The sequence below is a fragment of the Stegodyphus dumicola genome, chromosome 2 (assembly GCF_044657685.1).
Source record: "Stegodyphus dumicola isolate Sdum_Otavi_A_Nest chromosome 2, ASM4465768v1".
In the NCBI taxonomy this organism is placed as follows: Eukaryota; Metazoa; Arthropoda; class Arachnida; order Araneae; family Eresidae; genus Stegodyphus; species Stegodyphus dumicola.
The window spans coordinates 262,685,541-262,829,719 of record NC_140769.1 but is presented as its reverse complement, the minus strand read 5'-3'; the positions used below and the strand labels follow the sequence as shown (position 1 = coordinate 262,829,719).

Here is a 144,179-nt window from a genome sequence, read left to right as displayed (position 1 = left end):
TTTTTGCGCAGGACACATGCAAAATGAGCAATGCCCTCTCCTGGATTTTGCATTTGGGCTTGTACTATAGAGACATTAGGATTTTTTGCTGAGGACACATGCAAAATGAGCAATGCCTTCTCTTGGACTTTGTATTTGGGATTGTACTGTAGAGACATCAGGATTTTTTGCGCAGGACACATGCAAAATGAGCAATGCCCTCTCCTGGATTTTGCATTTGGGCTTGTACTATAGAGACATTAGGATTTTTTGCGCAGGACACATGCAAAATGAGCAATGCCCTCTCCTGGACTTTGCATTTGGGCTTGTACTGTAGAGACATTAGGATTTTTTGCTGAGGACACATGCAAAATGAGCAATGCCTTCTCTTGGACTTTGTATTTGGGATTGTACTGTAGAGACATCAGGATTTTTTGCGCAGGATACATGCAAAATGAGCAATGCCCTCTCCTGGACTTTGCATTTGGGCTTGTACTGTAGAGACATTAGGATTTTTTGCTGAGGACACATGCAAAATGAGCAATGCCTTCTCTTGGACTTTGTATTTGGGATTGTACTGTAGAGACATCAGGATTTTTTGCGCAGGATACATGCAAAATGAGCAATGCCCTCTCCTGGACATTGCATTTGGGCTTGTACTGTAGAGACATTAGGATTTTTTGCTGAGGACACATGCAAAATGAGCAATGCCTTCTCTTGGACTTTGTATTTGGGATTGTACTGTAGAGACATTAGGATTTTTTGCGCAGGACACATGCAAAATGAGCAATGCCCTCTCCTGGATTTTGCATTTGGGCTTGTACTATAGAGACATTAGGATTTTTTGCTGAGGACACATGCAAAATGAGCAATGCCTTCTCTTGGACTTTGTATTTGGGATTGTACTGTAGAGACATCAGGATTTTTTGCGCAGGAGACATGCAAAATGAGCAATGCCCTCTCCTGGACTTTGCATTTGGGCTTGTACTGTAGAGACATTAGGATTTTTTGCTGAGGACACATGCAAAATGAGCAATGCCTTCTCTTGGACTTTGTATTTGGGATTGTACTGTAGAGACATTAGGATTTTTTGCGCAGGACACATGCAAAATGAGCAATGCCCTCTCCTGGATTTTGCATTTGGGCTTGTACTATAGAGACATTAGGATTTTTTGCGCAGGACACATGCAAAATGACCAATGCCCTCTCCTGGACTTTGCATTTAGGCTTGTACTGTAGAGACATTAGGATTTTTTGCTGAGGACACATGCAAAATGAGCAATGCCCTGTCTTGGACTTTGTATTTGGGATTGTACTGTAGAGACATTAGGATTTTTTGCGCAGGACACATGCAAAATGAGCAATGCCCTCTCCTGTACTCGAACCTGGACCTCTCGAATACGCGCCGAGTGTGCTAATCTTTTCACCATAAAGACATGCAGAAAAGAGGGAGAAAATACCTTACATACTCCCCCTTTTAAAGAGCGACTAGGGACATCCTGTCGCCACATCCTGGTGGTGAAGAATCACCATCCACCACATGTTTTTAGTTGAGGAGCCGCTGTAGGTAGAACGCTGTAGGTATTAGGTTATTTTGAAGCCGGAGACATGAAAAATTAGCAATGCCCTGGCCGGGGACCCGAACCTGGACCTCTTGAATACGCGCCAAGTGTGCTAACTATTACACCACGAAGGCATGCAGAAAGGAGGGAGAAAATACCTTACAGTACTAACTCTAAATTTATGCAAAATATGCAATATATGATTAAATGTATGCGTAATTTTTAGGTCACAGTTCACATCTAGTCTATCTTAGAAAGTAATTTTACAGCTAACAAAAGTTTTGCATAATAATGTTTTGTCATATTTAAATATAAGCATTTAATATAACTTAATACATATAAGCGTTATCAAAACGATGTTTGAAGTAGAGTTCTGAAATCTGCAGTATGACAAAAATTTCCAACGTCTGTCAGATGCATTTTTTACACTTGAAGTACAAGGAAAAGAAAATGCCTCTAAGAATAAAAGTAAGAGCTAAGAAGATAAAAACACAGCTGTAGCAATTTTTTCGTAACTGACATTTTCTTCGTGTGAAAGAGAAAAAAAATCTCCCTCGTCGCAGGATGAAACTACCTTTGGGACATTTTTATCCTATTTCAAACTAGAGAAATATTTCTGTCATGCATAATTTGTTTTTCTTTCTTTTTGCATGGTATAAAATATTATTCGAAAATGCTAACTCATTCATTCTCTGCTGAGAAGGAATATTCTTTAGAACATCGAATTCTTAACTTTTTATACTCCTAAACGGTTTTTAACTCTTTCGCGTCGAGAGAGGGCAGAATCTCTATTCCCCAAACATCGAAAACGCCCGTATCTAAGAATTTCTCCTGGAATGCTTTTCCTTCCCCCATGACAAGTTGAATACTACAGCGCTAACAATAGCCTTACTTAAGTAAAGCGAGAACTTCTTTCTTGGACGCTTTCACACTGTGTGAAGTTCCCCCTTGGGACGGGATTGCAACTTCGGGCAACAAAAGCTAAACACTGACAGTAAACAAAGAAAAGAGAAGGTGCATTAAAATAATATAATTACTTTTAGTAGCTTCAAAACAATGATTGACATGGGATTTAACAACACCTGAAAGCAATCAGTAATGCAGTAACGTGATGGGGGAAAGCATTGGGTAGGAAATTATTCAGGCGTTTCGGGCGTCCAGCCGATGTCTGAATGCTCGGGCGTTTGAGGCGACTTCGATGCGAAAGAGTTAAATAATGAAATTATGTCATAATTTTTAGTAATGCAGTTAAAAGCATTTAAATCAATCCATTAACAACCAGTTTTTTAACTAAATCTATTTCCATATAATTAGACGCTCTTTAATTTCATTGGCAAAGTTAAACAGGAATAATAAACTATGTCAGCAGCTTTAAATATTCAATTATTTAAAATTTCTAAACCTGCAAAATTTTCATTCACCCCCCAAAAGTAGAATTTCGTAATGGAATATTTTTCTTAAAATTGAATATTAATGCAAAGAAAGTCATGCTTCTTAGTATTAGCGAAAATATGACACAGCTCCTCCTTACAATGTCCTACAAAAAGCAGTGGAGTAGCGAGCATAACTGGCGCGAGGGGCAAAATAGTTTTTTGGCGCCTCCCCGCCGAAAAAGCACAGTGATATGATGAAAATCTTGTTTGGAGACCATTTGGCGCCCCTCTGCAAGCGGCGCCCGGAGTATCATGCACCCCCTCGCTACACCACTGACAAAAAAAGTTATCCCTTTCGTATGGCATTCGTGTTTTTATCATTTTCGAGCTAATGCAGTTTAATTGTACTAAAGGCTGCTGGCATAAATTCTAAAGGCAGATTGTTCTAGGCATTTTATTAGTTTAAGACAATTATTTTCATCTTCGCGATAACCTTTCCATTTCTCATCTACCGCTCAAACCTTTCTTCAATCAGTTAACTTTATTTACAACTACCGGTTTAGTATTTTCGTTTTGTGACAATAGATGGCAGCACCGATAATTCAACCCATGAATTTGCCTTGATGCTGGGGAAATCTGACATCTAAAATGTACCATATAAACAAGATAAATTTTTGGTAATGAGATCCAGCGTCTATCCTTTCCGATTGAATGAGTCAGCTACATGAGGTTTTTTTTATATCTAACAGCATCTCTTTTTTAAGATTCGGTAAATTTCTATTTTTCAGTTCATTGAAAATTTTTACTTTCCTGTTGTTTCTCGAGAGAGGTTAAATTGAATGAAATTAATCTTTTTACTTCCTTCCACGAAATAAAAAGGAAGTGTTGTAATCGCGAAAAGTTTCAGGCAACATATTTCAACGCAAATATGCATTTTCACCGCTATCGAATGCAATTTAACGATATTTCTGCTTGACATCTGTATGTAAGGACAGGATAAAAGACTCTTTTTCCCCCCAAAAAATTGTAAAACTAATTAAAATTGAATTCTGAAGAGAATGTTTCGAAGTTCGTTTGGCGTCTGTGCTTACGAACGTACGTATGTATCTCGCATAACTCAAAAAGACTAGCCTCAGAACGTTGTATATAGGACTGCTATAATATGTAGATGTGCACCTCGTATTTTGGTTGCAATCGGCCGCACCAAAAGTATATAAATATATGTATATATATATCCACTCTGTTACTCAGCTCAGTGATCTCAGTTTCTTTATTCTTATATGTTTGGAAATTGTGCGTTTTTTGCTTTAAAAAAGATTGGATTATGTTCTTCTTATCTTCCGGTTAAGGTTTTTATTCCTTTAGTAAATCTGTACGCAATATTTTCAGAATTATCAACAATTTAAAAGTTGTTTAAGTGCTGCTAAGCCTAATAATTTTTCTATGGCGGCTATTGCTTGTTTACATTTGAAACAGCAGAATAGTGGATTTGTTGCCAATCTAGAGAAACTTAGCTTCCTAACAACAAAGATAACGCTTTCATTTATTATTGCGAATTAAATCATGCTTAATCCTTTCTGGAATTTTTTCGTGGAAATAAGTGTTTAAGATTTACTTCGTAATTTTTAATACAAATATTTTGAGTATTTATGTATTTTTGCATTGTCGCAAAGTGAGAACTGAATTAATTGAATGAGAAATATTCAGTCGTCAGTGAAAAACTGTTTCTTTTTTTGTTTTGTTCGCTTAATTTCTTTTATACATCGTTCTAGCATTATTATAGCATTTGAATAGAACATGTGGCAACGATTAGATAATTCTTTAAATGATATAAATTTTATGCATTCTGAGTTATAATATGAACGAAATATAATACTGTTAAGTGAACCTAACGCCACAGTGTCGCTATAGTAAACAAATATTGTGAATTTTAAACAGTGCATTTATTCTATTGTGGTTTATGCGCTATGGACGAAGCAGATTTAATCCAATCCAATAAGTTTAAATGAAGTGGAAGAAAAAATGGATATAGTTTAATATTCCGTACAAGGAAGTCATGTGGTGCACACATCAGATTTTTTAACATCAGTGTTAAAATGTTCAGTAACTTTATGTCAATTAGACCTGCATATTGAATAATTTATTCATGATAAAAAATTTTCACTTTTCTTCCATTTGTAAAGAGCATGGTAATCACTATAACAGCCAGTGGTGTTCCGCTTGCTATTTATTGGATTATCACATACAGCTACGTGGGCTGCTGTAAGAAGCTTCTATGAGAAACGCATTTCTTCCAGCACTAGTTTAAACAGAATATTTCTACTCGAAACAGTTTCGCTTAGAGATCTGTTTCGTGTACGTACTCGGGATATTTTACGAGGTTGTGAAAATGTTGCCCCTCCAGTTCTGTTTCGTGAAGGACAGAATATATTTCTGGGAGGTGTTCGTGTAGGTCAACCAATGAAATTTTCTAGAAGTGTAGATTTCCGAAAATGTTTCTTTCGATGCTATGCTGAAAGTGGCTGTTTTAACTGTTGCAATTTCTTTAGTAATTCATGACCAGTTTTAAGAATTTCTTCTAGTTAACGCTGATTAAGTAAGATAATTTTGTAATAAAATAGCCGTTTACAATCGTGATACTGGCATATCACATACGAATGACTTTGCGTAAATGTGAGCTTGTAAAGTAAATGTAAATATATATGCGGATGTTAGATTCCAGAGATTTGATGATCCTTTTGAATATCATGACGTGGAATAAATTTCTGCCGACTTTGCTCTGCATTTGGAATAAGTTATTCAAAACACAAGAGCTTCTTTCACAGAATCTTTCTTTTCTGTTTCTAAGCACGTATCCATCTTTATTTCGTCTATTTGTTTTTTAAACCAGCGATTTTAAGCATTTTTATTGCCCTCTTAATGTGAAAATGTATTTGCAATTTTGGTTAGTTCTTTCACGAATGATTCCAAACTTTGGTTAGTTCCTACAAATCAAATAAAAAAACACTGTTGAAATTTCCTAAGCAGATACTGACTTTTTAACTTTTTCAAGAATTTTCAGAGAAGTAGCTTTGTTCATTGCAAACGGCAAATGATATTGCTAAAGAAGTTATGGAATACATGCAGACAGTGACAATGAGATGCAAATTAAAAGGGCATAATTCAGTCAAACATAATACCCGGCTACTTTTTACTTTTTGCTGAAAATCAGAAACAATGTTTAGACAGGGTTTTAGAAAAATATTTCAGTTATTCGAAGCTGTTTGAGTTAGAGCTCCAAAAATTACAGAGGAAGTAGATTCCATTAACATTACTCTACCGACCTCAGTTAAAGCAGGTAAGAACATTTTCTACAATTGGATTATTAATATATATATATATATATATATATTATATATTTAAATTTAAACAAATTTAAATTCTTAACAAACATTACTTTGTTAAGAATTTAAATTTGTTTAAATTTAAATTTCATTCCTTGCAGCAATGGAGCAAAGAATATTTAATTAAATATGTATTTAAATTTAATTTTTTTAATTAAATTCAATTGATTCTTATGAAACAATATATATTATATATATATATATATTTTATTTTTATTTTAATTTTACATTGCTCGGAGTTGCAAATTCATTTTTAACACCCTAATGTGTTTTTCAGCGGACGCGTCGGGAAAAAGGAACAAAGCAGTGAAGCTCCAAAAAAAGATTTATTCGGGACATGTTTTTTATAAAATTTTTTTTTTCGCATCAAACAAGAGCTTCAGTGGTTGTTTCGGCGAAACGCGTAATGGTATTTAGCCTAGTTCGACACTCAGTCATTTTTCGCTTGAAAAGCCTGGCCGAGGGTGCGAGTGGGTTAATTTACCCTTTTACGCTTTGTAATTATTGTATTTTTGTATTTTTGCACTTTATAATATTTTCATTATAATTTTTGCATTTTATGTTTTGGTTTTTTTACGTCAATCTATTTTTTATGTGTATTAGCTTTTCACATATCACAACAGTCAGATTAATTTTTCGTGCATTCGAAGGTCTTCCTACATTAATTTTAATGTTTTTCGCGTGTTTACAGTTTTTTCCAGATAAATCTTTTCAAAAAATTTCTTCTTAGTTCCTATTTTAGTAATACAGCGTTGAACTATTTCGTGGAGCTACAACTCCTGGTAACTTTTTAGCAAGATCGCTGCAATGTTTCTACCTACTATTATTTCATATCTTTTTTGCAGCATTATGCGCAAAAAACATTTTAAGACCAAATAGGTCTTACATCTCATTACTTGTTAGCTTTACAATTTCTATTTCTATTATATATATATATATATATATATATATTTAAACAAATTAAATTTAAATTTTAGCAAACACGTAAAAAAGTAAAAAAGCAAATTTAAAGCCAAAATTTAAAAAAAAAAAAAAAAAAAAAAAAAAAAAAAAAAAAAGAATTTAAAGCAAAAAAGATTAAAAAAATGTGTAAACATATAAAAGACTTAAAAGATTTAATTTTCGAACTAATCTACAATATCATTTAAATTCAGAATCATATATACAGTGTCTCAAAAAAGTGATGGAGAACTTGTGCTTTAGAAAAGGAAACTGCAATAAAATAAATTTAAAAAACATGTAAAATTTTTTGTGGGTGTGTTTCATACTTAAATTTAGTAACAATTGTTACATAACATACATTTTCTCAAAATATTAAAATATTAATTTAATAAAAATAAAATTGTTTAGAACGGAGCAGAAAATGGCTCACTTAAGTGATGGGACACTTACTTTTCCATCAAATATTTATCCAAAAATTTTACTTTTTAAAAGGTTTTAACATTTTGTTGGATTTCCTTTTACTTTTAAAACATGATTTAATCTTCTTGGGATGGATTCGACTAATTTTTTTGTGATTTCTGGAGTGATTTTACCCCATTCTTCTTGAAGCACCGATTTTAATAGTTGTTTTGAAGAAATGGTGTGTTTGCGAATTCTTGATTCCAATTCTTGCCAAATATTCTCTATGGGATTTAATTGTGGAGATTGTGGGGGTGTTTTTATTATTTCAGGACAGTTATACAGCAGCTAGAGTCTAACGTTCAAAGCACTGTACTTGGGGTCATTGTCCTGGTAGAATTTAAAATCGTTATGAAGGTTCAATTTTTGTGCTGAAGATTTCAAATTTTGATTTAAAATATCAATATACTTGTACTGATCCATTATACTGTCAATAAAAACAAGATTACCAACTCCAGCGGACGACATACACCCCCATACCATAACTCCTCCTCCAACATGTTTTACTGTTGGCACCAAGTTCTGTTTGCGAAATTCTTCCCTGGGTTTTCTCCACACCAAGATTCTACCGTCAGAACCAAATATATTAAATTTACTCTCATCAGCAAATATAACTTCATTCTAGTAATCAGAATTCTTATTTATGTTGGATTTTGCGAAAGCCTGTTTGAGTTTTCTATTCTTTTCACTTACGAAGAATTTTTTCCTGGCTGCTCTACCGTGATATCCAGTAGATCGAATTACTCTTCTAATAGTCTCAGAATTAACAATTACTCCATATAATGCTTTTAAATCAGCTGCAACTTTAGGAGCACTCATTCTTGGATTTTTTTTAAATATTTCGAAGGATAATTCGCTTTATTCCATTGGATAGCTTTGATGGTCGGCCAGGTCTTCTTTTATCCTGAATCATATGATTCTTTTTATATCGTTTAATGATATTGAAAACTGTTGAATGACTGAAGTTAATTGCTTCAGTAGTTTCTCTAATAGATTTTCCCACGTTCAATATGCAAATTAATAACTAATTTTCGAATTCCAGGCAACGTTTCTTTTCGTTTAGCATTCATGGCTGCACTGAGCTAAAAAACACAAAAATTCCAAAACAAACCACAAAATACTGCAGACGATTTTATAAATTATTGGCAATTGCTTTTGAGTAAAAATAAATACCCCAAAAGATATTTTTATGGCTTACTTCAGACGACTTTTGTTGCATAGTACGTAGTGTCTCATCACTTAAGTGAGCCATTTTCTGCTCCGTTCTAAGCAATTTTATTTTTATTAAATTAATATTTTAATATTTTGAGAAAATGTATGTTATGTAATAATTGTTACTAAATTTAAGTATGAAACACACCCACCAAAAAGTTTACATGTTTTTTAAATTTATTTTATTGCAGTTTCCTTTTGTAAAGCACAAGTGTCCCATCACTTTTTTGAGACACTGTATATAAATTTTATAAATCTAAGGTATATATAATTTTTATAAGAGGTAATTTTAATGATAAACGCATTAATTCTGTATGAGTATTTTAAAATTTATTACCAAAATGCACGAAAATTTATTTTGAATGTAAGAACTTTATAAAAATTCCTTCTTATAAAGATTCAGTGTTTATTTTCATTGTATCGCAATTTTTTTTAATTGCAAGTTAAATTTATAATATTACTCTCTTTTACTCTGTAGTGTTCCTCCCTTTTAATTATTAGCTAAATGTGGAGGGTTAATTACCTTGTAAGGTATTTCTCCCGCCTCCTTAGTGTGCCTTCGTGGTGTAGTGGCTCTGCACGCTGGGACGGTACTCCAGAGGTCCATGGTTCGATTCCCGGGGAGGGAGATTGCTCATTTTTCATCTTGCCTGCTTCCAAAAAATACCTAATATCTCTACAACCTTTATTTCTCAAAATAAAGATATACAGTCGGCTCCTTTCTTACGGCGTACAGCAGAGCTTCCACTTGGGCTTAAACTCAAACGTGTAAGAAATAAGAGTTTAATTAATGACTAACTAAAGAGATTTAGCCGAGGCAAACACAAATCAAACTAGTTGGCTTCTAAATACCAAATTAACTAACGAAGCTCTCAAGGACAAGTAATAACGGTGAGACTAGTAACAGCGTAGAGAGACAGTAACAGCTTAGTAACCGCTGAGTAACAGCTTAGAGAGTAGTAACAGCTTAGGAAGACGTGACCAAAAGGAAAACGTGCGCTAGTCAGAAACTCTGATTCTTTCTCTCGAAGTCAGTGGAACTTCGTCTTAAGCACTACTCCTTCCCATTTGCATTAAACGCGATTCTAAAAACACAGATAAGATTTGTAATTTTAATAAGGAGTAAGCTGAAATTAGGAAAGATAGGAAAGAAGCTTAAAAAATAATTGTTATAAACTTAGGATAAACCTTTCAGCTTTAAAGCATTAAAATTGTATTGCAGTATCGAAAATTTTCAAGTACCATATTTCAACGGAAATATCCTTTTTTACCGTCCAGCAATCCAATCGGACGATTTATTTTTTTGCTTTCCGTCTGTATATGCAGGGCTCCCACCCTAGGGGGTTGACTCAGAACAATTCCTAGGAAGTACTGGCTAGGATCTATACCTAGGCCGTCTTAACCACGAGGGTATCATACCAGTCTTCACAAGATTTACAACAGATACATATGTAAATAGAAGTCAGCACTTTTTATTGCAGTCTGTATGAAAAAGATGTTCTATAATATTAGCCAATGCAGGCTATTATTCAAAGTGAACTTTACTAATTTACATTCGTTTACATTTAGTGTGTTAAATTTCACATTTACTAACTGCTCACTTTTAAATGTACTGTCTGCACAAGAAATACTCATCAAGCAGAATGAATTTATCTTATTCACAACGAATATATTCAGTATATTCACATATAACTTTTAATGTTAACAATGGATATAATCAGATCATACACGATATGAAATCTGAATCTTACACTTTCAAAATCGAAAGAACGCAACCACTGAAAGAAGGAAACACTAGATTCATTGCAAAGCTTCCAGTTCCTTTCACCTTAATAAAAATAAAACTATACACTTGAATTTTCTTAATCCACAGGTGTTATTAAATGCATAATATTCGAGGCTAATTGTAGCTTGAGTCATTTTGTCGATGTAAAGAACGATAATATGGCGCGAACATCAATCCAAATATCAATGCGTGATAAAAATCGCGAAAGTAAAATGTCGGGGATTAATTAAACTCATTAAACAAAAGCACTATGATATTTTCCCGCTTTTACGCCATACATTTATAACTGCGAAACAAATGCAAATTAAAACGTGAACAGCATACGCTTCCATGCACAAAGATTTAGCATCATAAGAGCAATAGGTGCTCATTGGTCTATTTTCAAAACTCCTCCCTCAGTGGCTACGCTGATGTGCACTTGTGAAATATGCGTACGGGTCTCTCAAGTCTCGATTCCGGCTGCGTGCAAGCGCAACATCGTTATTTTAGATAATCCAGTCGTTCGAGAGAAACAACCTGAAAGGTTAAAGAAAGAAAGGGCAGGTATTCGAGTTCTGTATGTACAGGGTGACATAAAAAAAAACAGGAACATTTTAACAATCCAATCAAACCAAGAGTGTTGGAATGAAAACATTTCATTCATAGTAATTGAAACTTTAAAAAGTTGCCATTTAAGAAACATTAATAGAATTTATCATTCTTTTAAAAATTACGTCCTTTAGATGGCGTCCTTCTGCATAAATGCATTCTTGAAATCTGTCGTTGAGATTCCTCATTGACAGCTGCAACATGTCAGTTGGGATTTCATCCTGAATTCCCTGTTTTGACTCATCCAGAGTTCTTGGTTGAGTCGTGTACACTTTACTCTTGAGATAGCCCCACAAGAAAAAAATCATAATCTGGCGATCTAGGGGGCGAGGGAATGTTGCCGAATCTTGAGATCACACGGTTACTGCACAATTTTCTCACAGCTTTCATTGATTACAGTGCAGTGTGGGATGTCGCTCCATCCTTTTCAAACAAGGTTTTCTGAAAGTGTGATGAATTGTTCAATTCAGATGTAACTAAAGATTATAATATATCCACTTAACAGTCTGCATTGAGAATTACTATCATTCCCTGTTCATTAAAAAAAAGTCCGATGATCCCATGTAACGAAATAGCACATCAAACTGTCACCTTACTAGTGTGTAAAGGGCGCTCATGAATTTCATTAGGATTTGTGTGATTTGTGAATAATTAGGATTTGTGTTTATTGCCCATTCCAATGATCCGTGATTACTAAAGTGGCGGAGTGTTTACTTGTTCAAGGCCACTGCCCCGTAGTCCTGCCACAACGCATTTCAAAAATTTTCGTTATTCTGTGAATTGAAAGAGAAATTAACCAATCACTCAGTTTCAGATACACCCGTTATTAGTCTTCCTTTTATTGTACAAACCGATACATTTGATGATAGAATGGCATATGTACTAGCACAGCTCTCTAGCGAGGGAGAAAAACATCCAATTATATTTCAGAGCAAGAAATTTTCAGAGGTAAAAAAATGGTAGTGCACTACGAAAAGGAATGTGTCAGCAGCTTTTTCGGTATCAAGAAACTTTATTATTACTTGGACGGACAGGACTTTTACTGTGCGAAATGATAATAATCCGCTCACTTGGTTATGCACTAATGCCAATACTAACCCTAGCTTAATGCGATGGAATCTTGCTCTTCAGCCGTTATTTATCTTTCAGGAAAACTCAGTAAGAATGCCAATGCGTTAAGCTGGAAGACTCGAGATTAGGTTTCTCTGTATCTTCCTTTCCTTACGGCCTGCGTAGACTTGTTTAAATCTGTATAAAGTTTTAAAACTCTATATTGTATAATACTTGTTTGCAGAAAAAAAACTGTAAGATTTTATTTTGTTTGAGTGTACCCCCCTCCCGGGGTCGACGCAGAGAACTCTGAGAAGCTGCTGGATAGGATCTGTACAGACAGTCTCAACCACGGGGGCATACAATTTATGAACCTGGTGGCTCTGGAGGGCCCGGAAAGGTAATTTATTAGCCGGTCCGGTGGTCATGGAATGCTAGTAAGGCTGTAGCATCCCGAGGTAGCGTCCCGGTTTCCTTGGGTAATGTCCCACTGCGACGGGCAGGTAGCATTAAGACAACCAGTGTCGCGGTATGGCGATTAGTGTCAGTGTCTCCAAGGTGCGAGGAACAGGGTTGGACCCCCGGAACTGATTTGAGGGTGTACTGGCCGTGTAGTACCGGCACCTAGCATGGCGAAGCACATAAGTTAGAACTAGTTGTCTGAGTGTAATTAAGCTTTAGCAACTGTATCATGTTTTTGTTTACACTAGCCTCAATGTAAGTTCCAAATTCAATCCTTGGTAAGTAATCCAGAATAGTGTAAATATTTGAGTCTTATATAAATTTTTGTGCTGATATTACGTGTCTCTAAGCAGTGATCATTGAGCAAGAGATGTCGGACTTCTGCAATCCCCTCGGGAGGGAAGGGGTTGCAACATCAGATTTATGTTAGAGAACTTCCTGTTTCTCTTGGGAACAAACTCCAGTGTCCACAGCGATGACCGGAACGTTGTCGAGGAAAGACTCGTTAAAGACACCCCCCTTGGTTGGATATGCGTTACTGATCTGTTAAGAGAAACGAAAACGTGACTTTTGTCTAGAAATGCCGAGCGAGTTAAGTAGCATTACGCAACGGGAAAGCTGTTTTCTTTTCCCTTTTGTAATATTACTTTTTATTTAACCAAGAAAGCCTATGTTAAATTTTTAAATAAATTTTAAAAAGTCAATCTTAATTTTTCCATCACGAAAGCTCGGCGACGTTACACTACCTTGAGATACCTTGATACCACAAAACCTTTTCCTTGAGATATTTAATCGCAGACACTTGCTTTAAGGTATATTGCTTTCTTGACTTCGCTCGAGTGTTAAATTTTATGAATGAAAACTTGTTATGTAAAAAGTAGTAAATAAAGAACAGGAAGGCAAATTATGTTATATAATTTTTATTCCATACTTGCATTCAAAGCACATGAATATGAAAAGCATTGCACAACACTCTTCAAAGCACCAAAAGCTCACGAAATGACTTATTGCTTATATACAGAATAGAACGTACAAGCATGTACGGTTATATAGTTTGATATGTAGCAAAAATAGCGCCGGCGTGCTAAGAATACACGTAGTTTGAGACAAAGAAACAATTAAGAGATAAGTATTCGGAATCTGCCGTTCGTGGTAAAAGAATTCTTCAGATACATATGCTTTCGTTTTCACATAAAATAATTCATTTTACAAAGATAAATTAATTGAGAATTTCGATATTGGTGAACTTTATTTGGAACAAAAATCATAGGACACAAGCAAAAGAATCGTAGAAGCAGATATTTAAGCTACAAAAGATCACAGTTTATATGTTTTTAGAACGATAATTGGCGGAACTTAGCATTGGAACCTCATAAAATTCATGTAAATCCTACAAAGGATTCAGCGGATGTTTTGAATATCTTCCTCTAAACATATCTAAACTTCTTACTTTAAGCTATTCTCGCTTTATTAAGGTAAAAATCTTTACGTTACTTTAAACTCTTGTTCTCTTACTTTAAATGTACATCTTGGAAAAAAAAAAAAAAAAAAAAAAAAAAAAAAAAAAAAAAAAAAAAAGCGACTATTCTTTCTTCTGTTTTACTGGGCCAATTGAGGAAATTTAATTTTCGTTTTTCATGTGTCAAAAGAGCAACTTAGAATATATATTAGACTTATATGTATAGTATTGTTTTAAGATAGGTATTTTAAGACAAAACTGAACCTTTTCACAAATGACATACCTATTTTTTTTCAATATTTCGATTCTATGATTCCAATTATGCCCTTTGCAAAATTTGATGAGAAATTTACCGAGAAATTTAAAAATTTATCTTGGCGTACTTTTTTCACTCGTACCTTGAAACGTGCTGAGAAAGTACGACTTTAAAAAAAACTTTTTAAGAAAACTCCAGTAATGAATTTTATACAAAAATTATTTCAAATGCATCATTAAAATATGCATTTTCATCTTTTGACATAGTGTGAAGTGTTGAAACTCAACATAAAACGTGGCTTTACTTGACAGTTCGGTTTTTGACGAGATGCCGACGATATTTTCTCTGTCCAGTTATTGCTCTTAAAACACTTCAATAATGATATACCAGACATACATGTGATTATTAAATTATTAAGAAAAGGAAGTGAAAGTAATTTCAAAATCTAAATGCATATTAAGAAAATTTAACGATATATTTTATTTGCATATATGGCAACGATTTCTGTAAATAAAATCAGAAATACGTGTTATAAAATACATTTGAAAACACAAAATTAAAATACTTAAAATGAATCAAAGTATTAAAACATTAATAAGAAAAATAATTTCGTATAATAATCAAAGTTTTTCACAAAAGAAGTCACAATTTTCATCAGCATTATTGCTTGAACTCATAAATGTTTTTAGGAAATGCAGATGAAGTAGTTCTCAGCTTAAATATACACCGATAGTTTTTTAAGTGAACTCAATGTACTGTTCGGCCATGGACGCACGAACCTGCTTGTTGGATTGGCAAAACACTTAGATTCTGCCTTTAATAGTGTAAGATAGAACCCGCATGGGAGGAAACTCAAGAACGTGTTATTAATAGTTGATTTATTAAGATATATGATGATGCTGTTACTGCGATTCTTTACATAGATATTATGGAAAAAGTTAAGATTCTTAACTTTATCAGGTAGAATTAAAATTATAAAAGGAATACAAGTATCCCTACTATAACACGGCAAAGCGGTTCCTAGAAAATACAGTGTCTTTGCGAAAGTGTGTTATAAGAAACTAACAATTAATACAAAATAGAGGAATACATTTCGAGAACTTTTAAAAGCCAAATACTTTTTTAATGTTCTAACGTTTAATGTGTTCTCAGTTTTGCCTCATTCAAATTTAGACTTTTCCAAATACCATGTGGCTTATCTTCTTTTAACAAATGGTGTAAAAGTTTCTTTTTAATCTCCAAAGAAATAATTTTTTTTAAATTTGTTTTCTTATTTTCAAACATAGTTTGGGACTGAAATATAATTTTGCAGATCATTTCTAGAAACGACAACGCAAATTCTTAACACACACACAAAAATTTAAATTTTTAAGAATCTTCCATCCTAGATTATGCACTTCAAGAAGTCAATGCTTGGAGCACAAAATACATACTGTACGCAAATGATGGGATGATTCAACTTTGATGTAAAAGAATGCAGATATTTCAAGAATTTGTTTTTATTTTTGTGTGTTTAAGTAAATAGGTTGTTACTGTTACTACACACGCTGGCATATTACGCAACTTAATTTTATATGTGTTTAACTCTTTGAAAACCGAAGTTTTCGCTAACCTGTAAGCATAAAATACCGATTCGTCCGAAAAGGATTTCGAGAGTCACAGTAATTTCCTCCCCTTCCCATCCATTAACGCACAAAGAAAAGCGAAGATTTCAAATGTCATCCTGTCTATTTTATAACAAATAAAGATAAGAAACTACAAATAAATCCTTTTAGGACAAGCTGTCTGCAATAAACTGATACAAATCATTTGGGGAAACTGCACCTGCTACTGCATACCTTAGGGGAGGGAAGAAAACAACATTGGAATTTCGGCCGTTTTGGGTGGTTGTGATCGTTTGAATGAAAGGTCATCTGGGGCGTTATGGTCTTCAAAGAGTTAAAATAAAAATAGGGAAAGAGGTTTTACGTATATTCTTGAACGTGCAACAATAAAACTCTGTTGCCGTGCTGTGCTGTAAGAGGTTTTCCGCAGAGCGAAAAAAGCATGTTCTAGAAAACCGTATTTTGGTTAAAGTTTTATGTTTTTATCTAATACATCTGAAATTTCTAAAGTTTCATGCAGTAAAACATCATCATTGTACATTTCATGCATTAATATTTCATGTCAAAATAGAAAAACGATTCTTTTTTTCTTAAGATACAGTAAAATTAGCTGTATTTTCTCTAATTAGAAAATATTAAAGTTAAAATTATTCGATTAAATCTTAAGTTAAAAATTATTCGATTATAAATTTACTTATTTTTTGAAATTCCCTTGAAATGACTAATTTATTATTATAAGCAGAGCAATTTTACAAAAGAATTTGCTTCTATTATTAATAAGAATTTTTAAAACTTTTAAAAGCCATAAGAGAAAGCATTTTCATACTCAATAGGAATTAATTTTATTTCATTTTTTGCAATAAACGAGCAAGAAATACTTTATTATGAATTTTAATTTTTGAAAGCGAAAGCCATTAAATGCAATTTTCATTATTTTAATAACATAAACTAGCGTCGGGATTTAACTTGGCAATTAAATTTGAGGGCATATGATAAACGAGACTTTAGAATTTTCCCTAGACACTAACAAAATTATGCGTCTCACAATTTGCTTAACTGCCGAGTTTGTGATTAATCATACAGTTAGAATTGGACTATTTAAAAAAGTTCAAACGTTTATAATAAGATTAATTTTTTAATTTAATTTTCAATAAAATTATACATTTAAGGAAGTAATAATGCAATATGAAAATACAAACCTTAAAAGTATTGTAATGAAAATGCAAGATTTTATTTGATTAAGCACAAAATAATTTTAGAAACTACCAAAAATTTATATAAAGTAATTTAAATGCATTTATAATACTTTAAAATAATGGTTATAGACTTGGAATTTATTCAAATTTACGTATATCCTAATTATTCATATTGTAAATGGGAATTAACTTCTAATATAATAAAACATATTTTCACGTCCTTACAGTTAATTATGCTGATGAAAAATAATAACATTACCATTCCTCAATTACCTGCACGAAATTCCTAAAATGAACGGAATTTTGATTAACAGTTACAGATACAGACAGCTTAGAAATAAACATGAAATAAAAGTTTTGTTAATGCTTAAATGAAACAGAATTGGCTGCTGCAATATTGGGTCTCTATGTAAGAAAGAAAAATTGAGATATTATCTATCATACTGTTTGGCCGAAGGCCAACGTTAAAGACTTCTGCAACAAACAAAATGAAACATCATAACATTGTTTTTATATTTATCAAGATATGGTTAGTAGACATTCGAAATGGAATTATTAATAAACAAATAAAGATAAGAACCTACAAATAAATCCTTTTAGGACAAGCTGTCTGCAATAAACTGATACAAATCATTTGGGGAAAGTGCACCTGCTACTGCATACCTTAGGGGAGAGAAGAAAACAACTTTGGAATTTCGGCCGTTTTGGGCGGTTGTGGTCGTTTGAATGAAAGCCCGTCTGGGGCGTTATGGTCTTCAAAGAGTTAAAATAAAAATTGGGAAAGAAGTTTTACGTATATTCTTGAACGTGCTACAATAAAACTCTGTTGCCGTGCTATGCTGTAAGAGGTTTTCCGCAAAGCGAAAAAAACGTGTTCTAGAAAACCGTATTATAAGAGGGATATCTGTGTATTCTATGAACCGGTTGTTGCAGTTATGGCGGTTGTTGTCTGAAGAATGTTTAACCTAACTATATGTGAAGCACTTAATATTATATGAATATCTTTTCACCAATTAAAGGACGTACTGGTGTGAACAACTTCATCAAATCTAAACAAGAATTTAAAAAATATTTTCGAACCACAGTCTTCGAAATGAAACTTCCTTGTGTTCAGTTTCTTTCGGACATTTGCAGAATTCATTGTCTTACGCAACACATGTAGCAGAATAAATAACATTTCCAAGCCTGAAATTCCAGACAGAATTGCTGCATGAAATATACGAGATTTTTAAAACTTAAATGAAAGAAATTTAGACATAAGCAAAGAAATGTCCATATTGGAAAATAAATTCAATTTTTTTTTTTTTTTTTTTTTTTTGTGTGTGTATGAGAGAATTTTTTTAAATGTTAAAACTTGAGGTGGATCGAATCCTAAATTTTCTCTAATAGGAATCTAATCTGTCGGAATAATTATAATACATGCGAAGGATATTTTTTAATATTAAATAATTTTTTAAAAAGCAAAATTTTAAATCCACTTTTAATAAAAAATGTAAAGTTTATGCAGTTTAATGTGTTTACGGTAATTAACCAGTTATTTTATGCTGTGAACTTCCATTTCTCTCTTTGCGTTTTCCTGGTAGAAAGCAAATTTATTCCCGTGTATTTAAGGGTATTAATTATTCGCGTGTATTTAAGTAAAGGTTTGAGGTTTAGTCAGTACTCCTTGGAAATTATTCTGGACTGTTTGTATACAAAAAGAGAAGACTATACCTATGCATTATAAGGCTAATGCATCTGCAGCTTGAGCATAAGCTTCAAAAGCAGACTTCCACTGATTTCAGGTAGTACAGAATAACATTATATGAAGAACTGTAAATGCATACTACCTGATTAGAACCAAGCTGGTCCACGACGATTTGAAAATCTACTCTGGTGGACCACATTTACTAAATAAGCGTTTCTTCAAATCTGGACTTAGCTGCGATGCTGGAAATTTTTCAGGAGTTACCAAATCATCGTTCTTTTTTTAACACACACTTCTACTAGACCTTAATAAAAAACTAATATTTTCAGTATTTTTAAAAGTATTTAACGATTTTTTAAGTTACGATTCTAAAAATCCGAATAATGAAAAATGCGCTAGAATTCGAGTTTTCGAATTTTGGAACTTTTACGTGAATAGTAAGATTCGAGAATTCCCATGTTCTATTTCTGATTAAAATTCAAGCATGTTTATTCCTTGTGAGCTAAAATAGGTTAAAGCAGGTTTTCTTAAACATTTTCATTCGCGACGACTTCACTGAGATGTTTTCGCGACTCCCAGGACCCCATAATTTTTACAAAAATTTTGTGAGACCCCATAAGTATTGCCCAAAGCCGGCACATGCGTGAGTAAAATTGTCAATTTTTTCATTTGTACTGCAATATGCTATTGCCAGTTTTAGGTCATTAACTTTAATTTATAATTTTCAGATATAGAACAATGTGTAAATTTTAAGTAAGTAACAGACGAAATGACAGCGTCGCGTGCAAAGCAAGGAAAATGAACGTTTATATTATAAAAAGAATGCGTTGGAACGTTTTTGTTTTTTTCTTTGTCTGTATTGTCTTAATCTTTAATTTTTATTAAGATTCATTGTGTAAAAATATTTGGTAACTGTAAAATTATTATAAGTTATAGAAATATCAAAACTGCTAAAATTTTTGGGGACCCCTGCAGCAGGTCCCGCGACCCCCCTTGGGGATCGCGACTCACAGTTTAATAAATCCTGGGTTAAAGTAACACTCAGAATAAGAATTTTTCAATCCTGCAAGTAAAGGCTAAAGTTAGATTGCAAGCCTTGAAACCTAGTCCAGCAAAGGTTGAAAATTATGCTGATTCTTTGTTGCCTTAGCATCTCCACCAATCGTAATTCCAATTACTTTATTTATAATTGCATTTATTAACTTCGGTTTAGCATAATGCATTTAAGATATACTATTAGATTGCTACAAAGTTGTTTGAAAGGTAGAAGATATTTTTTCAAGCAGATAGTATTTATTTTTAAAGAGAATTTCAGCTAAACGAAATGAATTAAAAATGACTTGTTGATACATTGTAGTTTTCTTTCGGAAAACTTTAAATGATGTTGGAATTAACAGAAAATTGATAAAACTTTACCGTTTATGAATTTTTCATTCTCTTGCATGGCCAACCAGCGGCCGAGCGGTAAAGACGCTGAACACTGGTAGTTCGGTCTGAGGTTCGAATCCCGCGAACGGGCTGGCTGCATGGGCAGTTTCGTGGTTTTCCCCATGTGTAACGTGTATACGAGCCAGTTTCCCTTAGAAAGTCCTCCACGAAGGCATCCCTCCCTTTAGGCAGATAGCCCTCGTGGGCTTTGCCATGATTTAATAATCCAATCCATTCTCTTACATGTTCATTAAGATTTAAAAATGCAACTTTAAAGAGAGTGACATTTTGTTCTATGACCACTGTCACTGTTGAAGCAGGGCTTGTAATTAATTTAATCAACATCGATCTTCCGAAGAGATCACAAAGGTTCAATCCGGTAACAGATTTTAATGTTTTAAAAACTAATCATTTTTTGAGTAAGTACTAATTATTTTTTAAAGATTCATATAGTAAATTATTTATTTCAAAGAAATACATATTTATTTCCTGGTATTTTATCTTGCTATTTAAACATATTTTCAGCAAAATAAACAGTAATATTAGTAACATATACACTTAAGTGTTCATCTTTCCACTTTATAATCCGCAGCTCCCTTATTTCAGCATTTTGTTTGACCAATGGCTATAATCCGTTACTTTAAAATGGGCACTTTAAGGAACTGCTGTCCGTCACTACCGCACAGAGTAATGAGAGAATTTTAGCAAAATGGAGGATTCGACTTTTTTTTCCCGCAGCTTTCGTTACCATGGTTACCAGGCAAGTTAGATGGGAGAAAATGACCTTGAAATGCCTCCTCTAAATAAACAGGATTAAATGTTAATCTAAAGTGTCTTTCCCTCACTAGAGGGCGCGCGAGAGAGGCTGTACAGTTACCATAGCTACCGAAATTGAATGATTAGAAGGCTCATAAACTTAAGCGCTGCAGTGTGAAAAGAAAATTCTGGAGTAAACATGTTAAGAAAATGTTTTGGAGTATTATTTTTCCCTCCTTTTTTAATGTTTTCTTTATGTAAATAAAATTGTGATGTCAAGAAATAGAATGGTGGTGTTTTTTTTTTCTGTAAAGAAGATTGCCAGCTGAAACATCCCGTCAGATTCAACGATGCATCAGAAACAGAGCAAAACTTTAAATTTTAATCATAATTAAAATTAATTTAATCAAAATTAATTTAAATCATTCATAATTCCTTCTCTTATATTGTTATTATTTAGAAATAACATGCTGGCAAAACAAATTTTTTCGTTCTGTTTGATGAATTGTAAATCAAATGCAACAAGCGCGAAATAGAAGAAGTTTACAATGATAAAATAAATGAAATAGGAACAGTGGTTACTAGAAGTCTCACAGTTCGTAGAACCAAGCTATCAAATACTAGCAAAATAGCCATAGGAAGCCTTCGAAGAATTTCGTTTATTTCACCTGCATCGTGTTTCCAGGTATACCCCCGAAATCCATATGTCTAAATAAATTTTATAAATTTCTGCAACTGACCACTAGGACAATTGAGGTTTTATTGGGCACTATTAATCAAATTGATGAATCTCAAATGGAAACGAAATATGTCTTGAAAAATAATAGAGATAAATTATTAAAAATAATGTTAAAAATAACCAAACACAAATCTAAACGATTCAGCACATATCTTTGTCGTATGTTTGACAATTACTTAAAAGGAGAAAACATCACAAGTGAGCTAAAACAAAGGAATTGGTTATAATACACGTAGCCTTATGCTCCAGTTAATTTAATAATACGGCAAATACAAATACATATAAGAGTCATATTTCAAAACTAGTAATCTACTGCCAGATTTCGAACACGAAAAAAACATGATGACAAGAGCTTCATGTTTGGCACTTATTTTAAAAATAAGAACAGACACCCCAGAAAATGATTACTTTCGCAATTAAGAATAAGGAAGCATCCTTAATAAAAGAAAATAATAATCTAAATGACTTTTGCAATTTTTTTATAAAATAAGCTCCGACACGGAAATACTATTCCGTAATTTGAAATATGGAATTTATTTGCGTAAAAACGAGAGCATAAGCAATCGGAAATTAAGTAAACGATAAAGAAGAACATTCAATTTTGAGATGATGAGAGATCAAAATAAGAAGACGAAAAAAACATTCTTTTATTATTTTTTTTTACTCATCTTCAGATAAACTGAACAATGAAAGAAAGAGATAATCAAAATCTTCGAGAACAATTTCCATTCTGAAGAAATTCCGATTGAATTCCATTGACTTTCTTTTCAGAAAAGTTATTACAGACAGTTCATGAATTGTTCATTTCCGATCAAGGGAAAGAAGTGAGAAGATAAAAAAATGATGTTTGGTTTAGTAATGTAAAACAAAAAGAGAACTGCATGATAAGAAATCGTCTGACTAAATTTGAGAGAGTTTTCTTTAATTTGTTCTTTACCATTTCACTAGCATATTAAAAATACATTCTGTCTTTAAAAATTATATAAAAGTATGATCTTTAATTATTAATTGAGAAAATTAGCTGAAACAGAATCTGGCAAATCATCCTAGAGTAATTAATTTCGATAAAACTTGATGAAAGAATGAGTAATCGTTAAATACCATTAGGTAATTTTTTTATCCTCATCTCGAAATGTTTTGATTTTCTGTTTCAATAAGATAAGCATATTAAAGATGTATTTAAATGATCCGTCAAGTTCAAGGCAAAAGATGTCATTATTGCGATATCGTAATATTTCAGTTCTCTAAATCTCAACTACTAAAAAATAAAGAATCTGTATGTATATAAGTACGTATGTTTATATATTCCTCGTATTGTCTGAAAAACCACAGCACTTAAAGTGACTAACCCTTATAAGTATTACGTTAAACTTTGCTTTTCCCCAAAATGTCACTTTAAAGAAAATGCTCTTAAATCGCTCGCTGTCGACCGACATTTTTCAAAAGCGGGTCCACCACGCCAAAACATTTTAATTAATTAATTGTAAAATAAAAATACAAAACATGTATTTATAGGAAAGATATTGAATTTAGATAATTTTTAATTGCTTTATTAACTATACGAGTAATATAGTCAGGTTTTGCTATAAAATGTTTTATGACAGCTCCAACTACAGCGTTTATGACAGCATACTCGTAACGAGTATATTCGTACAGTACAACTCTAATCAACTCCGACGTTTTGAATCGCTTTCAGAATTTTTCAGAATCAACTGAAGAAGAGAAGGGAAAGGAGAAAAAGGAAAAAAGAAGCTTAAGAAAAGGAAGGGAAGAGACAGGAGAAGACGAGAATGATGTGTCGCTTGAGGAATTAAGAAACATTCTTTTGAAAATTCCTGGATGTTCAGAAGTTTGTGCTGAGGATACAGCAGAATGGAAGAAAGCTCAAGAAAGGGAAGGGAAGAGACAGGAGAAGACGAGAATGACGTGTCACTTGAGGAATTAAGATACATTCTTTTGAAAATTCCTGGATGTTCAGAAATTAGTGCTGAGGATACAGTAGTAATATTGTAGTCAGGTTTTGCTATAAAATGTTTTATGACAGCTCCAACTACAGCCTTTATGACATCATACTCGTAACGAGTATATTCGTACATTACAACTCCAATTATTCGAACTACGACTTTTTGAATCGCTTTCAGAATTTTTCAGAATCAACTGAAGAAGAGAAGGGAAAAATGAAAAAGAAGCTCAAGAAAAGGAAGGGAAGAGACAGAAGAAGACGAGAATGACGTGTCACTTGTGCAATTAAGAAACATTCTTTTGAAAATTTTTGGATATTCAGAAGTTAGTACTGAGGATACAGCAGAATGAATGGTGTGTGATTCGTTAGACACCGAGTTTTAAATTCTAAATGATTATGAACTTACTGAAAGTGTCGACGAAGAAAATGACCTTAATGTCGAAGTTGAAGCAGACGTGGGACCATCAGCTAGTGAAGCGTTTGCCGGCCTTGAGATTGCGTTGAAGTGGATGGAGCTTTGGCCCGAGTGTGACCACATGCAACCTCTCATTGTCGAGCGGATACGCGACTTGGCTGCCCCAAAACGGATGAAGATAGTCAAACAGTTTACTTTGATCGAGATGTTCAGCAAGCAATGACTTTCAGCACTTGTATGTATTGTACACTACGCTATATAACATTTACGTAAAAGTGTTGCATTTTCATTTTAATTAATTAAAACCTCTTTTCCTTTAAAAATACTATTTTTTCATTTTAAACATACAATATATACGGTAATTAATTAAAGTGTATGTAGACCCTTTCTTCGAAAAAAATCCAATTATCCAAATTTTTTATTATCCCAATAGGGTCCGGTCCCAGTTGATTTGGATAATTGGAGTTCTACTGTAGTTGGTGGTTTGCTTATAACAAAGACTGATTATGTTTACAACAGTTATTATAAATTGCTTGATTATTTTTACAGTTCCTATGTTATATTAATTATAATAAAACTCTTGAATTGTGCCAGCTTCAGTTTTTTCTAAACCCCAAAGCCGGATGCCTCCAAAGAACAAAAAAATACTACGAGTTTGATCGCATGTGGCGTAGGTAAAACAAAAACGTTCTACGAATTAACTCGTAACTGGCGCCTAAGCATAAACTTCGACCTACGAGATAACTCGTGGTTGGCAGAGAACGTATTAATTCAAATTAGTTCTTCCGCCAAAAATGAATTGAAACTGAAATGGTTTATTGTTGCTTTATTAAAAACAATTAATTTCCTGCAGAGGAAAACCACATAGAAATCCAGCCAGCTAATTAGCATTTAATTATATTAATTTATTGCCAAATTATTTTCATTTATTTTTCCTTGCTGTTAGTATAAAGCAGAAAAATCTCAAAGGGATTTCAAACGGAAATTCTCATTTTACTTTTCAATGAAACCTTTTTCGTAAATTGATGCAGGTCTAATTATTAAATGCAAAAAGTATTAATATCTTTTATCATTAAAATAAATATGAATTTTATTAATTAAATTATTTCCCGACAAACATCATCCTTAATTTTCATCTCTCAAAAGGTATTTAATTTGTTATAATGAGAGACACAGCTGTATAAGCTGCTAAATAATGCTTTGCTAATGACTGCTGTACTGAAGTTTTGTTAAAATAAGCTTGTATTTGTAACACACGCCATGTTTAATAATAAATGCATTTCATATGGTGGGCAGAAAATAAATATAATGTTTTGATAATTTTGTGTGTTTTTAAGAAATGACCTATATCAATTTATTTATCGGCAGCGGATATAACGTTTAAAACTTTAACATTTTCTTTAATAACATACGATTTTTTTAAGGTATGATACCTTACAAATTTCTATAAGTTGGAATGCAGTTTCTAAGCAAATATCACACTGAAGTTATTTAAAATGAAAAAGAGTGACATTTGTCGTCTCAAAAGCTAAGCTTGCGAATGCGTATTTTGCTACTCTAAAATCTTAGTATTCAATAACAACTCTCTTCTTTTACAGAACAATACACCAAATGTACAATATCAGTCTATAACGCAGTGGTTCTCAACCTTTCTTGCTCCGTGCACCCCTTTCACCATTGCTAGACTATGACGCCGTCTCTCCTTTCCAATACTCGAAAAATACATATACATTTAATTAACTTTAGATATTTTTTGATATTATTTAATTAACTTTAGATATTTTTTGATTTTTTAATTAACTTTAGATTTTTTAATTAACTTTAGATATTTTTTGATATTAAATTAAATTTAGATATTTTTTGATTTTTTAATTTAGATATTTTTTGAAAGTGTTTTATAAATTACACAAGGAAAAGTATAGAAAATAACAAAACTTTAATGAAAGTAATTTTTAATTCCTTGTACGAAGTAAATAAAGCACTGTAATCACGAGAAATTTCGGGTATAAGATTTCAAAGAAAATACCAAATTTGACCGCTGTCGAATGCAATTTACCGGTGTTTTTGCGCGACATCTGTACGTAAGGACAGAATAAAGGACACTTTTCCCCAAACTGATCATAAAATTCATTTAAAATGGATTCAGAAGGGATTTTTTATGACGTCTGTACGCACATCTATACGTATGTAAGTATCTCGCATAACTCAAAAGCGAGTAGCCTCAGAACTTTGAAATTTTGTGTATAGAACTGATGTCCCATGTAGTTGTGCACCTCCCTTTTTGTTTGCAATCGGCCTCACCAAAAGCATATATATATATATATATATATATGAATATATATATATATATATATATATATATATATAATAAAATTCCAAAGTCAGGAATACATTTAAAATTCTAACTGTATGTTCTTTTCATTTTTAATGGCGACGGTCTCTTATTTGAAAGCACGTGAAATTAAATCCACAGCCCCGTAGTCAAGTTGTTTTTCCTGCCTTTTCTACACGTACAGTTATAGAATGTTCTGGAGATATTTAAAGCGAACTGGAATGGCTGACGAGGCTGACATCATTTCTCGGAAGCTCCGCCTTTCCAGAGGCTATAAAAGGACTCGCAAAGGAATATCGGGGTCTTTTCTTTAATGTAACGATGCAGTAAACTTCATACAAAAAGTTATTAGTAATTCTTTTTTATTTACTCCGGAAATATGATTTTTGTAACTGTGACTAATAATAAATGGATTCTGTTTTTTAAACTTACCGTCTGATAATTTAAGCTACGACTACATCTATATTTCTACACCATTCTATTTATTCCGGACAAAAGCTGGTACATCATATATATATATATATATATATATGTATGTATATTAGGCTGGGTTAGCTCATTTTTTTATTCTTATATGCTGGTAAATTGAGCATTTTTTGCTTTAAAAATGTTTGAATTACGTTATTCTTATCTTCCGGTTAAGGTGTTTATGATTTTAGGTAATCTGCATGCAATAGTTTTAGAATTATCAATATTTTAAAGTTGTTTAAATGGGCTAAGCCTAGTTTTTGTTTACCATAGCAGCCATACTTGTTTACATTTGAAACTTAGCAGAATAGTGAATTAAGTCAGTTTCTGCACCTTCAATATTTTTTAACCGAGTGGGACCAACTTTCAGTTTTGTTCGGCGAAAAATTTGCGTTGTCGCCCGCTGGCCGAATTGTTTGTTTTTGCGTAGAAACTGTAATGTTAATTCCAAAAATTGTTCTTTTAATTGTTTTAACTGTATTTGGTGCTTTAGTTTTTCTATATTTTTCAATTTTCCATTAAGATATTTTGAGGTTTTTACGCATTTTTGTCTTACAACGAAGTAAGAACTTAATTAATTGAATGACAAATATATTTCTAATGAAATTTGAGAAAATAAGCTTAAATGAAATGCAGCAAAAATGCGTACAATTTAGTTATAATTTAGTATTCCGTACAAGGAAGTCGTGTCCGAATCATACTTTTCATATTTATAAACCAAAACTAACTATTTAACAGCAGATAAATAAAAGGCTGATCTCCTTTTCCCCTGAAACTATTAATTTCCGCTATCCCCCGGTTGAGAACCCCTGCTAGAGCGGTTAATATAGGGTAAAATATAACACTTTTTTACACTCCCATACTTAGAGCGTTTCAGAAGAAGTATATATATATATTTATACAATATAATTATTTATAGAACAATAAACAATTTCTTTGCATTGTACAAAACTGTGCTATAAATATAGTGGGAGATGCCTTGTATTGTGCATCGAGGAGGGAAATCATGCATTCAAATTGCTGCTGAAATGTTGTTAACATGGTAAGCAATGAAAACAGGTGGCTTGGAAAACTATAAATGAGACAAAAATCACTCGCGTAGCATCATATAAGCTCATAAAACGTGTCTACAGCTATGATTGCACAAACAGTTTTTACATGTCTGGAGTGAAGCATTATTGAAAAATGGAACAAGCCATCATTAAGTGCACCAATAAAATGAATAATTATTAACTCTTTAGTGGAATGAGTTAATCATTACGCAATCTATAATTAATGACAAAGGAAATTGTGCAGTTAAAAGCAGGAAACTGTGTGGTTAACAATTAACCAGTTAACTGTGATTGACGAGTATACTCGTCATGGAGAAGCGGCACCTTTTTGTGTATTGACGAGTATACTCGCCATGGAGAAGCGGCACGATTTTGTGTATTGACGAGTATACTCGTCATGAAGAAGCGGCATGATTTTGTGTATTGACGAGTATACTCGTCACGCGTGTAATGGAATGGAAAAATAAGAGGGAGGTTTATTTAGTAAGTACTGTACATTATGACAACGTAATAGAAACAGAGAAAAGAAAAATAATAACAAAGAAACCGGAGCTAGTGATTCATTATAATAAAAAAATGGGTGGAGTTTCGCTGAAATGAGTAAATATTAGTAATGAGTAAATATTAGTAATGAGCTGAAATGAGTAAATATTAGTGTTTCGCTGAAATAAGTAAATATTATTAATAAAATTTTCAATTTTATAACATAAACCCATTTGTTTTCATCCAAAATCTTACCAGCGCAACTTTACTCTGTGATTGACGAATATACTCATCGTAGCTCGATTCTGGCGATGCAAAACGGTGCGCACTCTTAAAACGAGTTAACTGGTTAATGGCAAAGAAGTACATTATAATGAGCGATGGAATTATCATAGCGTACTCCACAGCAAGAAAACGACTCAAAAAGTACTATAAAAAGATATTTCTCCATTTCCTAGACATTATGTGTCTAAGGCATTCATATTATATAAAAAAAAATAATGGAACATTATCGCGTATCAACTTTTTGCTCAAATTTATTGAAGACACTTTTGCGACGTATCCAATTGAAAGAAATAAATCGACACAAACTTGACCATTTTGACCTAATATAAGCCAGTTTGGCGGGAATTATGTTCCGGATTATATACCCGGAACATTAAAAAAAAAAAAAAAAAAAAAAAAAAAAAAAAAAAAAAAAAAAAAAAAAAACACCCTACACGATGGTGTTCGCATTGCTACAAACGTAAGGTCAGGAAGGAATCGCGTTATTGGTGTTCGATTTGCAAAGTCCCATTGTGTATAGTACCCTGTTTTGCTGAATATCACTCCACGGCAAGAATTTAAATTCTTACTTTTATATGTATAATATTTAATTTAATTTAATGCGTTTTTAGTTTAATATGTATTCAATATATGCTTATATTAACCAAATAAGTAAATATTAGTAATAAAATTTACAATTTTATAAAATAAACCATTTTTTTCATCCAATATCTTACCAGCGCAACTTTACTCTGTGATTGACAAATATACTCATCGTGGCTCAATTCTGGCGATACAAAATGGTGCGCACTCTTAAAACGAGTTAACTGGTTAATGGCAAAGAAGTACATTATAAAGAGAAGCGAACAGTTTTAAAATTTTTTAATTAGTAACTTCATTTGAATTTAAACCGTAAAGTAATGTACGAAATAAGTAGCTTTTGTTGCAAATCTAATACAGTAGAACCTTAGCTCACGAACAAATTTTCCAAATGAGAAATGTCTTAGATGACGAAAGATGTTCTCGAGATACGAACATGTAAGTTGGCAACAAATGTTATTCTAAACTGAATGCAATTAATGCGCTGGAGCAAATATCTTCAGAAGGAGACAGAACGGAGGATGTTTATAGGTGCATGGATCGCAATACTTATGCAAAATTGGGTAAGATGCATAGGTTCATAGACATTACCATCCTGACAAAAGTCGTGGCACGAGTATTTGCAATAACAATGCCATTCTTGTTTTGTTGTTAAAACGCAAACAAAAAAAAAAAAAAAAAAAAAAAAAAAAAAAAAAAAATCTGAAATGTTTCAGATTTTAAATTACGTCCAAAGGGGCGTTTTTTAACATTTTGTGTGTTACCTTTCTTTATTAAATATCATGTTCCTCGCACTTAAACCATAAGATCCAGTGCAACAGCAATATCGCAAAATAGTTTTAAAACGAGCCTATCTTTAGAATTTCCGATACAGAGACTCACGCGCTGGAGATAAAAATGTTTTTTCTGCACAACGTTGCCATTGCTCGCTTTGAAATCCTTGAGTTTGTTAATCAAAAATTCGTCAAAGTTTTAAAAAATAGGAAATCGATCATAAAACAAATTTCAAATTTCAAATTGGGTCTTCCACATGCTCATATTCGTTGGAGGATTACGTTATTCAAAATTCGATGACTCTATGTACCGTTGTTTTATCACAATACGAGAAATATACATACATTTATGCAGATTTTTCATTATTTAATTTCTTCAAATATAATGCAGGACTCTAACATTTTGTGGCAACAGTCTGAAAAGTGAACCGACATTTATGAGTCCGACGCAAAATGCCAAAACGAAACTAATAGTTCTTCGGGATTCAAATCCCTTTGGACTAAAAACAAATATATTAGAACATACTATAAGAACACACGAAAACGTAAATTGAAACAAATCATCTTGAAATGAATGAGAAAAGGCTCAGCGATTCTCAAGTACAGGCAAATGGTTTTAAAAAACAAAACAGAAAAAAACAATAAAAAAAAAAGCTATCTGATATTTTTACGAATCGGATTTAACTTTTAAACAATAGCAATCTGCATTTTGGCCTTCTTCACTGTTTTTTGTTTGTGTCCTCAACTTTCTTTCACAGAGATATGGTAGAATCTAATTAAAGTTTAACTATTTTTTATATGTTTAGATGTTCAGCATTGCACTAAATATTGTGTATAATTAATACTACGTATGCATTAGTTTTAGTAAATTTCATACGAAGTTACATTCAATTAACAATATTATGGTATTCGAAAAGGAATCAATTCCTGTAGAGGAAAATGCTTACGTTTACGAATATTTCGCATGAAGAAATATCTCCAAGAACGAATTAAGTTCGTGAGCTAAGGTTTCACTGTAAAAAACTGCACGTTCACGTAGGAAAAACGAATGGTAAGCATAAAAGATAAGTTCATATTTCGAAGAATGTTATCTTAAAAGTAAACTTTAGATTTTTTGTCTGCAATTTTATAAAATATCCACAGTCTCTGCTCAGAGTAAAAAGTGTGGCCTTTAAAAATTTTCTCTTATTTCACTTTGTGGAATCAAACTATTCATAAAATTTTAATTCCTATTAATAAAATTTAATTTAAATTAATTAACAATAATTTTAGTAAATGCTGCACATTAATGACTTCTTGGATAATTGATACGATTTAAGTTCTTGGATAATTGAAACGATTTAAATAAAATATTTGTAAGTGCATTAAGCCATATTGCACACCATAATTCGAAAAAAATAAGAATATTGAAAGATACATCATTAAAAATAACAATGCGAAGGAATTTTGTTTGAAATATTACAATGCTTCTATCAATTCAATATTTAGGTAATAATTTACTTCGACATTTTCTCTTATAAACATGTGGAATTCGTGTTTTAATAAAATATGTCTATCATGATATTTAAAGACTTGAACTACTAAATGTTTAAATCCCATTTTCCACTACTGAATTATATTAACAGTGATTTTCTTAGTACTTTTTTTTTAAAAGTTACTGCAATATATAAGTGAATTCATATGAACTGTAATTAACACAAGCATCAGTTTTCTTAATTCCAAATTAGAAGAATCTTGATGAAAAATTGGAAACTCTATTTTTTATAACAGATTAAAAAAATCGATAAAATAAATATCCACCAGTTTCTATACTTTACAAATCTTTTGAAAATTTAATAATATCACGAAACTTCTATGCATATACTAAAGCAAACTAAATAAATTCTTCTTAACTGTGAGTATGGTTAATAATACCAGCATTTCAAAAGAATAAGTAAATTTGTATTTACGTATTGTAATTCACGTGCACTGTTAATAAACCTAAAGGAAATTAGGAATTTTATATTAATATTAAATTTTATAGAATAAGAAATTTAAGATTTTCAATAAGCTTCCGGAAGATTTCAAAGAAATATATTTTTTAAAAAATAAAACAAATTTAATTAGATACATGCTGGCATCTATGATTTCGTAAATTCAAAAATCATCATGTTCTTACAGATGCCACAGTTTCCCATCTCTGGAATCACGAATCAGTAGAAACTGTGGCACATTCTTTATATGCTGGCTCTTTTTGTGCTTCGGTTGACTTCTAACACAAGGAAGACTATAGAGAGAAGGTATTGCCATAAGCAAACAACTAAAAGAGGGGAAATATATAAAACATATCATGCAAACACACTCATGCAGAGATATAAACAACGTTCCATGTTTAATCCTATGCACAGAAGTTTAATAAGGTTTAAAAAAATTCTCAGAATATTGTTTCAAAAATCTAGAAGCATGTATCTATTTGAATTTGTTTTAGAACAACTTTGCTTTGATTTCTCGGGAGAAAATTGCAGACATTATATATCTCGCGTAATAGGATGGTTAGTTTCATCTTTAGCTGGTGGCAAAATGTCTTAAATTAGAACTATAGGCTTTCACCAAAGAAAAAAAAAATGCTTCACTCCAAAATGCATTTTAAGAAATTTATCCACACTATACAGTCACCTTCATCCCAGGAGACCTTATTGGTCATAACCTAGTCTGTACCGATTCCGGCTCGTTCTCTTCAATGTCTTCTCCAAGAGGAATCCTATCTCTTTGGTGACCTTGTAAATGAAGCCCTGGTACAAACACCAAGGGTAATCTTCTTTGAATGTCTCTGTCCGTCACCGATCTTCGCAGAGGAAGGAAAAGGGGTCGGCAGTGACGTAAGGCATCGTCATAAGACGGGGGAGGTGCCAAATCTTGCGTTGTAGAACTTTGATGTAGATCATTCTCAGTCCTTCTGGAACTGTTCTCGTTGTTCACCTCCTCCAGCGGTGACACATAATAAACGACTCGTCCATTTTGGAGGGACGATCTGCTTATGGAAACAGGGATTCCAGTGGAGTATCGTCTGGAAGAAGACGAAGTCTGGTTCGCTGGTCGGTTGGATTCGAGCTGGTTTGGTGGTCTGTTGGTTTCGGTCTGGTTCTGATTGGGAGCCAATCGATTCTGCTCAATGAATGAGCTGGAGGATCTGAGAAGAAGAGACTCGGAGTAACTGGGTGCGATGGTATTATTGTTGATGATTTGTCGCTCGAATTCCGAACTGTCGATTGTGGTACCACGAGACATGTGACCAATCATCTGTGCTTCACTGGATGGGGTGAGGTAGTTGACGCCGAAGAGCTTATTCACCTGATAGTGAACGTAAGCTGTATTGTACTGAATCAGTACTCTCAAAGGCCACGATAGCAGTGCTAAGCTAAAAATCCAGAAGATCATGTGGGAGACGTACCTGAAAAAAAAGTTAATTTATTAATTATCGCATATTAGAAAAAAAGATTTTAATGGCTCTAGAAAATTTCCTACTGATTGACAGAAAAAAGGAAGAATTTAAAAAAGGCAAAAGAATCATTTATCCTTTTTGACCTTTTTTTTATTTGCCACATAAAATGAGAATTCTACTTGTGAAAACTACTACTTTAAATTTTCTATATTATTCTTTTATTAAATACTGAAATTCACATTAATCATCTTCTAATAAGCAAACGAGGAAAAAATGGCGAAGTATAAATCTTTTACTAGCATTACTTGCAGTTCATCAGAAGCATCGATAAAGGAAATCTAGTTTAGTTAACTGTTCTAAACGGAAAATTAATTACTATGGATTCTTTCTTTTCATTTTCCGATAGCGAACAAATGGTAAGAAGGTTTCCTAATTTTAAAAACTAGTTATTTCAAATTCTAGAAACGATAAATCTATTTCTCCTTCCCAAATAAATGACTTCATTTATTTTTGATTCAATCTGATTTGCGTTCTTAGCAGGAGAAAACATAATTTTTGTTCAATAAAATATTTCTCGAAGAAGCAGACTCTACATCAAGCAAAAATCTTTTAAAATTCTATTCTGAAAAAATTACAGAACAAAATCTTAAAACAATGTCAAGAGGAAACATCCCATACAGCACAATTTAAACATTTCATTGAAATACTATTAGGGAATATCAACGCAGTTGCTAGGAAACAATGACTTTTACAGTGGTGGCCAAAATTGTGGATACTTTTGGAAATTTTTATGTTTTTGAACTTTGTATGCTTATAGAAAATGTTACGTTTCGCAAACTGCAAACTTGTATATATAATTTTAAAGAGAATTTATTACTGAATTCAATACAAAACACAAAATTCAATTATTTGCAATACAAAAAAGTTATATGTACGTTAATAGAAATAAAAAACACAGTTATGAAGTGGTTTGTAATGTCTAGCTTTCCTGGCCAATCACTGTTCTTGTTCTGAGAACCAATCAAATGTTAATGACTGCCAGTAGAAGCCGACATCATGTTTACACTTGAAACAATTCATTATTTTGCTTTGTTCTGTAGAAGGAGGACCTGTTTCATATACACTGCAATTACAAGTAGGAATTTTTGTAAAAATTTTAATATTTAGTCAAGAAGCAATGACATCAAATAAAAGAGTAGATTGGACACCTAGAAAGAGATGTAATATTATTGTGTTACGAGAAAGTGGTCTTGCCTATGCTGAAATTGCAAGACAGGTGGATGGTTCAGTGACTACATCTGGAGTCCGAAAGTTTTGCATACGGTATCAGGAGACAAATTCAATAAAAAACAAAGAAGGAAAAGGCCGAAAAAGGTGCACCACATCCATTGATGACAGAAGAATAAAACGACTATGTCTCCAAGATAGAAAAATGTCATTAGCGGCCATCAGAAGTGATCTGAATGATGATGGTGTTATTGTCAGTTCAAGAACAATCAGGAGAAGATTAACAGATGTTGGAATGAGAGGTAGAATTCCACGAAAAAAGCCTTATCTTAATTTTCAGCAACAAAAACAAAGACTACAGTGGGCAAAGGAACACATTAATTGGACAGATGATCAGTGGTCACAAGTTATATGGAGTGATGAAACTAAGATATCGTTATTCGGTAGTGATGGTCGGAAATATGTAAGACGTAGAATAGGAGAAGAGCTACATCCTGACTGCATTCAAGCAACTGTGAAGAACCCAGTTAGTGTTATGATTTGGTCATGCATGTCAGCAGATGGTATTGGTCGCCTTCATGTCATCGATGGGACACTGAATGCCAGAAAATACATTGACACTATTCTAGAACCAAAACTTTTACCTTCCATCAGAGATCTCCTTCCCAACAATGCTTCGTTTATTTTTCAGCAGGATTCTGCTCCTTGCCATACGGCCAAAATATCGAAAGAGTGGTTTCGTACAAAGAGCATTAAATTGTTGTCATGGGCAGGAAACAGTCCTGACCTCAATCCTATCGAAAATTTGTGGCACCGTTTGAAAACTCTTGTCAGAATGAGGCGCCCATCAAATAAAAGGGAACTAATTAAGGCTATAATTGTTTTCTGGCATCATGTGATAACGAAAGAAGAGCTTGAAACTCTTGTCAGCTCAATGAAACGTTCGATGTGAAGCTGTAATCAAAAATAAAGGGTACCCTACTAAGTAATGATAACTTACTGCAATCAACACTATCTAATGTATATCGATAACTATTAGCGTTTAACTTTTTTGTATTGCAAATAATTGAATTTTGTGTTTTGTATTGAATTCAGTAATAAATTCTCTTTAAAATGATATATACAAGTTTGCATTTTGTGAAGCGTAACGTTTTCTATAAGCATACAAAGTTCAAAAACATAAAAATTTCCAAAAGTGTCCACAATTTTGGCCACCACAGGGAATATCAACGCAGTTGCTAGGAAACAATGACTTTTAGTACCTGCGGCTGGCATTTGTAGCTACGTATTCCCCTGTAAAAGGGTGTAGAGACATTAGGTATTTTTTGGAAGAGGGAGATGTTAAAAATGAGCAAAGCCTTCGCCGGGAAACGAACTATGGATATCTAGAATACGCGCCCAGCTTGCTAATCACTACACTACGAAGGCATGTGTAGTGGCCTGCTCCACTACTCTACGAAGGCATATGTAGTAGCCTGCTCCACTACACTACGAAGGCATGATAGCGTTATATATTTATACTATATATATACATAAACTTGAAAATACAAATGTAAACAAAAGGATTCCGGCAATGCATGAAATCTGGCATTATGTACAATATCTAAGCATTTTATGGAACGCCGAAAACTGATTGGCAACGTATAAAATGATTTCACACATTTCCTAAGCATTCTATAGAATGCCAAATGACAAACCGGCAAAATATGAAATACATCTTCGATTCGTTACGAACATCACGAATTCGTTTCGAATCATGAGATTGTAGTCGATGATGGATTAAACCAACATGATAATCACTTCCTCGTTATAGAGTTTTTGTAACCGTTGTGTGATTCCGTTTCTGTAATTTGTTATGTGTATAAGGGGTGTTGGAAGCCAAAATTCTTCAAAAAATGGTGATTTCGGATTTTTGAATTTTCAAATTCTCTACACTGTTAGCTTCTTAAAAACTCCAGTTTTTATTTGTCATCGAATGCTTTAATAAATAGGGATTTTTACATGAAAACGTGTTTTTCTCCAAACGTGATTTTCTTATACTCGATGTACGTTTTCTCAGGAACTACTCCTCACAGGCATCTAAAATTTTTATGGCTTATTTATTATGCTTCCTAATATTTATTGAAATGAACTTCTTGATATAAACTGAGAAAAACAAATTTGAAAAATTTTTTTGTGTGAGAAAAGTGCTAATTTTTACTATGCCTAACAAAATATTCTGTAAATTACTCTAAAATTCAAAATATTTCAAAAACTCATTTCAGTAGAATCAGATAGGTATACTTTAATTGCACAAAAAATTTCAACCGTGTATCTACAGCAGAGTTTGAGAAAAGGTACATCGAAAATGGCTAATTTAACATTTTGTCGGTATAGGGGTTTCCAACACCCTAGTGATACTAGTGCCAAAAAATTCATACCTTCTGCGGCCATGCTAGTAAAGGTGATGAAAAGGATGTAATATAATAAAACAATAATTTTAAATAAAAATAAAATACGAACGCTTTCAGATTTTACATTACGCCTAAAAGGGCGTTTATTTTAACGTTTCGTGTGTTACTTTTATTTATTAAATATCACGTTATTCGCACATAAACCGTAAAATTCAGTTCTAAGGTAATATCGCAAAATGATTTTAAAATGAGCATATCTTTAGAATTTCAGGTACACAGTTCCGCACGCTGGAGATAAAACGGTTTTTTCCCCCGTAGAGTGTTGCCATTGCTCGCTTTGAAATCCTTGAGTTTGTTTATCAAAAATTCGTTAAAGTTTTACAAAATAGGAAATCGATCATAAAACAAATTTCAAATTTAAAATTTGGTGTTCCACATGCCCATATTCGTAGGAGGATGACGTCATTCAAAATTCGATGGCTCTATGTACCGTTGTTTTATCAGAATGCTAGAAATATACATACATTTATGCAGATTTTTATATTATTTAATTTCTTCAAATATAGTGCAGGACTCTAACATTTGATGGCAACAGTTTGAAAAGTGAAACGGACATTTATAGTGATTCAACGCAAAATGGCAAAACGAAAACAATAGTCCTTCCCCCCCCCCCCCGGAAAAAAAAAAAAAAAAAAAAAAAAAAAAAAACAGAAAAATATATGCCAGCACTTTAACGCTGCATTGGGAATTCTAAACGTCAACTGCTATGTTGCTTTTGCTGTTGAATTGGAGATGTCGTAAGCGTGAAAAAAATGGTGCTTACTAATAAAGCTAAAAAGAAAAAAAAATAGAGAGACCCTTTAAATAGAAGGCAACTGAGAATTGTAGGAGATTAAATTGGTTATGACAAAGTACACGAAAGCTTCGTCATGACTGATGAATGGCGGAGGGAGTTTTCCTTAGATGGCCTTTATGGAAGGCATTTTAAAATGGCCCGTTAGTTAGCTGATTAAGACAAAGCACTCGAAAACAGCGAAATTTCATAAACTTTTATTTAGTTCATTTATGGTATTTCACTATGGGTGAAATTTTGCCATTGATTTTTAATTTACTTCTTAATCAGGTATCGAGTTCCAATTTTGTACCCACACTATTTGTGTATGACAATGCATAAGATGAAGTAATGTTTCAAAATTTGGTTTAGGTATTTTTTCATTTAATGTTTAAATATATTTTCACACATATCTTCGTTTAACAAACATGAAACATGTAATTTAATTCCTGAATATCTGTCGAATTGCGCGCTGGAGATAAAAAGTTTTTTTTCCCTCGTACAGTGTTGCCATGGCTCGCTTTGAAATCGTTGAGTTTGTTAAACAAAAATTCAATAAAGTGTTACAAAATATGAAATCGATAATAAAACAAATTCCAGATTACAAATTTGCGTTTCCAGATGCCCATATTCGGAGGAGGATTACGTTATTCAAAGTTCGATGGCTCTAAGTACCGTTGCTTTATCACGATGCGAGAAAAATACATACATTTATGCAGATTCTTCACTATTTAATTTTTTTAAATACAATACAGGGTTGTAATATTTGGTGGCAACAGTTTGAAAAGTGAATCAACGCAGAAAATAAATCGACGCAAAATGCCAAACGAAATTAATAGCCCTTCTGAGTTAACGCTCCTTTGGTTTAATAAATAACCTTTTCTCACATTGGCCCTAAATAGCATTCGACATTCTAGAGAATGCCTAGGAAAAATACATAATAATTCTCAGATACTTTGCTTAAAAAACCCAGGCATTTTATAAAATACTTACGTATTCTAGAGAATGCCGGCATTTTGATACATTGCCAGTAACATATATAAAAACATTCATATTTCACAGAGAACTTCTGCTAGTTGCACATATCGAAGTTAAAAAGCACTTTAAACAATAATGTAAAGGATATTACGAAACAAATAATATGCCGGTATTACTTTCAATCTAAACCGCCCTTTTTATTCACATTCTTATAATGTAAAATTAGAGTGAAGCTTAAATTCAAAGTGAATATTTTAACAACTGATCTCCCATTCGATAAAGATTAGGTCTTAAAAGTTCAAAAGGATTTTTAAAATGATCATTTCTCAATATTATAACATATTTTTTTCATTATTTTTCCAATCATCCAGTTTTAAATGGAACTAGACTTTAAATCGTGTACTGAGACTGAATTCAGCCCATCTTTTCTAAATTATTTATTCCAATTTTCTACTTCTTAGATTTAAATATCCTATTGGCCCTAAAAACCTAATCGAGAGGTATGTTTTTCCCACTTTTCAGCTTTCCATCATAAAAATCTTATTGCAGTTTACTGAAACGTTTACTAAAACGTTTTTCAGTTAAACTAAACTTTTTCAGTAAAACTAAAACGTTTTTCAGTTTTTCAGTTGCAAAAGTTACTGAAACGTTTTTCAGTAACTTTTGCTTCAGTTTTGGTATTCAAAAAATACTTTATTCGTTTATAGCTGACCTGATCATCTTAACTAATTGCACATCTTAAATTATTAAAAAGCCCTAAAATTTATTTTCCAAATTTTGATGCCTAAAATTCTGTTTACTCACTAAAAATTTCCGAACTTTTCAATTCTTGAAAAAGAAGTGTCACTAAGAGAGAATTTAGTTTGTGGTATTGTCGATAGATGGCGGTATGTTCAACTTCAACTAAAATACTTGTTTTTTACAGCTTTAGCTCGTACTTAAAACATGCGAAATTTGTGTAAAAATACAAGTTACATTTAGCTTATAAATACAAGGCGCCAATTTTAATCTACGATAAATTTTAATCTGAATAGCTATGTATCAATAATACACAATGACGAAGAGCGAAAATAATTTGATTCATATATTTAAATCATAAATGTATACTTTGGCAACATACATGAAATATAAAATAATCTTTCGAATTCTTAAGTAAGGTATTTTAAACGCTGAGAAGGGACCTAAATCAAAAACCAGGTAAAATGTTTAATTAAATTTTCAGACATTCTTAGGTTGCATTTTGCCTAATTTTTAAAACTGATCTTAATTTTTAGATTAAAAAATTTTAAAATTATAATTCAAAGATCAGATCAAAAATAAAATACAATTAAAAAAGTTTTATATAAATCAATTTAAAATTTTTATATAAATTTTTATATAAATCTTCAATTTAAAATGGATATGATAATTAATGCACTTAACAGAGAAAAATAATTTATCATACCGTTTAATGGGAAAGAGATTAAATAATTTTATTTACCAAATTCACCTACAATTCTATTTGGAGAATAATAAAAGCGTGGGGAACCTAAATAATTAAATCTATTAATTTAATTTCATTGTGAAACGTATAAGTAATAATTTTTTAAAATTCATCATGGGCGCCCCATGCTTTTACTATTCTTAACAGAAGACTGCAGATGATTTCTGTAAATATAATTATTAGTCCAAAGGGGCAATTGCCCAAAAGAACTATTAATTTCGTTTTGGGATTTTACGTTCAAATGCCGTTTCACGTTTTAAATTGTTGGCACCAAATATTAGAGCCCTGTATTATAGTTAAAGAAATTAAATAATGAAGAATCTGCATAAATGTATGTATGTTTCTCGCATTGCAAAAAAAAAAAAAAAAAAAAAAAAAAAAAAAAAAAAAAAAGCCATATGGACACCTGGAAGCCGAAGTTTGAAAAAAAAAAAAAAAAATTATCTGCAGCGCGCGAGACTATGTATCGGAAATGCTCATTTTAAAATTATTTTGCGATGTTACTGTTGAATTGAATTTTGTGTTTAAGTGCGAAGAACATGATCTTTTATAAATAAAGGTAACACACAAAACGTTAAAAAAACGCCCCTTTGAGCGTAATGTAAAATCTGAATTCTCTCAGAATTTTTTATTGTTTTATTTGATCTATTATAGCGTTAAGCTATAAATTATTTTATAAAATATAAATAAATAAAATAAAATAAATAAATAAATAAAATAAAATAAATTGTATTTCGTTCAAAATTCATCTCTCCTAAGATTTCAATAATCGTGTGATTACTGAAGTGATTACTGATTTACCTAAGTAATAGTTGAAGATGCAAAAGGATTTTTACTTCCTTGTACGAATTAAAGACTACAATAATTTACTTCGCACAAGGAAGTATTGCAGTCGCAAAATATTTTGGGTATTATATTTCAATGAAAATATCCACTTTGACCGCTCTTGAGTTGATGGAAAAGACCTAACGTCGTTCTGGATTTATTAACGGTTCTTGGACTCATGGATCTGGTACAGCCGAATGGCTAAAACAACACAACAGCAGGCTATTATGACTTTAGTTGATCTGCATGCAATGGTTGTCGAATTATAAATAATTTTAGTGTGAGTAGAGCTAGGCCTAACGTGGCGGCTATTTGTTTACATTTGAAAATATTAGTGGTAGAGTGAATTAAGTCAGCTGGTGCACCGACTTCCATGTCTTTCCGTTCAGTGGTATCAAACGTCAACTTAAAATTTTTTACACCGAAAATTTTGTCTTAGTGCCCGTTGGCCGGATTGCTTGTTCTTCCGTAGAAACTCTAATTTTAATTGCAAAAATTATTTTTTAAACTATATTTGGTGTTTTAGGTTTTTCTGTATTTTAAAATTTTTAATTTTAGACGTTTTGAAATTTCACGTAATTTTGCCTTCCCGCGAAATGAGAACTGCATTGACTGAATGAGAAATATATCTCGAATGAAATTCGAGGATTCAATGAAGTGCAAGTAAAAATGTGTATAATTTAACAGGCCATAAAAAGGGAAGTCACGTCCATATTATATCTTTCAGGAAGTGCACATCACATCTCTTAGGATCTAATTAATGTTCACTTCTTTCGTGTTCAAGACGTGAAAATATCTTAGTATTTGAAACTTTCAATCTGATAGGTATTATACGTGAATGAAAATCCCGAAGCCTGCTGCTGTTATTTAGACAGGCTTTATGAAGTCTATTACAAAGTTTTTATCATTGGCTATACTAGAGCAACCAATTTAATTACAAAGAAAAATAAATTTTATATCTAGAAACTTCGCCGTTACTCACTCAAACTTTAGTCGAAGTTGGGTGTAATATCTAGGCGTAAGGGTATTTTTACTTCCTTGTACGAAGTAAAAAGGAAGTATTGTAATCGCGAAAAGCTTCAGGCAGCATATTTCAACGAAAATATCCACTTTGACCACTTTCGAATGCAATTTAACATTGTTTTTGCGTGATATCTGTACGTAAGGACAGAATAAAAGACTCTTTTCCTCCCCCCCCCCCAAAAAAAAAAAAAAAAAAAAAACTGCTTTAAAATGAATTCTGAAGAGAATTTTTCGTGGCGTCTGTACGAACGTACGTAGGTATCTCGCATTACTCAAAAATGAGTAGCCTCAGAACGTTGAAATTTTGTATATAAGACTGCTATAACATGTAGATGTGCACCTCGTATTTTGATTTCAATCGGCCGCGCCAAACGTATATAAATATATTTATAAATATATCCACTCTGTTACCCGGTTCAGTGACCTCAGTTTCTTTACTCTTATATGTTTGTAAATTGTACATTTTTTGCTTTAAAAATGATTCAATTATGTTGTTTTTATCTTTCGGTTAAGGGTTTTATGCCTTTAGTAAATCTGTATGCAATATTTTTATGATTATCAACAATTTAAAAATTGTTTAAGTGCTGCTAAGCCTAATTTGATGGCGGGCGTCGCTCTTGTTTACATTTGAAACAGCTGAGTAGCGGATTTGTTGCCAATCTAGAGAAACTTAGTTTCACAACAACAAAGATAACGCCTTCATTTATTATTTAAATAATGCTTAATCCTTTCTGGAATTTTTTCGAGGAAATAAGTGTTTAAGATTTACTTCCTAATTTTTAATACAGGTATTTTGAGTTTTTATGTATTTTTGCCCTGTCGCGAAGTGAAAACTGAATTAATTGAATGAGAAATACTCAATCGTCTGTGAAAAACTGTTTCTTTTTTGTTTTGTTCGCTTAATTTCTTTTACAAATGGTTCTAGCTTTATTATAGTATTTGAATAGAACATGCGGCAACGATTCGATAATTCTTTAAATGATATAAATTTTGTGCATTCTGAGTTATAATATGAACGAAATATAATACTGTTAAGTAAACCAGAGTGTCGCTATGGCAAACAAAGTGAATTTTAAAGAATGCATTTATTCTATTGTGGTTTATGCGCTGTCGGCGAAGTATATTTAATTCAATCCAATAAGTTTAAATGAAATGCAAGAAAAAATGCGTATAATTTAATATTCCGTACAAGGAAGTCATATGGTGTACACATCAGATTTTTTCAGAACGGTAAGAAATGTGGTTGAAGATTAAGTGAGAGGTCAGCAGTCCAAACTATGACCAAAAATAAATAACAAGCCACTCCACCAACCGGAGAAACCGAAAGTGCAGAATGGCCCATACCCACCCTTACTCCTCCCCAGTGGCTGCACAGCCCTTCTGGAAAGAAGTGCATTATCGGAAGTGTCCAGTGGTAGTAACACCGAGCAAGTGGAGCGTTAACTTTATCGATCGGATATCGGGTTATCGGGCAGAAATTCTGTCCGTCTCGGACCAGCCTCTGCCCTTCTCAACCTCCCAATTCGGACTCTTTTATACATTAATCAATCAGGCCCAAATCCATCTGGGTCAGATCGCGGGTCGTGTCTAAGCAGAGTTTATTTCCTCATTCAGCCTTGTGTATATTAACAACGATTTCTGACAGCAGAAACCTAATTAGATGAGAGATACGTGTAGGGTATATTCTGTTATTTGAAATGCTGTGATGAATGAATAGCCATAGCGATAAGAATCATTGAGAATTAATTAATCACTGTAAAAATGTAATATGACCTCTTAAAACAGCTTTTTTTAAAATTAAATATTTAAAATCCTTGCGCCCCACATAGTACAAAGCTTACAGAGTACACAGCCCACATACTACAAGGCTTACACAGAACAAATACAACAACGCAGCACAAAATGAAATAAACTTACAAATTCACAAATGCCACTTAAGAGATAAATGACGCACTGGGGAAACGGTGCCTAGGTCAAGGACCCTACCCCTTGTAGAACAGATATGCTATTTCGAATACTGTCATGAGTAACTAGTATATATTTAGAATTATATATATATATATGTGCTGTATCAGCTTATGTCCAGAATAAATAGATCGTTGAAGAAATATAGATGTTGTCGTAGTTTAAATTATCAGACGATAAGTTTAAAAAACAGGGTCCATTTATTATTATTCAGGAGAAATAGCAGTTACAAAATCAGATATCCGGAGTAAATAAAAAGAATTACTAATAAATTTTTGTATGAAGTTTACTTCATCGTTACATTAAAGGAAAACCCCCGATATTCTTTTGCGAGTCCTTTTAGGCTGCTATCACACATCGATTTGTTTCAACAATCGACGTGTGATAGCAAGTTGATAACAAGTTGGAACAATTTTTCTGCTTTGTCACAACAGCCAATCGCCACAGCTCGCTTTGGGGCTAACACAGGGAAAACTGGTTCTCCATTACAAACAAGCTAGCAGCATTCGGCGCTGATAGCTGATTGGTTGAAAACGAACAACTTGCAACTTTTTTCGAAAGGAAGGAAAAAGTCGCACGTCTTTCTTTCAATAGTAAACTAGGCAGAAAAATTGTCCGAAACAGTTGTTCGTGTGAAACAAACGCCGTGCCGTGTGATATGGGCCTTATAGTCTCTGGAAAGGCGGAGCTTCCAAGAAATGACGTCAGCCTCGTCAGCCATTCCAGTTCGCTTTAAATATTTCCAGAATATTCTATAACTGTACGTGTAGAAAAGGCGGGAAAAACAAGTTGGCTACGGGGCTGTGGATTTAATTCCACGTACTAACAAATAAGAGAACGTCGCCATTAAAAAAATGAAAGAACATACAGTTAAAATTTTAAGTGTATTCTTGACTATGGAATTTTATTATTACAAAATATATATATATATATAATTAAATCATGTTTTTAACATTTTTTAAAAATTATGAGAATAGGAATAAGGTAAGAGATAAATTAAAAGATAAATTTCTAAAAAGGCTAAAGTGTGCGTCAAGTTTCAATAGACCTGAAGTGCTATCTGGGAAGGCCGAGAAAGGAGGAATGAGCTGGCTATAGCCTGAGGCAGAAAAAAATATTTGTATAAATAAATAAGCAAAGTGAGTTTCTTGGTGCACTTAGTAATAATTAAACCTTAAATCTATAACACAATGTTAAGAGGTACATATTAGATTAAATAAGTTATACAATATGGGTACTAAGTATGGCCATAGGCCGTTTACTATTATTTGGGTCATTAAAGTCGTAATCGTAAATCCTTATAACTGGGTTGTTGAGATTAACAAGATTGGCATAAAAGTTCCGGGCGAGCCGGCAGTAAAAACATTTCTTGTTCTATACCCAATTTTTCATGTAACGTTTGATTTCAAACGTACCAGGGGGAATTGGTAATCTGTCTTAGGACACAATTTTGTGCCTGTTTCAATTTTTTTTCTGTAAGATTTGCATGAATATGCCCAAACCGGGCAGTAATAACATAGTATGGGACGCAATACGGTTTTATAAATAAGCAACATGTTGTCTATTGAAAGTACACTGTTTCGAGAAATTAACGGGTGAAGTGTGTCTTTACTAACTCGAAATTTAAACTTAAGGATAGATGTTATGTGTGGGTACCATGATAGAGTTTTACTGAAGATCACCCCAAGATAAAGGACTAAAGAGATAAATTTACAGAAGAAAGAGAACGCCATTTTATCTTGGAAAAATTTATGAAGAGAGGGAAAAAATGTAGTGTTCACAGAGTTTAACTTAGAAATGAGTTCTTTTCGTCCTTCCGTAAGCTTTGAACAATAGAACAACAGATGTTCAACATTTTGAACTCCCTTCCCCCGAAGTTGCAGGAACACAAGTCTATTTTAGATAACACAAATCTCTTCAGATATTTGTTGAAATTACCATGTCCAGTTAAAAATTTAGTAATTTAAAAATTACAGAAAATTTTTTTATTATTATCAGTCTGTGGGGAATACAAGGAAAAAATAATTTAGTCAAAGAGGCAGTAGTAGAATTTCTGTATAATTCATTCCACTCGAGTATTGTTTCATCCCTATTTTTTTTCTTGAAGAATGACTTAGGCAGTATCATTGGAGTATTATCTTGAAGATTTGTAGCTTGTTTAGACAACCAATCAGCCCTTTCATTTCCTAGATTGCCAATGTGGCCACGTACATGAGAAAAGGTAACATCAACAACTTTATTATTAAGTTCTTTAAGAATGGCAGAAGAAGTGACAATTAATTTATTACATGAGGAGATACTCATAAAAATGAAAAAAAATCAGTGCAAATAAGAAATTTAGCACTTAACTAACAAATGTTAGATATCCACTTAATTGACTCACTAATCCATAGTAATTCGGCTTGGAAAACACTGAATTCATTGGTAATTTTAAAAGAGTTTGTATTCTAATTCAGGGAAAACGACATAAGCTAACCCAACTCGATTATTAATATTACTGCCATTTGTATAACACACAAATAGGAAATTATCATCAACCGAGTTGTCAGAAATGATAGTTTGAATTGGAAAACGATCGGCAATGGTATCTGTAAACTTATTGTTATTTAAAAACATGAAGATCAATCGGAGAAAAGCCTGAAGTTGCGAAACAGGCAACATAGCTGTTTTGTATGGACAACTCTTAGTAAAATTCTTCTTTGATTTCTGCGAAGGATACGAGAATTAATCTTCTTTTCTAAAGCTGGTCCCCATAATCTAGAAGCATAGCAAATAAAGAACAGTATACTCTTCTTATAAATCGTATCAATAACATCATATTTTAAACCAAAGTATTGCAAGAGACACCATTAAGTCCTCGAAGTATATTTTCACACTCATTGGATAAATACATAATATGATTTTTCCAGCAAAATTTATAATCAAGAATAATGCATATATAGTTAATTTCATTCACCGTTTCAAGTAAGGTATTATCCAAGTACAAGTTGTTAGTTTTTATAGCTGACATGCTTTCTTTTAGTTATTATAGATTTGATTTATTAGGATTGAATTCTAGTTTCCGTTCTCCGGACAAATCGGAAATTGTATTGTTACGTTTTTTTCTTTTCTGACATCAGTTGTTACGTTATTTTCTTCCTACACGTTCGTACGGGGTTCGTAGATTTGGAGTGAATAACGACGACACTTGATGAAGTATCGAAACACACTTTATTTAAATAAACAATTATGTCAGATAGCTCCAAAATCACTTTTACAGTCGTCGAACTGTTATAAACACGCTGACGCGTTCAGCGACACAGCCTTCACGCTGTCAGGCAATAACTGTGGAGACAGCTTCACTGCAAAGCACCCGAGTACAGCTTCCAACTCTTCGATTCAGTCGTTCTCGGAACTCCACGTACTCTCGAGACTCTCCACGCGATGCACTCGACGATACACAAGAGTATAACTCTCGAACTCAGCACAGTCTAAGACAGTGCTCCGCAACCGGTGTGCCGCGGAACACTGGTGTGCCATGAGTAGGATATAGGTGTGCCGCAATCAAATACACGTATTTGACATTTTGCAATTTTTTGTCATGTATTTAATACACAATGACAATTTTTTTCCTTAATAATGTCTATTTTAAATGTTTTTATATATTTCACTGTTGTCTGGTTGTGTGTGTGATTGTAAGTGTGTCAGCATTTGAATTTTTTCGGCACTTCCTTGATAACTCGGAACTCTTTGGTGTGCCACGAAATTCCATAAAGATTTTTTGTGCGTCGCAGGTGAGAAAAGGTTGCGGAGCACTGATCTAAGACAAAACTCGGCGATGCACTAATTAGCGATGCACTAAAAGACTCTCTCGATGCACTCGACGACCAACTCGGCGCTAGACTTCGAGACACTCGCTCAATGACTGACTATCAGCTCGTTAGACGAGGCACACACACTAACTGACTGCGGACTAGCAGGGTTTATATAGCTTTCGGCTTGTGTTCGAGAACATTCTGGGCTAAACCGGTAAGAATTCGTTCCAGAAGGTTCTCTATGCGTCCATGGCAGATCGCCAATTTCACCGCCAAATGGGCGATTTCTCGCCAAATGTGGCAACCCTACCTCCCTTTGCCATTTTACGGCAACCCTAAAAGTGCTTTGCGGGAAAGCCATCTTATCGCGCCTGTGCATTTCGTAACAATATTGAAGGTATTTCTGAGCCGTCTTAAAGAGAGTATGGGGACACTTATCTTGAAAACAAATTAGTAGATCATCAGCAAAAGCAATTGTTTTAAAACTCGGACAATGTGAGAGTCTGTTGAGTAGATCATTCATAATTAAATTCCATAGTAGCTGTTAAGCTGCATGTCCAACAGCTTGACATATAAAAGTGGGAGGAATCACACCGTGGGAAACGTAGACCCGATCAAAAAAAAAAAATCACATTATTTATTTGTTTATTTTAACGAGATGGTCGTACACAAATATGGTACGTTACTTAAAATGAATTGCAAATATCTGCAATCTCCGAATCGAATTTTGATAAAATATAAACGGGTAGAAAATCTATGTGTCTTCTTTTTCCGGTTCACACTGGCAGGTAGACAACGGCACAAAATAAACAAAAATTCCATTTCAGATGTTAGATCACCAGAAAAGAAGAGAGATAAGAACATCACGAGCACAGAAAAGAAATTATTTCTTCCCGTTGTCGCACGTAATTTCTCATCTTGATCCTTTCACAGCAGAGAAGTATTTTAAGGATTCTAATATTATACGGTTCCAGCAGATATTTATGACTCCAGTTGAGCTATTAAACGGACCTCGCTCTTTAAAGTTAGCTTTTCTAGGATTACAATGAGACATTTCATTTATTAGAAGAGCCATATGAGGGTATCAAGAGCTAAAAGATAACTACGGCGAAAGACAAGGGATTAACATATTTTAAAAGAGCACATAACACAATGAATGAATAAATAAAAGATTCCTTGAGGATTAGTTATCAATTTGGACTTCATTAGAGAGGCAGACGCATATTTATTAAAGGTAGAGATTTGAACCTCGTTTTCTTTTTTTTTGAGAATTTGAGAATTTGAGAGATCTGAACCTCGTTATTTGGATTTGAGTTGTTTTAATCTAGTTTTGTATGAATTGTTCCACTAAGCAGCAAGCTTTCATCAACTTCCTCAAAACAGGAAAAAGAGTTATTAAAATTATCATTCAGCTTACATCATACCCTCATTTATTTATTATGTTAAAACCGGGGTTCCCAAGAGGGTCGCTATTAACCTCCTGGGATCGGCGGAGTTGTAAAGGGGATAAATGGTGATCAAGGGGTAGACTGGGGATCAATAGCCGAGTATGCATCTGTAATTGACCGGCATTAAGATTCCATTGATTACAAAAATTATGAATAAAATTGATTTTGTATATACGTAAATAATTTTAGTGAAATTATGTGTAAATTCTAGTGTCTCATGCATAATATTGTTACGAAATGAACAGGCGCGGTAAGATGGCTTCCCCGCAAAGCAGCTTTAGGGTTGCCATAAAAATGGAACGGAGGGCAAAGTTGCCACATTTGGCGGAAAATCCCCATTTGGCGACAAAATTGGCGATATATCATGGACGGTTCAAGAACCTTCTGGAACGAATTCTTACCGCGCCTGTACATTTCGTAACAATATGAAAGATCTACAGAGAGCGAAGCATCGCCGGAAAAACAGGGTTACAAGAGTAGGTCCATTTAAAATTGAGGTAAATGACTATCGCGTCAAATTGGTGAGATAGTGACAAGCTGGCGATGGTTTTAAAGGCTAATTTTTGTCGCCAATCTGGCGGGAAGTCGACAAAAGTTGTCAAGCTTGGCACATTTGGCAACATCTTGTTGCGTTTCCTATGTAACTATGTAGAATCATTAGGATATTTTGAAGCAGGATACGTGAAAAGTGATCAATGTCCTCGTCGGGACTTGAACCTGGACCTCTCTAATACGCGCCGAGTGTGCTACATTTGTAAAGACATTAGGTAATTTTTGAAAGCAGGAGAGATGAAAAAGGAGCAACGTCCTCTCCAGGAATCGAACCCCGGACCTCTGGAATACGCGCCCAGCGAGCAGACCGCTACGCTACGAAGGCGAGAGAAATATCTTATGTACTCCCCCTTTAAAGGATGACTGGGGTTTTTAGGGGAATAATAGCCAAATTCTGGGTGTGGAGAAACATCATCCGCCACTCTTTTAGTTCCGGTGTCACTGTAGAGACATTTAGTAATTTTTGAAAGCAGGAGAGACAAAAAAGGAACAATGCCCTCTCCGGGAATCGAACCATGGATCTCTCGAATACGCGCCCAGTGTGCAGACCACTACACTACGAAGGCATGCTAAGAAGGCGGGAGAAATACCTTATACCGTTACATCACGAAGGCATGCAGAAAGGAGGGAGGAAATACTTTATAACTGTAACTAGTCCGACTCCTATGTAACTGCAACTGTATCCAGCTCTATATATCTGTAACTGTGTAAGCCTTACAGAAATTTTAAGAAATAGAAAATACTAGCAATTTCTAGGCGAATTCGGAAGCCTATATAATGGCACAGAAAGCATTAGTTTTCAGTTTAGTTCAGAGTTGAGTTTAAAGTGGTTCATTCTTAGTGGTTTGAAGAGGATGTCTGTGGTAATTAGTGATGCCAGTGGTAACTACTGATTGTATGTAAGAAGAAAATAGTAAGCTATCATTGATTCTGTATGTATTCAGTTCACTACGAGCCAGTATACGAGTAACAATATTGCTTATTGATATAAAGCAGTATCACGTAGTAAGAAAGGAACTATAAAATGAATATAAGGGGAAAATGCAGAACCGCTTAATACGCTTTAAAAATCAGCAGTATGTTTTAAAACTATACAAATCTTTTCTGCAATAAATACAAAATAAAAAGGTAAAACTAAGGCACATTACAAACCTTAATAAAAAAAAAAAAAAAAAAAAATCTGAAATGTTTCAGATTTTAAATTACGTCCAAAGGAGCGTTTTTTAACATTTTGTGTGTTACCTTTCTTTATTAAATATCATGTTCCTCGCACTTAAACCATAAGATCCAGTGCAACAGCAATATCGCAAAATAGTTTTAAAACGAGCCTATCTTTAGAATTTCCGATACAGAGACTCACGCGCTGGAGATAAAAATGTTTTTTCTGCACAACGTTGCCATTGCTCGCTTTGAAATCCTTGAGTTTGTTAATCAAAAATTCGTCAAAGTTTTAAAAAGTAGGAAATCGATCATAAAACAAATTTCAAATTTCAAATTTGGTCTTCCACATGCTCATATTCGTTGGAGGATTACGTTATTCAAAATTCGATGACTCTATGTACCGTTATTTTATGACAATGTGAGAAATATACATACATTTACGCAGATTTTCATTATTTAATTTCTTCAAATATAATGCAGGACTCTAACATTTTATGGCAACAGTTTGAAAAGTGAACCGACATTTATCCGTCCGACGCAAAATGCCAAAACGAAACTAATAGTCCTTCGGGATTCAAATCCCTTTGGACTAATAAAAGAAATGAAAAACTAATGAAGCGTAGCCAATGGTTCAAAACATATGGGCGTGCTAAGTTTTGGAATTTAAAAGCCCCCAGAGAAAAATTTCCCAGAATAAAAGTTGTTTCCAAAATCAACGTTATTGACTCTTCCCTCTTTTTTACATAATGGAAGCTGGCTTCAGTCAAGTAAATAATTTAATAAGAGAAACAAATATGCATTGAGTAGTTTTGACAGAGGTGATTTAAGTACTAAGTAATTTTATGCCAAATACTCGTATAAAAAAAATGTAGTAATACATCAAGTGCAGTTATCAAAGTTAAAAAAGGAAGTTTTTTTTAGTTGTAATTTATGATTTTGTTTTTGGAAACCTGTTTCTATCTGCAAATTTAATAACAACAATAAAAATAAAATCTGAAAGTTTTCAGATTTTAAACTACGCCTAAAGGAGCTTTTTTTACATTTTGCGTGTTACCTTTATTTATTAAATATCATGTACTTCGCACTTAAATCATAAAACTCAGTTCAACAGCCATATCGCTAAATAATTTTAAATCGAGCGTATCTTTAGAATTTCCGATTCACAGTCTCACGCGCTGGAGATAAAAATGTTTTTTTCCTGTACAACGTTGCCACTGCTCGCTTTGAAATCCTTGAGTTTGTTAATCAAAAATTAGTTAAAGTTTTACAAAATATGAAATCGATCATAAAACAAATTCCAAATTTCAAATTTGGGCTTTCACATGCCCATATTCGCAGTAGGATTAAGTCATTAAAAATTGGATAGCTCTAGGTACCGTTGTTTCATCACAATCCGAGAAGCATACATACATGTGATGTACCAGCTTTTGTCCGGAATAAATATATTTATGAAGAATCATAAATGTAGTCGTAGCTTAAATTATCAGACGATAAGTTTAAAAAACAGGATCCATTTATTATTATTCAGGAGAAATAGCAGTTACAAAATCAGATATCCGGAGTAAATAAAAAGAATTACTAATAACTTTTTGTATGAAGTTTACTGCATCGTGACATTTAACAAAAAGCCCCCGATATTCTTTTGCGAGTCCTTTTATAGCCTCTGGAAAGGCGGAGCTTCCAAGAAAGACGTCAGCCTCGTCAGCCAATCCAGTTCGCTTTAAATATTTCCAGAACATTCTATAACTGAACATGTAGAAAAGGCGGGAAAAACAATGGAATTTTATTATTACATATATTTATGGAGATTCTTCATTATTTAATTTCTTCAAATATAATACAGGGCGATAATATTGGGTGGCAACAGTTTGAAAAGTAAAATGGACATTCAGAGTGATTCGACGGAAAAGAGCAAAACGAAAACTACAGTCCTTCAGGGATAAAGACCCCTTTGGACTAATAAAAATATAAAAATGATAAAACATAATTCTTACAAAGGATTTTTTTTCCAAAACGTTTGTTCATATTCTTAATGTAATTATTATATTTAAGTTATTTATGTGCAGTTCTTTGCATCATGATTGTGTTATATGCCAGTGGTCCGAAACTGACGGCCCCTGAAACAATTCATACGTCCCGCAAATCCATTTTAGTTATGCATTTGTTCTAAATACGGTGTAGAACGTGTGCAGAAGAAAAAGGTTACTGAAATAATAACAGTAACCTTCTTTCGAGTAGGAATTCTGAATCATCGAATCATTTGCTCCATTTGAAGGAATTGAAAATGAACACAGAGAAATTATTTAGTAGGAAGAGCTGAGTTAGTTATGACGAGGAGATGTATTAAATCAATTTTTTATTTTAATAAATGAAATAAAACTTTTTATGACACAAAAATAAATAAGTAAAACAATACAAGCATCTACATGGATAACAGATCTAGCATTTAACGTTGACTTAACTGGATATTTCAATATTTTCAATAAAAGTTGCTAGGAAAGAACAAACTTTTCATTAGTATATGCATACATGCTTGTATTAAACCGAAGGCCCGACTTAGCCTAATTGCGGCCCGGGCAAAAACTTCTTTAGGGGGGCCCCTCTGCTTCACTAATGAAAAACCGAGCTTTATACAGGTATTTAAATTGTTCACCTAATTATAGATATATAACAAGAAAATTGAATAGAACTAAAATAGATATAAAGTCCCCCACCCTCCAATGGTCAGACGAAATATCGTTCTGTTCCTTTTATTGATTTTCTGACAAGTCTATGCCAGTCATTAAAAGGATTTAGCACATCTGAAGAGCCAAATTTGACAAAAATGCTATTTAAATTCATAATTAGAAAGTGTAAAGAGCTTAGCGATTTGAATTATTTAACGGAAAATACCATAGACAAGTTCTATGCATTTAGAAAATAGGCTAAAAAGATTTTTTTCGCATTTTGCGATATGTAAAAATACAGGCTTTTGATTGGCCAAATTTGTCCATCTCAATTGCGAAAATTTAGCTGAATTCCGTCCTAGAAATTTTTGTGTTCATACGATAGATTTACACTGTACTGATATTTTGTTTTAAAAATGCTCATTAAAGAAAGAAACATAAAATAAACTTTCTATTCGATTGGGTGTGCCCTCTGATGAGAGTGCCCGTGGCAACTGCTCCGTATGCCCCTGCCTTAGTCAAGCTCTGATTAAACCTTTCAAAGCTAAACTGGAATTATGGGAAACACAACTTGAATTAAAATACTTCGTTGTTTCCTATATCGCATATTACGAGTTAACTTCTAAAAACCTCTAAATATGGTGGGTATTTTTGTGGTTTTCCCCATGTGTAACGTGTATACGAGCCAATTTCCTTTAGAAAGTCCTCTAGGAAGGCCTCCCTCCCCTTAGACAGATATCCCTAGTGTGCTTTGCCATAATTAAATACACACACACCTCTAAATATGGACCACATGGAAGAAACCTCTAAAACTAACCATGCAGTCAACCCGTTCGCCTAAGTTCGAACTCAAACTAGGTCGAACTACCAGTACTGAATGGTCTTAATCACTTGGCCACTGGTGGCGAAGTGAGTATTTTAACTACTAATCGGTTATAATAACACATATAAAAGATTACCGTTGGTTAGTTGTGATTTCATCATATAGTTTTTATCTGAACATATAATTTATTATTCTTATTCATAATTTTCATATTTCAGCCATTGTCATATTTTTTAAATGCATGTGATGAACTCTCAAATCGAAATACAGTAAACTTTATATACACTTCAAAGCTAGAACTTAAATCAACTCATTTTGAGTTTGTAAGTTCGTATTATTGAAGCGGCCATTCTCCGACGGGTGTTCATATTTTAGGGACACAAACTAAAGACCACAGAAACGCTAATTTAGATTTAAAACACGAAACGGCATTCTTAATCATGCCACTAAGACATAGAAATGACACATACCACCTTGATGAAAACGTTATTTAAAAAATAATAAATTGTTTTTATCGTCCTGTTGGTTATTATAATCTTTTTCTTTTGTTACTACCAACGAAGTATAAGCATTATGTCAAAAATATTCGTTTCAAAACATCTACGGAAACCTGGTCTAAGTTATTTCTCGCTATATTATGATTTACGTTGCAGTGAGAGATTAGCTTTCTGGCCTTGTAAATTTAATGTACCACATATGAGTTACTATTAGAATCTTAAATATTTAATCTAATGTCGCAGCGCGTGTGGTAATTTATTGATTAGATTTTGGATTCCTCTGCTAAAAATCTGTAGCATTAGGGATTATTAATATTTTAAATTATCGATTCTGAAAACGTGATTCTGCTTGTAATCGAACGGTTATTTTATTATTGTTATTATTGACTTTATATAACAATGATTTATTTTTAGATTTTATTTACTTTTCTATATGTCATTTTGACACTTTTTTACTTCCTTGCACGAAGTAAAAAGGAAGTATTGTAATCACGAAAAGTTTCAGGCAGCATATTTCAACGAAAATACCCTTTTTGACCGCTATTTAACAATGCTTTTGCGTAATATCTGTACGTAGGGACAGAATTAAATACTCTTTTCCTCCAAAAAAATTATAAAACTGCTTTAAAATGAATTCTGAAGAGAATTTTTTGTGGCGTCTGTACGAACGTATGTACGTACGTACGTATCTCGCATAAATCAAAAACGAGTAGCCTCAGAACGTTGTATATAGGACTGCTACAACATGTAGATGTGCACCTCGTATTTTGGTTGCAATCGGCCGCACCAAAAGTATATAAATATCCACTCTGTTACTCGGCTCAGGGATCTCAATTTCTCTACTCTTATATGTTTGTAAATTGTACATTTTTGCTTTAAAAATGATTGAATTATGTTGTTCTTATATTCCGATTGAGGGTTTTATGCTTTTAGTAAAACTGTATGCAATATGTTTAGAATTATCATAAATTTTAAAGTTGTTCAAGTGAAGTTAAGCCTAATAATTTTTTTGATGGCGGCCCTTGCTTGTTTACATTTGAAACAGAAGGATAGTGGATTAGTTGCCAATCTAGAAAAACTTAGCTTCGCAACAACAAAGATAACGCCTTCATTTATTATTGCGAATTAAATCATGCTTAATCCTTTCTGGAATTTTTCGAGGAAATAAGTGTTTAAGATTTACTTCGTAATTTTTAATACAGATATTTTGAGTTTTTATGTATTTTTGCCTTGTCGCGAAGTGAGAACTGAATTAATTGAATGAGAAAAACTCAATCGTCTGCGAAAAACTGTTTCTTTTTTGTTTTGTTTGCTTAATTTCTTTTATACATCGTTCCAGCTTTATTACAGTATTTAAATAGAACATGTGGCAACGATTAGATTATTCTTTAAATGATGTAAATTTTGTGCATTCTGAGTTATAATATGAACGAAATATAATACTGTTAAGTGAACGTAGCGCCTGAGTGTCGCTATGGTAAACAAATAGAGTGAATTTTAAAGAACGCATTTATTCTATTGTGGTTTATGCGCTGTCGGCGAAGTAGATTTAATTTAATCCAATGCGTCTAAATGAAATGCAAGAAAAATGAGTATAATTTAATATTTAGTACAAGTAAGTCATGTGGTGTACACATCAGATTTTTATATATTTGCTTGTAGTCTGATTTATTGACTAGATTTTGGATTGCGCTGTGGAAAGTTTTTAGCATTAGTAATTATTAATATATTAAATTATCTATTTTGAAAACACGGTTCTCGTTGTAACCGAACGCTTATTTTATTATTGTTATTATCGATTTTATAATGATTTATTTTTATTTTTAATTTATTTTTCTATAGGTTTTTTAATTTTGTAATATTTTTTCTTGTATATCGAGAGGGTGTAGAAAACTAAGGACCGATTCAGGCGAAAACCTCAATCACCTCAAGCAGCATAAAGCCCGACAGCATCACTGATACGACATAGAAAACAATATTTGATGAATATAATCGTGATTTTCAGTCCAAAGGGCTTTAATCAGGGGTTATTAACTTAAAGGGCTTTAAATTAATAACCCAGAAGGGCTATTAATTTCGTTTTGGCATTTTGCGTTAATTCACTAGAAATGTCGGTTCACTGTTCGAATTGTTGCCACCAAATATTAGAGCCCTGCATTATATTCAAAGAAATTAAATTATGAAGAATCTGCATAAATGGATGTATGTTTCTCACATTGTGATAAAACAACGGTACCTAGAGCCATCCAATTTTGAATAACGTAATCTCTCATCGAAGATGGGTATCTGGAAGCCCTAATTTGGAATATGTTTTATAATCGATTTCATATTTTGTAACACTTTAACGATTAACAAACTCAACGATTCCAAAGCGAGCAATAGCAACACTGTAAGGTTGGTTTGGTTTATTTAATTATGGCAAAGCACACTAGGGCTCTCTGCTTAAGGGGATGGATGCCTTCGTGGAGGACTTTCTAAGGGAGATTGGCTCGTATATACGTTAAACATGGGGAAAACCACGAAAACGCCCATGCAGCCAGCCCGTCAACACTGTAAGGAAAAAAAAAAAAACATTTTTATCTCCAGCGCGCGAGACTGTGTATCGGAAATTCTAAAGATACTTTCATTTTAAAATTACTTTGCGATATTGCTGTTGAATTAATTTTTATGATTTAATAGCGAAGAAGCTTTTATGGTTTAAGTGCGATATTTAATAAAAAAAAAAAAAAAAAAAAAAAAAAAAAAAAAAGAAAACACACAAAACGTTAAAAAGGGTCCCTTTGGGCGCAATGTAAAATCTGAAACCTTTTAGATTTTTAAAAATTTTTTTATTTTTGAAATAATTTCCGTAATTTTTTCTCTTGAATTAATTTTGCATTTCTTTTTGATGTAAGAGCTACAAAAATATCATGGATCAACAAGACTTAAAGTTAATAATTTAATTAAAGGGAAGTAAGTATAATCAGAAAGTCTGTTACCGTGTATGGGGCGAATTGCACGGCAGAGAATTAGATAAAGTAGATTATTATGAACGAATTTAAGTAATGAAAATATTTTTTGGAGTATTTTAGGAGTAACAACAATCTGCAGCTGCATAAAGAGTGAACTCCTTACATGAATATTTTTCACTGCTCAAAATCATAAAATATCATTGAGGTATTTTTGTAAGGAAATAACTATATTTGAGTTGATTATCTTAAAGAGCTGAAAATTTCCCATAACTGTTCTAAAGAATTTTAATGTGTCCAATAGCTTTTCTGGAAGTTCTTTTATTGGCTTACAGAAAGTGTTTCTGTGATGAATATGCTAACACTCACCCGTAAAATTAACATCCCCGATGCTTGAAAGAGAAAGCTAATTTCCATTTCAAAGAACGGGGTATAATAGTCAATTATGAAGCACTTATGAAGTATCGGATCCCACGTGACATCTCGAATTACCACCTTGATTCTGAATTGCGCGAATGTGATACGTACGTAACATAATTCAACGTTGCGTTATTCTATCCGAAGTTAGGCCTGCTGCCTTATTATACTTGCAGATGAAGGAAGAGAGTTTTTGGATTACGTATGCACATAATTCTAAATAAAGATGAGAGGACGGTGACGGAAGGTTAAATTATTTAATAAAGATGAGGCAAAATAGAGTTATTAGTCTGTAATAAGAATATAACTCACCAAAGAATTCTTCAAAAAATAAGCTGACTCATTTAAAGTTAGGTACGGGCAAAATATTAGAAATTACAGTTCTTTCAAATGCAAATCAACAAAGATTATTATGAAAAGAGAAGAGAAACATAAAAGTAGTAATGCAAGAACCTTGAGTTTGGCATAGATTTCGTTCAGATCTCAATCGGTTTAGAGGGCAAACATGTACAGATCCCTCTTCGTCAGGAACAAAGTCTTGCAGATTTCTTTGCTCATGCCGATGAGGGACCTATAGCTATTTCCCTTCGAAATCGATTGAGATCTTGACCAAATCTAGGTCAAACTCAAGGTTGTTGCGTTACTAAAGATTATTATGTTGTTCAATAGAAATAACCTGATTAGTTTATAAGGTATTTCTCCCACTTCCCTAGCGTGTCTTCGTGGTGTAACGGTAGCACGCTGGGCCAGTATTCCAGAGATCCGTGGTTCGATTCCCGGCTAAGGCGGTTGCACATTTTACATCTTTTCTGCTTCCAATTAACCTAATGACTCTACAAGTCGCGCTCGAACTAAAAGGGTTGTGGATGATGATTCTCCGCACCCAGGATTTGGCGACTAGGTTCCCTAAAACTCTAGTCGCTCTTCAAAAAGGGGAGTATATAAGATATTTCTCCCACTTCCCTAGCGTGCCTTCGTGGTGTAACGGTAGCACGCTGAGCCTGTATTCTAGAGGTCCGTGGTTCGATTCCCGGCGAAGGCGGTTGCATATTTTCCATATTTTCTGCTTCCAATTAACCTAATGACTCTAGAAGTTGTAGACATCTACTGGAGATTAATGTTATAGGCTATAATGATAACAAATAATATGGTTCAAATTATTTCGCTTAATAAATGAATAGGTAAATAAAGCTAAAAGTCGCGTGTAAATGTTTGCTAAATTGTTAGGTTCGTAACGAATACTAGACAGCAGATAAGAAGTAAATCATTTATTTAGAGATCTGAGAGGAAGATAAATTTTAAAGTAAAGGTTTTGTGTCTTCAATTTCGTGTCTGAATTTTACCTTAGAAACAAAAGTTAGCCCAAAATGACCTCATGAACACAACTTAAAGCAGGCATAAAATATTGATTGTCATTCTTGTGCAGCAACATCGTTCACTAGCTGTTTAAATATTTATGAGCAAATTTATCATAATTTACAGAGAATGAAATCCGACTTCTTAGAGAAGATTTTAAAGTCTATACAGAATTTATGGGAATGGCCTTAACGATTCTAATCTTTAAATCAGAACTTTTCAGTTGGTATGGGACGATTCTGTGGTGCATTGGTGTCATTCTGTTGCGCAGGCACCGAAATCTAAAATATTATAAATAGTAGTACGCTTTCATGTTTTGTTAGTTAGTGCTATCTTTACAGCATTATAGGTCCTCGAGCAAACCATTCACCTGGGGCTCTTATGACAGCCACTCACAGAAATCAAATGCAAATGAAATACAAAGTGGATTAGAGTGGATGCAAATGAAATATAAAGTAGATTAGAGGCAAGTTCCCAGAGAGGCTATGCGTTAAGGCGGCTCTAATGTTTGTTAGTAAGTTTATACAGAGGCTGTTCACACATTTTTTAGACGATGCATATTGTACTCACAAAACTAAATTACATAAAATTCTTGTGTTTTAAATGTTCTATTAGACATCCCTTATTCTGAACTATCTTTCGACACCGTAATTTCCAGGATAATAATGCCTTTTGAAGTGGCAGAAGAGGTATTCTATCCCATTCCTCCCGAACAGCTTTCCAGAGTCCTGTTAGGATTTTGGGACAACGTTTGGATAATGCAGTTTTTAAAAGCCCGAAAGCACAGAAATCCATAGGTGACACATCGGAAGATTTAGTACAGATATCAGTGAAGGGTATGGCCTTGATACCAGTTTTTTGTTATATTTCTTTTAGGAAATTTACAGTGGATTTTGATGTGTAACTGCTAGCTTTGTCCTGATGGAGTCTCACAGATGGATGGCACTGTGGGTAAAGCGATGGTATTTCATTCAGAAAAAATGGCGATAAAATATGTTCCTGATAGTATTTGGAGTTAATCTTGACATTTTTTTTGCACTCTCTTTATTTTTAACTTGCCATTATAAGAAAAACCAGCAACAATCAGGAATCCCTTAGAAAAACTTCTTTTGATTCTTTGAACCATGTACTTAAATTTTTTCTCCCCTTTTATGATAATAAATGGCTCTTTTTTGTTACAATCATTTAAATACACCCATTCTTCATCTATTGTGACAATTGTTTTCCATTTTTCTTTGGATAAGTGTTTCTCATAGAGAATTCTGCAGCGTGTCCGGCGTGGAGCGATATGCTTTGGAAGAAGACGATGCACATTGCGGTTTTTCGCTTTCTTAAGATTTAAATCAACGTTTAACATTTTGTTTACAGCGGACACCGAGCATTTTAATGATTTTGCAACTGTCCTTTGACTAGGGGGATTTTCTTTTAACATTAAACAACGTACCTTTGCAATAGTCGAAGATGTCAGTTTTTTCCTTGGATACTTGTTTGGAATTTTTGCCCCACTTTAGGTTCCAATTTGACGTTTTTTTCCTTTCTTGTTGATGATATTACCTATCGACGCTTTAGATATCACAAAACCATGACTCTCACGTCGTTTTTGGATAACGGAGTATGCATATTTCTCTTCGGAAAGAGCGTAAATGTAGCCTTTGAACCAGTGCTTTGTTAAATTCGCCGTTTTGAATAAAATCAAAACTTTCAAGCCACAGACGATAATTTTGACTTTTAAAAACATAGTGCAATTGGAATTACTTCTTTTGCAGCAAACGAGTTTTTATTACCGCTTACAAAAATCGTCTAAAAAATCTGCGAACAGCCTCTCTATTATATATTACTATTCAACTAATATATTTATTATATTTATTTGCATTAAAAGGAAATATAATGTAGCGATGTAGTACGATTTGTGAACGCATGCTTTGCTATAAAGGAAAACTTACATAGAAAGTCTTGGGAGATTTTCTAAGTGAAAGACACAGCCAGAAGCCTCTGGTTTGAATATTTAATTTATCAAACAACAGTGATTTGTGTGTGGAAGAAATGGATAGAGGAGGACCAAACGAGGCGAAATCCTGGCAGTGGTGCCCGCAATAGCACAACGGCACAGGACGACAGACACTCATCAGCAAGGCTATGATGGATGGTACACCCTCTTGTGTGTTAGCACAACGTTGGATCAGGGCTACAGGTGTTGTGTCTACCTCCGCGGTTAGTCCCCGTCTGCTACAGAATGAACAACCTCAACAGTGATCGCTGGTTGTTGAGTCAAGGTCGTTGGAAGGTCGTTGAGTCAGAGATCGTCCTCATTTTTTGACGCATTCCGGCCATTGTATTTTAGCAGGATAATGCCCGTGCACATGTTGCTAAGACTGCACGAGCCTTCTTTAGGGCACGGCAGGTTTCTCGTCTTCCATGACCTGCTTACTCCTCGGATATGTCGCCTGATGAGCATATCATCTGTTGCATATCTGCGCCCAATGAGCATGAAATTTCATCGGTCAGCGACTCGCTCACACAGCTGGTAGAGCACGCAATAAGACTGAACTTTGGCGTCAAGTCGAATCCATATGGATTGCTATTCCTCAGAAATACATTCAGAACCTGTTTGAATAAATGCCACGACGATTACAGGCACTCATCGCTCAGCATGCGGACACACAAAGTACTGATTTCTGATGTTCTTTTGCTGTCTTGTAAATGTGATCGTTTATTTGTACCAGCATCAGTAATATGTGGAATAAATTTCATTCATTTCCGACAATTCCTTCATGGTGTAGCAGTTTTCACACACATTAGTGTATAACAGCACGATAGGATAGCCCAAGAAATTTATATTCTTAGTTTTTTTTCCAATTTTATGTGATTTTATGACTAGAGAAATTATGTTCATAATGTTCACAGTGTTTTAACATAATACGTGTACTTATTTTCAGATATATGTGTTACCTACACATATATCTTAAATGTGTTTATCCTTGAAATCTGTTTCATAATTTATTCGTGCATTTTCACATTATTAAAAGGTGTTGCAGGTGATTGATGCCTAACTTTCTTTCTTTTTTCAGAGAATTCATAATTTCCAGATTATCTCAGTTAAAATGTGACCGAAAATAACCTGAAAAAAAATGATTTGCAACAAATGGGATAATTTTGCTTTAATAGTTATGCTTCTGGAATATGTCTGACAGTAATAAATATTTAATGTTTTTCGAATAGCTCTTAAATTTGCCTATGTTGTCGTCCCATAACAAGTATAATTAATTATTTATTCTCAAGATTGTGGAATTCAGATAAAAAAGGAGTAGGATATAGATAGAAATAATGAAATACCAAGGAAGCCTGTGAGGCTCAGCAAAAGCGACCATGTGCTCTTGGAAGTTGACGCCAACCAAATCTAGCCCTTCACACATTTCCATGTAATCGTCCAGTCTCTCATTTTCGTGAAAGAACCTCCTCCTCTGCTCGTCGAACTCATTCGCTGCTTCCAAATTGGCGAAGGCGAAGCCCTTGCTGAAGCGTATCTTCGTGGCGGGATGCTTCTCTAAATCAAGTAGCTGGGGAAGAGAAAGAACATCAAAATGATACATCAAATGCATTTCCATACATTTCCTTTTTTTGAAGGAGATCTGTATATTTAGTTACAAATTTTGCAAGATAATACGGAGGATATCTTTAAAAATAATATTACTTTAATTAACTAATCTTAGTATTATACAATAATCAATACATATTGTATTTCTCGTATAAATAAAAGCTCTTTTTTACTGCTTTTAAATCTATCGTATCGGTCCCATGGACGCATATATGCAACAGATGATTTGTGAACGAGCAAAAATAAAATAAATAACACTGCTTAGCCTGCTTGTTGATTAATTAATTAATACAGAGGCTGTTCACACATTTTTTAGACGATGCATATTGTACTCACAAAACTAAATTACATAAAATTCTTGTGTTTTAAATGTTCTACTTTGCATCCCTTATTCTTAACTATCTTTCGACACCGTATCGTAATTTCCAGGATAATAATGCCTTTTGAAGTGGCAGAAGAGGTATTCTATCCCATTCCTCCCGAACAGCTTTCCAGAGTCCTGTTAGGATTTTGGGACAACACTTGGATAATGCAGTTTTTAAAAGTCCGAAAGCACAAAAATCCATAGGTGACACATTTGGAGATTGAGTAGGAATATCAGTGAAGGGTATGACCTTGATACCAGTTTTTTTGTTCCATTTCTTTTAGGAAATTTACAGTGGATTTTGATGTGTGACTGCTAGCTTTGTCCTGATGGAGTCTCACAGATGGGTGGCACTGTGGGTAAAGCGATGGTATTTCATTCAGAAAAATTGGCGATAAAATATGTTTCTAATAGTATTTGGAGTTAATCTTGACATTTTTTTTGCACTCTATTTATTTTTAACTTGCCATTATAAGAAAAACCAGAAACAATCATGAATCCCTTAGAAAAACTTTCTTTCGATTCTTCGAACCATGCACTTAAATTTTTTCTCCCCTTTTATGATAATAAATGACTCTTTTTTTGTTACAATCATTTAAATACACCCATGCTTCATCTATTGTGACAACTGTTTTCCATTTTCCTTTGGATAAATGTTTCTCATATAGAATTCTGCAGCGTGTCCTGCGTCGAGCGATATGCTTTGGAAGAAGACCATGCACATTGCGTTTTTTCGCTTTCTTAAGATTTAAATCAACGTTTATCATTTTGTTTACAGTGGACACCGAGCATTTTAATGATTTTGCAACTGTCCTTTGACTATGGGCATTTTCTTTTAACATTAAACAGCGTACTTTTGCAATAGTCGAAGATGTCCATTTTTTCCTTGGATACTTGTTTGGAATTTTGGTCCCCCTTGAGGCTCCAATTTGACGTTTGTTTCCTTTCTTGTTGATGATATTACCTATCGACGCTTTAGATATCACAAAACCATGACTCTCACATCGTTTTTGGATAACGGAGTATGCATATTTCTCTTCGGAAAGAGCGTAAATGTAGCCTTTGAACCACTGCTTTGTTAAATTCGCCATTTTGAATAAAAACAAAACTTTCAAGCCACAGACGATAATTTTGACGTTTAACAACATAGTGCAATTGCAATACAATCGCAATTACTTCTTTTGCAGCAAACTAGTTTTTATTACCGCTTACCAAAATCGTTTAAAAAAGTTGCGAACAGACTCTGTAATTATAGTAAATTAATAAATGAAAACGTGCTAAGGGAAGGGATTGTAAGGTATTTGCATTATACGTAGAGAAAATATCAAAAAAAGTCATGCAGCCTGGAGTTAAATTCAAGAACTACTACTTATATTCCTGCCTTGGCAACAGTAACTGTTGCCAGGCGACCGCAGATGATACCAATCCAAAGTCTGACATTTTTAACCATAATATCTTCAGAACGTTTCGGTCAGTGAACTAATCGTTCGTTATTCTTGGGCGCCTGGGATAGACCCTATCCCAATCGAGCACAATTTTGCATTTTTCGAATGTTAAATAGCATGATGAAGAGGTAAAAATCTTCTTAAAATAGGCAATGCAGTTGAAACGATGCAGTAACAGGGGTTTGAATGCTTAAATTTTCGAAATTTTGCTGACAAAGAGCCTTACGGATAAATACTTCTGAGGGATTAGCAGATGTCAGCAGGAGCTGAGTGCCGAGCTGGCGGTAGCAGCGGAGTCTTGACTCTGAGGAAGGAGGAGTCGTTAGCCGCAGAGGAGAAGGTGATTGGGTAGCGTATGATACACGGGGGAGGGAGGGACAGTTACCTGCTTAAGTCTAAAAAGTTAAAGTTTATTGAATTAAATGAAAAGTTTATTAAGATAAGAATAATGTAATAGTAGAATATTGAAAGATAATTTTTTAAAATACAGTTAAGGAGCATTATCTAAAATAAGATAGTACATATGCGAATTATTTAATATTAGAATTATTTAGCTCTTCAAACATTAAGAAGATAATATGCATTTTGTTTCATTATATTAGAAACATTTTACCATTTTAGAGTGATTTGTGTTGTTTACAGTAAACTGAAAAATTCGTCTCGAACAAAAAGTGATATTGACTCGTGAACATTTTAGTGCGATTGTCTTTCGTAACTTTTGGCATGGTTTATCAAGGCAAGAGTGCTTCGATGAACTTAATTCTTCATACATCGATAAAGCACCATCCTACAGCCCTATACAAAACTGGTATATCGAATTCAATCGTGGTCGACGTTCGCTCCAGGTCGAATTCCGTGAAGGTCGTTGAAAATCGGTTGTTGGGCCAGAAAATATGGATGCTGTGCATGAATTGATAAAGCAACACGTCCTGTAACATACCGTGAGATTGACGCATCTTTAGTATGACAAGCATCAATAAGATATTACATGAGCATGCGTTGAAACCCGCATAATCCGACAAACGCTCAAAAGAAGACTTGTGTCGATTGGTGGAAGGAAATCTTGAAAAAGTAACGTTCAAAGGGCATCAAAGGCTACATGTAATATCTACACAGGTCATGAATCGTGGATCTATGTATATGAGCCGCAAAACAAAACAGCAGTTGACTACATGGGTCTTCCAAAACGAGCCAAATCCTACAAAAGGCGTTCGCGGCATTACCGGTCACTTGGCAACAGTGGCGTTATAGCAACGCAGAAAGATTAATTCCGAATGGTACAGGATCATTTGTTGGTCAGAAGTCATCGAAGAAATTCGAAGAAAAAGAAGAAGAGGCGAAACATTCTTCATCATGGCAATGCGAGCTCTCACACATCGGCTCAAACAAAAAAATTTTTGACGGGCCAAAACATCGAATTGATGGGTCATCCGCCGTACAGCCCTGATTTGGCACCCAATAACGTTTTGGTTAATCTTCGGATTATGGTAACTTGGCGAATTTTTGGCGAAAATTTGGCGACCAACCCTGCTACAGCAACCTGCTAGTTTTTTTTTTTGGACGCCATTTTGTTTTCACGAAGTAAAGGCTTTTTTTTTTCCTTCTTTTTTTTAACTCAACATTTTTTCCCAACTATCTGCTAGCCGAATTACACTTATGCTAGAACTTTTATGGAACAAAAGTGCTTAATCATGACGAAGATTAGGTGCGAAATTGGGAGAAGGTGCAGAATAGCCCACTGCTTGTCGCGTTTTTAAGAATTGCACATACACGGTATCCATGTACACGTAGATCTATTTTCACTCAAAAAAACATCCCAGAATTGCACAAAATGGTATTGCGCACACTCTTGACTTTATCCATGTACACTGCTAAAGTCCTAGCTAGTAACCTTTATCGCCTTACCAAAATGTCGCCAAACTACCTGTTACCATATTCCAAAGATTAGCCGACGTTTTTTTTTATTCCTGCACATCAAAAATAAACTATGTAGTCAGCGATTTGCGACACCCGAAGAAGCGATTGATGCGTTCAAAACGCGTGTTCTGGAGTTACTTCAGTCGGAGTGAAAAAAAAAATGCTTCTAAAACATTGTTCAAACGGATGCAAAACTGTATCGATTTTCATGGAGAATATTTTGAAAAACAATAAAGACAATTTCGATCATAAACATTTGTTTTGCATTATTAGCCCAGAAATATAAATAGCAACCCTCGCATTAGTGTTCTGAAATGCGCTTGTATTTCTTAATTTCGAATGATGTCTAACTGAAATTCGCTAAATATTTATTTAATTGTAAATATATGAAAGTTGGTCTAAAGTTTAGTAATTAGTTTATGAATGCAAAATGAGTTGCTAATTAATTTTGCAACTATTTTCATTTTTGCATTTCTGAAATTACGCGACATAATTATAAAATAATAATGAATAAAAGTAATTAAAATGTAATAACGAATATAATACTAAGGTTGAAAGAAGTTTTAATTTCATCTCTAAATAAATATTATTCTATTGGAAAGAACACCATTCCAATTGTTAAATTATTTATTTGGCTTAATAAATGAACGCCGATGGCATTTTGATCAACATACTAATATTTCTCACAATAATGATGGAAAAAAAAGGCGCAAAAGTTACATAATGTTTAATAGCAATAAAAGCAATAGTACTAAATCAAGTACAAATGTATTAAATTAGAGATTAATTTTGATTAATTTTCAGTTTTAGTATTGCGTTACCAAATTTGCTGTGTCGATGTATTTAATTCTGCTAAAAATTAAAATATTTCACTATATATCAGTCAAAGCAAATAACTAAATAAATAACGCTGAAAACTTCGCGTTATGAAACCTTAAAATAATACATCTTACTTATTTCGTTTATAAGACGTTTGTGACACTAAGCTAAAATTATATTGAACTGATATAGAAGTGAGTTGTGCAACTAATAAGATAATTCCTATTTAAAAAGTTTTTGCTTGTATCACATTTTTAAATTCCTTATGCTGCAAGCACAATGATTTGACAATTAAATGGAGGAGTGATGATAAAATTAGGTAGGTTACTTGATTAAGGCAAAGCAACTCGAGGGCTATCTGCCTTATGGGTAAGGATGCCTTTGTGGAGGACCTTGTAAAGGAAACTCGCTGATATCCACGTTACATATAAGAAAAACTATGAAAACCAAGGATGCAGGTAGCCCTCTCGTCTGGATTCGATCCCAGATCGAACTACCAGTGTTCAGCGGAATTACCATTACGCCGCTGGTAGGCTTAGAAATGATGATATAATTATGTAACACAAAAAAGCATGATTAATGATTTCTTTTTATTTTGTTTTCTTACATGCTTTCCATACACTGACAGCATGCCTATGGCAAGATAAGGAAAGAGCAATTTAGGAATTAAAATCTGTGAATAAATATGATAAATTTCATGGCTGCCCATCAGAAAAAGTAAAATTGAAAGAACTGAAAAAAATTTGAAATTATGCTATAAAGTATTTTCTCCCTCCTTTCCGCATGCCTTCGTGGTGTAATGGTAGTTCCATGTTCGAACCCGGTAGGGCATTGCTAACTTTTCTCGTTTCCTGCTTCAAAAATAACTTAATGTTTCTAAAATGGATACAGATAAGCACACTGGTAACTGATTTACAGAAACAATGAAAAATTATGAAACTTGAAGTTAAATTCATTAGTGACTTATGAGAACTTCACAAATTATTGACCGGAAACATTACACCCACTTAAGTTTTTGCCACGTAAAATTTCATTAACAGTTCTCTGACGTAAAGTAATCGAGCATCTGTATTTGAAACTGTAGTTATTTTGAATAGTTTTTGGCTAGTTTAGGTATTACATTGCTCGACATTGAAAATGCAACACCAAGAAGGAGTGGTGAGAAATTTATGGAAATTTTAGAGTAGACGCACGTCACTGAGTTATGCGAATGATGTGAAATGCGCAGCTCTCCGACGCACGTGAAGTAAGATATAAGGGAAGGAACTTGCAGAGCGGGCGATATTCGTGTCATTATTTCTGCCAAACGAATTATCGAAGAAAGCTGCTTTTTGCCCCGGAAGACCGCCGTCAACGGAGGCACTTCCAGCAGATGGACGAATTTACGACGGGTTTGGTGATCGGACTGAGAAGGGCGGGTTGGTCCTTACGTCAAATCGCAGCTGATACCCACATGGATGCCAGCACGGTACATCGGCTATGGCGAACATTCCAACCATGGAAGAAGGAGGGATGCAGGTGCAGCCAGAGTGACGTCAGCACGCGTGGATCGACGCATCCGCCGACAAGCTGTGGCGGTACCGCAAGACACTTGTACCGCGATTCTGCAACATGTGCAAGATACCCTGGATATTCCCGTGTCGACCAGAACCATTTCCTGTCGATTGGTTGAACGTGGCCTGCACTCACGGCGTCCGTTAAGAAGACTGCCATTGACCCCACAGCATAGACGCCAACGTTTAGAATGGTGCCAGACTGGAGCAATGTGGATGACAGAATGGCGAAACGTCGTGTCCTCAGATGAGTCACGCTTCTGTTTATCCAGTGACAGTCGCTGCATACGTGTGTGGCATCGACGTGGAGACAGAACTAATCTGGCAGTAACTGTGAAACGCCCCACCGCGCGACAACGTGGCATAATGGTTTGGGGCGCTATTGTCTACGATTCCAGGTCACCTCTAGTTCGTATTCAGGGCACTATGACGGCCCAACGATACTTGGAGAATGTACTGCGGCGGTGGGAATCCCCTACCTTCAGGGGCTGTCTAATGCGATTTTTCAACAGGATAACGCCCGACCACACAGTGCTTGCATCTGCCAACATGCTCTGCAAGGTATACAGATGCTTCTCTGGCCACCGTACTCTCCTGACCTGTCACCGATCGAATATGTGTGGAATGTGATTGGACGCCGTTTGCAGACTCTGCCCCTGCCTCGTTCAGAAGACGAATTGTAGCAAATGGTTGAAAGCGAATGTAGAGCCCTCCCTCAGGACACCATCCGCACTCTTATTGATTCTATGCCTAGACGTGTTTCTTCGTGCATCGCTGTCCGCGGTGGTCCTACATGTAAACTTTGTAAACAATTTTATAGTTCCTAATTAATTCTGATAGTAAACAGATCATGTTTACAAAAACGATTTGTAACGTGGGAACAACACCTGTTTCTAATGCAATATACACTGAAGTGACAAAAGTCATGGGATAGCAATATGCAAATATACAGATGGCAGTAGTATCGCATAGAAAATGTATAAATGCGAAGTGCTTTGGCAGGGCTTTCATTTGTGTTCAAATTATTCATGTGAAGAGGCTTTGACGGGATTATGGCCGCACGACGAGAATTAACAGACTTTGAACGCGGAATGGTAGTTGGAGCTAGACACATGGGTCATTCCATTTCGGATATCGTTAGGGAATTCAACATTCCGAGATCCACAGTGTCAAGAGTGTGCCGAGAGTATCTAATTTCAGGCATAGCATCCCACCATGGACAGCGCAGTGGCCGACCACCTGCACTTAACGACCGAGACCACAGTGTCAAGAGTGTGCCGAGAGTATCTAATTTCAGGCATAACATCCCACCATGGACAGCGCAGTGGCCGACCACCTGCACTTAACGACCGAGACCAGCACGTCTGCATAGAGTTGTCAATTTTCACAGACAAGCAACACTGCGTCAAATAACCGCAGAAATCAATGTGGGACGTACGAGGGACGTGTCCGATAGGACAGGGCGGCGAAATTTGTCTTCCTTGGACTATGCCAGCAGAAGACCGACTCGAGTGCCTTTACTGACAGCACGACATCGCCTGCAGCTCGTGAGCATATCGGTTGGTCCCTAAACGAATGGAAAACCGTGGCTTGGTCACATGAGTCACGATTTCAGTTAGTAAGAGCTGATGGTAGGGTTCGAGTGTGGCGCAGACCCCACAAAGCCATGGACCCAAGTTGTCAACAAGGCACTGTTCAAGCTGGTGGTGGTTCCATAATGGTCTGGGCTGTTTTTACATGGCATGGACTCGGTCCTCTGGTACAACTGAACCGATCATTGACTGGAAATGGATACCTTCAGCTACTTAGAGATCACTTATAGACATTCATGGACTTCACGTACTCAAACAACGATGGGATTTTTATGGATGACAATGCGCCATGTCACCGGACCACAATTCTTCGCGATTGGTTAGAAGAACATTTTGGACAATTCCAGCGAATGATCTGGCCACCTAGATCGCCCGACATGAATCCCATCGAACATTTATGGGACATCAACGAGAGGTCAATTCGTGCCCAAAACCCTGCATCGTCAACACTTTCACAATTACGGACGTCTATAGAGGCAGCATGGCTCAATATTCCTGCAGGGGACTTCCAACGACTTGTTGAGTCCATGCCATGTCGAGTTTAAAATGCAGTGAAACACTCAAAGTTTAAAATGCAGTGAAAAGCAAAATACCTTATAACATTTGGCAAGCCAATGATGCGACAGAACAAGAAGATTTGATTTTTGGCCAAAGATTCGAAGAACTGACATCAAAAGTAAGTCTGGCAAGTTGCCTGACACAAAGAATAGAAATACTACATTATATCGTTTTTTACATATTTTCTAAAATCTATGGCATCGAAGTTTATAACGTCCAAACATATTTACTACGTTTGAAAGAATTCGTACCTATCCAGAACTGATAAATAATATGTTTAGAATGTTTAATAAAGTTTTCAGTATTCATTATTATTGTATGTTTTATAATTTATTGCATTATTATTGTATTTTGTTTAGTTAGTTTTTGGATCTCCTCATGGCCATAAGGATATTTGTCCCTGTGTTGACAGTTGCATTAGTAGTAAAAAAAAAATATGTGGACATCCTACAATAATACTCTGGATCAGGGGTTCTCAATCGGTGGTACGCAAGAGAAAATAGGTGATACACAAAGCATTTTTAACTATTAAATTCAAAAATTGAAACCCCAACATCCTGATTGAGTATTTTCTCTAACAATCGTAAATTTCTGCGATCTGAGCTTTGTTCAAGAGTGCTGGGGGTAGCAGTACTTTGTAGCGGCGGTACTGTAGTTTTTCAATTTTTGTTTAGATGGCGTTAGTCAAAAGGTTGAGAACCTCTACTCTGGATTATTTGAATTAAAACTATAAGATATTTCCTCCCTCCTTCCAACAAGCTTTAGTGGTGTAACGTTAGCATACTCGGCGCGTATTCGAGGCATCCAGGTTCGAGTCCAACGGGGGCATTGCACATTTTCCATGTCTCCTGCTTCTTCAGAAAAACCTAATGACTCTACAAAGCAATTAATTATAAGGTATTTTATTTCTCCTTTTCCGCATGCCTTCGGGCTGTAATTGGAAGCATACTGGACGCGTGTAAGAGAGGTCCACGGTTCGAGTTCCCACGAGGGTACTGCACATTTTCCACCACATCTCTTGCTTCAAGAAAACCTGGTGATTCTACAAATGGCGCCCGAATTATAAGGTGGTGAACTACCAGGATTCATCAAGACCAGGATTTGACGATTGGGTCCTCTCATACCCAATCGCCCTTCAAAAGGGTGTAGTACATAAGATATTTTCTACAGCTTTTTCGCATGTTTCGTGGCGCAGTTGGAAGCATATTCGACGCGTATTCGAGAGATCCAGGGTCGAGTCCAGCGAGGGCACTGCAAAGTTTTCATGTCTCCTGCTTCAGAAAGACCTGATGATTCTACACAATTTCTTTCTTTTTATGTGCCAGGATACTTCTTCCACCATATTTTTTTAATACCACGCATTCTTAAAATTTTATTATTAAAAACAACAAACAAAAGCAAAGCATTTAAGCCGAAACAAAACAAAACAAAACAAAGCAAAACAAAACAAAAAGCATTTTTCCAGCTATCGATACACAAGTTGGTTGGGGATTCACATGTGAAACATTAGATAAGGAAAGTTATTTATTATGAGATTCTTCTCGTGATAATAAAGGCATGAAAATGTGAAAGATTGCCTGTTAAGCATGAAATATCATATCAACTGTTTAGGAGATTTTATAATTAAAGGTTTGGTTTTAGTTGATTATGGCAAAGCACCCTTTGGCTATCTGGCCTGAGGGAAGGGATGCCTCCGTGAAGGAGTTTCAAAGGACATTAAAAATTGAATAAGTGTTGATAATATTAATTAAAATTTAATTATTAATTAAAAATTGAATAAGTGTTGATACTCAAATAATGACATATATGAGCCTGCATATTCTTGCACAATCATTCTGTGCTTGGATGCGTGCCGATAAGCTTAAGTCTGAGATCGGCAAATGCATTAAGCCCAGTTCAGTCCTTTGTTTTTGTTTACGTTAGCGATGAAAATTCTTTCTTACACAATTACCGTAATAGCAAACTTAATTATAACTTTAAAGCAGCCATTGTACCCTTTACTATATCTCGTTTCGACTGGGAATGAGGTCCAGAAACTAAAAATACCTCCTTCTTCGAATTGAAGTCCGGTATCGTTCCGGTATACATGTTACGGTGAAACACCGAAATCTGGAGAATGTCGACTTTCACCTGTGAATGTCAACATTCACATAGTCGCTTGGTGTATGTCCGAAATATTTTCCAAATACTCTTATTTCTGACTTACACCGGTGAATGTCGACATTCACCATGTACTAATGGTGAATGTTGAACATATAACAATATTATATTTTCTTCTCCGTAATTCAGTCGCGAATAAACGCACTTGAGACTTGAAATAAGAACTTAAGAACAGGAGAACCTAAAACACACAATACATTCAAAATGAGAGAGGAAAATAATAGAAGTTAAAAACTTACTAAATTATACATTACGTTCTAAATTAGAAAATAAAATAATAGTTATAAAAAACTGACTAAATTATGTGATTCAAATCTTATTTATTGCAACAACTTAAACTATTATGGCACTTTATGACCTCTCTTTTCGACTTTCACCAGAGCATATCTGCGATCGTGGACATACACCGGTGAGGGTCCGAATGTACAAGAATGTAAAGAAATATTCGATGTTTCACCGACGTATTTGGTGAATGATGACATTCTCCGGTGAAAGTCGACATTCTCCAATTTCGGTCTTTCACAGTAACATACACATTATACATGAGGAAAAACACAAAAACGCCCATGCAGCCAGTCCGATCGTCTGGAATCAATCGCAGGTCCGAACTACCAGTGTTCAGCGATTTTGCCGCTCGGCCGCTGATGGGCCATACAAACTAAAGGAATAGCTTACGAAAATAAGTCATAATGTATTCGTAATTTTTAATTAAATAATAAAACGGAAATAACTGATAAACAAACTTTCAAATATTATCTACTTATGGGAAGCATTTAACAACATTCTCAGTGCACATCAGGAAAGGAAAGGGGAATTTGGAAAATAATACACAACCCTTTAAAACGTATCTAAAACATCCCAAATAGCATAAAGGCTACTGTTATATTTTTGCACTTTTCATTGTCCAATTTTTGTCTCCAACGATACACTGTCCAAAATATTTTTCGAAGAGAGAAAAGGGTGCCTGCATATACCTCAAGAGAAGAAACCAGTTTTAAATATGTCTTTTGATGTTTCAAAGTTCGAACGCAAATAAAGGTGCTGCCATTTTATTCAAACACTTCAAGTCTTAAGTTACAGGCGACACATAGTCTCTTAGTAAAGAACCATTGCCTTCACAAGATTGACACTTTAATTAAAATTCTTATAAGCAAGAAATTTGTTTCCTTGTTTAATTAACAAGATCAGTGTTTCGGTAATTAAACGGCTTTTAATCTTCTGGGAAAGTATCAAATTATGTAAATTTCTATTTTACTGGGATCACCGGAAAAAAATGCTCGTATTTTGCTTTGTTTTGAAGGATTATTATTATAATTAGAGTTTCCCTTCAATTAACAGTTTTTATGATAAAATCATCAACTAATGAATTAAGTTTTATTTTAGTCGAATGGTTGGGGAGATTAATTAAATTAAATTTAAAAGAATAGTTTTTTTAAAAAAAATTTGTGATTATTTTCCTTGAATCGCTTTTGAAAAAAAAAAAAAGGTTTTTATTACACTTAGTTGTTATATTGAAAGAATATCAGAGCTTGAAACTTTTCAAATGTAAAATTTATAATGCTGACTTGTATGGAAAATAAAATATAAGAAAAAATGAAGCTGTAAAGTAAAGGCTTTGAAAGTAAATCTCGATACAAAGGCAGAAAGTATAATTACAAATTAACATATCAGAATACAGCTATTGAATAAAAAAATATTTATAGAAGAGGTTTTGATGATACTTAATTAAAAGAAGGAAATGAAAGTGAAAGCCCTCACAATTTTGATAGAAATAATCGTGTTTTCTAACGCGAACTCTTGCAGTGCAACTGAAAGATCCGAGGTTCCAGTGCTTAATGAATGTTCTCTGTTGAGAAGAACGTTATTGGTTTCTGTGGTTATGCCCAAACTAAAATATGCTGGTGAATAATTCGTCACCACCTCGATTTTGTTGACAGAGTTTAGTGGTTCTCCCATGTATCCGTTTAAGTGGGGAAGAAAGTAAGGAATTATCTCACTATTCCGGGATGTTGTTTTGTGCAAGTAATTACCAAAGCTTTTCTGAATTTTTTCTATTGGGGGACATCGTTTATGAATTAGAATGTTATGGGAACTAACCACCTTACTTTCGCCCCTTTGAAAGAAAATGTTTTTAGCGGATGTTACTACCAGTATTCTTTTATTTTTGAAATACAACCAACTAAAATTCATTTTACTTTATATTGGTATTAATCAATTAAGATAACAGAAGAACAGTTATGTTTGTTTTTAATAATTTAAGTCTACCAGAGTTCGTATAATCTGTATCTTAGTAAGTAAAAATTGAATAAGTGTTGATACGCAAACAATGGCATATATGAGACTGCAGATTCTTGCACAATTATTCTGTGCTTGGATGCGTGCCGATAAGCTTAAGTTTGAGATCGGCAAATGCATTAAGCCCACTTCAGTCCTTTGTTTTTGTTTAAGTTAGAGATGAAAATTCTTTCTTACACAAATACCGTAATAGCAAACTTAATTATAACTTTAAAGCAGCCATTGTACCCTTTACTATATCTCGTTTTGACTGGGAATGAGGTCCAGAAACTAAAAATACCTCCTTCTTCGAATTGAAGTCCGGTATCGTTACGGTATACATGTTACGGTGAAACACCGAAATCTGGAGAATGTCGACTTTCACCTGTGAATGTCAACATTCACATAGTCGCTTGGTGTATGTCCGAAATATTTTCCAAATACTCTTATTTCTGACTTACACCGGTGAATGTCGACATTCACCATGTACTAATGGTGAATGTTGAACATATAACAATATTATATTTTCTTCTCCGTAATTCAGTCGCGAATAAACGCACCTGAGACTTGAAATAAGAACTTAAGAACAGGAGAACCTAAAACACACAATACATTCAAAATGAGAAAGGAAAATAATAGAAGTTAAAAACTTACTAAATTATACATTACGTTCTAAATTAGAAAATAAAATAATAGTTATAAAAAACTGACTAAATTATGTGATTCAAATCTTATTTATTGCAACAACTTAAACTATTATGGCACTTTATGACCTCTCTTTTCGACTTTCACCAGAGCATATCTGCGATCGTGGACATACACCGGTGAGGGTCCGAATGTACAAGAATGTAAAGAAATATTCGATTTTTCACCGACGTATTTGGTGAATGATGACATTCTCCGGTGAAAGTCGACATTCTCCAATTTCGGTCTTTCACAGTAACATACACATTATACATGAGGAAAAACACAAAAACGCCCATGCAGCCAGTCCGATCGTCTGGAATCAATCGCAGGTCCGAACTACCAGTGTTCAGCGATTTTGCCGCTCGGCCGCTGATGGGCCATACAAACTAAAGGAATAGCTTACGAAAATAAGTCATAATGTATTCGTAATTTTTAATTAAATAATAAAACGGAAATAACTGATAAACAAACTTTCAAATATTATCTACTTATGGGAAGCATTTAACAACATTCTCAGTGCACATCAGGAAAGGAAAGGGGAATTTGGAAAATAATACACAACCCTTTAAAACGTATCTAAAACATCCCAAATAGCATAAAGGCTACTGTTATATTTTTGCACTTTTCATTGTCCAATTTTTGTCTCCAACGATACACTGTCCAAAATATTTTTCGAAGAGAGAAAAGGGTGCCTGCATATACCTCAAGAGAAGAAACCAGTTTTAAATATGTCTTTTGATGTTTCAAAGTTCGAACGCAAATAAAGGTGCTGCCATTTTATTCAAACACTTCAAGTCTTAAGTTACAGGCGACACATAGTCTCTTAGTAAAGAACCATTGCCTTCACAAGATTGACACTTTAATTAAAATTCTTATAAGCAAGAAATTTGTTTCCTTGTTTAATTAACAAGATCAGTGTTTCGGTAATTAAACGGCTTTTAATCTTCTGGGAAAGTATCAAATTATGTAAATTTCTATTTTACTGGGATCACCGGAAAAAAATGCTCGTATTTTGCTTTGTTTTGAAGGATTATTATTATAATTAGAGTTTCCCTTCAATTAACAGTTTTTATGATAAAATCATCAACTAATGAATTAAGTTTTATTTTAGTCGAATGGTTGGGGAGATTAATTAAATTAAATTTAAAAGAATAGTTTTTTTAAAAAAAATTTGTGATTATTTTCCTTGAATCGCTTTTGAAAAAAAAAAAAAGGTTTTTATTACACTTAGTTGTTATATTGAAAGAATATCAGAGCTTGAAACTTTTCAAATGTAAAATTTATAATGCTGACTTGTATGGAAAATAAAATATAAGAAAAAATGAAGCTGTAAAGTAAAGGCTTTGAAAGTAAATCTCGATACAAAGGCAGAAAGTATAATTACAAATTAACATATCAGAATACAGCTATTGAATAAAAAAATATTTATAGAAGAGGTTTTGATGATACTTAATTAAAAGAAGGAAATGAAAGTGAAAGCCCTCACAATTTTGATAGAAATAATCGTGTTTTCTAACGCGAACTCTTGCAGTGCAACTGAAAGATCCGAGGTTCCAGTGCTTAATGAATGTTCTCTGTTGAGAAGAACGTTATTGGTTTCTGTGGTTATGCCCAAACTAAAATATGCTGGTGAATAATTCGTCACCACCTCGATTTTGTTGACAGAGTTTAGTGGTTCTCCCATGTATCCGTTAAGGTGGGGAAGAAAGTAAGGAATTATCTCACTATTCCGGGATGTTGTTTTGTGCAAGTAATTACCAAAGCTTTTCTGAATTTTTTCTATTGGGGACATCGTTTATGAATTAGAATGTTATGGGAACTAACCACCTTACTTTCGCCCCTTTGAAAGAAAATGTTTTTAGCGGATGTTACTACCAGTATTCTTTTATTTTTGAAATACAACCAACTAAAATTCATTTTACTTTATATTGGTATTAATCAATTAAGATAACAGAAGAACAGTTATGTTTGTTTTTAATAACTTAATTCTACCAGAGTTCGTATAATCTGTATCTTAGTAAGTAAAAATTGAATAAGTGTTGATACGCAAATAATGGCATATATGAGACTGCAGATTCTTGCACAATTATTCTGTGCTTGGATGCGTGCCGATAAGCTTAAGTTTGAGATCGGCAAATGCATTAAGCCCACTTCAGTCCTTTGTTTTTGTTTAAGTTAGAGATGAAAATTCTTTCTTACACAAATACCGTAATAGCAAACTTAATTATAACTTTAAAGCAGCCATTGTACCCTTTACTATATCTCGTTTTGACTGGGAATGAGGTCCAGAAACTAAAAATACCTTCTTCTTCGAATTGAAGTCCGGTATCGTTACAGAGTTCAATTAATTGCTTTCTTTCAGGCGTGCGTGTGTGTGATACTTATCTCACTTATCTGATAATAACACCAGAACAAGCCCACGCTGGCAAGAGCCTTGAACACCATATAGCTGACAGTGCGACACCGCTCAGTTCCGCCCCCGAATTTGAGGGAGAGCACCTCGGGGGGTGGTCAAGTGTCCGAGGGTCTCCCCCTCCCATTTTCCCTACCACAACTTCTCGAGAGGACTTTCGGCTCACCATATATTTACAGTGCCTGCATGCCGCAGACACTATATGCTTACAAACATCCATACCTTCTCCGGGATTCAAACCCGGGGCCTTCGGTACCGCAGTAGGCTTCCCTAACCACTAAGTCCCGACCTTTAAGCCAGTCTTGGACCTAAAGAGTCGGACATTCCATCAGCTCCTAAGAATATGGCAAGAACGTTGGGATCAAGCCTCCAGAGGAAGACGTGTTTACAATCTCATTCCCAAGGTCAATACAACAATCCAAACTATTACATGACGTATTTCCTCACTGGTCATGGGCCCTTTACTTCATACCTCTGCCTCTTTGGCTTGAGAGAGAATGGTAACTGCGAATGTGGGGAGGAGAGTCATCCAGATCATTTTGTGTTCTCCTGCCCACACACAGCACTTAACAGCCTCAAGCAACCAGGAGCCAGATTCTGACCAAATTGGTTCCAGAATCTACAAAGTAATAGAGTTGCCCAGCGGAAACTGAAAACAATAATAGACTACTGAGTAAGGATCTTAAGTTTTACTAACGTTTATTTTATTTTAAATCTTTACTATCACTTCTTTTTTTCTACTCCCGGCCAGAATTATAAGCGTTAACTTATTTATGCAAAATTTGTCTGGCGAACGCCAAGTACTTAAGTTGTGGCTTTTTGCCAAGCGAGAGAGAGGAAGCAGTTAGTCGAAGCAGGCCGCTTACCTTAGAAGTTTTACTCAGTTGCTGGTTGCCTTCCAGGCCAGAGGTTTTAATCCTCTTGATAATTTTAAACGTATTGTAGTGTTCACAGTTCTCTGTACTACATACGGCTTCCTGTTAATATAAGGCCAATCTTCCACGTTTATTATTTCAAAGTTAAGTTAGCGTTTAGTTATATTTTTTATATTCTTACGTTTAGACCACAAGTAGTGGGTCTTTGTATTCCGAAGTACGGAAATTATTATAAATAGAGAAGAATAAAAGGTTTTGTATACCCTTCTTGTGTATCCTGTCTACTTCCCACAGTTATTGAACATAGCTTTAGTAAGCTCCCTGTTCCGAGTCAGGTCCTTGCATGTTCCCAGAGAAAGTAAGACGGAACATTGAACCTGATAACTGTACTAGCAATTACTCTTCTGACGCTGGAAGATAGTAGCCATATAGTACAAACTTGAGTCGTATCTAACACACATTAGGTTCTAACAATGCCATTTCTAAGCACAGTTCTCTTAGAAATAGACATCGCACTTTCAGTATGCCATTAACTCTTCTTAAACTGGCACATTTATTAACCTGAAGACAGATTACTTGCTCTGCAGAGCATAGCAGTATGCACGTTAGAACTATATAAGCTAGTTCAATATGTCAGCTACAGAGTATGTATGTTCAATGTGTAATTTTGTATTTATGCTGTGCCAGGATTTCATACATAAAGTTTGTACAGTACCTGAATGTTGTACTATATCTGTACATGTTTATATCTTTTATTTATGGTACCTAATTTATACTAAGGATCACGCGTATCTCAATGGCATGCTTCTTGTAAACTTTAATTATCATGATAACGTATATGTATGGATGTATATATCAATATGAGTGAGAGTATGTATACTTCTATTTGTTGCGGAATATCTATGTATGTAAGTGTGTTCTATATATCTGTATATGAGGTTGTATTTATATGTATATACATATATTTTGATTGTACTCTTCTTCAAGTGCCTTGTATGCACATGTATATATTTCTTTGCACATTGTTGTACTCTTCTTCAAGTGCCTTGTATGCACATGTATATATTTCTTTGTACATTGTTGTAATCTTCTTCAAGTGCCTTGTATGCATATGTATATCTCTTTTTTGCAATTTATAAATGTCGTCTGCTCAGTCGGGGCTGCCCAGGGCTGCGGCCTGGTAACTAGTGGTTGACTCCCGCCGAGTTGGTAACCAATTTTGCATGGATATATCTATACCTGGGTTGGAAGCCAACTCAGCGGTTTACTTCCCTAACCACTTTACCGTCTGGGCGGCTATTTCTTCCATGCAATGATAGTTTACTATTTTCAAAATGTTAATGCAAAAGATTAAGAACCTGTAAAAATTCGTTATATTTACTATTTGGAAAATAAGTTCATAATGGTGACATCAAAATTTCGAGTGGAAACGTATGTCATTCATAACGCTTTCTAGTAACGATATAATTTTCTTGTATTTTTTATGAAATTGAACGGTGAAACAACGGTGAAACTACGAGCATAATAGTCACTAACGAAGTTCAAGTGGCATCGGCAGAAGGATCCTGTACCGAGTAAATCTAGATTTAAGGCATGAGTTGAAGAAAATATCTAAGCAGTGATTGAAAATGAAGCAACTACTCTGTTCCATTCTGGTAGGGTCTGCAAGACATTACCACAATCTTATAGACATAACAGAACCTTGCATAGGAAGTGTCCACTAAATAGGAGGATATCGATCTCCTGCTTCCACCATAATTCAGGAAGGGTCCGTTATCCTTTAAAACGGAGCATTGGTCAACGAAAGTTCTACTGTAACAGAAGGATACTATATCATTTGACAATTCTGAAGTATTAGTAGTTTCATAAAATTTGAAATAAGAAAATTTATAAGTAATTCTAAAAGAAAGAAGTACAAAAATCCAATGAATAAATAAGTAAATGAGAAAAGTTGTAAATGATTCACTCAGGATTATTTGAATTACACCTCAGTCCATCTGCCTTGCATGAAAGATATAGTTATATTAAAATCGCAAGTTTTTTTTTGCTTGAAAAATTACAAAATAACCAAAACAGAAAAAAAAAAAAAAAAGAAAGAAAAAGTTTGATTTTTTTGGGGGTTTATTTAAATACGGCAAAGCACACTAGGGCTATCTGCCTAAGGGGAGGGATGCCTTCGCGGAGGACTTTCTAAGGGAAACTGGCTCGTATACACGTTACACGTGGGAAAAACCACGAAAACGCCCATTCCCATGCAGCCAGCCCGTTCGTGGGATTCGAACCTCGGACCGAACTACCAGTGTTCAGCGACTTTACCGTTCTGCCGCTGGTGGGCCAAGAAAAGCTTGAAGAAGCGCAGAAATTTTGAAAATAGGCTTACGAATAACAACACAAAAATAAAGAACACAAGTGTAATTCAACATCTATTTACAGTGACATATTTAATTATTATTTACGTGTTCCGTCCTAAGGTACTACATGGAACGGACGGATGCTTTCGCGGAGGACGTTCTAAGGGAAACTAGCTCGTATTAACACGCTACATATGGGAAAATTGCAAAAACGCCCATGCAGCTAGCCCGTTTGTGGGATTCCAACCTCGGACCGAACCATCAGTGTTCAGGGAACTTCACTCGGTTTCTAGTGGGCCTTTACAGTGACGCATCAAAGATAAAGATAGAAAGAATCAATCTGTCTCTGAAATGAAGAGATATTTACTATTAAGTTCCATATTTGAAAATGAATCTTGGGAGATGTTGAAACAATAGTTTCTTTGATTAAAAGACAACTACTTTCAAAATGGCAAAACGAACTTTGGAAGAATCAAGAATTTTAAAGTTTGAACATAAAACGAAAGAAATCAAGTCAAATTTTTAGTTCCAAAACCAAAATGTGATAGAAAAGTTAAAAAAAAAGGGGGAATTTGTCTCATTGGGTGTAATGCTTCCATTAAAAGGTACAGAGCAGAATAGTATAAAATATAAAATAGAGCAATAAAACAAACTGTAGGCAAAAGAAATGTTATTATCATCGTTAATAAAAGAGAAGTATCCTTTAAAAAAGAAGAAGGTAATTTTTTTTTTCTAGAAAAGCATTTCAGAATCGAATTAGAAGTAGCAGAAAGAATCAAAATCGAACGAAAAAAATCCTCAGAATTGGTAAGAGTATAAGATATTTCTCCATCTTCCCTAGCGTGCCTTCGTGGTGTAACGGTAGCACGCTGGGCCGGTATTCCTGAGGTCCGTGGTTCGATTCCCGGCGAAGAAGGTTGCTAATTTTTCATCTCTCTGGCTTCCAAAAAAAGTCATAATGTCTCTACAGTGGCGCCCGAACTAAAAGGGTTGTGGATGATGATTGTCCACACCCAGGATTTGGCGACTAGGTTCCCTAAAACCCTAGTCGCCCTTTAAAAAGGGGAGTATATAAGGTGTTTCTCCCACTTTTCTAGCGTCCTTCGTGGTGTAGTGGTTCTGCACGCTGGGCCGGTATTCCAGAGGTCCGTGGTTCGATTCCCGACGAAGGCGTTTGCTATCTGCTTTAAAAAAGAATCATAATGTCTCTACAAGAGATCCGAAAGAACAACAAAATGAAAATACAGGAAAAAGGCATTTCTACGCAACAAATAAAAAGTAACTATATAAGGTATTTCTCCCACTTCCCTAGCGTGCCTTCGTGGTGTAACGGTAGCACGCTGGGCCGTGGTTCGATTCCCGGCGAAGGCGGATTGTTCATTTTTCATCTTGCCTGCTTCCAAAAAATCCTAATGACTCTACAACTAAAAATTAAATTCCTAAATATTCGGACAGCTTGCAGAACCTTCCTAACAAAATAAGAATTATAGTTAAAAACTACGGAGCGGATTTAAACATGAAATTTAGTTGATTTTGTACAATGACAGAAAGTTTTAGAAGGCAAGGTTAGGTTAGGATATCTGAATATGAAAAAGCACAATAGGGCTCTCTGCATGAGAGAAGGGAAGCCTTCGTGAGGGATTTTTCTCAAAGAAACTGTCTCGTTTTTTTAACGTTACGCACAAAAACCAACCATAATGCTAATCGGCTTTCCTCGATTCGAACGTGGGTACTATCAGTATTTAGCAGTTAGAGGTTTTAATCACTCAACCACTGGTGGAGTTCTTAGGAGACAAAAACCGAAAAACTAGAAAAACCGAAAAGCTAGAAAGCTCAATAGTAAAATAGTCTCGAATATTTGATCATGATAATAATAACATGTTTATATCAGTCTTAATTATACTACAATATGAACAATATTTATGTAATTCAGAAGTCAAACAACAAAAATCAGCGTTATATTTACAAAACTTTCACAGGACTAGTTTCGATGGTTTTACTGAACCAGCATCCTCAGCTGCAAAACCGCAAATGAACAAGATAGGAAATAATGATTAGATAAGATAGGAAAGCCTGGACAAGAATAAGCAAGTGGCGCCATCTGTTGGTGAAACCAGAACTAAAACATAATTTCTTTAAAGGCAGAAGGCAAATTTGGATTGGAATTAGGATCGTTAACTAGAACAGAAAGACTTTTATGAATGTGAAATGCCTCTAAAAAATCCAGTTCTCCAATGGAAGATGTTTTTTGAATAATTTTGGCAGCAGAAAAATTGAAAGTGTGGTTTTCGGACCAACAATGTTGAGCAACAGAAGACTTCTGTGTTTCCTTTTTTCTAACATAGTTCTGGTTTCACCAACAGATGGCGCCACTTGCTTATTCTTGTCCAGGCTTTCTTATCTAATCATTGTTTCCTATCTTGTTCATTTGCGGTTTTGCAGCTGAGGATGGTGGTTCAGTAAAACCATCGAAACTAGTCCTGTGAAAGTTTTGTAAATATAACGCTGATTTTTGTTGTTTGACTTCTGAATTAGCATTTATTCGGCGTGTTATTGTGTCTTAATATTTATGTAGTTACACGTACAACTCATGAAACATTAACCTATTTCTATGGACTATTTAACATTAATGGCACACATATTTAAATTGGAAAGTACTATAACCGCAAGAAAAGGGAGTAAATTTTCAAAATGAAATAATAGATTTCATTGATTTAAGCATGTTGCAAAGAACTAGAATTCCAAAATTTTAAAGAAGAGATAAATCAAAAGATGAAGTGGATTGATATTTAAATGAAAAGGATGACTCAGACACATACTACTACGATTAAAAAGGATACAGAATGATTCATTTATAATACGTATAAGAAATCTCTGAAAAGATTTCAGAAGTTGTTAGATTTTATCGACATCTGGCAACATGCTGCATTTCATTTCCTTTTTACCATCTGATCTGTTTTCGATGAGGAAATTTTGTTTTGGGACTTTCTCAAACTGAGGAAGTTTATTCAACAACGATCTTTCGTTTAATTTTATTTTTTCAATGCAGTTTCTCTTACAAGAAACATTGTTACCGGAATTCGTCTGCAAAATTTAAAACAAAATGTTCTAAATGTTTCACAAAACATTTTGAAGATAACATTTCATCAAAACCCTACAAGTGATGTAAGATGTCTAAGGAAAGTAGGGAATACATCGAAGGCGAACCGCACTCCATTAAATCAGCCACTTAAGCTAAATCAGCAACATGACAATCGAGTCAGGACCTTATACTTAGCGATCTTCTTTAAATAATTAGCGATATTGTTGAAAACATTCGTATAATATTTAGATTTTGTTGAGGAAGTTTAAAAGACCATTATGGCTTTGGAAGAGTTAGTTACCTTACTTCCCTAGTTCTCCAAGGGTTCAGAAAATGATCATAGCTAAGCTCAAATAGTTTTATGTTTTCTTTAAGGTGAATTGTTTCCAAAAGGGCAACAAGTAGTACAGGAGATACTTCCTCAAGACAAGCTTATCAACGCATCATTACTAGTGATGAAACATGGTTCTATGATTTTGATACAGGAAAAATTCAACAATTGAATGAACGATTTTCGAAAACGATTTTCGATTTTGAAACGAGATTGAAGAGACTAGGTCAAAGTCGGTAAGAACTTAACGTAATGTTAAGTGTCTCCTTCGATTATCATAGTGGCATGCATTTCGAATTTCTGTTGAACCATCTTTGCAGCCAGATTGAAAACGTTGTGGGAGAACCAGCTTTAAAACCGAAAAGACTACGTCAGAATCCATCAAAACTCAAGATAATGTTAACTGTTGCTTCTAAGCTAGTGAAGCAAGACCGAAAAAACTGGGTCAAAGTCGATCAGAACTCAAGGTAATGTTAAATTTTTTTCATCGATCATCATGGTGTTATGTACTCGAATTTCTGTTAAATCATCTTTGAGGCCAAATTTGTTGGCTGCTTCTAAGCTAGAGAAGCAAGATCGAAAAGACTACATCAAAAGTGATCAGAACTCAAGGTAATGTTAACCGTTTTCTTCGATAATTTTGGTGTTATGCAATTCGAACCATCTTTGAGAGCAGATTTTTTGTTTGTTCTAAATAAAAAAAAAATCTCGACATTTGTTACAAGGAAAATGTTTTGAATTTTGTGTCGTTTGCGTGAAACAATTTTCAGAAAACTGTCTGAATTCTGATGAGATAACTCACAGAATTAGCACCAGTAAATAACAAATATAACAAATACGTCTCCACCAGCTCTCTATTCATGTAATATGTCACAGTGTGGAATTTTCCTTATATCCACTATTAATACTGCCGTTTTGTGGTTGCCATTTTCTTTATTGATATAATAAACAAAATTCGCCGCTACTTATAAGCTTCACAAATGATTTTAAAACATGTTTGTTAGTTTTAAAAGACTTTGAGCCTGAGTGCATTGCCTTTGGAGTGGATGCAGACTCATTTCCAGAAATAAAACTGAATTAAGATTTTAATCAATATCTGAAAAGCTCCTTGTTGCATGTAAGATAATAATTTTTCTGATAATTCAAAATAGCGAGAAATCTCTGAAAATTGTTTACATCTAAATAAAGTTTCAGGAACATGCATAGCCTATAACGTTCAATCATCTAATTAAAATTCAGAAATACACTTGCTCTTCCAGAATCGGAATAAGTGAAATCATTCAATATTTTAAGGGTATATTGAATTGGCAACAGTTCTGACAGGAATTTAAAATCGTATGTACTTGAAATTGAAACTTTTACATTGTCATGGATTAGCGAAAAGCAAATATGTATCATATTAAAAAGTGAATTAGTTTTATAGCCCTTGCATTAACTTGCAAGAATAATCGCGAGCGATGCAGACGATAGTGATTTAAAATTCCTTTGAAGCTATTAAAGAGTCAGGAGATAATGTTTCTTGTACGTCGTGTATTTTCTCAAAAAGAAAGAGATATTAATCATGTTTATTACAGAAGTGCAAATATCATTATTACTATGATTTAAGAGATACTTTTACGGTATTGTGATAGAGAGATTATATGTGAAGATTTAGTTATAACCCGCAAGATTTTAATCGCACGTCTTATTGAGAAAAATGGCTCGCCTTAGATATATTTCAGCTTGTCAAATGGGAGACCTTCGGATTCGTTCCAAGTGGTGGACAACTAACTTTTATCTCTTACTGGGAGTTGACTAATCCATTTTTATAAAATCTTTAGTGTGTTTGATATCGAGTTCTAGTTTGTTATTACGTATTTAATCTTCATAGTATGCGTATAATATGCATATAATTTCATTGCTATGTGTGGAATGATATGGTGTATCTTTAATTCTTCTGTATGAAGAAAGAAATCACTTATAATTAAATTTTGTCTGTATCCTATTTAGTGACAAATCATTTATAAAAGAAATAAAACCGTAACCTATTGCAAGAGATGAAATGATACATAACTCAACTTTCGGAATAAGACGGACACCACGCATCATCTGAATTATAAGAATTTTAAAATGAAAGAAAAAAAAAATAAAACAGATAAGTAACTGATACAGTTAAAAACTGTTTTATAAGTTTAGAAAAAAGCTAAAATAAATGAATAAAAAAGTTTAAGTTAAAAAGTTATAAATATTTAAAGAAAATATTATAAATCTTTTATAAAGTATATGAATTAAATACCAGTTAAATTTATTATAAATTAAATTATTAGATGCATTATTAAAATGAAATAAAATATAACTCATTAATACATACATTTTATTACTTTTAAACCTGTGAGATTTCTTTAACTATTATGTTAAAGAAAACCATGTTTTTTTTTATGTTTGCGATCTGAACTGTCACTTTTCACTTCCCGTTTTCCCGCCAGGATGCATATTCAGTTTGCGTGCATTTAGGATTGTGTTTTGGGATTGAAAGACAGAGCGGATTCTGTTTCTTGATGCCACGTTATTAGGTTTCTGTTTTCGATAAGAGTTTTGGTCTTCGGCCTTGCATTACAATTGTGGATTGCTGAATTCCACGACGATAAAGTTCTGAGCCAACTTCGCGTTAAAGTGATTGTGTAGCCTTCGGCTACTAATTATTTAAATTTAGACTTTATATTTTACTTACTCCTTTGAAGTTCTCACTCTCGCTTGCCCTACCACCATACCACTCCAGTGAACGCTCGGTTTGTCATGTATTGTAGGCACAGCTCCCCCCATGCTGCAAAGACACTATACGCTAGCAAACATCCAAGCTTTCTTCGGCATTCAAGCCCGGGCCCATTAGTACGGCAGTCAGCATCGCTAACTAATTCACCAATCAGGAAATCGCAGTTATATTTAAAAGGCTAATTAAAAGACTCATATCACGTCAACTGGCACTACTATTTGACAGGTAGCGTTAAATATCTTTCGTCTTTTCGAACCATAATACCCGCAGCACGGATTACGAATTCCTAGCAGCGCTGAAAATGCAGCCTTCTCTAAAATTGGAAAAGCTGTTATAGGCATTTTTATGTGCAAATCCTGCTTCTGCTTAATTCACAGAATTTTTGAATTTTCCATTTAACAGTTTCCATACAAATACTCAAAATACTCCATACAGTTTTAACTGCGCAACAGGTTATTTGGTTTATTTAATTATGGCAAAGTACCTGAAGTTTGTTTGCCTACACATGAAGGGAGCATGGAAACGCCCATGCAACTAGTCCGTTCGTCGGGATTCGAACCCCACACCGAACTACTAGTGTTTACCGACTTTACCGTTCGGCCTTTTAACTGAGCAACAGAAGCATTTACACAAGCAGTGATTGATATGAATAAAAGGCAATGTTCATGGAGTGCTTACCTTCTTGGATATGTCTTTAACGCCGCAATTCGTGTAGGCAAAGCTGGCTCCAGAGCCATGAGAGTTGACTCGCTCGTAGTAAACTTGAGTGGTGGTGTAAGCATCGCCATTGCGATATCGAGTCACGTGCCGCGTTCTACGGACGTAATGGTAGCAGACGGCTTTCCACCAGATAACAGGCTGGGTTTCGCGCATTTGCTGGATGTGTTCGTAAACAGTGGCAGAATCCACCTGCAAGAATATATGGAGGATAAATAATTACAGTAAACTTCTATTCAGGTATGCAAGAATATATGGAGAATAAATGATTACAGTAACCTTCTATTCAGATATGCAAGAATATATGGAAAATAAATGATTACAGTAAACTTCTATTCAGGTATGCAAGAATACATGGAGGATAAATGATTACAGTAAACTTCTATTCAGGTATGCAAGAATATAAGGAGAATATTCAGGTATACAAGAATATATGGAGAATAAATGATTACAGTAAACTTCTATTCAGGTATGCAAGAATATATGGGGAATAAGTGATTACAGTAAACTTCTATTCAGGTACGCAAGAATATATGGCGAATAAATTATTGCAGTAAACTTCTATTCAGGTATACAAGAATATATGGCGAATAAATTATTACAGTAAACTTCTATTCAGTATGCAAGAATATATGGCGAATAAATTATTAGAGTAAACTTCTATTCAGTATGCAAGAATATATGGAGAATAAATGATTACAGTAAACTTCTATTCAGGTACGCAAGAATATATGGAGGATAAATGATTACAGTAAACTTCTATTCAGGTATGCAAGAATATATGGAGGATAAATGATTACAGTAAACTTCTATTCAGGTGTTCTGGTTACCTCAAAATAAAGTACAAATAATATGTATGTCACCAGTTTTAAGGTTAATATTTGATAATTGATAACCAGCATGCGAGAGATTCTACTTGTGAAGGAAAACAAATATGAATTCTAAAAAGATTTTTCTCAAGCACAAAACTCAGAAATGCTATAGAAAAGTCTGAGATGAAAATTCGCACTCGGAACGTAAACTTTTGTCATAATGTATCTTGTTCTTCGATTAATGATTGACTATGTTTTCACTGTAACTGCTAACAGCATCCATAGTTTAACCTGAAGCATAATAAGTGGTCATCAGATTACTTTTCAAAAGGTTACTTTTATAAGATACGCTAATTATTAACATCCGGGTTCTGAAAAATCACTGTTCTAGAAGGAAGAGATAGCCACTCTTTTTTGACTCAGCAATCTTGGTCAGGGAAAAGAAATTTTCGAAACACCTTTTGCGTTTTTATCTGTAATTTCATTAGATATTTTTCAGTTTGCAAAACGCAAAGCAGCGTATTCTCTCATAGCATCGAAAGGAAATCCAAACAACTTGTATCTTACATTAAGCATTCCATGAACACGCAGAAGTAGCACATATCATAGTTTAAAGCTTATTTAATTATTGCAAACATAATAGCAGGTTTAATGGAAAAAGGTTATTTTTACATATTTTTAGTAATAACGAAGGGTAAAATCTAGTTTTGAAAATGATGGTTTTACATGGATGCATTGATTTATATGGACATCCGATAGTTTTTGCTAGGTCTTTCTATGTTGCGCATTACTTTCCCGATTACCTAAGCAGAAGACATATTCCTTATTGAAGCTGAAAGCATCCTAATTTTCATCTCCAAAAGCTCTCAGCAAAAGCATTTGTGACTGCGTAACAATGCATGATGTTCCTACCATTACATAATCAAATTATCAATAATCGTTTGCAGACATCTTATGTCACAACACGAATAAATATATAACTTACACCTACTTTCGAATTTAATTATTATTTGCTAGGTATTGAGGCGCTGTAAAATTAGCATATCAGGATTTTTATCATTAATGTTTAACTTTTTGTTTAATAACTCATTCAGTTTGATGTTTTTCTAAGCATCATAAAATGGTCTATATTTCGAAAACATCTGCTAGGTTTTTTACAGAGAAAAACATGGTGGAAAAAACATCGCGGACGAAAATGTCACTATGAAAACAATGCAAGGAAAAAGCATTGCCGTAAAAAACATAATGGGAAAAGAAAACATCGTCGTTCAAAATAAAGTAGGCGGAAAATTTTGCAGTCTTAAAATGTCGAGGTGAAACATACAAATCATCCCAAGATGATCACATTGCAGACATGTGTTTTCAGATTTTAGAAGATTTTAATGCATATTGCATAATGATTCTTATTTTTAATGAAAATTAATTATTTAATTTAAAAATATAAAAACAAGATTTAAAAATATTGTTCATTCTTTCTTGAACTCAAAATGTATTATGCGAATATAAGCATAATGGCAAAGAAGTCAGGAAACATCTTTGCCATTATCATAATGTCATTATCACGCGATAACTTGTAGTTTTTTTAATACGATATTTTCTACGTCGAGTTTTTTAAAACCGAGAAGTTTTTGACCGCTTTAACTTCTACACCAATGTTTTTCGAACTGCGGTATTCTGTCGGTGTTTTTTTTTCTTTCTTTTCTTATACGTTATTATCCTCTTGCGTTATTTTCTCCACTTAGTTTTCGTCCGCGATATTTTTCCTGCGATGTTTCCGGCGGATTCTATTGATTGTAAGCTGCAATCGGGAAAAATAATATATCTAATATATCACTGTAACATTGGAAATTTGATTCGACCAATAATGGCTTAAGAGTTTATTAAACTCATAAAGCAAAGAAAACATTGCTGGAACCATTGCATAAGCCATATCAAAGCTAGTTATAAAAAAGAGAATTTCCCTCATACCAATATTTCGCTAACATGTCAGATACTGGATATTATTTCAGGCCATATATGCGTTCATTTTAAATGCATATTTGTATTCTTTTATGACGTAAGCTGTTTGTAATTGAACGCAACAGATTTGCTCAATTTTTACTTCCTTGTACGAATTAAAGGAAGTATTGCAATCGCGAAAAATTTTGGGTATCGTATTTCAACGAAAATATACATTTCATCCGCTCTCGAAACCATTTGAACAAAGTTTCGCATGACATCTATGCGTATGGACAGAATAAATTACTATTTTGACAAAAAGGATTGAAAATTGGAATTAAAATGGTTTTAGAAGTTTCCCCCCCTTGACGTCTCTACGTACGTAAATATGTATCTCGCATAACTCAAGAATGAGTAGCAGTAGAACATTGAAATTTTGTATATAGCACTGCTATGGCATGTAATTGTGTCTTTTCCTTTTGCAATGAGCTTCACTAATCGTATATAAATATATGTATATATATATATATATATATATATATATATATATATATGTAATAATAAAATTCCATAGTCAAGAATACACTTAAAATTCTAACTGTATGTTCTTTTCATTTTTAATGGCGACGTTCTCTTATTTGAAAGTACGTGAAATTAAATCCACAGCCCCGTAGTCAAGTTGGTTTTCCCGCCTTTTCTACACGTACAGTTATAGAATGTTCTGGAAATATTTAAAGCGAACTCGATTGGCTGACGTCATTTCTTGGAAGCTCCGTCTTTCCAGAGGCTATAAACGGACTCGCAAAGGAATATCGGGGGCTTTTCTTTAATGTAACGATGCAGTAAACTTCATACAAAAGTTATTAGTAGTTCTTTTTTATTTAATCCTGAGATCTTAATTTTTGTAATTGCTATTTTCTTCTGAAATATAATAAATGGATCCTGTTTTTTAAACTTATCGCCTGATAATTTAAGCTACGACTACATCTATGATTCTTCACGAATCTATTTATTCCGGAGAAAAGCTGGTACATCACATATATATATATATATATATATATATTCCCACTGCAGTATCCGGCTCAGTGAGCTAAGTATTTTACTCTTGTATGTTGGTAAACTGTGCATATTTTGTTTTAAAAGTGATTGAATTATGTGATTTTTATGTTCCGCTTAAGGTTATTATGCCTTTAGTTAATCTGCATGCAAAAGTTGTAGAATTACCAACAATTTAAAAGTAGCGAGTTAAGCCTAACAAACCGCCATTTGAAACTCAGCAGAATAGTCAATTAAGCCAGTTTTTGCACCTTCAATGTGTTTTTGCCGAGTAGGATCAAACGTAAGCTTTGAGTTTTGTGCACCGAAAAATCTGCCTTCTTGTCAGCTGGTCGAATTGCTTGTTTTTTCGTAGAAACTCTAATTTTAATTTTAAAAACTATTTTAACTTTATTTGGTGTTATATATATATATTTACAATTTTTAATGAAGGTGTTTTGAGTTCTTATGTATTTCTGCTTCGGCGCAAAGTGAGAACTGAAGTAATTGAATGAGAAAGATATCTGTAATGAAATTCGAGGAAGTAAGTTTAAATGAAATGCAGCAAAAAATGTATATAATTTAATATTCTGTGCAAGAAAGTCATGTAGTGTTTTTTAACAAATATTTACTGTTAATAAAAAAGAACAATTTGCTTTAACTCTCCGAGTGGCACAGGTTTTTCTATCTACTTATAGAACTTTGCATTTAAACAGCATTTGTTAGTTAAATTTGTGTAGTTAGTTACTTATTTTAGTCTCTATTTTCATAAACCTCCATTCATTAAGATGATGTTTATATTATTAAACAAAGTAAAACAGCAAAATATTTTAAATTACAATCTATTATATACCAAATGACAAAAAAATCTCATGACCGGTTAAAGTTGGTCATGCTCCTCAAAGAAAATATAAAACAGCGTTATTTTTTTCCTCAAGAAAAAGGCGTAATAATGCGGATTTACAACAGGTCAGTGATTTTGATGAGCTATTAAATTTGAAGCCGATTAATAAATTCTCTAAGGAGTTTGCTTTCAATAAAGAAGAAGAATGATAATTTGCAAACGAGTTATTTTGATTATGTGAAACCAAGCAAACAAATTTTGTGGCAATCAGCAATTTACGCAAGCAAAATTTAAATAATTTGTGCTATAAATAATTCCTCGGAAGAAAAGGACTATATTTTCTAGATATAATCTCACTTTATTCTCTTAGATGAGCCATAGTATGCTAATTATAAGCAACAAAGCTATGACTTTCGGCTTCAATCAATAAATGCTGTTTAATTAATTTACCTTCCCATTTTTTTTTGTTTCCATCCCACTAGAAATTTTACTCTAAAGCGATAAGGAATTTAGCTAATTACGTTCACAGTAAGAAGCAAGACTTAAAACAATTTTTCAAAACTCTACAAATTATCCGTTACTTACGTGCTTTTGAGTAGCCCCTTAGGCTTAAATTTTAAGATTTTCCTATTAAATTTCTAGAGTAAGTAAAAGGAAGCTATATAAATATATATATGTGATGTACCAGCTTTAGTCGTGGCTTAAATTATCAGACGATAAGTTTAAAAAAAAACAGGATCCATTTATTATTATTCAGGAGAAATAGAAGTTACAAAATCAGATATCCGGAGTAAATAAAAAGAATTACTAATAACTTTTTGTATGAAGTTTACTGCATCGTGACATTTAAGAAAAAGCCCCCGATATTCTTTTGCGAGTCCTTTTATAGCCTCTGGAAAGGCGGAGCTTCCAAGAAATGACGTCAGCCTCGTCAGCCAATCCAGTTCGCTTGAAATATTTCCAGAATATTCTATAACTGTACGTGTAGGCGGGAAAAACAACTTGACTACGGACCTGTGGATTTAATTCCACGTACTTTCAAATAAGAGAACGTCGCCATTAAAAATAAAAAGAACATACAGTTAGAATTTTAAGTGTACTCTTGGCTATGGAATTTTATTATTACATATATATTTAGCTGTCTTTTAAGCAACTGCTAATGAATTTTGGCTTTCCAAAAATGAAATGAAAAATTATATATTCTGTGCCCACGAAAGCCCTTGCCCGGTCTTTATTTTTGCAACACTAAACATACTGTTACGAATTTTGTACATAAATAGGTAATTTTAGTGCAGTTATATGAAATTGTTGTATTCTTCTGTGTCATGTAACGCGAAAACATTTAAAGAGCCCACCTATGCCGGAAAAATAAAAATACAGGGGCAAGTGACATTGAGTAAATGGGTATCTCGGTAATTTGGCAAGAAATTTCCAAAAGTCGCCAAATTTGGCAACCATTTGGCGAAATTTTGGTCCGGTTCCTATATCACTCTAATAGGTATTGTAATTGAATAAATGTCATTTATCACTATATTAGCTATAACTGTAATTCGACCCTCATATCGCATTCATTCATATTCATTCGAGAAGCAGAAAGGACTAGAAATATCTCGGCAACCAGGTGAAAACTATATAAGGCCCGAAAGAACATCTGCTGTCAGTTGTTGTTGTAGTGAGTCACCAGTTCAGTGTGTGATCGGAGTAGTGAGATATTTCCGGGTTAGCTTTCCATTGCATTGCATTGTGTTTAACGTTCTTAGTACTCTCAAGTGTAATTATATACTGCTTGTACTCTGTGATACTATGATCACCTGTACAAGTATTTTTGTGGAAATTCCGGAAATCTGAATTTTTTTTTTTGATAAATTAAATTTTATTAACCTCTCATCAGACCTGTGCGCATTTCAATTTGTTGTTAACTCGTACCCAAGCAAAAATACACTTATAAATGAAAAAATTCTGACACAAATAGGAATGATTTCGAATTTTTAAATTTCAAAAAATTAATTTTGCTAATTTTTGGCACGTTACTCCATTCCTCCAAATTCACATATAAGTATACTTACTGTATTATGTTTAGCCTTATTCATATATTGTGTTTTAAATATAAAAAAATTTTGTAGTGGCTATAAAAATAAAACACAAAAAGTTTGATTCTCTTACGAGAAACACGACCGGGATATTGAATATCAAAATTTGCGATTTTTGACGTCGTATTATATATGCATTAAAGGGATCCAATTAATAAATTAGAATAATTCCAGGTTGATTTTTCTTCTTTAAATGCCATTGAATGACATTGTTTTGTGATTAAATGGAGTCTTTAATTTATAATTTTGTTGCATGAGGTATGCCGAAATATTTTCATGCAAGTAATTTATAAGTTTTCAAAGTCTAAAAATATATTAGTAATATTCTACTAAGTTTTATTATTTTAGAATAATCATCTGACTGCCGTGCAAGAATTCATTAAACTACAAATATTTTTTAAAATTTTTAATTAAGGCAAATAATATTAGGAGTTTTCAGGGCACCAGTCAGGAAACCTTTCAGTATCTTGTAGAACACGAATTTTGTAAGATTCTTTAAAAAAAAAAAAATCTGATGTGTACACCACATGACTTCCTTGTACGGAATATTAAATTATACGCATTTTTTCTTGCATTTTATTTAAACTTATTAGATTGAATTAAACCTACTTCGCCGACAGCGCATAAACCACAATAGAATAAATGCATTCTTTAAAATTCACTTTTTTTACTATAGCGACACGCTGGCGCTAGGTTTACTTAACAGTATTATATTTCCTTCATATTATAACTCAGAATGCACAAAATTTATATCATTTAAAGAATTATCTAATCGTTGCCACACGTTCTATTAAAATACTATAATAAAGCTAGAACTATGTATAAAAGAAATTAAGCTAACAAAACAAAAAAGAAATAGTTTTTCACAGACGATTGAGCATTTCTCATTCAATTAATTCAGTTCTCACTTCGCGACAAGGCAAAAATACATAAAAACTCAAAATATCTGTAATAAAAATTACGAAGTAAATCTCAAACGCTTATTTCCTCGAAAAATTCAAGAAAGGATTAAGCATGATTTAATTGGCAATAATAAATGAATGCGTTATCTTTGTTGTTACGAAGCTAAGTTTCTCTAGATTGGCAACAAATCCACTAGTCTCCTGTTTCAAATGTAAACATCAATGGCCGCCATCAAATTAGGCTTAGCGGCACTTAAACAATTTTAAAATTGTTGATAATTCTAAACATATTTCATACAGATTTACTAAAGGCATAAAACCCTTAACCGGAAGATAAAAACAACATAATTCAATCATTTTTAAAGCAAAAAATGTACAATTTACAAACATATAAGAGTAAAGAAACTGAGGTCACTGAACCGGGTAACAGAGTGGATATATTTATAAATATATTTGTATACGTTTGGCGCAGCCGATTGAAACCAAACTACGAGGTGCACATCTACATGTTATAGCAGTCCTATATACAAAATTTTAACGTTCTGAGGCTATTCGTTTTTGAGTTATGCGAGATACGTACGTACGCACGTACGTACATACGTTCGTACAGACGCTACGAAAAATTCTCTTCAGATTCAGAATTCATTTTAAAGCAGTTTTTTTAGTTTTTTTGGAGGAAATGAGTCTTTTATTCTGTCCTTACATACAGATATCACGCAAAAACATCGTTAAATTGCATTTGAAAGCGGTCCAAGTGGATATCTTCGTTGAAATATGCTGCCTGAAGCTTTTGGCGATTACAATACTTCCTTTTTACTCCGTACAAGGAAGTAAAAAACCTCCATTTTGAAAAAAATTATATTAATCAACATTTTCCACAGTAGTCCGCTTAGAAATAGTCGTCACTTAGTTATTAGATATCGGAAATTTATTCTGAACTGATATTTTATTTTTTATTATATACATGTGCAAAAAAATTCTCACTTCAATTTCTGCTCGACCCCTGAATACGATTCTCGATTTTAATATCAAATAACTAAATCAATTTTTGTAGTATGGAAATCAGTGTTTTTATATGTTATTTTTTTTATTACGAACTCCTAATTTTACTAAACATAAATACACGGATCGGAAGAATGTATAAAAAGTTAAATTTCATAACTTTTACGAAATTCATTTCTTTTAATTTTCAAATGCCAAAACATGAATATTTACATCATTTAAAACAATTCTGTATCAGGAAGTATATATTTACTACGAACGGTTGCAAAAATAAACGCCAAACAAGAATTTTTCCGATACGGTGGCTACGAGATGTGATATACGAAAAACAATACTATTCCAACAAATGTGCTTACAGAATTAGTTCTTGTGATGTTATTACCTTGAAAGTAGTCCCTTTCAGCATTAACACAGTTCTGCATTAGATGCTGCCATTGCTGGTAACATTACTGGAACGAGGTTTCGGGAAGGTTTTTCAGGAGATGCTCAGTTTTCGCTTGAACACATTTAACTGAGCTAAAATGGGTTCCTTAATGCAAGACTTAACTTTAGAAAATAAAAAAAATCTGATGTGTACACCACATGACTTCCTTGTACGGAATATTCAATTATACGCATTTTTTTCTTGAATTTCATTTAAATTGATTGGATTCAATTAAATATACTTCGTCGACAGCACATAAACCACAATAGAATAAATGCACTCTTTAAAATTCACTATATTTGTTTACTATAACGACACTCTGAATGCACAAAATTTATATCATTTGAAGAATTATCATTGCCACATGTTGTATTCGAATACTATAATAAAGCTAAAACGATTTATGAAAGAAATTAAGCAAACAAAACAGAAAAGAAACAGTTTTTCATAGACGATTCAGTATTTCTCATTCAATTAATTCAGCTCTCACTTCGCGACAAGGCAAAAATACATAAAAACTCAAAATATCTGCATTAAAAATTACGAAGTACTTATTTCCTCGAAAAAATTCCAGAAAGGATTAAGCATAATTTAATTCGCAGTAATAAATGAAGGCGTTATTTTTGTGTTGCGAAGCTTAGTCTGTCTAGATTGGCAACAAATCTACAATTCTGCTGTTTCAAATGTAAACAAAAATGTCCGCCATGTTATTTAAAACTTCAACAGCTTTTAAACTTAAACAGCTTTTAAATTGTTGATAATTGTACAAATATTGCTTCCAGAATTACGAAAGGCATAAAAACCTCAACCGTAAGATAAAAAAAAAAAAAAAAAAAAAAAAAAAAAAATTCAATAATTTTTAAAGCAAAAAATGTACAATTTACAAACATATAAGAGTAAAGGTACTGAGATCACTGAGCCGGGTAACAGAGTGGATATATATATAAATATATTTATATACGTTTGGTGCGGCCGATTGAAACCAAAATACGAGGTGCACATATACATGTTATAGCAGTCCTATATACAAAATTTCAACTTTCTGAGGGTACTCGTTTTTGAGTTATGGGAGATACGTACGTACGTACGTACGCACGTACGTACATACGTTCGCGCAGACGCCAAGAAAAATTCTCTTCGGAATTGATTTTAAAGCAGTTTTTTAGTTTTTTTTGGAGGAAAAGAGTCTTTTATTCTGTCCTTACGTACAGATATCACGCAAAAACATCGTTAAATTGCATTCGAAAGCGGTCAAAGTGGATATTTTCCTTGAAATATGTTGCCTGAAACTTTTCGCGATTACAATACTTCCTTTTTACTTCGTACAAGGAAGTAAAAAGTTGCACGGAGCAGGAGAGAGAGAAAAATGAGCTACACCTTCGCCGGGAATCGAACCGCGGACTCTGGAATACGCGCCCAGCGTGCAAACCACTACACCACGAAGGCATGCTAAGAAAGCAGAAGTACTTTATATACTTCCCCTTTTAGATTGCGACTGTGGTTTTTAGGGGACCCACTCGCCAAATTCTGGGTGTGGAGAATCATCATCCACCACCTTTTTAGTTCGGGCGCTACTGTAGAGACATTAGGATATTTGGGAAGCAGGAGACTTGAAAAATGAGCAACGACGGGAATCGAACCACGGACCTCTGTGCAGACCACCACACCACGAAGGCATGCCAAGGAGGCGGGAGAAATACCTTTTAAAGTAACGGTCTGACTACTGTAACCGACAATTGTTAGAATTGAGTGTTATGAAAATACTCAGTTAAGTTTATGTTAATAGACAATTATTGATTGAGTGTTATGAGAATTACGTGTTGAATTTGAAACTCAATTATTAGAATTCTCGAAGATGACACTCAACATTCCCTGGAATTTTGACTTTGACATGCCCGCTGGACACTTTAATCGCATCTTCTAGCGCTTACTTTCAGGATCATAGGTAAGAATCCCTGATTCATCACAAGTTAAAACAGATTCTAACAAATTTAACCGTTTTCAGTGCATTCCCCCCAAAAAAATCATGTTTATGTGGCTTCTTTACACACGGCATCTTCTTCACCCAGCATGTCCTACATAGTAGTCTTTATGGAACTGTTTTTGGTCATTGAAAACAGAGCTTCTGGAACAACCTTCGCACAAATCTTCCTTATGTGCAATTCCTCAGTTAAAATATGCCGAAGAGCTTCCCCATGCAGTGGAAAAGTTTTTTTTCCAATGGCAGATTGTGAACATTCACAAATGTAACCCAATCCATTAATCTATACAAGGCCAGAAGTGGTGTTCTCTTTATTATGGAGGCACCTAATAGGTGGGCCACCATCGCCTTTTCTATGAAGGGACGGACATTTACAACCATGTCTTCTCCAAGATTCGAACCCAGGCCCTCCGGCATCGCAGACAGCTTCCCTGACCACTATACCGACTGGGCGGCATGCAGTGGAAAAGTTAAGAAAGTTAAAACAGAGTTAACTTTGTTTAACACCAAACTCTGTTTTAACTTTCTTTAAACAGTAAAACAACGTTAAAACAGATTCTAACAAACTTTGATCGTTTCTAATGCATTCTAAAAAGAAAAGTATGTCCACATGGCTTCTTTCCACACGGCATCTTCTTCAGCCGGCATGTCCCCATGGTAGTCTTTATGGCACTGGTTTTGGTCATTGAACAGAGGTTTTGGAACATCCTTCGTACAAATCTTCCTCATGTGTAATTCCTCAGTTAAAATACGTCGAAGAGCTTTTGCCGTGCAGTGTGCCACTGCACGGACAAAGGTTCTGCCACTGTACGCACACGTAATCTTCGGTCATCCTGAATCACCTCACGAACTTTGCCAACGTTTTGGTCTGTAATCGCTGACCTTGGGGTGCCTAGAACTTTCATCCTCTTCCACAATGTTCTTTGCCTTCGGAAACCGTTTATGCCATTCGACAACATGTTTCCGAGACAAAGGTTCATTTTCATAAGCCTCGGTTAATTTCGGAAATGTTTTTGTGGCTGATTTCTTAAGCTTCACAAGAAATGTGTTGATTCACCACTCAGATTTTACATTAGGCATTTTTCCAGCAGAAAGCAGTGGCACATGTTCACACACTGAAGCAATATTTCCAGAGGTCGCAACGGGTTGAGTTGAAAGTTGCAGCATGGATAGAGGAGAGGCTCTTAGGTTTACGTCAACTAAATAGTTGTTGGCAACTCTAGTCATTTTACAAATTATATACTTAGTCTCTCTTCTTTTTAATCTCATCTCTTATTAGTCCAAAGGGGCTTTGTCCCTAACGGACTATCGAAGCAGGTCGTTTCGACGCCGACGGTACGACGCCAACGGTTCGACGCCAACGGTTCGACGCCAACGTTTCGACGCCAACGGTTCGACGCCAACGTTTCGACGCCGGGACAGTTCGACGCGGGCAGTTCGACACCATATTTTTTCGTATTTTTATTTATTTTTAGAATAAATACGAAGTAATATAAATAAGTAATATGACTGATTTTTATTTATTGAATTAGCGATTGTTTGCATGCATATTTGAAATAAATATATGTGTAAAAGTGTTCTAGATTTTTGTTTGTGTCCCAGATTAGTGAGAAGCCTCCTCGCCAACGTCAAAGCCCCGGGACACGAGGGAGGTTTTTTTTTTATTTATTTATTTCACAAAAGAGCATCAAAAAGGCAAAATACACAAATGGTAAATAAACATATGGTTATAAAGCAGTTATATTATATTGCAGACAAATATAATTACTGATAAATAAGATTACACATAAACAAGTTTAGAGATAAATAAGATTACATCACAGAACTGTTATTATACTAATCGATTGCAATGTTATGCGCCACACCTTTCAGGTATTCCATAATTTCTCGATTTTCAAAATCTTCAACTATTATTTTAATTCTCATATCAGCTCGACCTATTCCGCTTGTGCGGCGGTTCATCTCCACGTACAAATTGTTCATAACATTGATCAATTGATTTTTGAACACACCTGAAACCATCTCTGAATTCCCATAATGTGGGGTGTGAAACACCAAATGACGATGACACCAAATTTATTTTAATGATGATGCAAACTTATTCTAAAAATAAAAAAAAATACGAAAAGTATGGCATCAAACAAAAGCAAAAAAAATATGGTGTCGAACTGACCCCTCGTCGAAACGACCTCGTGTCGAATTGAGCACGCGTCGAAACGCTGGCGTCGAACCGTTTGGCGTCAAAACGTTGGCGTCGAACTGACTTGTACCGAAGGACTATTGTTTTCGTTTTGTGATTTTGCGTTGAATCACTATAAATGTCCGTTTCTTTTTTCAAACTGTTGCCACCAAATGTTAGAGTCTTGCATTATATTTGAAGAAATTAAATAATGAAAAATCTGCATAAATGAATGTCTATTTCTCGCATTGTGATAAAACAACGGTACATACAGCCATCGAATTTTGAATGACGTAATCCTACTGCGAATATGGGCATGTGAAAGACCAAATTGGAAATTTGGAATTTGTTTTATGATCCGTTTCATATTTTGTAAAACTTTAACGAATTTTCGATTAAGAAACTTAACTATTTCAAAGCGAGCCATGGCAACGCTCTACCGGGGGGGAGATCTTTTTATCTCCAGCGCGCGGAACTGTGTATAGGAAATTCTAAAGATAGGCTCATTTTAAAATTACACTCATGTCCATAAATTAAGGATAATGCAAAATCAGGCAAAGGAAGAGTTAGAAGCAAAAAAAATTTGACTTATTTGTAAAGCTTATTTATTAAACAAAAGGTAAAGAGCAAAAAAAGATGCTATATGTTTGATATTATTAAAAAAATTAGTGATTTTTTCTCCCTGGAGCAAATTACAAAAAAAAAAAAAAAAAAAAAAAAAAAAAAAAAAAAAAAAAAAGAAAACTATTTACAAAAAACCAATATTACATGGTTGGTATGATTGTAAATACATTGTATGTCTTCCAAACGATGCAATACACTTCGTACAACGCCTAGGCATGCTGAGTATCAAATTATCGATCTGATCTTGGGGGATATTACACCACTCAAAAAGCAATGCTCTCCGTAGTTCCGGTAGACGTGTAGGAGGAGGTTGACGGGCTGCAACTCTTCGGCCAAGCATGTCCCACACGTGCTCTACTGGATTCAAGTCCGGCGAGAATGCTGGCCAGTCCATACGGGTGATATCCTCCGACTGAAGGTATTCGCTTACGATGTTTGCACGGTGAAGGACGGGCGTTGTCATCCATTCATTGGATGACAATTTTTCAACAATTCACAATTCACAATTTGTCAAACACAAATTGTGCGCCCATGGCGCCCCGAAACAAACATACATGTTGTTTCAGAATGACGTCCCGATAGATTTGGCTTGTCATGGTTCCAGTTTGAACATGCAGGTCAGTTCTGGAACCCAGAATAATTCCACCCGAAACGAGCACTCCTGCACCACCGGAACGGTGTCGTTCAATGATGTTTTCTTGGTGGTAACGGGTACCTGGAGCTCTCCATATGAAAGTCCGGCGAGAATCGGACTGCAAGCTAAACCTGAACTCGTCGGAAACATCACACAAGCCCACTGTTGCGGTGTCCACAATGCATGCTCTCTACTCCAGGCTAACCGCAGGCGACAATGAGTTGCAGTAAGTGGAACGCATCTGACAGGTCTACGAGCATATAGACCAATCTGCCGTAAGCGTCTGTACATGGTCTGCCTTGAAATTGTCGTACCAGTGGCTGAAGAGAGCTGACGAGACAGGTCTGAAGCTGTGCTCCGCCTGTTTCTTTTGGCAGTAACTGCCGAATACCGGTCCTTATTCGGCGTTGTAACTCTAGGGCGACCTGTGCTGTAACATCTACTCACATTATACATCTACGCACATCTTGGAATCGTTGCCAAAGCCTGTAGATGACACTCTGTGCAATTCCAAGTTCGTCTGATACTTCCAGTTGGGTACGCCCACATTCCAGACGGCCGATCATTCTACCACGTAAAAAATCATCCAATTGCGTCCTTTGTGTCATAAATATTCGGTTATTGCACTGAAATGCTTATAAAGCGCCTGCGAACAATTTTACTTCTTTGCCTGTATTCCTTATATATCACTCTCTTAAACTCTCGTCATTGTGACGTACCATTGGTGTCATCTGGTTACTTCCTGAAATTTGCATATGATTCTTGAAGATGTGTGTAGTGATTATACAGGTGATATATTTATTTTAAAGTTCGATTTCCTCGTGACTCCAAATTATCCTTAATTTATGGACATGAGTGTATTTTGAGACATTGCTATTGAACTGAATTTTATGGTTTAAATGCAAAGAACATGATATTTAATAAATAAATAAAGGTAACAGACAAAACGTTAAAAAAAACGCCCCTTTGGACGTAATTTAAAATCTGAAACCTTTCCGATTTTTTTTTAATATTGTCAAAATGTATAATTATCAAAATGTTATTAAAATATACCTAATTGTTAAAACATGATAGGTTTATAATGTTGAGACATTTGGCTATTTTGAAGCAGGAGGTATCAAACATGAGCAATGCCCTCTCCGGGAATCGAACATGGACCTCTCGAATACGCGCCGACTGTGCCACCTTGCACCACGAAGGCATGCAGAAAGGAAGCAGAAAATACCTTATATACTCTCCCTTTTAAAGGGATGTGTTTCTCTGCAATGTACTTATTAATATAATAGGTATATTCCCTGTATGCGTATTGTCTACATATGCATACTCCTATTATTTTTGTGTATTTTATTGATAATGCATACATATCTGTATATTCATCGTTCTGGTACTTACCTACTTAAGTGTTGTATTTGTTCACCGCATATTCACTGCAAGTATTTATTGTATTGGTACCACCTGCAATACTATCTGTATCTGCACTAAATATATATGCTTTAAATCTCTGTGTAAATAATAGTACATATATATTGCTTATTGTAAACGACAGAATATATTACATCAACATGGACATCAATTGTAAGTACGGTAGTGTACTACCGTACTTACAATTTTAAATGTGTCGTCACTATGTTTATACATTGAAACTTTTGTTTTAGTACACACGTTACCTGCATTGTATTTTGAATTTATTATTTCTATTGCACTGTTGGAGTTGAAAGTATATCGTCGATATATACCATCTATATTGTACTTATAGTGATGTGTATCTTTTATATATTGCATTTTAACAAAACCGCCTACCCACTTGGAATGTTAATTTCTAACCTTTAATGTCCTTGGTACTTCAATATGTTCCCCCATGTTAAAACCTTTATATTATTATAATTATTCTTGTATTCCATATTTATTTATAATTCCATATTTATTGTATTTAATTATTATCATATAGTTACTTACTATTTCAACCATTTCTTATTATATCTGGCTAACTTAAGCATATTTAATATTATCTCATATAATATTTATGTTTATTATTTCTTTTGTCATTATTAACCCTTGTTTAGACATGCAATTTTTATCTGATTTTTAATAAATTGCCAGTGGCTCTTTGGGTAGCGAATAGCACGAGGGCCCGGATCCGACTTTGGGCTTCGGCGCGGGGGGCTCTCATGTGTAGATCTCCTCTTTTTGGTGTTGTCTCTAGACAGGGGTCGACGCGGTGCTATACCGATTAACCTAATGGTAAAGGGACAGTGCCCGCGTCCTCCGTCACTTGTCAGTTGTCACTTAGAGGAACCAATCGCCAAATCCTGGAGGTGAAGAATCATCATCCACCACCTCCTTTTTTTGGTTCGGGCGCCACTGTGCAGTCATTAGGTTATTTTGAAGCAGGAGACGAGAAAAATGTGCAGTGCACTGGTTGAGTCTCGAACCTCGACCACTGGAATACGCGCCGAGTGTGTTAACCGTTACACCACGAAGGCATTCAGAAAGAAGGGAGAAAAGGGAAACCTACCGCCAAATCCTGGTGGTGACGAATCATCATCCACCACCTATTGGTTCGGGCGCCAATGTAGAGATTTTGAAGCAGAAGACATGAAAAATGAGCAATGCCCTCGCCGGAGCTCGAACCGGGACCTCTCGATAACGCGCCGAGTGTACTACCGTTACACCACGAAGGCATGCAGAAAGGAAGGAGAAAGTACTATTGGTCGACGTAGAGAACTCTGCGAAGCTACTGGCTAGGAACTGTACCTAGGCAGTCTCGGCAACAGGGGTATAAAATTTATGAACTTGGTGGTTCTGAAGGCTCTGGGAAAGGTCACTTATTGGCCGGCCTCGGAGTCTGGCACGTCCTAGCGCGGCGTGGTTCTAGTAACCCGGGGGTCTCCCCCGGGTTCGCTGGGTAATGTCCCGCTGCGACGGGCTCGCCCAAGCGACTGGTAGGAGCATTAGACGACCGGTGTTGCCTGGTGTCATATCCAGGTGGTGCGCTGCTCCCTTGGAGGGTAATAGTGGAGGTTGAACCTCCACGACGTGCCCAAAGGGGGAGTAGACCTGTAGTGGGATTTAGTTCCCGGAGCAGGGAAGCCAATAACTTACTTACTTACTTACTTATCTTATAATAGTAAATCGCAAAAATTCGTTAACTTTTTCTCTCAATCCTATGCTAGTTTTTAGAATCTTCCATGTTCATCTCGTCGTAGTTTTTAAAGGTTTTTTCCCTTTCCTTATTGATTCAACAAATCAGGTTCCTTCAGCTATGCAAACACGATTTTCCTAGCTTTCAGAAGTGCTTTACGAGTACTACTGAATTATTAACTTACGACTGGTTGGTTACTACCTAAATTAACTTCGATTGTTTGTCTCTAGAGATTTTTATGTTTCAGTCCTCCGCTTAAGTCGAAATACCTCCGTTTAAGCGCCAACAAATGTTTCATTCTAAGTTTCAATATCTTTATGCAAACAAACGAATACTCGGGTATTGTGAATGTGTCCGTGAATGCGATACAGTTAAAATTTTGAATTTCGGTTTCTGGAAATTTTTTTCATTGTTAAGGGATTTGATTCTGAAAGTAGGTACATAAGTTCATTATTTTCCTGCATTCTGAAAGTTCATCTATCTCATGCAAATAAGAAGCGATAAACTGAAAAATATATTTGTAGTACGTCCCAGTTAAATTTTTTTTTTTTTGGAAACTGGTACTTTAAATTTGCCCCTTATCGAAACGGATATGTTTGAATTTTATTATTTAATTTACTTGTATTTTCTGCTTCAAATATAAACATGCATATTTTTTAAATGTGTTGAACTCTATTTTTAAAACCCAAATTGAAAAACTGATTTACGCAAGATAAATATGGATTTATCTTGAGTAAATCAGTTTTTCTATAAAATCAAGATAAATATGGATTTATCTTGCATAAATCAGAGAATTATTTTCCTGCAATTTAAAATTTTTTGGAAAATATTTGAGATTTTAGTCATTAATTATAAATGTCGAAAATTAATTATCAGATTGTTAGTTAATTGTGTATATGTTCATATAGATACAAACCTAGAAAAATAGTTACATATAACAATGCTAAAAAAAGCTCTCCAGCGGCCGAGCGGTAAAGTCCCTGAACACTGGTAGTTCGGTTCGAGGTTCGAATGCCGCAAAGGGGCAGGCTGTATGGGCGTTTTTGTGTTTTCCTCCGTGAGTAACCTGTTAACCCTTTGTTGCATATAAATAATCTAGAGAAGTTAAACGAAAATGTTTGTATTTTTTCTACTTAAAATAATCTTAGTAATAATAATAAAAAAAAATTATTCAAATTTCGTTTTAAAAAATTCTTACAGTTTGTTCACTACAGTGGACAGCATGCATATACATACATGCACACAAATCTCTTCCAAACGATTTACGGTCATTGCATTTGAAATCATTTCCTGCTTTGTTTGTAGTGATCATTACCATCTTCTAAATGGTAAATCTACAACTGACATGTGCATGCAGATCCCCTAAAATACCTTTATTTCGTCGATTGTGATTGCATTCATTTTGCTACGATTTTGTAGCATGCACTTATCGCATTCAATTGTCAAATGTTCTAGAAATTCCTTGCCAAACATAAAAATTTCCAGTGGTGTTTTGGCTTGATAAGCGGTACATTTGGGTTTCAATTCACTCTTTTCGGTAGATCTTTATCTACCCACTCCACAATTTTCTCAAAGTGAAATTTAAAATAAAACGTCTAAAATTACTAATTATGAATAAAAAATGGCAGTATAAGACAATGGAAGCAATATTATATAATGTTTACTATGAGAAACTGTACTAACTTGGAAACAGAAGTAGCAGACATTTTCCAAATAGCAATGCTTTACTTAGTGATGCTATACAGCCATCTGCGATCGACAGTTGGAAGTTCTAATAATACAGAATGAATAAACACAGGAATGGAATCTGTTAAGGCATTTACAGAAGAATTAAAAAATTTAAACCTTTGTCAACTAGAGTGGACATGATGCAACAAATGGTTAATATGATTCAGTTTTTCTTAGATAGTCCTCCACGAAGGCATCCCTCCCTTCCGCGTAGTGCTTTAGGGAGGAACAAGGAAGTAATAATAATAATAAAAACATAAATCTGCTTTCGAAATGCAATTGTTCTTCAAACGTATATGGCATTACGTTTGAGTTTCACCAATAAAGTTGATTTTAATTTACGTCATTCTTATTGCCTCACAAAGCTTGCTGATAACATCGACTACGCAGACACCAGTAGTAAACAGTTTAGTATAAATTTAAAGCAACAGCTCCTAACCGTAGGAGAACTGTAATAGAAAAGTCGGCTACCTGCCGTTGAGTTTGTCATTTGGCGTACTGTCCTAGGTATACTCACGTAAGAATGAAATTTCAAAGTAAACTTCTCTCGTAAGTTCGAACTTTGGGTAGCTTTTAGCAAACTGTGAGCTTTAGAAGTGATTAGATATTGTACTTACAAGTAGTTTGAAGCGAAACTTTATGTTCTTCGCCAGGTCTACATGGCTGGTCACTCCGCGCCGTAATATTTTTAATTTAACCTTCATAAGTGGGGACGTAAAATAAACGTAAATTTTAAACGAATATTTATGTCTCTTTGCTGTTTAAGTGCTTGATTAAGTTAGTGGTGACAGTAACATCCTGGAACTTTAAGTGAAACCTAGATAAATGGTACTTGAGATAATTAAGATTAGATTAAGCCCCAGACAGGTTTTATGGGTACAGAATGTAGAATTAAAGGTGTCTAATAACTTTTTTTTTTTTCCCAATGGCAGATTGTGAACAATTACAAATGTAACCCAGTCTATTAATCTATACAGGTCGAGATGTGGTGTTCTCTTTATTATGGAGGCACCTAATAGGTGGGCCACCATCGCCTTGCATATGAAGGGACGGACAGTTACAACTATGCCTTCTCCGGGATTCGAACCCAGGCCCTTCGGCATCGCAGTCAGCTTCCCTGACCACCATACCGACTGGGCGGCTTGGCTAATAACTAATTTTGACAATTCTCGAAGAAACAAATATACGCAATAATTAACACACTATCAAAAATTATGTAAAGCTAAATTGTGTCAGTAAATGCAAGTAAATGTCAAATGTTAAAGTAGTAAATCTCAAAAGGAAAAATAAGTTTTATCCTGTGTGAAATTTTCGTAGTAATATGAGTGTAAAACCTGTAAAATGCTCCAAAGAGTGCAATGTTCTTGAATATTATTTGCAGTTTTTTCTTCTGTTGCTTTGAAGAAGAATCAATCAAGTTATTCTACCAACGTGTTAGAATTTCTTGTATTTCTCGATACCGGTTTCCATATCGGAATTTTGTTTCCCTAATGGCGGGTTCTAGCCGGTTAAAGGCATTGTCCACTATTAAGGCCGGAAGCGATGGTCGCTTTATTATGGAGGCACCTAATAGGTCGCCACCATTGCTTCCCATGAAGGGACGGACAAATGATATCCATGCCTTCTCAGGGATTCGAACCCTGACTTTTCGGTATGGCCCGAATCTAGCCCAAGTCACTAACTACTTTGCCGTCTAGGCGACATATCGGAAATATAACTTTCATTTATCTATTTTAGTGCAATTACTATACTTAAAATACTGTATCTTCCTTTTTCTTATTATGGAATTTTCACCTTGAGTCTGGTTACCATACAAGCATCTTTGGTTTCCTCAACGTCACTTCGCTACCTTTTCAATTACTGTATAATTCTGGTTTTTACTTCGGGAAAAATAGTGCTAAAATTAACTATTATAATTTTGATTATTTACTTGTAGGAACAGGCTATAACATAGCTGTAGTTACAGTGAATCCTCTATAAGGCATACAGTTTCAGATGTTTTTGGTCTGCATTGGATGTTGTTCTCTTATAAGGATCTATTTACTTTTATTAGCCAGTTATTTTATGTTAACGATCTTTACTGTCTTTCTGGCTTTCCGTTTTTCTGCCAGAAGGCTAATTTCTAGTTTCAGATGAGGTAGAAAGAGATAGTCTTTAAAGGAAGGATTTAGAAGGCAGAATCAGAGCATGTTCCGCCTCCTGAAGTTACTAGTTTATTTTCTTGATTCAGAGCGTTACTAGTTGATTATCTTGAGAGAAGTTTATCTGTGGCGTTGCATTATTTTCACCATTAGGCTTAGGTGGGTATTAGGTCTGAGCCACTTTGCACGTTATTGTCTGTGTAGCCTCTGGGCTAACTACAGTTTACTCTACTAACGATAGTTTACGTTCAAATCGTTATTTTTGATTTATGTCACAAATGCTGGCTGATTTTGTAAGCACAAGCCGTGTTTTCTGTTAATATATCCGAGTAAATAAAAGGGTCTTCTACACCCTTTCCTAGTCTCAGTTGCAATTTCCAAGACACAGCTAGAAGTCCCTTGAGTCTTAAAGAGTTCTCACTCTGTTTATATTATCAAAGAGAATGAGACTCTATATTCTTAAAGAGGATGTTTAATAAAAATGCTTATTATATTTTCAGAAATACTTATATGGTATTTCTACCGCCTTCTTAGCTTCGTGGTGTAGTGGTCAGCACACACGGCGCATATTCGAGAGGTCCGTGGTTCGATTCCCGGCGAGGGTAAGGCTCATTTTTCATGTCTCCCAGTTTCAAACAATCCTAAAATCTCTACAGTGGCGCCCGAACTAAAAAAGGTGGTGGATGATGATTCTCCACCACCAGGATTTGGCGATTGGGTACCCTAATCCCCAGTCGCCCTTTAAAAGGTAGAATATATAAGGTATTTCTCCTGCTTTCTTAGTATGCCTTCGTGGTGTAGTGGCAGCACGCTTGGCGCGTGTTCGAGAGGTTCGTGGTTCGAGACCAGGCCAGGCAAGCTCACTTTTTATCTTTCCTGCTTCGAATTAACCTTATGTCTCTACATACTGATCACTTTCATAGGCGGTAGTCTAACAGAAGTGTTCGTCACAAGATAGCTCAATGCTAATTTCTTTTGACACGAACTTTTTTTACCACGAATTTTATTTAACACGAATTCAAAATAAATATTTCATTCTCTTTTTGTGCGTACGTTTTTACTTAACACAAGCTGGTTAAGACAATTTCTAAGAATATTTTTGCCTGTTTAACTTTTGCAGGGCCACATATACCTGGTGGAGAAGGTTTCGATAATCTATTGTTTGAAGATACTGATGCATTACCAATCGACAATTACTTCTAATCTCACAGATCAAAGTGATAAAAAGAAGAAAATCGATTCAGATCTACAGATATAATAAAAATATTCTGGAACTGAGCAGAGAATTGGATAATCACTAGACCAGAAAATTGAAACTGGTCTGGAACTGGGCAGAGACTTGGAACTGGGCAGAGACCAGAAAATTGAAACTGGTCTGGAACTGGGCAGAGATTTGGATAATCACTGGACCAGAAAACTGAGACTGGTCTGGAACTGGACAGAGATTTGGATAATCACTGGACCAGAAAATTGAAACTGGTCTGGAACATGACAGAGACCTGGATAATCACTGAACCAGAAAACTGAAACTGGTCTGGAACTGGACAGAGACTTAGATAATCACTGGACCAGAAAACTGAGACTGGTCTGAAACTGGACAGTGATTTGGATAATCACTGGACCAGAAAATTGAAACTGGTCTGGAACTGGACAGAGACTTGGATAATCACTGGACCCGAAAATTGAAACTGGTCTGGAACTGGACAGAGACTTGGATAATCACTGAACCAGAAAACTAAAATTGATCTGGAACTGGACAGAGACTTAGATAATCACTGGACCAGAAAACTGAGACTGGTCTGGAACTGGACAGAGATTTGGATAATCACTGGACCAGAAAATTGAAACTGGTCTGGAACTTGACAGAGACCTGGATAATCACTGAACCAGAAAACTGAAACTGGTCTGGAACTGGACAGAGACTTAGATAATCACTGGACCAGAAAACTGAGACTGGTCTGGAACTGGACAGAGATTTGGATAATCACTGGACCAGAAAATTGAAACTGGTCTGGAACTTGACAGAGACCTGGATAATCACTGAACCAGAAAACTGAAACTGGTCTGGAACTGGACAGAGACTTAGATAATCACTGGACCAGAAAACTGAGACTGGTCTGGAACTGGACAGAGATTTGGATAATCACTGGACCAGAAAATTGAAACTGGTCTGGAACTGGACAGAGACTTGGATAATCACTGGACCCGAAAATTGAAACTGGTCTGGAATTGGACAGAGACTTGGATAATCACTGGACCAGAAAATTGAAATTGGTCTGGAACTGAGCAGAGACTTGGATAATCACTGGACCAGAAAATTGAAACTGGTCTGGAACTGGACAGAGACCTGGATAATCACTGAACCAGAAAACTGAAACTGATCTGGAACTGGACAGCGACTTAGATAGTCACTGGACCAGAAAACTGAGACTGGTCTGGAACTGGACAGAGATTTGGATAATCACTGGACCAGAAAATTGAAACTGGTCTGGAACTGGACAGAGACTTGGATAATCACTGGACCAGAAAATTGAAACTATCTGGAACTGGGCAGAGACTTGGATAATCACTGGACCAGAAAATTGAAACTGGTCTGGAACTGGGCAGAGACCTGGATAATCACTGGACCAGAAAATTGAAACTGGTCTGGAACTGGGCAGAGACCTGGATAATCACTGGACCAGAAAATTGAAACTGGTCTGGAACTGGACAGAGACCTGGATAATCACTGAACCAGAAAACTGAAACTGGTCTGGAACTGGACAGAGACTTAGATAATCACTGGACCAGAAAACTGAGACTGGTCTGGAACTGGACAGAGATTTGGATAATCACTGGACCAGAAAATTGAAACTGGTCTGGAACTGGACAGAGACTTGGATAATCACCGAACCAGAAAATTGAAACTGGTCTGGAACTGGACAGAGACTTGGATAATCACTGAACCAGAAAATTGAGACTGGTCTGGAACTGGAAAGAGACTTGGACAATTACCGGACCAGAAAATTGAAACTCGTCTGGAACTGGGCAGAGACCTGGATAATCACTGGACCAGAAAATTGAAACTGGTCTGGAATTGGGCAGAAGATTGGACAATCATTTTGTCAAGCATTGTCCTAAAGAAAACGCGCTGGGAAAATTCAGCTCAAAGTTGTTGACTGCCTCTTGCAGAGAATTATATAAAGGTCGAACGAAAAGTTTATACAAACTTAATTCGTGAAAATTGGTGAAATATTAGTACCACGGAAGACTCGTGCTGATTTTACTCAAGAGATCACAAAAAGAATTCCATCATTAAAGAAAGAAGACGTTATAAACAACATTCCTTACAATACAGTGATATTGCGACTGTATGCTAGCATATGAGGCCCGGTGACGCAGCAACACCACAGGTCCGGGGTTCGATTCCCGGGCTGGGCAAGGTCGAATCAGCCTTTTATCCCTTGATTTCCATCACTTGGGTCGATAAAATGAGTACCAAGTTCGCTTGGGGACTAAAACACAGGGGATCCTGCGACAAGCTGACCACTTATTCGGGGCATATGCTTACGTACCCTGGGGCCCACTGCCAAGAAAGCAGATTTCGGGCAATGCAGGCCGTTAGGGCTGTTACGCCACTGAGTTTAGTTTTTAGTTTTTATGCAAACATATGTGGCGTTTAGTATCCGAAAGTGAAAGTGAATAAAAATCTTATGTGTAGGACAATATTTTTTGTTTATTAAGATTTTTTTCATTTCAAATAAAAATTTTTATTTTAGTACGTTTTCATAAGATATTACTACATGTTTAATTTGTTGAAATAAAGTAATAAGATTAAAACGAATATTTTTAGAAAATGTTTTTAAAAATTATGCTTGCTGATCTTTTAGATCTTCTTTTCCTCCATAGATAACAATGTCTTTTTTTACATATATTCTTCAGGAACGTTACTGTCGCGTAAATGTATGATTAGGCGTATATAACATTATATTGTTACGACTTTTATATATATGTAATAATAAAATTCCATAGTCAAGAATACAATTAAAATTCTAACTGTATGTTTTTTTCATTTTTAATGGCGACATTCTCTTATTTGAAAGTACGTGGAATTAAATCCACAGCCCCGTAGTCAAGTTGTTTTTCCCGCCTTTTCTACACGTACAGTTTTAGAATGTTCTGGAAATACTTCAAGCGAACTGGATTGGCTGACGAGGCTGACGTCATTTCATGGAAGCTCCGCCTTTCCAGAGGCTATAAAAAGACTCGCAAAAGGAATATCGGGGCTTTTTTCTTAAATGTCACGATGCAGTAAACTTCATACAAAATATTATTAGCAGTTCTTTTTTATTTACTTCGGAGATCAGATTTGTGTAATTGCTATTTTCTCCTGAAATATAATAAATGGATCCTGTTTTTTAAAACTATCGTCTGATAATTTAAGCTACGACTACATTGATGATTCTTCAACAATCTATTTATTCCTGACAAAAGCTGGTATATCACATATATGTAAATAGTTTTAGTGAAATTATATGTGAATTGTAGCATATTTTGCATAATGTAACATAAAAATTCTGAAGAGAGTGAAGCTCCGTCGGAAAAATAATGTTACAGGGGTAAGTCTATTTAACATTGTGGTAAATGGCTGTTAAATTGGCAAGATATTGCAAAGCTGGCGATGGTTTTGGCGACTAATTTTTGTCGACAAATTTGGCGAGAAATCGTCCAAAGTTGCCAAACGCAGTGGATCAAAATGATACTGGATAGTTGACAGTAAGCTAGGCAGAATCGACATAATCAAGCAAATAACTGAACTGATTTCTTTCAGCTACTATTTTGAAATTCCTTAAAACCTCATTTCTACGTACGAGTACGTAGAACTAACGATAATATTCTAGAATAAAAGAATTTTTTTTTTAAAGTTGAGAAATTATAAAAGTTAAACTCACTTTTAACTCACCATTTGGCGATTCCTGTATAACTGCAATTGATACTGTAATTGATCTTATATGTAACTGTAACCGTATCAGGCCCTTATGAAACTTTAACTGTATACGTCTTCCAGTTATTTCGAGAAATGGAAAATATTAGAGATTCTCGTGGCCGGGTGAACACTATATTAATCTGGAGAGAGCGTCAGTTTTTAGTTCATAGTCACCTTCGGAGTAATGAGATAGCTCCGTGCTAGTTGCATATAAGTCCCGGATACGGTTACAGTTACATATAGGATCAACTACAGTTTCGCTTTTTAAGGCGCCTTGCATTGTGTTGTATCATCCTGTTAACAGTTTGAGGTGGTAATTACGGATTGGGCTCTGTCATACTGAGGAGAGCTGTACAGGTATTTTTGTAGAACGTTCCAGGACTATAAAGTGTTTTTTTTATAAAGCTATTATCGGCTCTGAGGACATTCAATTCATTACGAACCCTACGAACGTAGCAATATTAAGGATGACAGAAAAAAAAATTAAGTTTTTCCTAACTCACTTTTGATTCGAATTCTTTAACATAATTAATGCAAGAAAAAATAGGAAATATAACAGCTATTTTAAGATTCGTTTATAATCTAGCAAAAAACCAAAATCATATTTTGTAACGATTTTGGCGTTTATTCAATTAAACTGTTCCACAACGTTTCAGTTTCAGCCACTACTCATTGGCAATTTCATCTCATTAAGGATCATTAGTAAAATGTATTCCCTTGACGTCATTCTTCAACCGAGAAACTAAAACAGATTTTAATGCAAGTTAGATAAGCCACTCAAAATTCCAGTCATTTAAGACAGAAAAAAATATTTAATAGGATGTGAAATCAACGTGGGAATGAAATATGCGAAATGAAATATAACTTTTGCTTGTTTCTTAATTGCCCACTATTTTATGAGTCCTAGATAATTAAGTGAAGATAAAAATATTTTTGTTAACTTAGGTTAATAGTAAATTAGCATAGCGAAACATAATGAGCAAAATGGTAAAATTAAGGCAACTATTATTAGATTTACCAGCTCTAAGCATTCTGCTGAAATTTTTTCTTTTATTGAAGCTCAGATTAAGGTTTGGTATTTGTAGAAGAGCTCCATAAAATGTAGTTGCAATAAATAAATAAAATATCTTAACTTTCGACCTAAATAAGTAGATTTCTCTAGCTTTATTCGTATTTGATTAATATTTCTGACTCAGAATATATATCAGGCAATTTGAGTCGAATTTTATTTTGAAAACTTGCAGTGAATTCAAGCAGTACTTATAAAACAAAAGTGTTTCTTTTATTGTAGAAATAAAGGATATTGCCATGTATTATTTTTAAGGAAATAATACAACGAATATAAAACAATATATGGCAACACTTAAAGCTCTATCGGAAATTCTTAAAATTTGCTGTTCTTGAATACTTTGTGATTCTGCCATTGATTTTTGTAGGGTGCAAATGCGAAGAATAACTAATTTTAAATAATAATTTAATAACTAATTTTAAAAATCTGATGTGTACAACACCTGACTTCCTTGTACGGAATATTAAATTATATGCAATTTTCCTGCATTTCATTTAAACATATTGAATTAACAGTTAACGAATTTTGAAATAAATCTACTGCGTCGATAGCGCATAAACCACAATAGAATAAATGCATTTTTTAAAGTTTACTATATTTATTAACCATAGCGACACTTCGGCGCTAGGTTCACTTAACAGCGTTATATCTCATTCATTTTATAATTCAGAATGCACAAAAAGTATATCACCTGAAGAATTACCACATGTTATATTGAAACACTATAATAAATCTTAAACTATGTATAAAAGAAATTAAACAAATAAAAAAAAACGGTTTTTCACAGACTATTCAGCGCCGCATACCTAATGCGCATGCGCTACACATTAATTCAGTTCTCACTTCGAGGCAAGGCAAAAATACATAAAAATTCAAAATATTTTCATTAAAAATTGAAAGCTATCGATAAACATATTACACCAAGTACAGTTAAAACAATTAAAAAACAATTTTTACAATTAAAATTACAGTTTGTACACAAAAACAAGCTAATAGATTAAATAATAATTCCAGAATGAATTAAGCATAATTTAATTCCCAATAATAAACGATTAAATACGTTATTAAATAATAAAAGACTTTATTTTGTTATTTCGAAGCTTGGTTTCTCTAGATTGGCAACAAATCCAATATTCTGGTAAGTTTCAAATGTAAACAAATATGACTACGATGCCAAACAAAAATTAGGCTTGGCCGCACTTAAGAAAATTAAAATTTTTTGAGAAATATACAACTACAACATGCAGGTTAATTAAGGCATAAAATCCTTAACCGGAAGATAAGAACAACATAATTAAATCATTTTTAAAGCATAAAATGCACAATTTACAAACATGTAAAAAACTGAGCTCACTGAGCCGAGTAACAGAGTGGATACATATATTTACATATATTTACATATGTTTACATATGTTTGGTGCGGTAGATTGTAACCAAAATGGGAGGTGCATATCTTATATGTTATAGCAGCCCTGTATACAAAATTTCAATGTTCTGAGGCTAATCGTTTTTGGATTTATGCGAAATACACACATACATATGTACGAACAGACGGGGAGCACAAATAAATCTCCTCAGAACTCATTTTAAATCAATTTATAATATTTGGGGGAAAAAAAGAGTCCCCTATTCCATCCTTACCTACAGATGTCACGCAAAAACATCCATCGTTAAATTGCATTCGGTAGTAGTCAAAATGGATACTTTTGCTGAAATATGATACCCGAAAATTTTCGCCATTACAATACTTCCTTTCTATTTCGTACAAGGAAGTAAGAACAAAAAAAATCTGATATGTACACCACATGACTTCCTTGTACGGAATATTAAATTACACGCATTTTTTTCTTGAATTTCATTTAACTTGATTGGATTGAATTAAATCTACTTCGTCGACAGCGCATAAACCACAACAGAATAAATGCACTCTTTAAAATTCACTATACTTGTTTACTATAACGACACTCTGAATGCACAAAATTTATATCATTTGAAGAATTATCGTTGCCACATGTTCTATTCAAATACTATAATAAAGCTAAAACGATGTATGAAAGAAATTAAGAAAACAAAACAAAAAAGAAACGGACTTTCACAGACGATTTAGTATTTCTCATTCAATTAATTCAGTTCTCACTTCGCGACAAGGCAAAAATACATAAAAACTCAAAATATCTGCATTAAAAATTACGAAGTAAATCTTAAACACTTATTTCCCCGAAAACATTCCAGAAGGGATTAAGCATGATTTAATTCGCAATAATAAATGAAGGCGTTATTTTTGTGTTGCGAAGCTTAGTCTCTCTAGATTGGCAACAAATTTCAATTCTGCTGTTTCAAATGTACACAAATATGTCCGCCATGTTATTTAAAACTTAACCGCACTTAAACAGCTTTTAAATTGTTGATAATTGTACAAATATTGCTTCCAGAATTACGAAAGGCATAAAAACCTTAACAGGAAGATAAAAACAACATAATTCAATCATTTTTAAAGCAAAAATTATACAATTTACAAACATATAAGTGTAAAGAAACTGAGATCACTGAGCCGGGTAACAGAGTGGATATATATATAAATATATTTATGTACTTTTGGTGCGGCCGATTGCAACCAAAATACGAGGTGCGCATCTACTTGTTATAGCAGTCCTATATACAAAATTTCAACGTTCTGAAGCTACTCGTTTTTGAGTTTTGCGAGATACGTACGTACGCACGTACGTACATACGTTCGTACAGACGCCACGAAAAATTCTCTTCAAAATTCATTTTAAAGCAGTTTTATAATATTTTTGGAGGAAAAGAGTCTTTTATTCTGTCCTTACGTACAGATATCACGCAAAAACATCGTTAAATTGCATTCAGTAGCGGTCAAAATGGATATTTTCGTTGAAATATGTTGCCTGAAACTTTTCGCGATTACAATACTTCTTTTTTACTTCGTACAAGGAAGTAAAAAGCTGTGTAAGCCATCTTGTTAAGAAAGTTTAATGATGTGATAAATGGAGAAAAGATTGAAAAAATTTAAAAAATATAACTGCAAGACTTAACATTCTATCGAAAAATTTTTAAACTTGCTGTTGTTAAATGTTCTGTGGTTTTGGTATTGAGTTTTGGGAGGTATAAGTGTAAAGAAACGGATGTTTAATACTCGTAACAAAGTTAAGAAGACAAAAAATGTTGTATATGCCATCTTGTTAAGAAAACTGGTTATTGATTTGATGACCTGAGAAAAGATTGAAAAAATTGATATATGACAACACTTAACACTCGATTGAAAAATTCTAAAAAATATGCTGTTTTTAAATAAATTGGGATTTTTACTGCTGAATTTTTTCACGTGAGTGCGAAGAAAGCTAAGTTAATAATAAAGTCAGACACAAAAAGGTTATATTAGTGGAAGGGAATCCAAGAGTAAACTGGCAAACTGCGAGCCAAGAAAGAGAATAAAAAGCCTTAACAAATCTATGCGGCGATGTTAAAATACGAATTATTTCAGATTTTCTTTTCGTTTTTACTTCCTTGCACGAAGCAAAGAAAGTATCGAAATAACAAAAGATTTCGGATTTCATATTTCAACGAAAATATGCATTTTAACCGTTCCCGAAACAATTTGAACGACGTACTTGCGTGACATCCATGCGTATAGGCAGAATAAAGGACTGCTTTTGTCCAAAAAGATTGTAAAATGGATTTAAAATACACTCATGTCCATAAATTAAGGATAATTCGGAGTCACGCGGAATTCGAACTTTAAACTAAATATATCACCTGTAAAATCACTACACACATCTTCAAGAATCATATGCAAATTTCAGGAAGTAACCAGATGACACCGATGGTACGTCACAATGATGAGAGAGAGTGTAAGAGAGTGATATATAAGGAATTCAGGCAAAGAAGTATTATTGTTCGCAGGCGCTTTATAAGCATTTCAGTGCAATAACCGAATATTTATGACACAAAGGACGCAATTGGATGATTTTTTACGTGGTAGAATGATCAGCCGTCTGGAATGCGGGCGTACCCAACTGGAAGTATCAGACACGAACTTGGAAATGCCCAGAGTGTCATCTCCAGGCTTTGGCAACGATTCCAAAATAATGGTAATGTGAGTAGACGTTGCAGCACAGGTCGCCTCAGAGCTACAACGCCGAATGAGGACCGGTATTTGGCAGTTACTGCCAAAAGAAACAGGCGAAGCACAGCCTCAGACCTGTCTCGTAAGCTCTCTTCAGCCACTGGTACGACAATTTCAAGGCAGACCGTGTACAGACGCTTAGGGCAGATTGGTCTATATGCTCGTAGACTTGTCAGATGCGTTCCACTTACTGCAACTCACTGTTGCCTGCGGTTAGCCTGGAGTACAGAGCATGCATTGTGGACACCGCAACAGTTGACTTGTGTGATGTTTTCCGACGAGTCCAGGTTTAGCTTGCAGTCTGATTCTCGCCGGACTTTCATATGAAGAGCTCCAGGTACCCGTTACCACCAAGAAAACATCATTGAACGACACCGTTACGGTGGTGTAGGAGTGGTCGTTTGGGATGGAATTATTTTGGGTTCCAGAACTGACCTGCATGTTCAAATTGGAACCATGACAAGCCAAATCTAACGGAACGTCATTCTGGAACAACATTTATGTTTGCTTCGGGGCGCCATGGGCGCACAATTTGTGTTTATGGATGACAACGCCCGTGCAAACATCGTAAGCGAATCCCTTCAGTCGAAGGATATCACCCGTATGGACTGGCCAGCATTCTCACCGGACTTGAATCCAGTAGAGCACGTGTGGGATATGCTTGGCCGACGATTTGCAGCCCGTCAACCTCCTCCTACATGTCTACGGACTGTATTGCATCGTCTGGGAGACATACAATGCATTAACAATTATACAAACCATGTAATATTGGTTTTTTGTAATTTTTTTTTTTTTTTTGTAATTTGCTCCAGGGAGAAAAAAATCGCTATTTTTTTAATAAAATCAAACGTATAGCATCTTTTTTTGCTCTTTACCTTTTGTTTAATAAATAAGCTTTACAAATAAGTCAAATTTGTTTTGCTTCTAACTCTTTTGCCTGATTTTGCATTATCCTTAATTTATGGACATGAGTGTAGATTCAGAACAGAATTTTTTTCTTGATGTCTGTACATACATACGTACGTATGTTATGTATCTCTAACGCAAGAACGAGTAGCCATAGAACCTTGCAATTTTATACATGGAACTGCTATAGCATGTAGTGACGCACCTCTCGTTTTTGTTGCAATTGGCTACATCAGTCTTACATATTTATACATTTTGCATTTTTTTGCTTTAAAAGTGATTGAATTATGCGGTTTCTATGTTCCGGTTAAGGGTTTTATACCTTTAGTTAATCTGCATGCAATAGCTGTAGAATTGTCAACAATTAAAAAGTTTAAGTGGCGAGTTAAGCCTAGCGAACTGCGATTTGTATTTGATGTTTTATGTGTTTCTGTGGTATTTACAATTTTGAATGAAGAAGTTTTAAGTTTTTATTATTTTTGCTTTGCCGCGAAGTGGGAACTGAATTAATTGAATGTTAAATATATGTTTAATGAAATTCGAGGAAATAAGTTTAAATGGAATGCAACAAAAATGCGTATAATTTAATAAGCCATATAATGAAATCATGCTGCGTGCATATCAGATTTTTTTTTCCTTTTTCCGTTAATAACAGAACTTGCAACTTATTTAAAAATTGCTCAATACTTTCATAATGCACATTATTTTCATGAAAATTTTTTGAAAATGTTTTCATTGCGGGCTGAATTACTCAGAATGCTCTATATGTATCTAATGTTCGCCCGTGAGTTCTTTTTTCAATATCTCGCTTCAGTGCTCTCAGTGGCAAGCGATCATATTTTTTTTTTCTGATCTCCGCTTTTTGATTGTCTACGAGACAAATGGTTAAAATCACATTCATCAAAGAAGAAGGAAAACAATAATGTTTCAAGAATGATGGATATTACTTAGAAATATTGACCCTATCTGACTTATAATTCATATTTGTAGCTTCCAGAGTAATTTCAGGGAAAAGCTTATTTTATTATTTACACTGGATTTTATTAATTTCAGTGCTTTTCCTGTGTACTTTATGATCTCGCTTGAACTGTTTCCACAATCTATAATTCAACGAGATACTCCTATAAGCAATTTTTAAATCATCAGCACTCATTTTAAATGAAATTATCCCCGAAATAGTGTATTCTTCTTAGTAAGTGATAGAACCAAACGATTATAGTTTCGCACAGATTGTTTTCAGGGATTTAACATAATGAAAGTCTGATAATCCGACGTTCCATGGTCCAACACATCTGATAATCCCTCATTCCTTCAATTGACACTAGATAGCTCATCTCGTTGGGCAATGCGTGGAAAGATTAGGAAATTTCTTCGCAGTTTTTTGCCATTTTCATTTCCACTGAAACCTGAACAAATTTTACAAACGAAAAATGTCTGGAATGATGAGCGATGTTTCGAGATGCAAACAGCTAAGCCGGCAACAAATATTACTCCAAAATGCACCTAAAATAGCAAAGGAAACCTCTTCAGAAGAAGAAGAGGAAAAGAACGATTTTCCTAACTGTTTGACACATGCGATTTATGCAAAACGTGGTACGGTGCAAAAAAATCATAGAACACTATGACCTTGATGAAACAACAGCATAATACACTGGTCATCAAAATCAAAGGACAATGAGAAAAATATGCTCACTAAGTTAATGCTGCAACCAATGTACATTGCTATAGTTATTTATGTTAATTAAATAAAATTGAACACAAAATTGCACTTCCGACATACGTTAGAAACGAAAACATGAAAAGTCGGTGATTGACAATGCGATGGGCAATGGATGCATGTTCGATTTCCGGTCTGTAGTGTTAGTTAATTAGTTAGTTCTAAACACTGGCCCTCGGCCCACCTAGCAGGCGTAACCTGCCATATGGCTATGAAGGGACAGGCCAAGCCACAAAGCATAACAAACAAAAACAAAGAAGAAAAAAAAAAAAAGGTTAACACAACCGGAAAATGACAAACTTAATAAACATCTAGTAGTGAGTTCAGATTATACAAAACGAACGATCGCACAAAACGAACATAAAAGCTATGTCTATGTCTATATATATATTAAAAAAAACTGAAAGTTTTAAGATTTTAAATTACGTACAAAAGGGCGTTTATTTAAACGTTTTGCGTGTTACCCTTATTTACTCAATATCATGTTCTTTGTTGCCACTTAAACCAAAAATTCAGTTCAACAGCAATGTCGCAAAATAATTTTAAATATCTTTAGAATTTCCGATACAGATACTCGCGCGCTGGAGATAAAAAGGTTCCCCCCCCCCCAGTAGAGTATTGCCATTGCTTGCTTTGAAATCCTTGAGTTTGTTAATCGAAAATTCGGTAACGTTTTAGAAAATATGAAACCGATAATAAAATAAATTCCAAATTTCAAATTTGGGATTCCAGATGCCCATATTGGCAGTAGGATTACGTCATTCAAAACTGGATGGCTCTAAGTACCGTTGTTTTATCCCAATGCGAGAAATATACATAAATTTAAGCAGATATTTCATTATTTAATTTCTTCGAATATAATACAGGGCGATAGTATTTGGTGGCAACAGTTTAAAAAGTGAAACGGACATTCAGAGTGATTCAAAGCAAAATCGCGAAACGAAAACAATAGTCCTTCAGGGACAAAGCCCCTTTGGACTAAAAAAGAATTAAAAAAAAAAAAAAAAAAAAAAAAAAAACGTAAAGCAGATACATGCATTCCAAACACTCTCGGTGAAATAATATATAGATGTGTCGTTTCCATTTTTGTGTTTTTTCCTAAAGTTTAAAATCTTTATAAGTTTTACTTTCAATTTGTTACTATTATTCAGATCTTCTTTATATTATCAAAATTCATCTTAAATTTATAAGCAATTATTTCTGTTTTCAGTATGATTTTCTGCTTTGTTATATCTCGATACCAATATTCTTCTTATTCTCATTCACATTTTGCGTAATATCTCTTGCAAATTTTCTAAACAATTTAGAGTTACTAAATAAATCTTCAAACTTCGCAAATTTACATTTTCCTCCCGCACTTCCAGTCAGGCAACGGTCCTCGACGAAGTACTTTGAATCGCCGAATTTATTACAAACTTTACATATATCATTTCCTTGGAGGTGGAACCTTTTTAAGTAAGTAGGGAACCTTCCATATGCAGTGAGAATTTGATTGTCTGTAGTGTTGTTTAAAGTGAATGTAGCGTCTGCGAGTCATCAGCGTTCAGTATAGGTAGGGTTCAAAGGTGTCATTTATGTGAAAGTCAAAAATGGCGAATAAATGGTAGAATCAAGAGAACAGAAACACAAATGTAGGTCAGCCTACATTTGGAAATCCCTCAAAGTGTCATATCAAAAATTTTCAACAGAATTTTAAGCAGTGGATCAGTTGATAGACAACCTGGTTAAGGCTGACCAAGAGCAATAATTGCATCAGAAGAATGTTTTCTGTCGTTGTGCTCGAAGAAGCCACGAAGCGACTACAAGAGATTTGGTTTTAGACATTCAGGGTGTCACATGAACTCGAATTAGCGTTCTACAGCTGCACGAAGGCTTAACATGGATGGACTGTATGCGAGAAAAACCAAATGGCTTGTGTTCCACCCACTCCAGCTACCCGAGGGCCCGTTTTTAAATTGGTTCCACCGTCATGTTCAGTGGAGCCAAGACGACTGGTCTTGAGTATTTTTTACTATAAGTCTTCACGGTGATTGTTTATGACAAGTGCACAAATAACCTGAACAGTGAATTTATAGACATGTTTCGATTTGGAGAGAGAAAGGAACACGCAGCTTGCCTTGGCATATCCCGTTTCCACGACCGTGTTTAATGATTTGGGGAGGAATCATGATAAATGGCCGCACCGAGCTGCGTATCTTTCAAGGAGGTTCTGTGGAGATGCGTCAATGACGTATTGATACCCGAAGTTAGACTGTTTAGGGGTGTTGTTGGCCCTGAGGTTTTGCTAAGGGATGACAATGCTCGGCCTCATCGAGCATATAGCGTATCAGAATACTTGCAAACAGAAGATAGCACTCGAATGGACCAGCCACCTTAATCACCTGACTTGAACCTGACTGAGCATGTGTAGGATGTCTTAGGGCGCCGAATTTCAGCGCGCTAAAATTCCGATTTACAAGCCTTTTAGGGGAAAACTATCCTTTATTCTATTTGTACGTACCGATGTTACGCAAAAACCATATTCAAATTGTTTCGAGAGCGGATGAAATGGATATTTCTGTTGAAATATGATACCCGACATTTTTCGCGATTACAGTACTTCCTTTACGTTGTATCAGAAAAAGTCCGATGTTGTGTCAGATTACCTATGTTAGAGCAGTGCTACGCATAAATCTGATACGTATCCTAAGATGCCCTTTCTAGAAATGAAAAAGGTAAGCTACATTTCGTCATTCGTCTCAGGAGAACGGAAGATACAGAACCATCGCATTTTTTGTGTGTAAGGTTCATTGAGCTCATTGTTGAAGGCGACGAAAGCTGGTGCCACCACCGGGAACCTGAGTGGAAAGCTTTGACCATGCCGTGGTGTCATCCTTCGTTCCAAGAAGTTCAAGAGCCAATCATTGATAGAAAAGCGTTGCTTGCGCTGCTATTTAATTTCCAGGGCACATTGCTTATTGATTTCAAAAGAGATTTTGTTTCAATGCACGTCTCCATATCGCACATGTCGTAGCGCGGAAATTATACACACTAAAGTAGGACACACTCGAGCACCCGCAGTGTATAACTTTTGAACGGAAATGTTTTGATAGCCCCTTATAACACCCTAAATAGGATGAATTTAAGAGTTAGTAACTTTCGAAACAGTTGAAAATTTCAGAAGATTAATTAATGGAAGAACCGACCAATCACAATGCAGAAAGTGGTGGAGCAATGTCAGGAAAGTTCGAATTTCCGTTTCAGGGGCGGAAACAATATGTATACTCGCATGTTAAAAGTGAATTTCATTTTTATCTTTTCCCAACTTTTTAAAAACCCTTTTTATTCTAGAATATTATTGTTAATTCTATGTAGAAATGAGGTTTTATGGAATTTCAAAATAATACGTGAAAGAAATCAGTTCAGTTATTTGCTTGTTGATTCTATCTCACTGTTCGTTTGATTCTTTGCACTCTTCAGTCCATCCTCGCACAACGATCTTGATTCACTCCTCTTTACCGATCTTATTCGTCAAGGTCATTGCTAGTGAATGGTGAGTCATAAAAATGAACTGCTTCAGTTCAGTCATCAAACTCTTTTGATTTAATCAAGGAAACAGCGGTTTTAAACCCTCTACACAAAAAATCCCTTAATTGGAATGAGAGATCAACCTGAGACGTTCAGAAATTAAGTAACAGTCCATTTTTCTTTTTGAATAGGATTTCTAAATTGTAGATTAAATTGCTTTGGATTGCTATGCGTAGCATCAAGAACGCAGTTCAAAATGCTGTTAATATTTAGTATATATTACCTTGAACTGTACAATATTTCTGCAGTAAATTTCGGTTGTTCGGTTGGTAATTTCATCACTACGGTCTTTTGTTACTCATTGTTTTCATTCTTTTACAACTATTTCGAAAGTCGACATTTAATCGATTGATATCTCGTCATCAAATCAAGATTGTTTGATGATCCAAAAGAACACAGAAACAAAACTATAAGTGGCATCGAAAATGCAAATAAAGAAGTAATGTTTTATTCTTCGTAGCTATTTTTTTCATGACTGAAACGTATCCAAATGAAGTTATCAGGACTTGTATTTCTCTTGATTTGCTTTGGAAACATGAATGGTCCTGAATAGGAACAGGGAGCTTACTCAAGCTATGTTCAGGAAGGTGTGAAATAGACAACATAAGCAGGAAGGGTATACGAAACCCTTCATTTTCTATCTCTTACAGGTATTTCCGAAACTTCGGAATACAGAGACCAACCACTTGTGGTCTGAACGTAAGAATATAAAAGCTACTAAGTAAAACTCTAACTAAAAGCTAACTTTGAATTAGTATACAAATGCCTAGCACTAAGATTGGCCTTTATTTAAAGAAAGGTACGTATGTAGTACGCCGAGCTGCTAAAACTACGATACGTCTGCAATTATCAAGAGGGCTAAACCTCTGGACTTAAAGGCAACCAGCAACCGAGTTAAAACTCGTAAAACTACAGTGGCAAGTGGCTTGCTTCTTATAACTCCTTCCTCTCTCTCGCTTGGCAAAAAGCCACATCTTAAGTACTTGGCGTTAGGAGACAATTTGCATGAACAAGTTAAAGCATTTAATTCTGGCCGGAAGTAGAAAATAAGAAGTGATAGTACAGTTTTAAAATAAAATAAACGTTAGTAAAACTTAGGATCCTTACAAAGTAAGCCGGTTCATTTTCTTAGAAGTTGTTGAAATTTTGTTGGGATCTTGTATCAGCGTCGATTTTAAAGATCATAACCTAATGAAAAACAGATTATAACCAGCTGTTTAAATAAATGTGGAACTTACCTTATAGGCGAGCTCAAGTCTGGTGGTGCAGTGCCAACACTCCACCAGGTAGACAAGGTAAAGCATGGCCATAAAAGCGACAGGTATGAAGACGTAACCGTCCTCGCAAGGGCTGGCTGTGCGACGGGTGGTGATAGGGAAGCTTTGGAAATTGACGACAAGGCGCGTCACGCGCGCGCACTGGCACCAGGCGAGGGCTGCCAGACAACCTGCGATGAGCAAGGTGAGGACGAGGCACTTGACGTGGGCGTCACGCCGGAGGCTGCGGCAAAGGCCCTGCTTCTGGGGACGTTGCTAGAATAAAAAAAGAAATGTAATCATTAATAAAGGGATGCAGAACGCATCTCTAAAGCATGTTTTTCAAAGCAACATTGCCTGAGGCAAGGTCAGTAGACAAACAAAATTAGGCTCTTCGCAGCACTGATGCAACTTACTTACACAAGTGGGTGAAATCAAGACACGAAAAGAGTAGTTGCTTTTGATCCGACTTAAAGTCAGTGACGTCATCCAAGAGCAAGCCTTGTAGTACAGTAACACTGACTTGAAATCTTAGAAAGATACTTCTTAATACTTACGTCTTAAAGAAATTATGTCTCATTTTTCTGAACCATTACACTGTTTTCAAAGTAGTTTTATTTCTTTTGTACGCAGTTTCCTGTTACTTATCACTTGGCAGGATACTTATCATATATGGATTTGGAACCCCAATTTTAAAATATTAAAGACATTTGTTTAAAGATTTTTAAGCAAAAACAATCCTTCCTAAACTTTTACAATTTGGATGAGGCATTTGAAAATTGAAGCCCAGTGGCGCAGTGGCTAGCGTATCGCGCAGCAGCACCACAGGTGCGGGATTCGATTCTTTGGCTGGGCAAGGTCGAGTCAGCTTTTTATCCCTTGATTTCCATCACTTGGGTCGATAAAATGAGTACCAAGTTTGCTTGGGGACTAGATAACCCGGACACTGGGGGTCCTGCGACAAGCTGACCACTTGTTCGGGGCATATGCTTACGCATCCCGGGGCCCACAGTCAAGAAAGCAGATTTCGGGCACTGCAGGCCTTGGCCCATTAGGGCTGTTACGCCACTGAGTTTTATTTGGAAATTATCTTACATGTATGACAATAATCTGCACATTTCATGGAATCGTCATAAAGTTTTCTATTTATAGATAATATATTTTAAACTGATTATTTAATCTGAGGACACACTAATGTATGAGGTTAATTTAAATTTGTTTAACCAGCTATTTTGTGTTCTTAATCTTTACTATCACTTCTGTCTTTCATATTTCCCGCCAAAATACTAATTAGCTCGCGTGTATTTAAGCGAAGGGTTTGAGCTGGTTCAGACAGAGTGTGTTTTGTCTAGTGAAGGCCACGTTGTTGGGTGTGCCTTTCTAAGATAAGAGTTCCTATCTTCCGTGGTGCATTATGATTGCTGATAAGCATTGTCATGCCGGTGAAGCTTTAAGAGCCAACGTCGCGCTTAAATTACTCTGCGTAGACTTCGGCTCTTATCTATTTAAATTGATTTTTACACTAAGCTTTTATTTTGAGTCTTGCCTTAAAAGGTGGCTGATTTGTAAGCATCAAGGGGGTCTTCTGTTTATCTTAGTTTTAAAATAGTAGGTCTTTTACATGCTTCTCATAGGTGTAAAAGTACTACTTTTTAAAATAGTAGAAAAGAGCTACTTTTAAAATAGTAGAAAAGAGCTAATTTTAAAATAGCAGTTTTTTTAACCCGTAAGAGAACTGGACATATTTATTGGCGGTTCGGGCTATGGCAATGGAACTGGTGCAGCATATGTTATTTAATTGTGTGTTACAGAAACAGACTATGGCAAAATTAGGCTTGAGCTTTACAATTCGTTTTTTCACGCTGAATTGGCTGTTATCATATTTGCCCTTAAATGTATTGACGAAAACCTGATTTTAAAAACATATATTAATATATATACAGACTCAATACCGGGTTTGGAAGCACTAGCCGATGCTGATAACACTGATATTTTGGTCTCATTATAAAAGATCTCCTTGTAAAAGTTGCGAAAACCGGATGAAAGTCCATATTGGTGTTACAGGCAATGAGAGGGCCAGCATGCTAGCCAAAGAGGCTGCTATGGATCATTTTGGGGATGCGTTGGATATTCAGGCATCAAAAATAATTATTATTGGTAAAATTAAAATCAAGGATTTTTATTATGATTGCTGGAAAGAGAAATGAAACATTTCGGGAAAAAGGAAAGATAATTTTTAGTACAAAGGGTGTTTTTGTCTCTGAGGAACTATTGTTTTCGTTTTGCGATTTTGAGTCGAATCGCACTGAATGTGCGTTTCCCTTTTCAAACTGTTGTCACCAAATATTACCGCCCTGTATTATATTTCAAGAAATTAAATAATGAAGAACCTGCATAAATGTGTGTATGTTTCTCGCATTGTGATAAAACAACGGTACCTAGTGCTATGTAGTTTTGGATGACGTAATCGTACTGCGAATATGGACATCTGGAAGAACAAATTTGAAATTTGGAATTTGTTTTATTATCGATTTCATATTCTGTAAAACGTTAATGAATTTTCGATTAACAAACTCAAGGATTTAAAAGCGAGGAATGGGAATACTATACGGTGGGGGGGGGAAGACCTTTTTATCTCCAGCGCGCGAGTGTCTGTATCGAAAATTCTAAAGATATGCTCATTTAGAAATTATTTTGCGACATTGCTGTTGAACTGAATTTTATGGTTTAAGTGGCAACAAAGAACATGATAGTTAATAAATAAAGGTAACACACAAAATGTTAAAAAAACGGCCTATTGGATGTAATTTAAAATCTGAAACCTTTCAGATTTTTTAAATTATTTTTCTGAATTTTGAAGTTTCTAAAAATATGAGATTAATATGTGATTTGATTACAATAAAAATTTGCTGGACACGGGCACTTCCCGGGGTATCAGTATCAGTATCAGTAGCGGGCGCAGCCCGACCCACCTAACCAAACAAGTTGGTCTTATGGTCATGACAGGCCACGTTAATTTCAACTTCCCAGGGTACCCGAAAAGATTTAAATTGCAAACTAATAATCTTTGTAATGCTGAAGGCAATGCACGGCATTTCGTCGAAGACTGCATAGCATTGCGACGTGTTATGGAAAACGTATTAACATAAAGGAATTCCATTGCCACAGGAAATAGTTTAGATCTGTAAAGGATTTGAACTTTATAAATAGCAACAGAACAATACTTGGAATTTTTGTTTGATAGTTTTAACTGTATTTTTGTTTTAATCTGTATTGGGTCTGCTGCGTTAATGATGAAGACAGTTGTTATTGGCCCAGGAGTGTTGCAGCATACTTGTATATCACATTACATTACCTTCTCAAGTCTTCTGCATTATTTTTTAAGGCAAAGCGATAAGTCGTTAACAATCTCATTAACCTTTTAACTGTCATGCCCGAGATAATCTCGGGCACAGCACTAGTGTTCGAAAATGTCACGCCCGAGTATTACTTGGGGTAATTTTTTTTTGAGTGCATCGTATTGTTATACCCGAATATATATCGGGAGACGTTTATTTCGGCTTCATCTCTTTGTCAAACCCGACTGTATCTCGGGAAAAGTTAATGTGCGCTCAGTTCAATAGATGACAGCACTTTACTGAAGATTTCAAAGGTTAGAGGTTATTTGGTTCAAGGTGCATGGGATCTTTTTGTTGTAAAATAGCGTCCAGTTCTTTGAAACGTTATATAGATGATTTGATTTAGATTCTTCAACCGAAGATGAAGGAAGTGTGTCTGATGAGCAGTATTAGTAGTTAGAAAATAGTTAATATTTTTTATTTTTAGAAAATAATGCTCCACTAGAAGCGAACTTTGCAACTGCCATGTTGAGTGACAGCTGCCTCAAAGAAAATATGCAGTGGCTACAAAACTTTAAAAATTTTACCCATGTACGTCAAAATATCAATTTTTAACTACTTAAGTATATTTTATTTTGTACTAAACATTTGGTTTTTGCAATAAAAAAATTTGACAATTTCTGTACCCAAATCATCAAAATAACTTGACAGTTAAAGGGTTAAGGATTAATCACAAGTTACATTTTATGAAAGACTCAGTCTTTACAAATGAATGGTCTATAGACTCTTATTCATTTGATGACAGAATATTTGCCTCTGTAAACTTCCGGGTTACAAATGGCCTACGTTTATGGGTATATATTTCTCTTCACGTAGATATTAGTTATAATACAATTCAGGCATGCATCCATAAGAATCTTGATTTCGAATTTATGATTTCTTTCATTTATTTGCTATTTTATTTGAATAAACCATAGCAAAGTTTTTGCATTAAAAAATTCTTATGCGATGAGAAACAAGCAAAATTAAATATTCCCTAAAATAATGATTTCTGAAATACTTTTTATTTCAAGCAGGTTTTGCAATAAAAGGTTGCCTTAAAACAGAATTCCTTCTCATTTTCCCATACATTTTAAACTCCGTGAAAAAAATTAAAAAAGAAAGAAAGGAAAAAAGAAAAAATAATTAAAAAAATTAAAAAAGAAAGGAAAAAAAATTAAATTTGCATTTCTCTACTAATAGATTCGTTAAAATCATTTTTTTGCAATTTCCCTTAGGTATGTTGAAATCAATGGCAACTTGTCTGAGAACAGTAGGTTTTCGAAGAAACCGAAAAAAAGGCTTTAATTCAATATCCAGTTAACATTTACTTCGAAATAAATCATAAAGTTGACGATGTATTTAAATTTCGTCTTTTTTTGTGTTCCTTCCCAATAATAGCATATTACATATTTATTAGCTATATTCATTATGTTAATGACATAAGTAATTTTTTTTAGGTTTCTCGCTTATAGATTTATAATGAAGTTCATAATAATAGATTAACATATGTAATGTTTTCTTAAATTCTTTTCTAGTTTTATTAACACTGCTTTATTAGTTTTTCTTGGTAGGGTTGATAATTAAAGTAACCAATAACTATCATTTTGGCCTTTACTATAAAATTCTTTTCGTTTTCCTTGCGCCTTTCAGATAAGATGGCTAGTATTTAAACTAACGTTTTTTGCATTTTAAGAGCGTGTTGTAGTTTCACGTGCGTTCTACATGTGAGTTCCTGCCAGCTCTGATAGTTGTAATAACTCAGCTTTGAGATCTATCGCTGCCGACACTTTGGTTTTGATACTCTGGGTAAAATTACTGATAAAGCTTTGAGTAATATTTTATTGCGTGTTTTTTTACTATTGTTTCACGCTTAACTTGAATTTGACTGTTCCTTTTAGCTGCATCGTCACGAGCTGTGGATGATATTGTTGCGAAATGCTTAGCTGCTGTAAGATAGCTTTTCCGCAGAGCGGATTTAGGATTGTCAGAAAATACATGGAAAGGTGGGGTTGCCAGATTTGGCCCGAAATCGTCCTTTTCGGCGACTTTGGGCGACAAAATTGGCGATATGCCATAGATGGAGCGAAAACATTCTGGAACGAATTTTACAGGTTTTTCCAAGAATGTTCTCGGAGGCAGGTCAAAAGCTATAAATACACTGCCTGTACGCTGAGGATCAGTTTATCGTGAAGAGTATCGAGTGTGTTGAGTTCAGTGGTAGAGCTTTGAGTCCAAAGATTAGCTCAAGAGCGATCGACCGAGTCAGAAGCTGTATTTAGTGCTTTGTCGGGAAGCTGTTTTCGCCGTTACAGCCTGATAGCCTGAAGGCAGTGTTGCTGATAATTTCAGCGTGTTTGCCGTAGTATTTCGGTGGCTGTTGTTCTGAATTCTGTTTAGATAAAAAAAGTTATTTAACACCTTCTCACTAACTGTAAGTTATTCAGACATAACTTCATGTCCGCTGGGATGTTTGGACTAAGCAAACCTCACATTCTGATAATTACATATCTTTTAAATGGAAAAAGGCTGAAACTTTAATACATCCCATACTAAAACTTAAGCCCATTCAATTCCATATCTTATATTATCTTTGTCAAAATAAATTACAGTTTTTTTCAGGTAAAAAAGATCTATTCTAAGATACCCAATTAAATGTTTATATATTATATGCACAACTGGTGAGAAATCTTTCTGGAATTTACAACAGGGATTTTCAAATCTTCGAAACCATCACGAATTCGTAAAATCCGTTGCAAAGAAGAGCTGGGATAAACGTTTTTTTGATAACTCTAAGTTGTTGTTATTACAATTCCTGAGATACTCTGATGCGATCTTCAGAAAGCGAAATTTATAGATATTGTACGTTACAATGACATTTTTTCTGTTAAACGTTTCTTAAAGACCCCACCCCCGAAAAAAAAAAAAAAAAAAAAAAAAAAAAAAAAAAAAAAAATTAACGATTACCAACATTCCTATTAGCTGCTAAAGTTTCAATTAGAATTTTTCTCCGCATTTTAGAAACAGTCCTGCAGCTGAATCGTACACTGTAAATCTGAAATTAGAGGAATCTCTACGAAAATCAGGAAAGTAAAGAATTATTGTTACATATTAATTTTTAATAACATTTACAGGATAATTATACTCTGGTTGCTTGTATATATCTCATAATTTGATTTGCTGCTCGTGATCTTTGGGGTATTAGTATTTATTACATTTTGTTAACACTGAAAATTGCGATTCTAATTCTAATGAAGGCACAGTTGAACAATCTCTACAGTGGTGCCCGAATTAAAAAGTTCGCAAATCCAGATGAACTATTAGTCCTCACAATTTGGATTTAGTAGACTGGGTCTCATGCCTCTTTTTTTGTTTAAGTGGGGGTGAATGTAAGGAATTACCACATTCCCTCGTCCTCGCTCTTGTGCTGTAATACATTCACCTAATATTGGCAGATATATTATCTGAATCCAGGGGAAGAATACAGTGTAGTCTTTATTGGTAAGTTTATGTGGAGTAGGACACATGAAAAATGAGTTATGCCCTCAACGGGGTTCGAACTTCGGACTTACCGATGCTAGTCGGACGTGCTTTAAATCACGCCTCTTAGCATGCAGTGAAGACGGAGAAAACGTATTCTCCTCCACTTTTAAAGACTGACTGAGGAGAGGATCCAGGTGCCAAACCTTAATTACCGTCTACAACCTTTTAGATCGGGCATCACTTGTAAAGTCATTAGGTTTGGTGAAGCAGAAAGTTTGAAAAATATGCAAGGCCTTCGCAGGGATTTGAAATTTAGGAGGTGCTTCCAATTATGCCATGAAGGCGCGTGGCAAGAGGGCAAAAATTCTTTACCAGCAACTGATTTTTCATGCTTTCCACTTCAAAAATAAAACAGTTTCTACAACTTAAAAATTTTTTAGAAAGTAATATTTTACATCTTATTTCTCTTTCTGCGAGCTTCGCATATCTAAGCGTTCATTAGCGTTCATCTAAGCGTTCGGGGCCCACCAATGGCCGAGCGGTAAAGTCGCTGAACACTGGTAGTTCGGTCCGAGATTCGAATTCCGCGAACGGGCTGGCTGCATGGGCGTTTTCGTGGTTTTCCCCAAGTGTAACGTGTATACGAGCCAGTTTCCCTTAGAAAGTCCTCCACGAAGGTATCCCTCCTCTTAGGCAGAAATCTCTCGAGGCTTTGCTATAATTACACACACCCACACCCATCTAAGCGTTCGTTTAATTATGAAATATATTGATATTATTATTTACGAAAGAAGTGATGATTTTAGTGGATGGAACCTTCATAGCTTTACGCTAAATTCATGACAAACATTAGTGAAGCGCCATGGGTTTTACATAAACAGTGCTTCAGAGAGTGACGTCACGAATCAGAAGATGCTGCACTAACATTCGAAGAACCAATAAATCAAAAAATAAAAATAAACAGCTGCCTAAACATAAAAATCTTAAACTATTTTAAAATTTAAACAAAAGAAGATTCATTACATCATTGCATAAAATATCGTGAAATATTAATTCAGAAGTCAAACAACAAAAATCAGCGTAATATTTTCAAAATTTTTACAGATTTTGTTGTTTGACTTCTGAATTAGTATTTATTCGGCGTGTTATTGTGTCTTAATTATCGTGAAATATACTTACAACAATATTTTGAATGCAATTCATATATAAGAACGTACTCAAAAATGTTCGCATACTATGTACGCTTTTGCTTAACTAGAAGTAACATTCAGCGAAACAGAATGACTCAATTTTTTCTGTTTTATTTTATGGCTCTGTCTTCCAAACTTACGCATCTCATAAATTTACAAAATGGCTGCGTTTATATTTCGCAATATGTGAAAGCCTTGGATAATGTTGTGGAAAGTCAATAAATTTCTCAGACTAACGTTCATAGTATATTTACTTAAGCTCCATCGACACTGCAAAAGCCCGTGATACGAGAAGAATAAAAAATGAAATTCCTCATTCCTAGGGAAATATCCCGAAACAAAAGCTGCGTTAACATTTCTGCATGCGAGTATTTTATATTGCCGTTTGGCAACACTCTTATGGTCTTTTGATTGGTTTATGCTACAGTTTTTGCCCTTCAGTAGATTTACTTAAGAAATTAAACTCTCCTGTTGCAATAGCATTAAAAGAGACAGACAAGGAGAGAACACACTTATTAGAAGGAGGACATAAAATTCAATGACGAGGTATATTTGAAGGAGAATGAAAAATAAGAAACTCAAGCTAATGAATGCGAAATTTGCATGCGACTGATTTTGGTTGGAATGTATGGGAGGACTTAATTAGCACTTCATTTTAATTAGATTTTAATTAAGCCGTGGCTTTTCTTCTTTGGCTTAGAACACATCTTTTAAAAGCCATAACCGTACTGAACGGGATAAACTGATTTAATAATAAATCTACCTTTATCACAGGTTGCTTGTTATAAAAGGAAATATCTAATCTGGATACCTTACTTCCTTATAAGGGCCTATTAAATTATACACATATCTTTTTGCTGCACGTCATTTAAACTTATTTCCTAGAATTATTCTAACTTAATTAATAGATCCCTTGAGGCAAGTTGAAAATGGCACAGAAAACTGCAAAATTTGAAATTAAATATCCCAGTCAATTTTTGTCTTACGAGAGTCAAATTTCTTATAGTTTTATTTTTTCAAAACCTTCCGAAATAAAAGTACTGGGAGACCGCATTAAAATTTAGATTTCCCTATTTATTTATTTTTTTAATTTGACATTGACAAAACGTAAATATTTTTGTCATTTAAAACACTTCTGTAATTGGAAGTGTGTCACTGCGACCAACGACTGCCAAAACAATGTCTCAGTAAAACGTTTTAAGCCAGATAAGGGGGAAGATGGTATATATGTTACGGTGAAACACCGAAATCTGGAGAATGTCGACTTTCACCGGTGAATGTGAACATTCACATAGTCGCTTGGTGTATGTCCGAAATATTTTCCAAATGCTCCTATTTCTGACTTACACCGGTCAATGGCGACATTCACTTAACGGTGAATGTTGAACATATAAAGAATATTATATTTTTTTATCTGTAGTTCAGTCTCGAAGAAACGCACTTGAGACTTAAAATAAGAACTTAAGAACATAAGATCTTAAAACACACAGTACATTCAAAATGAGAAAGGAAAATAATAGAAGCTAAAATCTTACTAAATTACGTGATTAAAATCTTATTTATTGCAACAACTATTATGACACTTTGAATTGCACAAGAGGCCCTTGCTTTTACGATTGCATTTATTTGTGGAACACTTCCTTTTGCAATGACAGCGTGTACATATACTCCTCTCTTATCGATCTACACCAGAGCATATCTGTGATTGTCGACATACACCGGTGAGGGTCCGAATGTACAAGAATGTAAAGAAATATTCGATCTTTCACCGACGTATTTTGTGAATGTTGACATTCTCCGGTGAAAGTCGACATTCTCCAATTTCTGTCTTTGACGGTAACATATGTACACGTTTGGTACTACCGGTTCCTGTAATGCAGGGAGGTTCACAACCATATGTTATAGCAGTCCCATATGCAAATTTTCAACGTTCTACCACTAATCGTATCTGAGGTATGCGAGATAAATATACATGTAAGAAGATGAGCATGGACGAACAACTTATCACATTTAACTGACGTCACGAAAAAGTTCCTATTGAATTCCTTAGTAGCGTCTAGCTCTAGCATAGTTTATGCTTCACGCATGCGCAAGAGGCATATTTTCAGCATGGTAACGCTCGTGGTTTGGCCAAAGAATGTTTGGCTATGTATGTTTGTCTTGGCGATGAGTTCACAATTCAGGCTTCAGCGATGCATGACTGAAGTGCTTCGTAATGTGTGAAATTTGTTCATTTTGTGCCCATTTATGCGAGTAATTATTTACCGAGGACTTAAAAAAGAGTATGGGGTCAGCTTTGTACCCAAAAATGTATTTCTTCTTCTAATAATATCATTATCGAGATTAAAAAAGAACTGAAAAATCTAAAGGATAAAAATATTTCGGTTTCATTTTCATTTGTTCGTGGTCATACAGGTGTTGTTGGGAACGAACGAGCCGATTTCCTTGCTAAGACTGCGACTAAGCGGGAAATTGTCACTTTTGTCAATATCCCTAATTCCTTTTATAGGAAGGTCATGTATGAAAACATTGTGGAGTCGTGGAATCACGAATTCATTAATTTAAATAAAGGGAGTCTAATTAGGAGATTTTCCCCTTCTATTAAAATGAGATTGTCATGTCATCATTTCTTCACAAATTACAAATTAACCCAGTTTCTTACTGGACATGGGAATTTTAGGAGTTATTTGAACAGATTTGAGTCCTGAGTCTGTCTGTGACTGTGGCCTCGGCGGCGAGGAGAATGTTGAACATGTGCTTCTTCTATGTCCTAAATATGAGAGCAAAGAAAAGTCTTGAAACTGGGACTGAAAAATTTTAATATTAACTGGCCTCCAGAGTCTTACCAATTTATTTCCGAGAGAAGTGCTTTTAACACTTTTTGTCAATTCATTGTAAAACTTTGTAATCATTCTTAATTTTACTTCAGTTTTCTCTTCTGTTTATTTTGTATTGTGTTTCATACTTACTTCTGTAAGCCCCATGTGATACTACAGGGGTTGGACAAAAATATGGAAACACCTTTAAAAAAACATGTTTCTTTGCTTAATATGGTGTAGGAAACCCGTTGGCATCCAAAACAGGTTGCAGTCTTCTCGGAATGGATAAATACAGTTCCTGCATGTTTGCCAAGGGAATATTATACCATTCTTCCTGCAAAACGGTGGCAAGTTCCGATAACGATGTTGGCGGTGGATAACGAGAACGCACTTTCCGTTCCAATGTAGACCACAAAGGTTCGATAATATTCAGGTCTGGTGACTGTGGTGGCCAGGGGAGATGGGACAACTCATCCTCGTGCTCAGAAAACCAGTCCTGGACAATGTGAGCTGTGTGAACAGGGGCTTTGTCGTCTTGGAAGACACCATCACCATCGGGGAACAAAGCTTGTACCATGGGATGAACTTGATCGGCCAAAATGTTCACATAAGTCTTGGCAGTCATGTACCCTGACACAGTTATCATGGGGCTAGCAGAGAACCACGATATGGCTGCCCAAACCATAACAGAACCCCCGCCATGTTTCACTCTTGGCAACAAGCAGTCTGTATTATAGGCTTGAGGTGGCGTTCTCCAGACGTAAACTCGGCCAGAAGTGGGAAACAATGTGAAAGAAGACTCGTCAGACCATATTACTCGCTTCCACTGCTCTATAGTCCAGGCTTTATGACTTTTCCTGTTACGGGCATTAGCATCACTGATGAGTGGCTTCTCAATTGCAGCACGGCCAGCAATTCCCTGTTTATGAAGCACCCTTCTAATTGTTTTGGTACTCACAGGGTTCGATAACACAACATTCATTTCAGCTGTAACTTTTGCAGCTGTGGTCTTCTTATTTTTCGTCACAATTGCCCTTAATGATCGTCTGTCACGATCACTCAGGACACAATTTCGTCCGCGCTGTGATTTAGCAGATGATGTTTTTCCGCTTTTCAAATATGCGGAATAAATCTTCGATACAGTACCTCTTGAAACACTAAACACCTCGGCTACCTTGCTTACGGAAGCACCTACCATACGTGCTCCAACAATTTGCCCAGGTTCGAAGTCTGTTAACTCTGACATAATGCAATGACAACCTCACATAACAGTACTCCGACAACAACTGAACTGTTTAGCACATTTACGAAGTTGTATAGGTGGCGCCAGTAGTCAAAAACGCCAGCGCCACCTACATATTTCATTAAAATCAATCTTTCGTTTCAAACATGCATTTCACAAGGTGTTTCCATATTTTTGTCCATCCACTGTTTGTGGTACATGGGGAACTTGTTGTGTTTCTTTTAATAATAATAATAATAATAATAATATATATATATATATATATACGACGATTTATTTACTGGGGACTTGAAAAAGCGTATCGGGAAATAGACATTGTTCTTTTTTGATGTTTATGAGGTTATTGTAGGCTTTGTTTTCTGTAGGTTTTTGTAACGTGCAATAATTAATTAACTTAATAGTATTTTATATTTATTTCCAAATGCATTTTTGTTTGATATTTCATCTTATAAATTACTTTTATCATAAAATTTCTTTTCAAATTCATACTTTCCACCAAGGCATGTCTCATCTTATTCAAATAATTCTTGAGCGCTTAATAAAATTAATTAATTTAACCTCATTTTACGAATTTGTTTTTTATTTCATATTTGCAGTTATCATAAAAGTTCGTCTTTTAACAGGTATTCAGCAAAATAGCATACTACTTTGGTCCTTTCTTTTCTTGATTACATTATCTTACCTTAGTGCTAATCCAAAATAGGTCTTCGAACTTTCCAAACACACAAAATTACCTTCCATACTAATCACGCTAAATATAAGAAATCAATAACAGCTTAACTTCTACAACGCTTCAGGCTTCGTATTCAGGCTCTAGTTTTTGCAGAAGGCGCTCAAAACCGAAACGGCTGCTTTTGTTTGTTGGAAGAGTCGAACATTTCTAGGTATGGTACTTGAAAGTAGGGACGAGGTAGGAAGAGGGGAAAAGATGCTACACTCATTTCCGACCCGTGCTTTGTGTATGCAGCTAGTGTTTCGTTAGTACGAATATAATATTTATAATTCTTGTTTTTATTGATTTGCTTTTTTTTGCCTTGTCTGCTTTTTTTTACACTCATGTCCATAAATTAAGGATAATGCAAAATCAGGCAAAGGAAGAGTTAGAAGCAAAACAAATTTGACTTATTTGTAAAGCTTATTTATTAAACAAAAGGGAAAAAGCAAAAAAAAAGATGCTATATGTTTGATATTATTAAAAAAATTAGCAATTTTTTCTCCCTGGAGCAAATTACAAAAAAAAAACCTATTTACAAAAAACCAATATTACATGGTTGGTATGATTATTAATACATTGTATGGCTCCCAGACGATGCAATACAGTCCGTACAACGCCTAGGCATGCTGAGTATCTAATTATCGATCTGATCTTGGGGAATATTACACCACTCAAAAAGCAATGCACTTCGAAGTTCCGGTAGACATGTAGGAGGAGGTTGACGGGCTGTAACTCGTCGGCCAAGCATGTCCCACGCGTGCTCTACTAGATTCAAGTCCGCTGAAAATGCTGGCCAGTTCATACGGGTGATATCTTCCGATTGAAGGCATTCGCTGTGCGGTGAGGACGGGCGTTGTCATCTATAAACACAAACTGTGCGCACATGGAGCCCCTAAACATACTTGCATGTTGTTCCAGAATGACGTCCCGTTAGATTTGGCTTGTCATGGTTCCGATTTGAACATGCAGGTCAGTTCTGGAACCCAGAACAATTCCACCCCAAACGAACACTCCTGCACCACCGTAACGGTGTCGTTCAATGATGTTTTCTTGGTGGTAACGGGTACCTGGAGCTCTCCATATGAAAGTCCGGCGAGAATCAGACTGCAAGCTAAACCTGGACTCGTCGGAAAACATCACACAAGCCCACTGTTGCGGTGTCCACAATGCATGCTCTCTACTCCAGGCTAACCGCAGGCGACAGTGAGTTGCAGTGGAACGCATCTGACAGGTCTACGAGCATATCCACCAATCTGCCCTAAGCGTCTGTACACGGTCTGCCTTGAAATTGTCGTACCAGTGGCTGAAGAGAGCTAACGAGACAGGTCTGAGGCTGTGCTCCGCCTGTTTCTTTTGGCAGTAACTGCCAAATACCGGTCCTCATTCGGCGTTGTAACTCTGGGGCGACCTGTGCTGCAACGTCTACTCACATTACCATTATCTTGGAATCGTTGCCAAAGCCTGGAGATGACACTCTGGGCAATTGCAAGTTCGTCTGATACTTTCAGTTGGGTACGCCCACATTCCATACGGCTGATTATTCTACCACGTAAAAAATCATCCAAATGCGTCCTTTGTGTCATAACTATTCGGTTATTGCGCTGAAATGCTTATAAAGCGCCTCCGAACAATTTAATTCTTTGCGTGTATTCCTTATATATCACTCTCTTACACTCTCGTCATTGTGACGTACCATCGGTGTCATCTGGTTACTTCCTGAAATTTGCATATGATTCTTGAAGATGTGCGAAGGTATTTTACAGGTGATATATTTATTTTAGAGTTCGAATTCCGCGTGACTTCGAATCATCCTTAATTTATGGACATGGGTGTAATTTTGATTACCTGATTTTAAAAATTCTGTGTTAAATTTAAATAAGATCCGGAAAGAAATAATACTTGCTCTTTATACAAAATGGACTTAAAACACTAGTTGTTCTTTCGCAAGGGAATACAGTACTCTTTTCGTATAAAGATAGGCCTTTTAAAGATCAATCAAAATATATCATACTAAAACACATTATTTATTTTGTGTAGAAGATTAAAAGAAAGATAAATAATTATGGGTACTTTTCCGCTTGGCCGGCGCAAACGATAAAGTCGCCAGTAAAGGTACAACTGGATGCCAAACGGAATATCTTCGCTTGTAACATTTTACGCTTCATTTTCAAAACAACTCGCAGCCACTTCTTATCAGATTGATTGTTTCTGTCAATACTGGCATACAATTAATTACATAGAATGTTTACCTAGATAGTTAAATTTTATGCCCTAAGACCATTCGCGGTAATTAAGTCAATTAGGATGCAATCACACCGCTCACCCGAAGGCGAAAATATAGAAAAGGCAAAATTAAGGGTTAAATTCATCAATTCTAATGAGAATGCACTGGAGAAGTAAAGTAATGCGGTTTTCCATAATGTCTGAGTAAGCTATTCGTACGAATTGAAATAATTCTTGCACTTAAACTTGTATTCTATATTATGATATAACTTGAAATTAATGTAGATAATTACTGAGAGAATTAGATTTTTGTAGCGTAGTTTACCCGAGATGAGATCACTTGGGGTCACGTGATACGAACCGGCGAATCAGGATATTGAACAATGAAAGCATAGTAAATTTTAAAATAATGTCCTTTTACAAATTTATTGTCTTTATTTACTGCCTTTTTACAAAATTTTAA

General features: G+C 34.7%; 1 protein-coding gene across 1 annotated transcript; it reads right to left on the bottom strand.

Annotated features, from left to right (window-relative positions):
- Positions 1 to 32,950: 32,950 nt before the first annotated feature.
- Positions 32,951 to 129,155, bottom strand: LOC118191831 (transmembrane protein 151B-like). Its single transcript, XM_085810280.1, has 5 exons — positions 129,087 to 129,155; positions 128,649 to 128,942; positions 89,527 to 89,757; positions 63,414 to 63,637; positions 32,951 to 33,701 (listed from the first exon to the last, which is right to left on the bottom strand). Exons 1-5 carry the CDS (start codon positions 129,153 to 129,155, stop codon positions 32,951 to 32,953), a joined length of 1,569 nt encoding a protein of 522 aa, XP_085666406.1.
- Positions 129,156 to 144,179: the final 15,024 nt, after the last annotated feature.

Bases quoted from the DNA above. Each gene is read 5' to 3' on its own strand.
- LOC118191831 (XM_085810280.1), bottom strand. From the start codon at position 129,155: ATGACGTCACTGACTTTAAGTCGGATCAAAAGCAACTACTCTTTTCGT. The intron at 128,943-129,086 runs GTAAGTAAGTTG...TTTTTATTCTAG, and splicing joins TCTTGATTTCACCCACTTGT to CAACGTCCCCAGAAGCAGGG. The intron at 63,638-89,526 runs GTAAGCACTCCA...TCTCTTCCCCAG, and splicing joins TTAAAGACATATCCAAGAAG to CTACTTGATTTAGAGAAGCA.